Source organism: Rana temporaria, chromosome 3 (assembly GCF_905171775.1).
Source record: "Rana temporaria chromosome 3, aRanTem1.1, whole genome shotgun sequence".
NCBI classification, from domain to species: domain Eukaryota; kingdom Metazoa; phylum Chordata; class Amphibia; order Anura; family Ranidae; genus Rana; species Rana temporaria.
In genome coordinates this window covers 433,003,344-433,147,522 of record NC_053491.1, presented here as the reverse complement: position 1 = coordinate 433,147,522, position 144,179 = coordinate 433,003,344, and the positions used below count along the sequence as shown (strand labels likewise).

The 144,179-nt window shown below is 43.6% G+C and overlaps 1 protein-coding gene and 8 non-coding genes across 11 annotated transcripts; 3 read left to right on the top strand and 6 right to left on the bottom strand.

Moving 5' to 3' along the window:
- Positions 1-1,401: 1,401 nt before the first annotated feature.
- Positions 1,402-1,474, bottom strand: TRNAV-CAC. The gene has a single exon. It is a non-coding gene; the product is annotated as a tRNA-Val (tRNA).
- A 2,485-nt stretch (positions 1,475-3,959) lies between these two features.
- Positions 3,960-4,032, top strand: TRNAM-CAU. Its single transcript has one exon. It is a non-coding gene; the product is annotated as a tRNA-Met (tRNA).
- A 36,918-nt stretch (positions 4,033-40,950) lies between these two features.
- TRNAV-CAC lies at positions 40,951-41,023 on the bottom strand. The gene has a single exon. It is a non-coding gene; the product is annotated as a tRNA-Val (tRNA).
- Positions 41,024-41,393: 370 nt separating this feature from the next.
- Positions 41,394-41,465, bottom strand: TRNAE-CUC. The gene has a single exon. It is a non-coding gene; the product is annotated as a tRNA-Glu (tRNA).
- A 10,686-nt stretch (positions 41,466-52,151) lies between these two features.
- Positions 52,152-52,223, bottom strand: TRNAE-UUC. Its single transcript has one exon. It is a non-coding gene; the product is annotated as a tRNA-Glu (tRNA).
- Positions 52,224-54,523: 2,300 nt separating this feature from the next.
- On the bottom strand, positions 54,524-54,595 carry TRNAE-UUC. The gene has a single exon. It is a non-coding gene; the product is annotated as a tRNA-Glu (tRNA).
- Positions 54,596-59,991: 5,396 nt separating this feature from the next.
- Positions 59,992-141,663, top strand: LOC120933257 (LIM homeobox transcription factor 1-alpha-like). Of its 3 annotated transcripts, XM_040346369.1 has the most exons (10): positions 59,997-60,179; positions 62,782-62,870; positions 75,647-75,827; positions 123,146-123,378; positions 127,187-127,344; positions 131,475-131,552; positions 133,141-133,258; positions 138,309-138,461; positions 139,187-139,291; positions 140,895-141,663. In XM_040346369.1, exons 2-10 carry the CDS (start codon positions 62,813-62,815, stop codon positions 141,044-141,046), a joined length of 1,236 nt encoding a protein of 411 aa, XP_040202303.1. In that variant the 5' UTR covers positions 59,997-60,179; positions 62,782-62,812; the 3' UTR covers positions 141,047-141,663. The 3 variants fall into 3 exon arrangements, with proteins under 3 accessions (XP_040202304.1, XP_040202303.1, XP_040202305.1); XM_040346370.1 differs by lacking the exon at positions 131,475-131,552 and having other exon boundaries at positions 59,992-60,179; XM_040346371.1 differs by lacking the exon at positions 139,187-139,291 and having other exon boundaries at positions 60,003-60,179.
- Positions 98,587-98,659, bottom strand: TRNAV-AAC. The gene has a single exon. It is a non-coding gene; the product is annotated as a tRNA-Val (tRNA).
- Positions 118,158-118,230, top strand: TRNAV-AAC. Its single transcript has one exon. It is a non-coding gene; the product is annotated as a tRNA-Val (tRNA).
- Positions 141,664-144,179: the final 2,516 nt, after the last annotated feature.

The window sequence follows — 144,179 nt, the reverse complement described above, 5'->3', positions numbered from 1 at the left end:
GCATCAGAGGGGTCTCATTATTAAAAGGTATCAGTCAGGAGAATAGTACACAATAATTTCCAAGGCATTAGATATATAATGGAACACAGTGAATACAATCATCATTAAGTGGAGAAAATATGGCACAACAGTGACATTACAAAGTACTGGATGTCACTCCAAAATTGATAAAAATATGAGAAGATTACTGATCAGGAAGGTGCCATTATATTCAGTAATTCCATTGCACATCCATTAATACCATTGGACAAGCAAAGGAAATAGTCTAATAGCATTTTTTCATCCTAGTCACACAGAACAAATGTACAAGAACTTTCACTAGATGATTATTTTAGAGGTCGACCGATATATCGGCCGATATTTTGCCTTTTATTGCCTATTATTGCCTATTATTATGTATAAAAAGCCTGATTGTTAGGATATGAGGCAGGGGCATGCTGGGTGGAAATCTCTCCCCTCCGGCCGCCCAGTGTCTATTCTAAACGGCTGCTATCATGGCCGCTGCCTTGCTGACCATTTTTGTTTTCCCCGTGGAGGAAGTCAGCAGCAGCAGCTGCCAATAGGCTGTTACTGGCCGCGCTGCATTCTGGGGTTTGTAGTCTGGAGGCAAAGGCGGGGCGTGCAGCACGTCAGGAGACAAATGGAGCTGTCTTTGGCCAGGCGAGGAGACGGAACAGAGCCAGGAGTGCTCCTCTGGTGGGCACTAAGGAGGTGGCAGTGAATGACATTATTGAGCTGTACTGGTGGGCACTGATGAGCTGTACTGGTGGGCACTGATGAGCTGTACTGGTGGGCACTGATGAGCTGTACTGGTGGGCACTGATGAGGCGGGACTGATGTGATGTACTGGTGGGCACTGGTGAGATGCACTGGTGGGCACTGATGAGGTGGCACTGGTAGGCACTGATGGTCTCCACTCGTGGGCACTGATGAGGTTGCACTGACAGGCTGCACTGGTGGGCACAAATTGGTTACTGATAGGCTACACTGGTGGGCACTGATGGGCTGCACTGGTGGGTAGTGATGTGGCACTGACAGGCTGCACTGATGGACACTGACAGGCTGAACTGGTGGGCACTAATGAGGTGGCACTGATGGACACTGATAGGCTGCACCCCACCTCTCCACCCTAAACAATAACCTCCTCCACACCTCTCCACCCTAGATTTTCTGAGATGAAGGAAAAAGAAAAAATATCGGCCTAAAATATCTGCTGCAAAAATCGGCAACATATATCAGCCATCGGCCGCCCCGATTTCTAAATATCGGCATCGGCCAGAGAAAAAAACATATCGGTCGGTCTCTAGATTATTTCCAAACTTTAAAATATTATGGCGAAAGGGTAATCCAAAGTGTGATACAGAAAAATTAAAAGAAATGAACCTAAAAAAAAAAAAAACATGTTTCCGCCCGGTCTCGAACCGGGGACCTTTCGCGTGTGAGGCGAACGTGATAACCACTACACTACGGAAACTCACATGGTGGGTTTGTTCATCTTCACTCTCTCACCAAACACTTCGATCAATTCCAAGATTTTCTTATTGGTGCGCCTGAAAATTTAGCTCTACCTTCACCACCTCTTGCCCAGCTGCCATTCCCTTTGAAGGTGTCTTCTCTTCACCTGCCACCACCTTCTTGCTTTTTCCCAGACCCAATGGATTGCCTCGGCTTCATGAACTAATAGCATTTATGTTGAACTACAGCCACAACAATTTTTTTCTGACATACAGTCACATTACACTAGTGTTTGTACATAAGTAAATTATATCTTAGTGCAAGGGTCCTCAAACTTTTTAACAGGGGGCCAGTTCACGATCCCTCAGACTGTTGGGGGGGACGGACTATAGTTTAAAAATTTGAACAAATTCCTATGCACACATCTTATTTGTAGTGAAAAAAAAACAGCAAAAAAATATTTAATATTTAAAATGAAAAACTATTTTAAACAACATAAACTTATTAGTATTTCACAGACTTCATTCATCATAGATCCCCCTCCCCATCACAGAACCCCTAAGCATCACAAAACCCCCTCATCACAGAACCTCTCCATCACAGATTCCCCCATCAAAAAGCCCCCATATCAGGTCATCCATCACAAAGCCCCCATAAAAGATCCCCCATCACAGACCCTCCCATCACAAATCTCCCCATTACAGACATCCCCATCACAGATCCCCCTATAAGATTTCCCCATAACAAATCCCCCCATCACATACTCCCCCCCATCACAGACTCCCTCCATCGATATTACACTGCCACCCCTTCTTCAATATCACAGCATCCCCCTTACCGCTGCTACCATAATCACACAAGACATGAAGCAGGGCAGGTCCAAACTTTGCAAGTGAAAGGCAAGTGATTGATTGCTGGGACCGTCCTGCTGCCTAGTAACCAATCACCCGCTTCTTAACTCAAAAGGTCCCGCCCTTTGTCCGGACCTGTCATGTTTCTCATCTTGTGTGATAAAGGTAGCAGAGGGGAGGGGGATAGCTGCAATGTTAAAGGGGCAGTCCGCGGACTGGGTAAATCACACTGGTGGGCTGAATGCGGCCCGCGGGCCATAGTTTGAGGACCCCAGCCTTAGTGCAATGTAGGCAAACATGTATGTTGTCACATTCAAGTGGTTCAACTAGGATGTTGCCTGAAGCTACAGCCATCATTTGTCTTCCTGGGCTCTCCCATCCCACATGGGGGACCTAATATTGCAGCCTGCTCCCTCGCGCCCCCTTCTCTCCCCCTCACTCCCCGCTTTCTCTCTCAACCCCCCTCTCCCTCATGCCCCTCTCTCTCTCCCTCAACCCCCTGCTCTCTCTCCCTCAACCTCCCTCTCCCTCCTGCTCTCCCTCTCCCTCAACCCCCCTCTCTCCCTCAGGCCCCTCTCTCCCTCAGGCCCCAATTTTGTTAAATTTATTCATAAATGATATTGGGGTTGGGATAAATAGCTCAATCTCAGTGTTTGCTGATGATACAAAACTAAGAAGGACAAGGACAGCAGGATGTGGAAACCTTACAGGAAGACCTCAATAAAATAATGGAGTGGGCAACTACATGACATGAGGTTTAATGTTGAAAAATGCAAAGTAATGCATTTGGGGGCTAAAAATATTGATGCCAGTTACATACTAGGTAGAGAACCACTGGGGGGAAAACCAGGATGGAAAACGATCTAGGGGACCTAGTAGATGACAGGCAAAGCAATGACATATAATGCCAAGCTTCTGCAAGCAATGCAAGCTGAATATTAGCATGCATAAAACAAATTTACTCAAGAGATAACACTATAATTCTACAATTTTACAAGACATCTTGAGTATGCAGTCCAATTTTGGTCACCAATCCTCAGGAAGGATGTGCTGGAACTGGAGAGAGTCCAGAGAAGGGCAACGTAGATAATAAGGTGACTGGATGACCTCAGCTACAAAGAATGACTACAAGCATTAAAATGTATTCTCCCTGGAGAAGAGATATGATAGTGATATTCAAATACCTCAATGGTGACTCTGGCATAGGGGGAAAAAAAAATTTAATTGCAGGGAATTTAAAAAGACATGTGGCCACTCATTGAAACTGGAGGAGAAGCGGTTTACCTTAAACTGGGTAAAGGGTTGTTTACTGTCAGAGCGGTAAGAACTTCCTTCCATAAGCAGTGGTGTCAGCAGAGGGTGTTGATAGTTAAAAAAAAAACTAATAGATGGGCATCATAATGAGCACAATATACAGGGATATTGGAATTATTATTGACATAAACTCATGTACACCCCCACACAGGTTGAACTGGATGCATTGGTCAACCTTGCCAACTATGTATCTATGCAAAAAGGGGGCTGATTAGGGGCGTGAGTGGGGGTCCTGCATATTAACATGTAACTAAAGGTGAACTAATCCTTTAACACCCTATCACAGGGTATACGCAGAGACTACACTGATCTTCACAGGCATGGTCCTACTCAACAGCTGCCTCGTTAGCGCAGTAGGTAGCGCGTCAGTCTCATAATCTGAAGGTCGTGAGTTCGATCCTCACACGGGGCACAGATTTTATGTCATGGCTCGATAATTTGACAACTTGTATCTGTCAAAAGAGAAAATGGAAAATTCCCTATTAGATATTTACCATAATATTGCTTTCCTCATAGACTCCATGGCAGCATATGTTTGGGAGGAGAAATATGCCTACCATGGAATGCCTTTGCTGTCCTTAGATTTGCAATCTATTTGTAAACCAATGCCCCAAACCGAAGTGCATGTTCCAGATGAGAGCTTATGTACACTTTGCACAGGGGTACAATTTTATCTTCCCCTCTCTAAAGTCTATATCCCTGTAATTTTAAGAAAGTATCTTGTTCTCTGTAAAAGTTGAAGATTGGCATTACATGCTGCTGAATACTCCAGTGTGCACTTAAAGTGGAGGTTTCGTCAAATTTTTTAAAAAGCCAGCAGCTACAAATACAGCAGCTGCTGACTTTTAAAAAATGGTCACTTTCCTGTCCAGCACGCCCGGTATGTCGTCAGCCGAGGAGGAGCAATTGCATCTGCCGCCATCCTCGGTTAGGGAATCGGGAAGTGAAGCGTTGCGACTTCACTGCCCAGTTCCCAACTGCGCATGCACGAGTAGCGTGTCGCAGTACCGTATTCCCGGAAGTGGGTGCAAATATCTGTCTTAGACAGGTATCTTCACCCCCCTGAAAGGTGCCAAATGTGACACCGGAGGGGGGAGGGTTCCGAAAATCGGAAGCTCCATTTTTGGGTGGAGCTCCGCTTTAACTAACATATAGCTGACTGCTCCTTTGTACTGTATGTAACATACTACTGACCACTCCACTGTACATTACAAACTTATACCCAATTAAACTCTGTATGTTGTACTATATGCTACATACTGCTGACCACTCCGGTGAACTATACTTTATGCTACTGACAAACGTCAACACATATTATTATATCTTCCCTTGTGGTCTAGTGGTTAGGATTCAGCGCTCTCACAAATTTACCCAAATCAAATTCATTAACTGTATACCCTGCCCCCTATCTGTCCTTTCTATCCCCTAGACCAGGGATATGCAATTAGCGGACCTCCAGCTGTTGCAGAACTACAAGTCCCATGAGGCATAGCAAGACTGACAGCCACAAGCATGACACCCAGACGCAGAGGCATGATGGAACTTGTAGTTTTGCAACAGCTGGAGGTCCGCTAATTGCATATCCCTGCCCTAGACACTTGAAGATTGCCAATTTAAAACTCCTAAAGCATGCTTGAAGTGATAGTAAAGCTTCACTTCCATGCTTAACTGATTTGTGCATTGGTTTTGCACACAGCAGCCCCGATCCTCCTCTTTCGGGAATCTCCGCCCCCACACTCCTGGCTCCTCTAATGTGCGTGCTTTCAAAAAAAGATGCTTTCTATGGGGACACTCATGCAGACTCACTCCTGAGCAGCCCTGTCTGTGTCTATTGACACGGACAGAGAGGCTTGGCCACACCCTAATCCCTCATCACATGATTTGATTGACAGCAGCAGGTGCCAATCAAATCAGTCTGCCCTGTGAGGAGGGAGAGCGGAAAGAGCTGCTGCTCTCATGCACAGGCACATAATGCATAGAATGCATTAAGGTAAAACCTTTAGGCTTTAGAACCACTTTAATTCAGCACTAAAGGGCAATATTTTTTTTTATCTGCCAAAGGATTTGTGATTTTGCCCATCCATTGTTGTTATACCGAGTCATAGGTGTGCGCAGCCTATTGCATTAGGGTGTGCACCCCAAAGCTCAAACATACATGCATGTGTATATATATATATATATATATATATATATATATATATATATATATATATATATATATATATATATATATATATACACATATATACACACACACACACACACACTGTATACACAGAAAATCATTTATATTGCTGCCCGACCCAACTGTCTTCTCTGACATTCTTCATAATAACAAAAATCCATCCTTGCAATAGGGGCCCCATATTGCATGGGTTTAATCAGGGCCGGATTCCAGACAAGGCCACCGAGGGACAAGCCTCGGGGCGGCAGTGAGTGCAGGGGCGGCGCCGCCCCCCACCACTTGTCATCCCACGGCAGGAGAGAAAACAACATATATGACACTTTTTTTTCATCAGCACAAGGTTTCCGCCCACCTCCCCCTCCACCAATTGCAGAAGAAGTGCATCCGATGCAACCCAATTCCCGCGCCTGCCATCAGTAGATAATTGTCACACACAGTAATGCCTGTGCGCTCTGCCTCCGAGCCGAGCTCAGCTATGAGCAGCAGGTGTACCTAGTCAGCCTGTGATTGGCTGAATAGGTCACGTGTGGGCGGCAGACACGTGATACGAGGGTCTGTGATTGGACTGTGGGTGATCGCGGCCGCCCGTAGACCCGCCTCCTTGCCTGGCGTGTGCTCTGCTATGTCTCATCATCACTGAGGTATCTTTCTCATCTGCCCTCCACTGTCAGCTACTCCCCCTCTGTTAGCCATAGCCCGTCAGCTACCCCCTCTCAGTCAGCTACCCCCCCTCCTGTCAGCTACCCCCCCTCCTGTCAGCTACCCCCCCTCCTGTCAGCTACCCCCCCTCCTGTCAGCTACCCCCCCTCCTGTCAGCTACCCCCCCTCCTGTCAGCTACCTCCCCTCTCAGTCAGCTACTCCCCTCTCAGTCAGCTACTCCCCTCTGTCAGCTACTCCCCTCTCAGTCAGCTACCCCTCTCAGTCAGCTACTCCCCTCTCAGTCAGCTACTCCCCCTCCTGTCAGCTACTCCCCTCTCAGTCAGCTACTCCCCTCTCAGTCAGCTACTCCACCCCTCCTCTTAGCTACCCTCCTCCTGTCAGCTACCCCTCTCAGTCAGCTACTCCCCCACCCTCAGTCAGCTACTCCCCCACCCTCAGTCAGCTACTCCTCCCCCTCAGTCAGCTACTCCTCCCCCTCAGTCAGCTACTCCTCCCCCTCAGTCAGCTACTCCTCCCCCCATGTGTCAGCTACCCCCCCTCCACTGTCAACTACCCCCCCTCCACTGTCAACTACCCCCCCTCCACTGTCAGCTACCCCCCCTCCACTGTCAGCTACCCCCCCTCCACTGTCAGCTACCCCCCCTCCACTGTCAGCCACCCTTCCTCTCTGTAAGTCACCCCCTCTCTGTCAGACACTCCCCCCTTCAGCTACCAATTGCAGAAGAAGTGCATCTGATGCAACCCAATTCCCGCACCTGCCATCAGTAGATAATTGTCACACACAGTAATGCCTGTGCGATCTGCCTCCGAGCCGAGCTCAGCGATGAGCAGCAGGTGTACCTATTCAGCCTGTGATTGGCTGAATAGGTCACATGTGGGCGGCAGACACGTGATACAAGGGTCTGTGATTGGACTGTGGGTGATCGCGGCCGCCCGTAGTCCCGCCTCCTTGCCTGGCGTGTGCTCTGCTATGTCTCATCATCACTGAGGTATCTTTCTCATCTGCCCTCCACTGTCAGCTACCCCCCCCTCTGTTAGCCATAGCCCGTCAGCTACCCCCCCTCCTGTCAGCTACCCCCCCTCCTGTCAGCTACCACCCCCTACTGTCAGCTACCCCCCCCTACTGTCAGCTACCCCCCCCTACTGTCAGCTACCCCCCCCTACTGTCAGCTACCCCCCCCTACTGTCAGCTACCCCCCCCCTACTGTCAGCTACCCCTCTCAGTCAGCTACTCTCCTCTCAGTCAGCTACCCCCCCATCTGTCAGCTACTCCACCCCTCCTCGTAGCTACCCCCCTCCTGTCAGCTACTCCCCCACCCTCTGTCAGCTACTCCTCCCCCTCAGTCAGCTACTCCTCCCCCTCAGTCAGCTACTCCTCCCCCTCAGTCAGCTACTCCTCCCCCTCAGTCAGCTACTCCTCCCCCTCAGTCAGCTACTCCTCCCCCTCAGTCAGCTACTCCTCCCCCTCAGTCAGCTACTCCTCCCCCTCAGTCAGCTACTCCTCCCCCTCAGTCAGCTACTCCTCCCCTCAGTCAGCTACTCCTCCCCTCAGTCAGCTACTCCTCCCCCTCAGTCAGCTACCCCCCCTCCACTGTCAGCTTACCCCCCCTCCACTGTCAGCTTACCCCCCCTCCACTGTCAGCTTACCCCCCCTCCACTGTCAGCTTACCCCCCCTCCACTGTCAGCTTACCCCCCCTCCACTGTCAGCTTACCCCCCCTCCACTGTCAGCTTACCCCCCTCCACTGTCAGCTACCCCCCCTCCACTGTCAGCTACCCCCCCTCCACTGTCAGCCACCCCCCCTCTGTCAGCTACCCTTCCTCTCTGTAAGTCACCCCCTCTCTGTCAGACACTCCCCCCTTCAGCTACCCCTTCTCTATGTTAGGCCACCCCCTCTCTCTAAGCCCCCTTCTCTCTCCCACCCCCAATCTCCTCCCCCTCTCTCTCACACCCCCACCTCTTTCTCACCCCCCTCTCTCTCCTGCCTCCTCACCCCCTTACCTCCTCCTCTCACCCTTTCTCACCTCGCTCCCCCCACCTCTCCCCCCCCTCAATGACAGGGCTCCTTTCTACCCCTTTCTGCATCGATGTCTTGGCTCCTTCCCCTACAGATGCTGGTGAGTAGTTGTGTCTGTACACACATGTACTACTAAGGACCCTTTCCTACTGGGGCGGTGGGTGCATCGGCGATAAAGCACCGCTATTTTTAGCGGTGCTTTACTGTCAATTTTGCGTCGCTATTTGGCCGCTAGCAGGCGCTTTTAACCCCGCTAGCATCCGAAAAAGGGTTAAAACCACCCGCAAAGTGCCACTTTGCCGGCAGTATAGCTGCGGTGCCCATTCACTTCAATGGGCAGGAGCAGTATACACACTGCTCCAAAGATGCGGCTAGCAGGACTTTTTTTTAGCATCCTGCCGGTGCACCACTCCACTGTCAAAGCCCTCTGGGCTTTCACACTGGAGTTGAGGAGCTGCTCTTTCGGGGTGCTTTGCAGGTGCTGTTTTTAGCGTTCTAGCTCCTGCAAAGCGCCTCAGTGTAAAAGGGGTCTTACTGGAATGTTAATGTTACAGGTAGTGTCTGAATTACTTTGATCTCACAATTTATGTATCTCCCCCCCAGGTAACTTTTCATGTGGGTCTGCTGGGGCGGTGCGGGAGCGGCGAATACAGCGCTCCTAAACCGGCCCTGCCATTGAAAACCATGGGCAGCGCTGTCGAAGCGCCTGCAAAGCTATTCAGCAGAGGCGCTTTTAATCCTTTTTTGGCCGCAAGTGGTGGTTAAAAGCTCCTCGCTAGCGGCTGAAAAGTGCTGCTAAAATGACGGTAAAGCACCGCGGGGGGGGATTGGGCGGCATTGAAGGATCCGGCCTTGGGGCGGCAAAGTGAGTAAATCAGGGCCTGGGTTTAATGCTCATTTAGTCTAAGATATAAAACCCAAACCTTATATCTAAAGAATAGGTTCACCTTTTTTATTAGAAAATAATAAATGTGAAAAATGTGCATTTATTCTTTTTTAAAACAGAAGCCTGCAAAGTCTTGCACTCGAGATCAGCAGATTATGAATGAAGTGTTAAGCCTGGTACACACGATCGGATTTTCTGTGGACAAAGCATAGGACTTGTCTGAAGGGCGTTGGCCAGGAAGTTGTCTTGCATATATAAACGGCACACAATTGTTGGCCAACAAACACAAAACAACATGGTTTTTAAGCTCATTAGCACCACCCTTTGGGCAACTTCTGCTAATGTTGCGTTATGTTTAGCATTGCTTCTGAGCATGCGTGTTTTTACTTTGGAGTTTTGTCCAAAGGACTTCTGTTCACACGATCGGATAATCCGACAACACATACAGTATTTGCTGTCGGAAAATTTTAAAGCATGCTATCCAACATTTGTTGGCGGAAAATCCAACAACAATTGTCCGATGGAGCATACAAATTTTCTGACAACAGCCTGCCATCACACAATTCCTGTCTGAAAATCTGATCGTGTGTACGAGGCTTTAGGGCCCTTTCACACGTACGGACCGTATGTCCGCATTTTCATCCGTCCGTTTGCGGATGAAAACAGGACATACATGGGTCCCTATGAACATCCGCTGACACCTGTAATTTGTCCGCCTCCACAAAGATCCGCATTTGCAGACGGAAGAAATCCTATTTTTCTCCCGTCTGCCGGATCGGATGAACACGGACATACGGTCTGTGTTCGTCTGATCCCCCATCGGGGAGAGCGGAGGAAACACAGGGCGGTCCCTGCACAGCACAGAGAACGCCCTGTCAGCTGCCAGCTCAGCAGGGATTTTACGGAGGATCCCCGCTGAGCTTTGCGGACACACGGAGCGGATCATTACTGATCCGCTCCGTGTGAAAGGGCCCTTAGGGTCCTGAACAGTCATACTTCTTACAGCTCTGTGCCTGTACCTCTGTTGTTGCAGAGCTGTAGGCAGTGTGGATGGACTACAGGTGTGCTGATTAGTGTACTGCAGTTCATTTAGACTACAAATCTGTCTGCTGCAGTGGTGGAGCAGACTTGTCATTTATACATTCACAGACTCCTATGAATTAAGGATGAGGCTGTGTGGGGGAGGGCACATAGGAGGAGATGGGGCAACTAGAACATGATACACTCTGTATACTGGTATAATATGTTCTAAAAGGTGAATACATCCTTTAAGTAGGTACACGTTAGGGTTGCCACCTGTTCGAGATTCATCCCGGACAGTTTGGGTTTGGAATTATACATCCGGGTTTCAGACTGGACTATGGATTGATCAGCAGGGTTGCTGGCTGCAGTTGTCCAAGCTGAAAGTGTCTGTTATACTCTCTTTCACACTGCCCAAAGCCAGCACTAACAATACCCCCCAAACACACACACACAAAGACAAGAAAGGAGAGAGGGCTCGATCTGCACCTCTTCCACCCACCCCTACCCTTCTGTGTCTGCCCACACTCCAATCCCCGGTGCTGTGCCTCAGAAAAGGAAAGTTGGGGCCAGAAATTTGAAGTCAAAGGGTGAGTGAACTCACCATCCATTCCTGTCTGTGACAAAAGTCTCCCCCCTCCCACCTTCTCTCTCCTGCCTCTAAGTGAGCATGCTAAGGTAAATCAGGGTTCTCAGAGTACTCATTACATCAGAGCTCCCGTTTACACCAGAGGCCACAGTGTTCCCCCTTACATCAGAGTCCTCTATATACACCAGAGCATCCCTTATGTTAGAGTCCCCATAGTTCTCCCTTAGTCAAAGTCTGCAGAGCCCCCCTTACAGTGAAAGGGAACTCTGCGAGTAAAGGGGGAACTCTGTGGACTCAGACCTAAAGGGGGAACTCTGTGGACTCAGACCTAAAGGGGGAACTCTGTGGACTCAGACCTAAAGGGGGAACTCTGTGGACTCAGACCTAAAGGGGGAACTCTGTGGACTCAGACCTAAAGGGGGAACTCTGTGGACTCAGACCTAAAGGGGGACTCTTGTGGTTAACTTCATATGATTAGAAATGTTATTTAATAGCAACATCTATGCATAGTTTGTCTATGCATACAATGGAAAAAATTGCTGTGCTGAAGTGTTCCGGTTTGACTTGAAGAAAAGGTGGCAACCCAAGTACACATGCACAGGTGTCTGTTCAGATCACTAGCTGACAGGTTCTTGCACCTACACAAGTGATGTGGATGCAGGAATCCCCCCTGGGACACGGTATTGACAGCAGGGACTCTGCTAGAATACACTGATTAGTGCTGTAGCCGTTTGGCTGCAAGCCACTAATTGAACAAGGTTTCCAGCAGTCCTGTTCAAGGGAAGCTGATCTAATGATTGACTTCTGTCTAACAGGAAGGGCTACACACAAACTGAAATTCAGGCGATCCCTGCGAAATTCAGGCGATCCCTGCTGAACCGGATCAATCTCAATCTGTGTGTACCCAGCTTTACCTTATTCCTTGCTCCAGCAGGCTCCCTCCACTGCTGTGACTTGTCCCCTTCAGAATCTATGTAAGTTAAGCCTAGTACACACACGGGCCAAATTTCAGGTGGCATTGGCCGGTTCAATAGAAACTGGGTCATATCCAGCCCATGTGTAATGGAGTCGGTCCAACAGAAGTAGGGATGAGCTCTGGCGTGTTCGCACAGTCCACGTGCAGAGCCCGCCAGGAAGTCGGCACAGTGCTGCGCTAATCACAGGCAGGGAGACATATTCCCGATGTTCGGCTGCAGAGATCGGCAAATGTCTCCCTGCCTGTGGTTAGCGCAGCGCCATGCAGACTTCCTGGCGGGCTCTGCACGTGGACTGTGCGAACACGCCGGAGCTCATCCCTAAACAGAAGCTGGCCTTTTGGCCGGCTTCTGATGAAGGGGCATGACTGAAAAAGGTCTGCTGATGGCTCCCGATGGCAGAGAGAGCTGGCTTAAGTATTCTGGTGGGAAGGCCGTCCCCCTATCAGAGCACAGTAACTCAGCAGAGGAGATCACTGTACTAATGTCAGATAGTTAGTACATCGGCTCCTCCTGAGTGGTCAGTTTTTTTTGTACAGCCTGCTGGGTTAAACAGAAAACAAAACAAAACTACTGGTGTGTACTTTACTGGCTGTGGTCACAATCCAGCCTCAACATCATACCATACTGGGTTAATGTCCCTGTGTGGTATGGGATTATGTCAGGGCTTTGGGTAAAGGAGGGAAATTAGAATCAGGGGAGAGAGACATCCCCCCTCCCCCACACTGCTCAGGGATGGACTTTTTTGGCTGAGGTTGAAGTTGGGCTTTATCATGGAATACCATTTCTTGCTGGGACTTCTGAGGTGCTACATAGATGTATTCCACTGTTGTGGAAATTTCAAGATGTATTTGTTATGTATTGTCATAATGGCACCCATGGTTGGTTCTCCCATACACACCATATCATTTTAATAAGATATGTGTATGTGGAACACATCTATACAGCACCTCAGAAGTCCCAGTAATTCCTAACCTATTCAAGAATGTTATTTTCTCTTTCAGTAAAGCTTACCTGCAAAGTGCAGGTTTGCAGCACAACATTGTATGGTGTCGATTGTAGAAGGCAGAAAAGGTCTACTCACAGTCAGGTAAAGGCAGCCATATGTCCTCTGAGATGTCACTCTGCCTGAGGAGAGCTGTGCTGTGTGCTGGACAGGAGGAAAGAGATCGAGGATGCACTGTGATCTCTTCCTGCTCCACCCACCTGTACTGGAGCTGTGAAAGCTCTGACTGCCAGACAGGAACCCCAGAAGAGAGACAGTTTTCCCCCCACTGTTACCTCACAGAGGAGCTCTGCAATGAATAAGGGTGCATCCAAAGCTTTTTTTTTTCTGGCAACAGAGGGCATAGGATAGCTGGTAATTAAAGCAGAAATTCGCCTCTTTTTTTTTTTTTAAGTCAGCAGCTACAAATACTGCAGCTGCTGACTTTTAAAATAAGGACACTTACTTGTCCAGGGCTCCCGCGATGTGGCACCCAAAGCCGATCTATCACTCGGCTCTTGGGTGCTGCCGCCACCATCTTCGGCAAGGGAAGATTTCGGTAGTGAAGCCTCGTGGCTTTACTTCCTGGTTCCCTACTGCGCATGCACGACTCACGCTGCACATTCCCACTGGTCCCTGCTGTCTTCTGGGACCTGTGTGTCTCCCACAAGACAGCTGGGGGGTGGAGAAGGTGCCGTAAGTGGCGTAGATATCCACGGGTGGCTCAGGTATCTATGCCCGGAAGTCGGAGCAAAATACCTGTATTAGACAGGTATCTGCTCCCCCCTCCCCCTGAAAGGTGCCGGAAAAGTGGAAGTTCCATTTTTGGGTGGAAATCCACTTTAAGTCAGGAGATTCCCGAAGCTGCCTCTGTAGTTCACGTGGTACAACATCCCTGACAGCATGCGGTGGGATGATATTCAGCTGTCAGGGATGCTATAGCCGGAACTATAGAGTTAGTATCGGACTGCTTGCTTACTCCGCAGATGGTGACTGCAGTTCTTTTAGAAGTTACACAGATCCAAATGATATGTAGCGCTACCCCCTCAGGAGCCGCTGGTTGTTTTTGAGATTGGCGTATTAAGTTACCTCAGTGTTGTCTAGGGGTGTAGTTGAAGAATAGAGTAGTGAGCGAATGTCCAGTCGATGAAGGAAGGTTTTCCAATGCTTTATTTCCGGCCCAACATAGCCAACATCAACATAGAGTAGGAAGGAAAGGTTGATGAAGCGATAGAGAACTCTGCGGTATCAGGCCTGGATATGAGCAAGAGCAATTCTGCTCTCAGTAGCACAGTAGTAATAATCACAGTTCGTCGCCACTCTGGCCAGAGTGGTTAAAGTGCCCCCGGACAGACTTCTGCCACAAGCCTGGCAGCCGAAGTGTCACTAGTGTTGCTGGGAGGAACAGGCCTCTGCCACAGGCCTGGCTCTAGGACCTCTGCCACAGGCCTACTACTTGAATGAGCTAAATGGACGAATTGAGCGAATCCTCACAGTAGATTTAGCATAGGCCACTGGATGACAGTAAAGTGTACCTGTCAGCATTACGGCCACCAGATCCCCGATGGTTCGTTCAAGCCCTGTCGGACAACCTGCCTCCGGGTTCTCCTCAAGCCGACCCCCTATCGAAACGGCACCCAGCCTGGGATCTTCTTAGTAAAGCGGGGGCTCCAGCGAGTCACTGGGGCCCCTCTCAGCAACAGGGAGCTCCGTGCAGAATGCAACCCTGGCCTGGAAGGCCATCGCCGGAGTCCGTTGGATGCGCACACCCTGAAGGTAGGTGCCGCACCTGGAACCTGGAACCCGCGAAGCACACCACAAAATGCACTGCCACAGATATACCCTCCCCCAGCATGCCCCACGAGGGAAAACTCCTCTAATTGGCTGCTGGGGAAAGTAGCTCTGCCAGAACCCCTCCAGCGCCACCTGTCGCCCAGGGCTGAGAACAGCACCCCTGGAGCGCAGACTGACCCACAGGATAGTTCAGGAATGACAGCAGCCTAACTTAGCATATTATGAATGGGAGCAAAATAACTCTCCCATTCCCCACTAACTTTAGCGTAGTGCCCATACAGAAAGTAAGGGGGCGCTACAGATAAATAGTTCCACCTTCAGCTACCAGTAAACTGTCGAAAAAGAGTTCTAACACATTCTGACAGCAAAAAAGTCCTGAGGTGTGTTGAATGTGCCTGGGCATTAAGATGTGCCCAGGCACCCCCGACACACCCTGTATGAACACCTATGATATGAATGAATGAATGAAAAACTTATATAGCGCGGCACATGCGAACTGAATCGCCTCTGGGCGCTTGATGTTTCGTGTCTCATGACATCAAAAGAGCAGAGTTTTAATCTGTCTTCTGAAAGTCAGGTGGTTTTCCTCCAACCGAACGCTGGTTGGTAAAGCGTTCCATAGTCTCGGACCTTGAAAAGCAAACCTTCTTTCTCCTTTGGACTTGTATTTGGTTTTTGGCACCTTGACCAGATTTTGGTCAGTGGATCGCAGAACGCGATTAGAATTGTGAGGTTCTATCTTGTCGCAAAGATATTGCGGCGCCTTCCAATGGATGCACTTATGTGTCAGGCAGAGTGCTTTAAATACAATTCTGTCTTTTACTGGCAACCAGTGAAGGGTTCTCAGCGAAGGTGAGATTGATTCCCATGTTTTTTTCCCAGTCACCAGTCTGGCGGCCGTATTCTGTACGACTTGCAGACGAGCGATTTGGTACTTTGGGAGCCCGAGGTAAAGGGCATTTGCATAGTCCAGTCTGGAATTCACGATTGTTCCCACCACGACTGCTACGTCTTCTTTGGGGATAAATGGAATAAGTCTGCGTAGTAGGCGCAACAAATGGTGCGATCCGCTGACTACTGACCCTATTTGTGCGTCCATTGTCATGAAGGTGTCAAAAATGACTCCTAGACTTTTGACTTTGGAGCTAGGGGTGATGCTTTGGCCCAGAATGGGCAGCGGTGTCCAGGTTGTTGCCAGTTGACTCTTTCGGCTGGTGTGAAACATAAGAGGTTCTGTTTTGGAACTGTTGAGTTTAAGATAACTCTTAGTCATCCAGTTTTCTATCGAAGAGAGACATTTCTCTAAACTGAGATGATGATCCTTTTTGTTGCAGATGCGAAAATACAATTGCGTAACGTCTGTATAAGAGTGATAAAGTAGTTCTTGGCTACTGATAATATCAAAGAGAGGGCGAAGATAGATGTTGAACAGTACCGGTGACAGGGGGGATCCTTGGGGGACTCCACATGGCACTGTGCGTTTTTCCGACGTGAAAGATCCCAGTTTCACTGTTTGTGATCGGTTTTCAAGAAAGGAGGAAAACCATGGTAAATCACCTTCTGCGATTCTGGCTACCTCGGCCAGTCGCATCAGTAACATTTTGTGGTCTACTGTGTCAAAGGCTGCGCTTAGGTCCAGCAGAACCAGGAGACAGGATTCTCCCTCGTCTGCGGCCTCGAGGGCATCGTCCCATATTTTGAGTAAGGCCGTTTCTGTCCCGTGTCCGGGACGGAAACCTGATTGAAATGGATCGAGTAGATTGTGGGTATCCAGATGCTGTTGCAGCTGTTGTACCACTATTTTCTCCATTATCTTGGAGAGAATATTTAGGCCTGTTATGGGGCGGCGGTGAGTTGGGTCCTTGGGATCCAAGTTAGGTTTTTTCAAGATGGGCTGGATTGTGCCCTCTTTCAGCAGGGATGGCACTATGCCTTCCTTAAATGACTGATTTATAAGCTGTGTGATGGGAGATATGAACACACAATCTGTTTCCTCTCCCCTGTTTACACACATGCCCCCGTTCTCACTCTGTCATGAGTGATCGCGGGTGCCCGGTGGATATCACGCCTGCCGGACATGTGCAACGGCTTCGGGAACACGCACCGGCACGTGCGCGCCTGCTATGACGTCTTAAAGGAGCGATGTATAGCTATGGCGATTTTGCGCAGCCATGCTAACCTGCCGTAGTGTAACTGTGGCAGCTGGTCGGCTAGCGGTTAAAAAAAAATGTTTTATTAAATACTAGGGCTGCGGAAATTAACGATTAATTCCTCGATTAATTGTTAATTTTGATCGAGGACGATCCGCGGAGTGAGCTCTGCGGTCTCGCCCATAGGAAAGTCCACGGCTTCGGCCTAGCTCCGGAGCCGCGGCCATCTTGGTCCACCCGGCGGCAGCCGAGTAGCGGCGCACTGACGTCTTTATCACCCGCCCACCTGCTTGTATCATCTACTCTGCGGACATGTCCATCAGCTACTCTGCGGACGGGTCTGCCTGCCTGATGTATAGTCAGGTAAGAGAGGACAACCATCCTGTGTGTGGTTACAGTATGGGGGCAGATGTATATATTCCTGGAGTATGGGGGTAGATGTGTTGCTTCATTTATACTTATGAGCCGGTGTATGTGTATATTCTTGCAGTATGGGGGCAGATGTGTATATTAAAGCATGGGGGCGGATGTGTATATTAAAGCATGGGGGCAGATACTGTAATATACACATCTGCCCCCATGCTTTAATATACACATCTGCCCCCATACTGCAAGAATATACACATCTGCCCCCATGCTGTAATGTACACATCTGCCCCCATGCTTGGGGGGGGAAGATGTGGATATTACGGTATGGGGGGGGGGGAGATGTGGATATTACGGTACGGGGGCAGATGTGGATATTACGGTATGGGGGGAAGATGTGGATATTACGGTTTGGGGGGGAAGATGTGGATATTACGGTATGGGGGAGATGTGGATATTACGGTATGAGGGAGATGTGGATATTACGGTATGGGGGGCAGATGTGGATATTACAGTATGGGGGGAGATGTGGAGATTACAGTGGGGACTATATATGGTGGTGATCTGAAAAATGATCCGATCCGTGACTGATCCGAGGAACGATCCAAACCGTGAGTTTTTTGATCCGTTTCACCCCTAATGTCCGTGACGTCACCGGACAGCCTGGACAATGTATATTTTGTACTATTGGCTGATAAGCTGTGTATTTCTCCGGCGTGGTGTCTGCTGTTGCTTAATTTTACTTATGAGCCAGTGTACCTTGCTGAGTAATAAGGAGACGTGAAGGAAGTCTTTGGTCTGTGCTAACCGACTGTTTTTCTGCTTGCATGACCTCCTGTTTGCTCAGGGGTCCATGCTGGGAGGTGAGAGTATTTAGTTAAACCAGAGGTGGAGGGATTGTCACCGATTGTGGACTTTGTGCACTGGTGGAATTCTATGTGGAACTTGAAGTTCATCGTTTCTCTGGACATTCTATTTATCACCACTCTCTGATTATTTATTTATTTATATGTGGGACTGATTAAATTTGCGCTGCACTTACTCTCTGTTTACTATTTGCCATTTGAATTTTTCTTGTGAAAATTGAAATTCCTTAGGCCTCGTACAGACGACCGAACATGTCTGCTGAAACTGGTCCGCTGACCAGTTTCAGCAGACATGTTCGGTCATGTGTACGGCCGACCGGACAGGTTTCCAGCGGACATTTGTCCACCCGACCGTTTTCGAGCAGACAAATGTTTCTTAGCATGCTAAGAAACATGTCCGCTGAAATCCTGTCTGTCGGACATGTTCGGTCGTCTGTACAGACTCACCGTACATGTCCGAGCGGCCGCCATCCCTCGCATGCCTCGAATCACTTCGACGCATGCGTGGAAGCATTGAACTTCCAGGGCCGCGCACGTCGCCGCGTCATCGGCGCGGCGACGGCGCGGCCTCGTCACCGCGTATCGTGTACGCGCGGATTTCTGTATGATGATGTGTACAACCATCATACAGAAATCTCCGGCCAGATATGTCCGCTGAAAACGGTCCTGCGGACCGTTTTCAGCGGACTGTCCGGTCGTCTGTATGAGGCCTAGGCCTTGTACTCACGACCGGATCTGTGCGCTGAAAACTGTCTGCCGGACAGTTTCCGGCGTACAAGGCTGATTTTTGTTTTGTTCCGCTGGCTTGTACACACCAGCGGACCAAATTACCGTCGTACCGGAACGCGTGCACGTAAACTACGTACGACGTCACTATAAAGGGGAAGACCAAACTTAATGGCGCCGCCCTCTGTTCCTCTTTTGCTAGTTACGGGTTTGCTCGTGTTAGTGAAGGTTTGGTTAGAGCTGATTCGCGCTTCTCGGTCTCCAGGCTTTGACAGCGTGTATTCACGGGTTCAGTGCGTGTGCTTGCGGTAACGTAGTTGTCATTCGGCTATAGGCTAGCAGGTTGTTTCTGCTTTTGCAGTTGCATCCTGTGCGCTCGTATCTGTTTGTCACGCGTTCGTCGCAGGTAGTGCTGGATTTGTGAGTGCTTTCTGTTTGAGTGTGTTCTTGACTGACCAGCCGGCCGGTTTGAAGCCATGATGGAGCAGCAGCGTCAATTTTCGCGAGTTGGTGCTGTTTATGGGATGGCTGCTGGATATGTTCATTATTCCAGTACCTTGGCCAGAAACAGGGGGCGGAGGCGTTTCTGGACCAAGAATTGGTTGCGCCAGCGTGACCAGTTCTCACATATGCCTCTGCTTAGGGAAATCCAGGAGAATAATCCTAATGACTTTAGGAATTTTCTACGCATGACGGACCCCGTATTCAACAGTCTGCTGGATCTTCTGTCCCCCTATATCACGAGGCAGGACACTGTGATGCGCCAAGCCATCACGGCCGAGCAGAGGCTTATTGCCACGTTGCGGTACCTGGCGACTGGGAGGAGCCTGCAGGACCTCAAGTTCTCGACAGGCATCTCTCCACAGGCGCTTGGGGTCATCATACCGGACACGTGTGCTGCCATCATCAAAGTTCTGCATGAGGAGTATATTAAGGTAAGTTTCCTGGCTGTAATAATGTGGCCAACTAACTTTATTTTTAAATTCCCAGATATGCTGTGTGTTTAACTAACGTTCCCCTTTCTCCCTATGCATGTTGATATAAGCTTTACATGTTTTATTCTTGACCTACCTGCATATTTGTCTCTTACCCAATATTAACCTGTCCAGCATGCTATCCTAGGGACAAACCCACCTTGCCATTTTTTAAAACACGACTTTTTGGTTTTTGTGTCCCCCCCCCCCCCTTCAAATTTTTTAAGTCCCCATCAGAGGGCTGTGGAGTCTCTTAATTAAGTGGCCCTATATATATTTCATTTCCCAAATTCTCCATGCACATTTTTCAAATGCAATTTTAATACTGTGAAGTTTCACAAGGATGCTTGTAGGATGTTTTTGTGCCAAAGTACTAAATCTCTTTTTTTGTTTGTCCCCACAGCTACCCTCCACACCACAGGAATGGCAGTCTGTGGCTTCCCAATTTGCCCAGCGGTGGGATTTTCCAAACTGCGGTGGAGCAATAGATGGGAAACACGTCCGCATTGTGCCCCCACCCCACTCGGGGTCCTACTATTATAATTACAAGGGTTATCATAGTATTGTGTTGATGGCGGTGGTGTCGGCACAGTATGAGTTTCTATATGTGGACGTGGGGAAGAATGGCCGGATGTCTGATGGGGGAGTGTTCGCACGGACTGATTTCTATGATCGTCTCCAAGCTGGTGGTCTGGCATTGCCACCAGATGAAGAGAATGTGGAAGGACTTCCGTTTGTGTTCCTAGCGGACGAGGCTTTCGGGCTTGGTCCTCACCTCATGCGGCCTTTTCCCCAGAGGACCCTCACCTCAGAGAGGAGTGTGTTTAATTTTCGGTTGGCCAGGGCTCGGAGGGTAGTCGAGAATGCCTTTTGGATACTCACCAACCGGTTCCGCCTGTTCAGGACATCGATACATCTGGCGGAATATAAATTGGACACCGTTGTATTTGCCTGCTGCATTTTGCACAACTTTTTACGCAGGCACTCCCAGACGTACCTACCCGACATCGGTTCTGAGGCAAGACTACCCTCAGATCCCCTTCCCGGGCTGGACACTGGTCGCGCTGGCTTGGCCCCCCAATCAGCTCGTGAGGTACGCGACAAATATGTTGAGTACTTCATGGGTCGGGGGGCCATTGCTATGCCAGATCATATTTCTTTCTAATTCGGCCCCCAAAGAAAGGAATATTCTCACAAATAATAAATAATTAGACCATTGGACTTTATACAGTTGTTTGTCATTAATGCTTTTTCTCTTTTTATCTGTCTTCCTGGTTCTCTAACTAACTTCTGCAATTTTAGTGCATAATTGATTTCTCCACTTTTAGTAAATAACCACATTTTGCACAGTATTCACTCATCTACAAACAGGGTATTGAGTCTAGAAATAAGAAGCAACTCCATTTGAAAATTTTGAGGTCAAGTGTTTTAATTTTTGCTTGTTCATGACCACAAAAATTATTTTATATTTTTTTCATTACTCCCTGCTTTTGTACTTAGGAGTCTACAATATTTTTTGGACTTTGTGTATTTTTTTTTCAGGTAATTAAACAAAAAATATTATCAAGAATATATCACAGTTTTGTTTATCAAATATAGTTCGATTTATTGTTTACATATATATATATATATATATATATATATATATATATATATATAGAATATTTTTGGTGGGGTGTTTACCGCCTTTGTATTTTTTCTTCTCGGCATATTTTTTAGGCCCAAAAACCTATATTTTTATTTAAATTTTTTATTTTTTTTTTGTGTGTTTTTAACTACGAATATTTGTTGGGGTGATTTAGGAGTCAAATCTCGACTTCACTAAATTCAGTGATTAGAGAGATTTATAATTCTATATATATATATATTTCATTTTTTTGGGTGTTTATTCTTTATGGTCTAAACTTTTTATTATCCAAAAATGTACAACATGGACAAAAAAAAGAACTTAAAACTTATAAAAATGTAAAAATTCACAACAGCAGTCAGTCATGGTGTGCTTTCACACTGGAACACGCCAAAATTTGAAGATACACACATTCAGTGCAAACTCGCCAAATGTCATTGGTTCAACAGACAAATGGCCACATGTGCTATCTGACATCATGGGTGATCAATGTCTGTGTTTTGTGGGAGCAAACCCTTCCTCTCAACTACTTGAGGATGGAGGAGGGGGTTGGACCCACAAAGCACAAACACTAGATATTCTGTGATGGCAGATAGCACATGTTGGCACACTGTGTGTGTATCTTCAAATTTTGGCGTATTCATTATTAAAACAGTAAAAATGTTTGTGGGGGTGGGGGATGGGCGGGGGGTGTTTCAGTCTTTGACACGGCCCATCATGTCAATAATATTTTTAAAATTAGATTCGATGACCATCATTCTTTGCCGCATATTGTCCATTTCCGTGCTGCATTCCAAAAGGACATTTGTTACATTCTGTTCCATGACAACCATCCTTTCACGCATATTGTGCATTTCAGTGCTGCACTCCATTACCTGTTAAATAATTATAGCAGCACTTGCACGTGAAAATATTGACACACCATCCTCCTCCCCTAAAAAAGAAAAAAATGGGCATTCAAAAATGTTATATTTGATGAGGCCTATCTACATATGTTTTTTTAAATCAAGCTAGGGTGACACTGACCTGATGGGCTTCTCCTTTCCACCTCTTCGACATCTTCTATCACTCCTCCTTCTTCCACCACCTCCCCATCATCTTCTATCACTCCTCCTTCTTCCACCACTTCCCCATCATCTTCGACTCCTCCTTCATCCATCAATCCACCTTCTTTCAATTCGCCAAATTGTTCTTCCGCCACTTGCCCTTCATCTGCTATAAATTCTAAGTCCAAAATTACTTCTTCCTCCTCTCTTCCTTCCTCCTTTCTTCCTTCCTCCTCTCCTTCCACATCCTCTTCTCCTTCCACATCCTCTTCTCCTTCCACATCCTCTTCTCCTTCCACATCCTCTTCTCCTTCCACATCCTCCTCCTCCTCCACATGTCGAGATGGAAGATTTTGGCCTTGTCTGGCCCTCTCTGCCTCCTCCAAATGCTGGCGACTTCTTTCCCCTTAAATAACAACCAAAAAAATGTATACTCATCAGCACACAGATATTGGAGAGCATAAATCGCACACATTGCTTAGAAGAGGCTTTCATTTATTTACTTTTATCTTTCACCAAACCTACATTTTTGAATTACTTCTATGGCAAGCTCTGATCCTGCCCCTTTTTAGCAAAGTGACACACATGGATGTCCCCCCTAAACTGTATTTCTGGGAGACCCTACCAAACCCCATTTTTGATTTGGGGAGACACAGGTGCTCTGCATTGCAGATGTGAAAACATCTGCTTTAGTACCACTGTTTTTAGAATGTATCCTGTTTGCCTTTCCCATTCTCCTCATTCTATTTTTTCTAACTAGCTTTACAAACAAAGTTTTTGGCCAGTGAGCCATGTCCAGGTGTGTTGTTCCTGGAATAACCGAGCCTTTCTGAGAAACTATGTGATGTTATGTGGTTTACTAAGAACACTATTTGTAAATATGTAGTTATTTATGTCATAAAAAATAAATGACAACATGTCTTTAAAATTACAAGCAGGCCAAGGAGGCAGATGGTGAAATATACATGGCAACACATTATTGCAGACTATCAACCCCCCCCCCAACCCCAAAATATATTTACTTACTTTTAAGTATCTTCTTCATCTGATGTGGGTCCCTCAATTTTAAGTCTGACCAGCGTTTCCTCAGCTGTTCCTTGGACCTGGTGATCCCAAACATCCTCTGCATTCTCCTCGCCACCTTGTCCATAATATGTGCCTTTCGGCGGTTAGGGGTCTTGTATGGCCCTAATTCACCATCATAGTCCTTCCTCCGCATGATGGAAACTAACTCCACCATTTCCTGGAACCGCATATTAGTGGCTTTGTATCTTCTTTGCCTTGATCGGGACGTCCCTGCCTCTGTCCCTTCACTTGTGGCATGAGAGCATCGTGCCCGCTCGTGTGACATCGCCATCTTTCCTTTACCACAGAGATTATGGGCGGGGAAAAGATGAATTGTTACGCCATGGGCGGAGAAGAGGGCGGCGTTTAATACATACGCGGAGTGTAGAGAATGCAAACAACGTGTTTACGTAGGTTACGCGGAGATTCTTCGAGCGCATCCAGAACATACACAGTTAACACCATATTTCCTAAACACATTGATTAGGGGCCTAGCAAAGGTGACGAGGGCGGGGTTTAATAAATACGCGGAGTGTTTAAAAGGTGCACGCCGTGATTACGCATCTTACGCGGTAATTAGGCGAGCGTGAGAAACGAGGAGCGAGAGACAGGAAGGTAAGGAAATTAAAAATGGGATCAGCAGAGGCCTAGAAAATGTAGACACATGGGATGGGGGTTTGGGCTGTTGGTTGCACCCTTTTTAAGCTATTCTGTCTATGGGGTACCACAATGTTATTTTGGTGTCCAAATGCTTTTGGACACCTCACAAAATAGAGATGTGAACAATGCTGTACCTCATTGACAAGTTTTTGAATGGTGTATTCAGATCAGGCAAAGTATTGTTCAAGTGTTGGTTGTACAGAGGTCATTAGGAAGTGTCTTTTATGTCATCCATTGTCAGGGGCATGAGATCTACACATGAAAGAGTGCCTAGATGAATACTGTCATTTGTAATCATTGTTTATTTTTCTATATTAAAAATAGTTACTGCAATGTTAAGAATGGCTCTGCATCTAGCAAATCAATGTTTGGTACAACCAATGCGGCCGAGCTGCCAATCATTGTTTAAACAAGAGAGACTGTGTTTGTAATTAGATATAGGTAATAAATTTGAAGACACATATTATATCAAGGTCAACGCTGATCCTTTTGAATATCTATTTTTCTTTGGTTTATGTTTTGCGAATCTAGACTCAAAAAGAAATATCATATTTCACAACGGGAAATGGACCAACTACAAACAAAGGAAGCTATAGAGGCCTTACTACAAAAATATCAGGACACGCCCATCCTGTGGAATTCCAAACACTCTTTATATTGTAATAAAGATGTACGAGCGGCAGCACTAGAGGAGCTAGCAAACTATATGCAAACATGGGTGCCAGGATGCACTGCCAACATGGTGAAGGATAAACTTGCCAACCTGAGAAGCACATACAGAAGAGCATACAAAGCTAATAAAAGCAAAAAATCGGGAGCAGCAGCAACACAAGCAAAGGAACCCAAACTGTGGTATTACAAACAGATGGCTTTTTTGCGGGACGAAATGGAAGGCAGGAAAACGATGTCTAGTCTTGCTTCCAACCTTTCCTCCATGCTACCTTCCAGCGGACATTCCCCAGATGACCACAGCCCTGCAGAGTCGGAGGAAGAGGGCCTGGCTGACAGAGATGCAGATCTGCCACCCTTCGATGAGGAGGTATAGTAGTTTCCTCTATATTTCTGACCTAAATAATTATTGGTGGATTAATGATTTGATATTGTAAAAGAAAAGCCAAGCTGGGAAAAAGCACAAAAAAAGGTGTACAGACAAATAGGTGTCAGGGATGACAACTGCAGGGGTCAGAAGTAGAGTCTATTCAAGTAATAATGAACAGAAAATACTAAACGAAAAACATGAAAATGAGTGTGGTTTTATTTAGCGAAATTGTAAAAAATGTCCTTTTTTTTGCACACAGGAAGAAGAGATCAGCCAGGAGGTGGCAGATCCTCACGTGTCTGTCAGCCAGGAGGAGGCCGGGGTCAGTGGCAGCCAGGAGGAGGCCGGGGTCAGTGGCAGCCAGGAGGAGGCTGGGCCCAGTGGCCTGCAGCAGGTCCCCCCGGCCAGGAGAAGCACCACCAGCCAGTCTTCTCCCCCCCAGGTGAGGCCATCAGGCCGAAGGAGGCAGTTGAGGCCTGTGGAGGAGGCAAGCCTCCGCATGATACAGGAGGCAAGCGCCATCATGAGGGCCCCCCTCAACCCCACAGAGGCCTTCAGTGCCTCCTTGGCACACGATTTGAATGAAGGGGAGGAGGACCAGAGAAGACTGGCAAAGGCCCTGATGAACCAGGTCCTTTGGTGGATGCAGAAGGGCCTGCTGACCCCAGACACTGGGCTATGTGACCCGGCCCGGCTTGCGGAACACCATCCTCCTGCTGCCACATCGACCCCACCTGCAAGAGCCCGTGTAAGATCCGCTGGAAGGCTGCCTGGAGGGAAGGCTGGAAAGAGGAGGAAACGTTGATTCTCTGCCTTCCATTTCCTTCCACATAAAGGACATATTGTTTGGACTACCACAGTTTGGGTTCCTTTGTTTCTGTGCTGCTGCTTCATATTTTTGTGTTTGGCTCCTGAGGCTTGGAAGTTTATCCTTCACCATGTTGGAAATGCAAGTTTGCATATAGTTTGCTATCTGTTCTAGTGCTGCCGTTCTTTTTTTGTTTGGATGCCATTTGCATAAATAAATGTATTTTTGCTATCATTTGAAAACATGTCTATTGTTTGGTATACTGTGGGGATTATTAGGCAGCAAACCTTGAATAAATATACAATGGGTCATTTACAAAGGACACACTCCTTGGGGGGGGGGGGGACATTTGGTGTGCCAACATGGTTCAATATTCTCAAATGAAACACAAAAAAAAAATTAAATAAAAAAAAAATAAACATGTAAAAAAAAATTAAAGAAAATGGTGACATAACTAGAAACAACAAAAAAAAATTAAAAAGATGCACATTCCTTTACAAAAATGACTAAAATATATTATGGAGGACCACCAACCAAAACACACGTCTGGCATAGAAAACCTTATTAAAGGATTACATCACAAGCAAGAAATGTGACATTTCAGTATGGGACAACTCTATTGAAATTGCATCAGCAAGAGAACGGGGTTATTCTAGCAAGAGAAGAATTAATAAAACGAGGCAAGAAACTGTGGTTTAGTGCGCCTTTTTAAGACATTGTTCTCTTGCTAGAATAAAAGGTTTCTAATGACGAATGTGCCATATCCCAAACAAACGCGAGTTTTACCTGAACGAGCGCTCCCGTCTCCTCATTTGGACTGAGCATGCGCGGGGTTTTTGTACGCTGCTTTTGTGTACAGACGACCGAACATGTCTGACGGACACGATTCCAGCAGACTGTTTTAAAGCAAGACCAGGAAACAGTTGTTCGTTGGAAAACGGTCTGGCCGACGAATGTTTGCTGGAATCCTGTCCGTTACTGCCTACACACGATCGAACATGTCCGCTGAAACTGGTCCGCGGACCAGTTTCAGCAGACATGTTTGGTCGTGAGTACGGGGCCTAAGTGTTCAACTTGCATAGGGGTTTTTTTTTATTAATTTTTGCACTGATTGCATCTTTCTTTCTGCTTTTATAGCCTGGACAGTGAGACTTACCCTGCTAGATGTGAGCAAACTGCACCCACCGGATTGAGGTACCTTTGCATCTGTGCAGCAGGAGGGTACATCAGGCTCCATCAGGGAAAGAGGGCAAAAAGGAAAACTTCAAAACCTCCACTGTTAACAGTGTGACAGAAAGAGATCCTTGGGGATATAAAATGTAGACTTTGACAGTAAACAACACTGACGAGCAATGAAAGCAACGTTGTAGTTAAACATGTAAGCGGAAAGTTGAGCAAGCATTTCATTTTTAAGCTAACTGCTGATGGCAAAGTAGAGGATGGCAACAAAGTTTACTGCATTCACTGCAATAAACAATTGGCTTTCCGTGGTTCAAATACATCGCTGACATACCACCTACAGCACAAACATCCACTCAAGTATCAACACGTTGTCAACAGTGACCGGCAGAAGAGTTCTCCAGTACAACCAATATCTAATTTTATGTCTCAGTCAAAATAGCCTGTAAGTGACAAAGTTTCTGCGGACTTGAAAATTGCTATTGCTCAGTGGATTGCCAGTTCAGGACGTCCGACTGCAATTGTGGAAGATGATGGACTACAAACAGTACTACGTATAGCTCTTTAAAACCAGACTTATAATTTACCCAGTCGCCATACAATCGACGCTGTGATTGGTCAGATGTACAACGAGAAGCTAACGCAGCATAAGAAAGCTATAGAAAGCATTCACAGTATTGCTCTCACTACTGACTTTTGGACCTCAAACAACAATGAATCATACTGTGGTATAACGGGACACAGGATTGATTCCGACTGGAAACTGACATCAGTAGCTTTAGGTTGCTTACTTGTTGATGAAAGACACACTGCTGAAAACGTTGCCGGTTTCTATAAAGAGTTTGCTGCAACATGGAACATCAGCGATAAAATATGCTGTATCATAACGGACAATGCACGAAACATGGTTGCTGCTATTGGACAAACCGATTACAGTCACATACCATGTATCGCACATTGTCTTCAACTTAGCATATTAGCAGGTTTGAAGGCAGCTGACTCTTCACCTCTTGTGGCAAAATGTCGACACTTAGTTGTACATTTCAAGCACAGCTCGGCCAACACATCTGAACTGAAGGGCAGCCATTCCAGTGTCTCTTCGCCGAAAGATGTTATGTTCCACAAATTGCAGCAGGATGTGGCAACTCGGTGGAACAGTACCTACATGATGTTAGCCAGATTGTTGGAAGTCAAAGATGCCATAATGCAGTATCACATCGATCATCCAAAAAACTACAGTGGACCTAAACTGACAGAGTCAGATTGGGACAAAATGGCCAAATATACATTTTAGTCTTAGGTTCACTTGCAGATGCTACAGAATATGTTGGGGGTGAACAATATGGAACATGTTCTGCCGTTCTTCCATCACTGGCCTTTTTGCATAGACTGTTAAACGTTAATGATGATGATCCAGGTTATATTGGACGATTCAAAACTGCAACATTGAACGACTTTGCAAACAGAATTGAAGGCATTGATGCTTTGACAATGTTGTAAATGGCTGTGGCCTTAGATCCACGTTACAAGAAACTGACCTGTCAAAGAAGAGAGAAACGCAAAGCAGTGTGGACAACATTGTCGAATGCATTCAGGGCCTTCCACGATAGAAGACAGCCAGCAGGATGTCCAACCGACTTAGAAGAAAGCAATGATGGGACAAAAGTAAAAGTAGTAGTACCTGTGCCGAAGAAACAAAAACGCACTCTGTTGCTGAGCGACTCTGAATTGCAGTCCTCAGCTGACGAATCAGATGCAGTACACAGTGCACAGGCCGAGCTGATGCGGTACCAAGTAGAAGATCCCATTCCAGAAACAGAGGATCCTCTCATGTGGTGGAAACTTAATAACCATCGTTTTCCTGTTCTTAGCAGTTTTATGCAGACAATACTTTGCGTACCAGCAACATCTGTTCCGTGCGAAAGACTGTTTAGTTCTTCAGGGTATATTGTGAATAAAATGCGATCGTATCTGCTTCCAGAAAATTTTAAAACTTTGGTATGTCTGCGTGACTGGCTAAAGTGATGCCTACTATAAAGTGACAGTCAATATATCAGATAAGTTTTATAATTAAAGTTAAACTTACTTTCTACGTTTTTCTTAAAGTTTAATAAAAAAAATTACTTACGTCAGTGCTACAGTTTGAATTTATTTGTGTGAACAGTTAAAGCGGAGTTCGACCCTATTTTACAACTTCTTTGCATTCGTTTTTACACTGCCCCCTTAAATACATTTGGGATGTTTTGTTTTTGTCTTTTAAAAACTCACGTTTTTATCTGTGAGTGTCTTATTCCCCCGCCGCGGCAGAATGGCCCCCCCCCCCCGCCGCATCCAGCGCTGCTATGCCTCCTGGGATATGTGTGTTATCATCCCCAGGCTGGGCTGAACATCGCAGCCGTGGATGAACATCTCGGGGGGCGGGAGGGAGGGAGGGCAGTGCCGCCCATATAGGTGGTGTCCTTCCTCTTCTCCCTCTCCAACTCCTCCCCCGTCCTAGCTCCTCCACCCGTCCTAGCACCGCCCCCGTCCTAGCACCGCCCCCGTCCTAGCTCCTCCACCCGTCCGTCACCGCCGCCCCCGTCCTCCTCCCTCCACCACCCGCCCATCTGCAGTCTGTCTCCGATGCACGGAGATACAGATCATCAGGCAGACAGAGCGAATCTCTGTCTGATAGATCTGTATGTGAGAGCACCGAGCATAGTACAGCCCCGCCTCCCTGTACAGCCCCGCCTCCCTGTACATAGAAACAGAGCTCTGCACTGTGTGTTACAATTCTAGTGCAGGGAGGCGGGGCTGTACTATGATCACTGTACTCACATACAGACCAATCAGAGATCCGCTCTGTATGCCTGATCATCTGTACCTCCCCCCACTCTGCACTGGGCACTAATGTTGTCACCGCACCAATGTCACGCACTGACGTCACCGCACTAACGTCACCGCACTAACGTCACCGCACTAACGTCACCGCACTAACATCACCGCACTAACGTCACCGCACTAACATCACCGCACTAACATCACCGCACTAACATCACCGCACTAACATCGCAGCACTAACATCACAGCACTAACGTCACCGCACTAACGTCACCGCACTAACGTCACCGCACTAACGTCACAGCACTAACGTCACAGCACTAACGTCACCGCACTAACATCACCGCACTAACATCACCGCACTAACATCACCGCACTAACATTACAGCACTAACATCACCGCACTAACATCACCGCACTAACATCACCGCACTAACATCGCAGCACTAACATCACCGCACTAACATCACCGCACTAACGTCACCGCACTAATGTCACCGCACTAACGTCACCGCACTAACATCACCGCACTAACATCACCGCACTAACATCACCGCACTAACAAAATGAATTTATTGACAGTGCACATGTCTGGTATATGTATACACACCACATATATAACAAGAGATATATATAATCTTGTTATGTAGATATATCTGCACAGGAACAAATTATTTATTATATTTACTGGTTCCTGGAAGGAGGGGGGGGAGGAGGGGAGGAGAGGTTTGCTTTGCATAGATAAGGGGCGGTAACTTTCTCTGACACTCCCGTTGCTATTGAAACCTGATCTGAAACCATTACACTGCTTGTACAGCACTGAGCATGTGCGAGGCTGAAATCCAGGAAGTCATACAGTCTGGCTTCATGATGCCCACACTTAAGATGGCCCCAGTCAATTTCTGTTTTATAAAGTGTCTAAATGCTGTAACAACCTAACAAAACGGACCTTAGTTTACAGACTAACTGTAGTAGAATACATTCAGCTTGTGTATTACAGGGGTATTTATATTTAAAAAGTTATTTTTTTTCAATTTGTGGCCGGAACTCCGCTTTAAGTCATGGATTGTGGAAACCAACTACATAGTTGCCAACATTTGAAAAAAATTTCCAGGGACACTTTGCAGCACAGCTATTAATTAATTACCACACTCACTTCCCCGAAGCTCCACCCACTCTGCATAATCTTCGCCTACTTATCATTCTATTATCAGACACGATACATTGGACTAGAACCCCTACACACCACCTTGTTTACTAACACAATAATAAATCACAGAGGCTCACACATAATGCTGTGTAAAGTGCAGCACTCACCAAGTCTCCTAAGGCTCTGCTGTTGGCTTAGCCCCTCCTCTCTGTGGTGGAGTCTTCTCACCACCCACTGACACAATGGACAGTAAGCACTCACTATGGAGAGAAGGAGTCCAAGATGTTGTGGAGCTCACACACTACTGTACCAGCCACTCTCCTACACACCGCCATATATATATATAAGGATATCCCCAAACAGCAGGCTGCCCCGCACACTATAATCCCCGGCGGCAGGGACAGAGCCTTCCCCCCCTCCCCAGGAAACCGCACTGACTCCTTCTCAAAGAACACATGCTCTGTGTTCTCTCACCGCTCTGGGAAGTGTTCTCCTCCTCCCCCGACTCTCTGATTGGCTGCTCCTCCCCTTGCCACTGAACACAAGGGGAATAATCCTTGTGTCTGCAGTGGTGGCCATCTTTTTGTAGCCCGCCTGCCGTTTTCCAAAACACAGATTTTCCTGGCGGAACAAAAGCAAAATCCCGGGAAAATGAGCGGACAAAATCAATCCGGGACGAGGGTCCCAAATCCGGGACTGTCCCGGCAAAAACGGTACTGTTGGCAACTATGCAACTAGTGTCGAGTGATTGTATATCCACTTAAGGACCGGACCAATATGCAGCTAAATGACCCAAGGGGTTTTTACAATTCGGCACTGCGTCGCTTTAACAGACAATTGCGCGGTCGTGCGACGTGGCTCCCAAACAAAATTGGCGTCCTTTTTTCTACTACTACTAATGGAGGCGATCAGCGATTTTTTTCGTGACTGCGACATTATGGCAGACACTTCGGACAATTTTGACACATTTTTGGGACCACTGTCATTTTCACAGCAAAAAATGCATTTAAATTGCATTGTTTATTGTGAAAATGACAGTTGCAGTTTGGGAGTTAACCACAGGGGGCGCTGTAGGAGTTAGTGTTCACTTTGTGTGTGTTTACAACTGTAGGGGGTGTGGCTGTAGGACTGACGTCATCGATCGAGTCTCCCTTATATAAGGGATCACTCGATCGATACGCCGACAAGGTGAAGCACGGGGAAGCCGTTCTTCAGCTCCGGGGAGCGATCGCGACGAAGCGGCTATAAACGAATAGCCGCGCCGTCGTCCCGGATCGCTCCCCGAGGGGATCCGACCACCGCATGTAGCGGGGGGGGTCCCGATCGGACCCCCGACCCACGTCTAGGCAGGCACGTACAGGTACGTTGATGTGCCTGTCCGTGCCATTCTGCCGACGTATATCTATATGAGGCGGTCGGGAAGTGGATATAGTGTATACCACATTTACCAATGACTAATGCAGAGTTGCAATGCAAGGAGATCAGCTAAAAGTAGTTGTATCTATGTGCATTATAATTAATCGAAATGAGTCGATTAATCGATAAAAAAAAAAAAACGATTAATCGAACACAAAAATTGTAATCAGTAACAGCCCTATTAAATACTGGTGTGCACTTTACTGGCTGTGGTCACAATCCAGCCTGAACATCATACCATACTGAGTTAATGTCCCTGTAAGGTATGTGATTATGGCAAGGCTTTGGATGAAGGAAGAGAGATTAGAATCAGGTGAGAGAGACTACCCTCTCCCTCACACTGCTCAGGGATGGACTTTTTTTAATTTCCTGAAGTTGGGCTTTATTATGGAATACCATTTCTCATTGTTTATGATAAGATTTTTTTTGATAGGTTAGGAATTACTGGGACTTCTGATGTGCTACAATAATCATTTAATTCGATATACTGTGTATGTGGAAAACATCTATGTAGCACCTCAGAAGTCCCAGTAATTCCTAACCTATTCAAGAAAATGTGCTCATGTCTAGACTGGATAAATACAAAAAACAAACCTAAATTCTCCAGCATATAAAACATTAAAAGGGGTTATAAAGGTACATGTTTTTTTCACCTTAATGCATTCTACACATTAAGGTGAAAAAACATCAGAGGATTAGCGGCCCTGCTTTGTTCTATTTATAGAATAGAATAGATAAAAACTAAATAGATTAAAACAGATTAAAATCAAATAGAATATACAAAAATAGAATATAATAGAATAGAATAGAAAATATTAAAATAGAATACAAAAAATATAGAATATAAAGCAATAGAATAGAAAAAATAGATGTAGCAAACCCCCAGAGGGAGCTGCTTTGTTTGTTCAGCCCGTTACTCTGCCTTTCAACCCCAATGAACTGTCCCAGCCCCTCTGGTTTTTATTTTTTGCGCTATAAACAAAAATAGAGCGACCATAATGAAAAAATTCAATATTTTTTACTTTTTGCTATAATAAATATCCCCAAAAAGATATAAAAATAAAAATTTTCCTCAGTTTAGGCCGATACGTATTCTTCTACCTATTTTTGGTAAAAAAAATCGCAATAAGCGTTTATCGATTGCTTTGCGCAAAATTTATAGCGTTTACAAAATAGGAGATAGTTTTATTGCATTTTTATTAATTTTTATTTTTTTACTTCTAATGGCGGTGATCAGCGATTTTTTTCGTGACTGCGACATTATGGCGGACACATCGGACAATTTTGACACATTTTTGGGACCATTGTCATTTTCACAGCAAAAAATGCTATAAAAATGCATTGTTTACTGTGAAAATGTCAATTGAAGTTTGGGAGTTAACCACTAGGGGGCGCTGTAGGGGTTATGTGTGACCTCATATGTTTTTCTAACTGTAGGGGAGCGGGGCTGGACGTGTGACATCATTGATTGTGTTTCCCTATATTAGGGAACACACGATCAATGAAGCTGTCACTGTGAAGAACGGGGAAGCTGTGTTTACACGCAGCTCTCCCCGTTCTTCAGCTCCGGGGACCGATCACGGGCCCCTGGCAGCGATCGGGTCCGCGGGTTCCGCGGCCGAGGTCACGGAGCTTCGGCCCGGGGCGCGCGCCCGCGACCCACGGCTGGGCACTTAAAGAGGACGCACAGGTACGTGCTTGTGCCCAGCCGTGCCATTCTGCCGACGTATATCTGCAGGAGGCGGTCCTTAAGTGGTTAAAGGCATCTTCAAATTGGGCAGTCCACTGTTCCTGAATGGACTCCCTGGGTTTTCTGGGCCCTCCTGCTGGTCTGACAGGCTTTTTTAGGTCATCATCTTCCTCCTCAATTTTCAGTAGCTCATTGAGTGGGCGGCTATCTTAGCAAATCCCTCAACGAATCTTCTGTAATAGGAGCAGAATCCCAGAAATGACCTGAGTTCAGGCACATTAGTGGGCTTTGGCCAGGAAATGGCGGCTTCTAGCTTCTGGGGGTCTGTGGCCACTCGGCAGACACGATGTGACCAAGGTAGTTGACCGAGGGTTGATAAAACTGGCACTTCTCCAGAGACAGCTTCAGCCCCTCATCATAGAGTTTTCAAGACCTTCTCCAGACGCTATTCATGCTCCTCCAGGGTTTTCCCAAAGATGATGATGTCATCCAAGTATACCCGCTCTTCAGGTCCAGTACGCTGAACCACTTGGCCCCTGACAGGCTCTGCAAAGTGTCTTCTATCCGTGGTGTGGTGTACTGGTCGGGAATGGTTCTTCTGTTCAACGTTCTGTAGTCGATACAAAGCCTCAGTGATCCATTCTTCTTCCATACCACCACTATCGGAGTAGCTTTTGGGCTCTGGGACTCTCGGACAGGGGAGGGCTGGCAGCCTTAGGCCCAGGGGGCAAGTCCAGTCAAGTGGCCCATAGAGTGTGGAAAAGTGATGCCGCACAGTGGCCTCCCTTACATCGGAGTCCGCGAAGTGGCCCCCCTTACATCAGAGTCCACACAGTGGCCCCCCTTACATCAGAGTCCGCACAGAGGCCCCCCCCTTACATCAGAGTCCGCACAGTGGCCTCCCTTACATCGGAGTCCGCAAAGTGGCCCCCCTTACATCAGAGTCCACACAGTGGCCCCCTTACATCAGAGCCCGCACAGAGACCCCCCTTATATCAGAGTCCGCACAGTGGCCCCCCTTACATCAGAGTCCACACAGTGGCCCCCCTTACATCACAGTCCACACAGTGGCCCCCCTTACATCAGAGTCCGCACAGAGGCCCCCCTTACATCAGAGTCTGCACAGGGGCCCCCCTTACATCAGAGTCCGCACAGAGGCCCCCCATACATCAAAGTCCACCAGTGGGAGGTGAGCAGCGGCCGTGAGCTGTTAACAGAGCTCCAGCAGGCATATTCCTGCTCTGCAAAAACCGCATTTGGTAGTGGCGGCCGGTGGCTGTGCATAGTGTCACCAGCCCGGGGGGAGATTTCCACCCTGCCCCCCCTGCCAGCCCTCCCCTGCTCTCGGATGATACCTGCTTTCTTCAATTCTGCCAATTGTTCACACAGGTCTTCCAAGTCCCCTAAAGGAATCCGTTGGACTCTCTCTCTGAACGGCTTATCTTCTTGCAGACGGATCATGTGCTGAGCACTCATTGCACACCCCACATCAAATTTACTCTTTGAGAATGCGGCCTGCCATCTCGAGAGCTGAATTTTGTCTCTTTCTTTCCATTCCGGAGAGAGGGGAGCGTTCTTCAAATAGAACTCCTCTACAGGTACCTCATCCTTTTCTTTGCAAATCAGATGGTGAGACTGGGGTGGCCGGGTTCACTTGGCCCATCAACATCAGAGCCAGCATCTTCACAGGTGTGGTTGTTATGTTGCAAACACTAACTGAGATCTTCCTGTGACTTCTCTGCAACGCCTTAATTGGAACCACTTCAGGAATTATCTCCACCCCTATGTCTTCTTTTTGCCAGTCAGATTCCAGAATGATGAAAGGGCCTGGTTGCTTCCAGATCTTTCCCACTCCTTCAGCTGGGGCCTTCTGTTCTTGCACCAGGCACTGATAGGCTTGTCTCAACATGGGGTGCACACCTGTAGTTGTAGTGTCCTGCTCTTGGGCAAGAGGTGTTAACAGTCTCCTGACAAGGTCAGTATTAGTTCCGATGATGAGGGAACTTTTACTAGCCCCTGGTGGGTGGGGACAGACCACTGCCAAAGTGTCAAAGGTCTCACCCTTCCCAGCTACAGAAGGGTCGAAGGTCAGTTTGACTGGTATATAGCCATCGTAGGGGAAGTTCTGAGTCCCAATGTCCCATATCTCTAGCTCTTCTAACTTCTGTAGTGGCAGGTGTTTGAGGTCCCTGTCATAGAAGTCTCTGTAGAGGAGAATCACTTGAGCTCCAGTATCCAGGAGGGCCTTGGTATAGATTTCTTCTTCTTGGATGGGAACAACCGGAGAGGGCCCCACTAGCTTGGCTGGGAATTTGTGGAAAGTGGCAGGCTTGGCCTGTTCCATAGCTTGTATCTGCACTGCTTTCTTGCGGGAGCTCTGATCTGGCTTGAATCTCGGTTTGGTCTGGTGTGCATTGACTTTCCGATGACAAGTAGCATGGGTCAAAGGAAGAGGGACATGGGATCACTCAGAGGCAACAACAGGAACCCTCTGCAGAGGTTTGGATTCCTTCTGTGGTCTTCCAGTTTCGTTGTGTGTTTTGGAGCTAGCTAATGTAGATGGGCACCCGGTTGACTCCTTCACCGGAGCCCTCTAGAGTTTCCTGCCAGGTTTTTGATATTGTGTTTCAGTCTTCCCTGGGCTTGGGCATACTTGTCGATAATGTCTGACTCCTCTGCAGTTGAAACAAATCCTTTGGTTTGCTGGCTTCTGCACCTGAGTAACCGTAGAGCTTAAAAACTTCTTGGGCCCCTCTGATACTTCATCGCTGGGTAGAACGGGTAGGCGGTCAACAGGGCCATCATTTCTATCAGTTTGACACTTGAGTCTTAAGAAGCTTGACCAGAGGGTTGCCATCAGCTGCCACCATCTTGCCGGGTTCTCAACAGGGGGTGATGGGGTCCAAGGGCTGGGCACCCCTCAAGACTTGCTGTGCTTGGATTTCATCCACCTTCTATGGGTCTAGACTCTTCTTCAGCAAGATTTGGTGTATAATTTTATCCAAATGTCTCATGTACGCTGACAGCTTCTGTCCCTCATTTTGGTAAGTGTGCTCCAACTGGTAAATAAGATCAGAAGCATTCTCTGTGTGCCCAAACACATCTTGCAGAATGTTCAGATAATTCTGAGCAACACAATCTCGCTTGCTGAGCTTCAAATTGCGGATGGCTTCTGAGGTGGGCCCTTTGACGCTCTCTGTGATTCTCTGTTTCTTGTGGGTCTCAGGAATGTCCCATTAATCCAAGGCTTATGTGGCCTGGTCCAGAAACACTTTAAAGCTATCCTCCCCTGTGGGCACTGGTTGTCCTCCAGAGAAAACCCTAAGCCTCCAATACCCAGTTGCCGAGTATGTTGGAGGGTCTCTCTGACATTTTGAAACAAAGTCTCCCAGGGCACCAAAGAGTTCTGGTCCAATCGGCCAGAGGTGACAGGGAGAAAACTTCTTCTTTATTTCTATACTTGACTGGAGGAGGTAGGGCCATCCTCTGGAACCTTCAGATGGATTACATAAAGCTCTGTCTTGTTAGTCAATTGCACACTGGCACCTTTAAATTTTTCAGGGATCCCTTGTTTCCACTCTAGTATTGCATAGGTGCGAGAGGTCCCATGGTCTGTTTTGATAGCAATCACCCACGCCTTCCTGTCTGGAGATAGTGTCTTCACAGCTTGGCTGCTTTTGTTTGTTCAGTCCGTTACTCTGCCTTTCAACCCCAATGTACTGTCCCAGCCCCTCTGGCACACCTAGCAATGTGATTAATGGAATAACTCAGCAGGAATACACAACACAGTTCTTGTAGTTTACTTGAAGAAAAGTAAAATTCAGTTTAACATTAGTCAGCCAGGACTTGTGTAAGTACCAAGGACTTGGTTGAAACAGTTTAAAGAAAACAGTCAGGAACACTATGCAAACAACAAAAGCAATAGGTAACAATATGTACAGATTAAATAGACTCCCCAATAACTTTTGGTGTGTGGAATGCTGTGGCTAAAGAGGGACCCCAGGCTGGCCTACGATACCTCTAGTACACACCCAGTGAATTAATCTCAATGCCCATGGTGTGTCCCCTTTAAGAGCAACCACAGTAATGTCCTGGAGAAAAGCTTTTATTATCTTTACTGGCAATGTAGGAGCTTTGTGGACAATATTTAGATGTGGTTTTCTATGAAAGGCAATAAAGGTTCCTGGACAAAGCCCCCTCACCAAATCCTGTACACAGTCAGCGGTCCTCCCCTGAGCAAATGATCGATCTAAGATGCAGGTGTGTCACAGTGGAATTTTTGTCCTTGAGCTGTTGAAGGATGTCCTTCTTTAGCATAGGAAGTCTGTTTCTCTGGGCTGGAGCTGCATGAACGATCTGTTCCTCTCGGCTGGAGTGGCATTAACAATCTGTTCCTCTGGGCTGGAGTTGCAGGCTGTGTGCCCCTTGGTAGGCCGTAATTCCACACACACATAGTGTGATGCTCTCCTGATGGGGTATAGGCACAAAGAGGCTCCATCCTAGTTTCTCTGTCTTTTTATCTCCTCCCCCACAGTCCTTTGCTGCTGCCTGATGATTGGCTCAGGCTCTCCCAATAGGGAGTTTACAGACAACTTCCAATAGGGAGTTTACAAACAAGCAGTTCTGAGTGTCTGTGTGAAGAGAGAAAGGGGAGTGAAAAATCCCAAACTGCTGCAGCTGACAGCTCTCCTATCACAGATTAGATCAGTCTGGAGAAGTACCTGCTACATAGATTAGATCAGAAAATAATAGAATATAAGGAAATGGAAGAGCAAAAAATGAATATATTAGACTAGAACAAATATAGCCGTCTTTTGAAATTTGAATGTCGGAGGATGGCTATATTCATTCTATTTTATTTTATTCTATTATATTCAAATCTTTTGTATTTTCTCTATTCTGTTCTACGCTATTATTTTCTATTCTACTCTATTCTATTCATTTATATTATATTGCTTTATTTTCTATTCTATTCTGTTTTATTCTATTCCATTCCCTTATTTTCTATTCTGTTTCTCTATTTTCTATTCTATTTTATATACTATTCTGTAATATTTTAATATTTTTTTCTATTCTATTTTATTCTATTCTGTTCAGAAGCCTAAGTAAAAATCATCCTTTTCCAGATTCACAGCTGTCATTCCCTGATTACTGTAGCCAGGGTAGCAGCTGAGAACAACAATCTGTGCTTGATTAGCTGCAGGGAAGGGCAAGGAAGACAAAACCTCTGATGTCTTCATAAAGAGTATCTGTGACCAGTCCATGCTATCACGTGGGGGTCTGTTAGTGCCATTGAGATTGCAATAAAGTTAAATGAAATAAATAAAAAAGTGTTAAAATGTATTTGTTATGAAATTAATACAAATATAAAAAAAATGTAAAGCCCACTGTCACCCTGCACATATATGCAAAAGCAAATGTGCACATGGGGCGCACACGTGTACAGTATGTAAACAGCAATTGTATCACACATGTGAGGTATTGTATTTGCAAATGTTAGAGTGAGAGCAAATATTCTAGCAATTTTAGAGCTTGATATATTTGGTATCTATTTACTAAACACAACCCCTTTCGTTTACTTTTAGGTAGATTCAAGTAGAGTTAGGCCGACTTATCAGTAGATAAGCCGGCCTAACTCAGAATCTACGCCGACCTATGTTTAAGCGTATGTTTAAACAGGGATACGCTTAAACATATCTAAGATAGGACGGCTTGCCCCGTCCTATCTTAGATTGCAATTTTTCGGATGGCCGCTAGGTGGCGCTTCCATTGCGGTCGGCGTAGATTATGTAAATGAGTTGTTACGCCGATTCCCGAACGTACGCCCGGCCGCCGCAGTCGATTTACGCCATTTCCATAAGGCCTTAGGAGGCCTAAAGTTATTCCACCTATTAGGTGGAATAACAATGTTAAAGTATGGCCGCCGTTCCAGCCGTGAGGTTCGAATTTTTAACGTCGTGTGCGTATGTCGTCCGCGAATCGGGATTTACGTTGTTTACGTCCACGTCTAAATCAATAGGCCCGTGCGGCGTACGTAACCGCAATGCACACTGGAAAATGTAGTCGCCCGGCGCATGCGCAGTGTTTAAAAAACGTCAAAAACTTGAGGTCAAGCCTCATTACCATACAACACACCCCCTCCAAGAAATTTGAATCCGCCGCCCTTATGCTTTTGTGTTTGGTGGTTTTTATGCATTTCCTCCTAAAAATCTGCGTTTGCGCAAATATCAAGCAACATAAAACATTTCATCTGCAACCATTTTTTCCTGCTTTCAGAAAAAATATAATTGTTTGATTGAAATGTAGATTTTAATAAAAAAAGTGGTTAATCATAATTGATTTTTTCAATTCACACAGAACGAATGTACATGCACTTTCACTGGTCACATTGTTATGCATTTTTTTTTATAATTATCTTACATAGTAATAATTTTCACCAATCTGATCTTTTTCATAAGTCTATGTGAAAAAACTTATCATGTAATTCTTTTTTTAAAGTTCTTCCCTCTGTACTGTAATATGTTAATCCTATGTCTAAAATAAACAAGCAATAATAAAAGGGTAATTTGAAATAAACAAGGAATAATAAAAGGGTGTTGCTACAGAAAAATAATGTACAAGGATAAGAAAAAAAAACTGTTTCCGCCCGGTTTCGAACCGGGGACCTTTCGCGTGTGAGGCGAACGTGATAACCACTACACTACGGAAACTCACATAGGAAGTGCTCAGAGGACAGTCAGGAACTCTTTATACTAAACTGTGTCTACAGCATTAATATGTTCCGTGGGTACTTATCCTTTTCTCTTCTCAATCAATTATTAACCTATAAGTAGCTAAATGTTCTATTATTTGTTTACTGTTGCAATTTAGATTGATTGTAAAACAAATAGTTTTCAGGAAATAAATAAATCTGTTAAGATTATTTCATACGCTAGCAGGTTTTTCTCTTGATTGCAATTTCTTGCCTGAACAGTAAAAACTATCAAAGAAAATGTTAGTCTCTTTCTAAAATAGCGGGACATGAAACTCCAATAGACGTAGGAAGGTGCAGCTCACATAGGCAACATAATAAAAGAGACTTTCCCTGACCGGGAATCGAACCCGGGCCGCGGCGGTGAGAGCGCCGAATCCTAACCACTAGACCACCAGGGAAGTTGTCAAAATTCTCAAGAAATAATCTAAATAATCTCAACACAATTAAATATACAAAATGTATACGGCATTGCTCCTGGATTTTAACATTGACATCTAAGGGAACTCTTGGTCATCTTGCCAGGGCACTGCCACCGAACCATAAGTGACAGGGACACCTAGTCCCAAACTCCTAACCCTACCCCTAATTCCACTCCTATTAGTCCCAAACTCCTAACCCTAATCCCACTCCTCCTAATCCCAAACCCCTAACCCTAATCCCACTCCTAGTCCCAAACTCCTAACCATACCTCAAATTCCACTCCTCCTAGTGCCAAACTCCTAACCCTAACCCTAATCCCACTCCTCCTAATTCCAAACTCTTAACCCTACCCCTTATTCCACTCCTATTATTCCCAAACCTTCAACCCTACCCATAATCCCACTCCTCCTAGTCCCAAACTCCTAACCCTAACCCCACTGATTTAACATAAAAATGTATCATTACTTCGAACATCTATTTAAAATACCCTAATCCCACTCCTCCTAGTCCCAAGATCCTAACCCTACCCCTAATTCCACTCCTATTAGTCCCAAACTCCTAACCCTAATCCCACTCCTATTAGTCCCAAATCCATTACCCTACCCCTAATCCCACTCCTCCTAGTCCCAAACTCCTAACCCTAGCCCCACTGATTTAACATAAAAATGTATCATTACTTCGAACATCTATTTAAAATATCCTAATCCCACACCTCCTAGTCCCAAGCTCCTAACCCTACCCCTAATCCCACTCCTATTAGTCCTAAACTCCTAACCCTAATCCCACTCCTAGTCCCAAACTCCTAACCCTAATCCCACTCCTCCCAGTCCCAAACTCCTAACCCTACCCATAATCCCACTCCTATTCATCCCAAACCCACAACCCTAATCCCACTCCTAGTCCCAAACTCCCAACCCTAACCCTAATCCCACTCCTCGTCCCAAACCCCCAACCCTACCCCTAATCCGACTCCTCCTACTCCCAAACTCCTTACCCTACCCCTAATCCCACTCCAATAAGTCCCAAACTCCTAACCCTAACCCTAATCCCACTCCTCCAAGTCCCAAACTCCCAGCCCTACCCCTAATCCCACTCCCATTAATCCCAAACCCCCAACCCTACCCCTAATCTCACTCTTCCTAGTCCCAAACTCCTAACCCTAATCCCACTCCTCGTCCCAAACCCCTAACCCTAATCCCACTTCTCCCAGTCCCAAACCACCAACCCTACCCCTAATCCCACTCCTCCTAGTGCCAAACTCCTAACCCTAACCCTAATCCCACCCCTCTTAGTACCAAACCCCTAACTCTAATCCCACTTCTCCTGGTCCCAAACTCCTAACCCTAATCCCACTTCTCCTAGTCCCAAACCCCCATCCCTAACCTTAATCCCACTCCTATTTGTCCCAAACCCCCAACCCTACCCCTAATCCCACTCCTCCTAGTTCCAAACTCCTAACCCTAACCCTAATCCTAATCTTAAATCCTAAATCTTAAAAACCTGCTTAAGGCCTCTTGCAGTTTTTTATTAATTTGAAAATAAATGCCTTATTGTCTATGGCATACAGCTGATTTAACATAAAAATATATCATTACTTTGAACATCTATTTAAAATATTAATAAACAATATATTATTTAAAAAAAAATGAAATATGAACACACTATAACATGAATTGAAAATATATTATATCGGAAATATATTTGAACTATGGATAAAAACTTTATCAATGTAAACTTGGCACTTAAATAATCAACATTTACAAAAACAATAAACACACTGGAACGGTTATTAAAACTTAAATCAATTAACTTTTTTTTAAAAGGTTTTTTCCAATTATATGTCCTGGTAAAAAGGTGGGAGAAGGTGTGATTCCTCTCGAGGGCTAGAAGAAGAAGGAGGAGGAGGTTGAGTGGGAGGATAATTGGAGGGCATGTCGGATTGACCGGCCTGTGATATGTAATTAAATTGGGGGTTCATCGGCATCATATTTGGTCGAAATGCAGGCTGATATGACATTAGACGACTATATGACATTTCAGGGATTGGATTACCATATCCTCCATGGTATTGCTGGTTATTTTCAAATGGCTGGGAGCGTACACCTGAGGACATGTTGGTGTTTTTTTGCTGATATGTTTGTATCAGTCTTATCATGTCCACAAGAAGATCGCATTGCAAGGCCAGATCCACCATATCAACTTTTGGAATCAAACTTTTGAAGAAAGTTAACATTTCACTGTGTTCATTTTTTTGGGCGCTAATTCAATTTTAAACAACGTCGATGAATTCTAGACTTTGTTGTTTGTTTTGATTTTGGCTCCATAGTTTCCCCTTTTTCTTGGTGGCTCTGGTATATTGTGGGTAGCATCTTCTCCATCTTCATTTTCAAATTCTCATGTCTCGTTACTTTCACTTTGTTGTTATTGTTGTTGGTGGTTCTGCTCCTCTTCCTCACTACAAGGAGTTGGATTAGGAGTTTAACACTAGGAGGAGTGGGATTAGGGGTAGGGTTAGGAGTTTGGGACTAGGAGGGGTGGGATTAGGGGTAGGGTTGGGGGTTTGAGACTAATAGGAGTAGGGTTAGGAGTTTGGGACAAGGAGGTGTGGGATTAGGGGTACAGTTAGGAGTTTGGGACTAGGAGGAGTGGGATTAGGGGAAGGGTTGGGGGTTTCAGACTAGTAGGAGTGGGATTAGGGGTAGGGTTAGGAGTTTCGGACTAGGAGTGGGATTAGAGTTAGGGTTAGGAGTTTGGGGGAGTGGGATTAGGGGTAGGTTTGGGGGTTTGCGACTAATAGGAGTGGGATTAGGGGTAGGGTTAGCAGGTTTGGGACTAGGAGGGGTAGGGTTAGGAATTTTGACCTAGGAGTGGGATTAGGGTAAGAGTTAGGAGTTTGGGACTAGAAGGAGTGGGATTAGGGGTAGGGTTTGGGACTAGGAAGAGTGGGATTAGGGGTAGGGTTTGGCATTTTGGACTAAAAGGAGTGGGATTAGTGGTAGGGTTAGGAGTTTGGGACTAGGAGGGGTGGGATTAGGGTAAGGGTTGGGGGTTTGGGACTAGGAGAAGTGGGATTAGGGGTACGGTTAGGAGTTTGGGACTAGGAGGAGTGGGATTAGGGGAAGGGTTGGGGGTTTCGGACTAGTAGGTGTGGGATTAGGGGTAGGGTTAGGAGTTTTGAACTAGGAGTGGGAATAGAGTTAGGGCTAGGAGTTTGGGGGAGTGGGATTAGGGTTAGGTTTAGGAGTTTTGGAATAGGAGTGGGATTAGGGTTAGGGTTGGGGGATTTGGGTCTAGGAGTTTGAGACTAATAGGAGTGGGATTAGGGGTAGGGTTAGGAGTTTGGGACTAGGAGAAGTGGGATTAGGGTTAGGGTTAGGAATTTGGGATGAATAGGAATGGGATTAGGGGTAGGGTTAGGAGTTTGGGACTAGGAGTGGGATTAGGGGTAGGGTTAGGAGTTTAAGACTAGGAGGAGTGGGATTAGTGTTAGGGTTAGGAGGAATGGGATTAGGGGTAAGGTTGGGGGTTTGGGACTAGGAGGAGTGGGATTAGGGTTGGGGTTAGGAGTTTGGGACTAGGAAGAGTGGGATTATGGTTAGGAGTTTTTGGACTAGGAGGAGTGGGACTAGGGGTAGGGTTAGGAGTTTGGGACTAGGAGGAGTGGGATTAGGGTTACGGTTGGGGTTTGGGACTAGGAGGAGTGGGATTAGGGTTAGGGTTGGGGACTTGGGACTAGGAGTGGGAATAGGGGTAGGGTTATGAGTTTTGGACTAGAAGGAGTGGGATTAGGGTTAGGGTTAGGAGTTTGGGACTAGGAGGAGTGGGATACTTTCCAAATCAGATAATGTGATTGTCTGGATTTGTTTCCACATTTTGTCTCTCATAGTTGATGTATACCTATGATGACAATTACAGGCCTCTCTCATCTTTTTAAGTGAGTGAACTTGTACAATTGGCTGACTAAATACTTTTTTGCCCCACTGTATGCCCAGGATCATGCAAAAAAAGCACACCAGGCACAACATTTAAAATTGCATTGTACCAAACCACATGGTGCTGTAATATCATGCAATTTGGTGTGCACAACATGCACTAGTTTTCTAGATGCATTTGGGGTGCCATTAACAATTAATAACACCGTGTGCATCCAACCAGGGCAGTGCATTTCCATGAAGTGAATAACACTCAGACACGCACATTTCAGCGCCACAATTGGTGTGAATGGCCATCAAATCACATGCTCGGTTTCCCTTGCATATATTTTCACTTGTCATAGTAGACAATGTGAGGAAAAGAAACCATTAAAGTGTATAGGTTGAACGGCTAGCTATTTAGCTGGAGTGAATTCCACAATCGAAAAATCCTGAATATGTTCAGGGAGGACATTTTTACAATTAATGCTGGGAGCGGTTCTTGGTAGTGATAAATAATGCCGTGTGCAGTATCATTACTATATTATAACATGACATCTGTAAACATGGACCTCATATGTCCTATGTTATAGGGAACATTGGGAAACATTGTAAGCAGTACCTAAAAAATCTGTTTTTTATTTTGAAATCCTCTGGAAAACTAATTGTAGCGCTACCCGCTGGTATTTTGCCCAGGTTTTCCCCACTTTTGCTCTGCAGCCTGGCACAGGGTAGAGTCACATAGCCAGATGCACACATACCTGCTTGTTGTCTACAATAACCAGTCTAGGGCTTTTGTTTTGTTGTTTTATTGGAGAACTCGGATAATGAAGGGATATAGTAGGATACTCCAAATAGAACTAGTCACACAGAGGACTCTAACTTCCTTACCTAGTGAAATTGTCTGAAATCCTTGCAGAAAGCAGATACAGACGTCTTCACAGCAGCAGAAAACTGATTGCAGAACTAAGCGATGTCCCTTAGTAAAGTAGTGGACAGTTCTGGATAAAGTTCTAAGAACACTAACCAGTGTTCCCTTTGTGTTAACCCTCAGCTGACTTAGAGAACAAGAGGGGGATTAGTTGTCTAAGGCTCCTTAGGGTCTCTGTAATCACAAGGCTCCTGAAGCACCACCGGCAGCCTTTTCTCTCCATAATACCAGACCAGGAGCACTGTAGACTCTCCCTCTGTCAGCTATGGTAGGACCAGGGTCAGTCACATAGATTTCAGGCCCCCAGGTCTCCCACCTGAGACACATGTCAACAGTTCAGGCCCTCAGGTTGCCCACCTGAGGCCACATGACAGCAAGCACTGGGGGGAGGTAATGCCTCTCCCCCAGCCTGGTGCAATCCTCTACTAGAAATGACCAAGGCATCCCCCCTTCAAATTGGCATGGGCTGCATAGATAGGCACAGATAGGAGGCAATAATGGACACTGATAGGAGGCACTAATGGGCACTGATATGAGGCACTGATGGGCACTGATAGGCTGCACTGATGGACACTGTTGGGCTGCCCCGGTGAGCACTGATAGGCTGCATTGATGAGAACTGATAGGCTGCACTGATAGGAGACACTAATGTGCACTAATAGGCTGCACTTATGAGCACTGATAGGTGGCATTGATGAGCACCGATAGGTGGCATTGATGTGTATTGATGAGCTCTGATAGGCAGAACTCATAAGCTGCACCAATGGCACTGATGAACACTAATAGTCAGAACTCATAGGCAGCATTGTAAGCACTGATAGCCAGTATTGATGAGCACTGATAGCCAGCATTGATGAGCACTGATAGGCAGCACAGATGAGCATGGCACTGATAGATACTGATGAGCGTGGCACTGATATTACCGATGAGCGTGGCACTGATAGATACTGATACACTCTAAAAAATAATGTCTTGGCTCAACAAAAAAAAATAACGCAACAGTTTGCATCAAGCTTTTTAAGTTATGACAATGTCAGGTAAAATTAAGTGGAAGCAACAACCTACATTGTGTTGAGGTAATTAGCTTTTCTGCTAGATATAAATGCATTTTTATTTACCATCCACTTAATTACTGGCATTATAAACACATGTTTTTAAGTTGAGTAGTCAACAATATTAAGTTGCTCCAATTAGTTTTTCCAGTTTCTACAATCATTTTTTTAAGTCACATGTACTTAATTTCTACAATTATGAGCACACTTTCTTTAGGTTAATAAACCGCTAAACTCAAGTTGGTCCAAATTTATTTTCTCTATTAGTGTTTAGCTTTGTTTTTATACTAGCTTTCACAAATGAATTCATTCAACAACACAATTGTTAAACAATTAGACCCCTTTCACACTGGAGTGGTTTGAAGGCGCTATTGCGCTTAAAATAGCGCCTGCAAACCGACCCTAAACTGTGTCTCCAGTGACCCTAAAGCTTTGTCTCCAGTGTGAAAGGCCAAGGGCTTTTACATTGGAGCGGCACTTTACCGCGGACGCACTTACCGCCCCAGTGTGAAAGGGGCCTTAAGTTTATTACACAAAACAGTTGAGTTTTTTAACATAAATAGTAAAGTTAACAAAAATAGAAAATAAGTTTCAAACATAAAGATTTGTACCATGTATAATATATCCTAATATATCTAAAACCACAGTGCCAAATATAAACTTAGGACCGTCTCACACCGGAAATTGCACAGGAATGCACTGTATGTTCACATGCGATTCACATGCAGTTCTGTGTAGTGCGATTTCAGCTCATTCATTTTGGATGGGCTGAATTTGCACTGCACTAAAAGTAGTGAGCCAGATTCACGTAGAACTGCGGCGGCGTAACGTATCGTAGATACGTTACACCGCCGCAAGTTTTCATCGCAAGTGCCTGATTCACAAAGCACTTGCAATGAAAACCTACGCCGGCGGCCTCCGGCGTAAGCCCGCGTAATTCAAAGGGGCGTGTGCCATTTAAATTAGGCGCGCTCCCGCGCCAGACCTACTGCGCATGCTCCCTTTTAAATTTCCCGCCGTGCTTTGCGTGAAGTGACGGAATTTTTTTGATCGGCGACGTGCGTAGCGTACTTCCGTATTCCCGGACGTCTTATGCAAACGACGTGAATTTTTTCATTTCGACGCGGGAACGACGGCCATACTTTATACAGCAGTGCCTTAACTTTACTGCTGTGTAAAGTTAAGGCACCAAAAACGACGACTAACTTTATGACAGGAAACTAGACTAGCGGCGACGTAGCGAACGCGAAAAACCGTTCTGGATCGGCGTAACTCCTAATTTGCATACACGACGCTGGTTTACGACGCAAACTCCCCCCAGCGGCGGCCGCGGTATTGCATCCTAAGATCCGACAGTGTAAAACAATTACACCTGTCGGATCTTAGGGATATCTATACGTAACTGATTCTATGAATCAGTCGCATAGATACTCTGAGAGATACGGCGGAGTATCTGAGATACTCCGTCGTATCTCCGCTGTAAATCTGGGCCAGTGTATCTACAATTGGAAACTCATTGCAACCGGATCACATGGTACTTCTGTACCACGTGATCCAGTGCGAGCAAACACACTGCGTTTGTGATCTGCATTTGGGGTGTCATTAGCTTAAAATTGACACTCACTGCAGAACACAGCTGCAGTGCATTTTAAACATGGTGTGGGAAATTCTCATGGATACACCGCTCCTACAGCACCCCTGCCCATTGAAATTATTGGGCAGCACCACCGGCAGCGGCACTTTGCCGGCGGTTTTAACCCTTTTTTGCCCGCTAGTGGTTGTTAAAAACACCCCGCTAGCGGCCGAATAGCACCGCTAAAAATAGCGGCGCTTTACTACTGACGGCGCCTCAGTGTGAAAGCGGCCTTAGGGCAAGTAGGAAGAGGGAAGAGGGAGCTGATAAGGGGGAAAGAGCATCCAAAAAAAAGAAAAAAAAGAAGAAAAACAGACAAATAGGAATACCACAATAGTGGCCATAGGTTGGAGGGGAGAGAGGAAAACAGTCCCTCCGTCTCCAAGGAAAGAAGACAATAAACAATCAGACTATTGGGGTTTATTTACTAAAGGCAAATCTGAAAGATCTGAAATGAGGGGAAGCTCTGCTGATTTTATCATCCAATCATGTGCAAGCGAAAATGCTGTTTTTATTTTCCTTGCATGTCCCCCTCAGATCTACAGTGACTGCACTTCCAAGTGCACCTTCAGTGTAAAGTGGATTTGCCTTTAGTAAATATTTTAAACAAACCATGAAGTCTTGAATATAGTTTGCCATAGAAGCTAAAATCTATAATACACTGACTCCCCTGGCACAAAAAAAAAAAAAACTTTTTCAAGCTTAGCAGATTTTACAAATGGCGCACTATCAATGCTACCCACTGACATGAGGCAATGATGTTCACAAGGCTAAAAACAACCAGCACTATATTAGGACAAAGTTTGTTAGTTGGTGTTGCCTTTTAACACCTAGTTCTCGAGCTATAGGCTATAAGGGATTACAAACAGTAATAGTTCCAAATTTCTTTGTAAAGCAAATTATTTTCACCTTTAAAAATGTCTTTCATATTTCTGTGCAGCAGCAGGTCTTCCTTCCAACATGTCTCAGCTTTTTCTGCGTTATGTTGGTGGGGGAGGAGACTTGCAATAACTCAAGATATAACAAAATTGAGTTACCAAGTCCATTTTATTAAGTTACCACAACTTAAATTTCCTTTTACATCAATGAATGCAGAAATGGGACTGTACACAACACACAAAATTAGGTTGCTGTAATTTCCAACATTATAATATCAACACAACTTATTAAAATAGGTTTTCAACGTAAAAAGTTTATTTAAAACAATAAATTTGAATTTTTACCTTGGAAATATGCATTTAATTAAGTGGTGGTAACAGGTCTCTCGAATTACTTTTTAGAGTGTAGGTGGCATTGATGAGCACTGATAGGTGGCACTGATGGACGCTGATAGGCAGCATTAATGAGCACTGATAGATGCTGATAAGCAGCATTGATGAGCAATGATATACAGTATGGCACTGATGGGCAGCATTGATGAGCACTAATTGATGAGCACTGATAGGTAACACTTGTAGGTGGAATTGTTGGGCACTGATAGGAAGCACTGATAGGTGGCATTGATGAGCACTGATAGGCAGCATTGATGGGCACTAATAGGTGGCATTGATGAGCACTAATAGGTGGCACAGATGATTGGGGCACAACTTTATCCTCGATCCCTGTGTGTTACTTGACCTTCATAATGCTGTTTGTTCACTAAGGTTCTCTAACACGGACGGAAGCCTCGCCTTGGTGCAAAATACATTAAAAAGCCCACATGGAGTTAGCAAAAAAAGCACCTGAAGGACTCTCAAACTGTAAGGAACAAGATTCTCTTGAAAAAAGTAGAAATCTCGTGCCAACTAAATGTATAAACTAAATTAGCCGTGTAAGGCAACCAAGTAAATGAATACAATGGTGAATAATGTTAAATAAATAACTATGTATTAAGCTGCTCCCCAAAAATCAGTGAACTGAAATTAGTAAATGGTAAGTGGAGGGGGCGCTCAAATTAACTAGTGATAATGATAAATCGTAATAAATAAACAATTAGTTGAATAACTATATAAGTGAATAAATAACAAAACCAACAGTAAATGTATACATTCTCCAGAAGTACCACCCAATCAGGTGGATTTATACAGAGTGAAAATGCAAAAAGTCCGTAAATAGATGGTGGATGACTAAATGAATAAATAAATAAAGTGCTTGTGCTCCAAAAAGTCTTCAAACTTCACTGTAAAAGAAAGAAAATTTATGTACAGCGTTTCATGACCGCGTAATTGTCAGTTAAAGTAACGCAGTGTCGTATCGCAAAAAGTGGCCTGGTCATAAAAGGGGTAAATCTTCCGGAGGTCAATATGTCTGTATCGAAGTAAAAAGCATGTGACATCAAGTTGATGCTGCTGATAACCTATGATAAAATTATATTAGAAGTTTTAAATTTAAAGTCAGTGGGCCGGATTCAGATAGATTTGTGTATCTATCTGCTGGCGTAACGTATCTGCGATACGTTACGCCGCCGTAAATTAGGGTGCAAGTTCCGTATTCAGAAAGGACTTGCACCCTATGTTACGGCGGCATAACGTATGTCGTCCGGTGTAAGCCCGCCTAATTCAAATGTGTTTGATGTGGGCGTGTTTTATTCAAATTCACTTTGACCCCACGTATTTGACGTATTTTACGAACGGCGCATTGGTTTCGACGTGAACGTAACTTACGCAAAGCCCTATTCACGACTTACGCAAACGACGTAAAATTTTCAAAACTTGGCGCGGGAACGACGTCCATACTTAACATTAGCTACGCCTTATATAGCAGGGGAACTTTACACCGAAAAAGCCTAACGTAAACGACGTAAAAAAATGCGCCGGCCGGACGTACATTTCTGAATCAGCCTAAATACCTAATTAGCATATTCATTGCATAACTATACGGAAGCGCCACCTAGCGGCCAGCGTAAATATGCAGCCTAAGATACGACGGTGTAAGACACTTACGCCGGTCGGATCTTAGGGAAATCTATGCGTAACTGATTCTCTGAATCAGGTGCATAGGTACGACGGCCCGCACTCAAAGATACAACGGCGTATCTGGAGATATGCCGTCGTATCTCGTATCTGAATCCGGGCCAGTATTTTTAGATGATATCTCTATGCTTATCCATGATAATACATTAATATTTTAAATTAAAAAAATAATCAAAAGATGGTCATTTCCCATACCGGGAGTCGAACCCGGGCCGCCTGGGTGAAAACCAGGAATCCTAACCGCTAGACCATATGGGAAAGCTTAAAGCACAGTTTCACTTTTGTTGAGCAAAAAAACATTTCCCCCTGGGTGATCTATGTATATCACAAAGATTTTAGCAAACTTTGTTGCAGATTCCTACCTTTTATTATTCTGAAGAAATCCCTGTGTGTACCTCTGTGCTCATGTGGGAAAGTGAGTCTAATGGGAGTGGTTTTATAATTATCAATCAGCTGCAGCACCTGCAGAGCATTAATGAAGAAAACTGCAGGGCCTGCATCCCTTTAAACATGATTTCCTATTGGGAGTATCTCACCAAAAAATTACATTTTTGTTGCAGGGGGTGCCTTAAATCTGACTTGTATCTTAGCATAGACTTCTGGGAAAATTGATGAGCCAATCACACAAGCAGGAAATTATGTTTCTGGGGGGTGGTCAGTACACATTCTCTGTACAGAACACCTCCAAGTAGCCATATTGCATTGTATTTTCAGAAAATTACAGCGGCCACAGATTGAAAAGGAATATCCCCCCTCCATCCACACAATGATGAATTTTTTTTCTAAACAGAAAAGTTTTATTAATGAACAGAGAGCGCCCCCCCCTCCTGAACTGTACCAGGCCACATGCCCTCAACATGGGGAGGATGTCCCCATGTTGATGGGGACAAGGGCCTCATGTCCACAACCCTGGCTGGTGGTTGTGGGGGTCTGCGGGCGGGGGGCTTATCAGAATCTGGAGGACCCCTTTAACAAAGGGGACCCCCAGATCCTGGCCCCTCCCTATGTGAATTGGTAATGGGGTACATGGTACCCCTACATTTCACGAAGGAAGTGTAAATAGTAAAAAAACACACACACACACCGTGGAAAAAATTCGTCTTTTTTTAAAAAGAAAAAAAAATCCAGCGGTGGTAATCCACTCTCGATCCCAGGGGCTCCAACGTTGTCTGTATCCAGCGATGGATGATCTCCATTTTTTTTTTATTTGGGGTGGAGTTCCCCTTAAAATCCACACCAGACCTGAAGGCTCTGGAATGGATATTTGGGGGGAACCCCACGTAATTTTTTTTTAAATTGACGGCAGGGTTCCCCTTAATATCCATACCAGACCTGAAGGGCCTGGTATTTGAGTTTGGGGGAACCCCACAGTTTTTTTTTTAATGAATAAATTCTCTCTGAATTGCCAGGAGCCGACAATTCATTATAGCCGCAAGTCAGTTTTAAATGACTTTTTTTCCTTCAGAAATGACACTTTGTGCAGAGACAGTTCTAAGTACGGGAAACATGCGCTATTTCACATGCTTACTTTACACCCCCCCTAGGTACGAAATTTTAAGGAATATTTCACTTTTATTGTTTCATTTTAAGCATTATTAAATTCACTGCTCCCGAAAAAAACGGCCGTTTAAAAAAAAAAAATTTGCATTGATACATGTCCCCTGGCCCATGACCCAGGTCCCCAAACACTTTTTAGGACAATAACTTACATATTAACCTTTAAAATTAGCACTTTAGATTTCAACTTTAACAGGGTTCTAAAGGTCACATGAACATTTGGTGTGTTCGCAGGTTCTGGTGCGAACCGAACAGGGGGGTGTTCAGCTCATCCCTACCAAGGGGCAGACTGACCATTGTGGCACTTGGGCATTTTTTTTTTACATTTGTCCCTGATATGTCTGAAAATGACATGCTTTTGATGTGAAATTCCTCAGAATTTAGCTGTCCCGCCTCTGCACTGCCTCCTGACGTGGTGGCCATCTGTAAGCCGGGGGGCCCCATAATCTTCTATTGCCCAGGGGCCCCATGAGTTGTCAGTCTGCCCCTGTCCCTACCACAGACCCCGACAACCACAGGCGGTGTTTAAAAAAATTCTATTGCCGGGCAATTGCCGGCATTCTTTTCTTTACATTCATTTGTCAGGGGGGAAGCCCGCTGACAGATGATGACTCATGGTTGTCAAGGACGCGGGTGGCTGTTTTTTAACCGATCTGAATTCTAATTGTTCTGAGAAGTTGGTATTCATTAAAAAAATGAATAAAATGAATTTTAATGGATTTGAACAAAATTCGTTACTATTTCATTCGGAGATTCGGGTACATCCAAATCTCAGAATAACCAAAAATTCATCCGAATCTGTAGTATTCGGACCGAAACAAATTGCACGACTAATAATTGCTGATGTTTTCTTATAGTCTCTCAAGTTAAAATATAGAAGTAAACACGGATGTGAATTCAAGGTGATGCTTCTGGCAATCCGTGGTAAAATGATATTAGTCAATCTTTAGCTGAAATTGTTCCGCTTATACATGATCATTTTTCCTAATCAAAACATATACTTCCCATACCGGGAGTCGAACCCGGGCCGCCTGGGTGAAAACCAGGAATCCTAACCGCTAGACCATATGGGAGTTACAGTATAATTATTTTTAACATGTAATCTGCTTGGACAAAGACAATTTGATGGTTATGCAATGGTTATTCAAGGTATAGACTATCTATCTGTCAAAATCTGTAAGTGATCATTTTATCTGATAACTTTCATAGACATCAGATACATGGGCTACTTTCCACAGCACATAAGGATTTAAATGAATGAAGATTGCCGATAACTACGGCAATGCAGGAATAAAATCTGTCTTGGACAATGGAGCACTGACAAAATGGAACATTAGAGAGGATATTTTATGACGAGGAGGGCAAAAGAGGCTCAATTATGGAATAAGTTCTGTTTATGCTATATATTTGACAGTAAAATGAAACTATAAGGCTTCATGCACACAGGATGCTTTTACAGCTGCTCCTAGGAGCATCAGGCGTTTTGTTTTTTTACAGCTTAAAAACGTCTCTCCATGTTATTCTATGTGTCCATGCACATAGGTTTTTAGGAGCTTTAACTGGCATAAGCGTTTTGAAGCAACAAAAGAACAGGTTCAGTGCATTCTGGAGCAGCAGCATTACAGCTGTAAAAACGCTTGACGCTGCTAAACACGGCTAAATGCATGTTAACGCTGTATACAAATGTAGCACCCTCGTCCTAAAATAGGGTAAATTTAATTGTGCTGGGTGGTAGCCATCCTGGCTAATTTGTGGTGTTTAGTGGTCAAATGGCTTTCTTCCTAATCCAGTTTAGCTGTGGCTTCTCTATTTTGTCAGTAGGTGGTGCTGTTGCCTTTAACATTAGAGTGATGAGCTACAGTGAATTCAGGTTATGAATAGACACGCCTTTCTCAGCCAATCAGATTTGCTGCTATGAATGCTGGGAGAAGCTATTTATTTGGAAGAAGTCATGCGACCTAGGGCATCCTCGCCCAGGCTGCTCCTGCTGGATAGGCCTGAAGCCTGGGGCCTAGATATGTGCTCAAGGTTCTAGAAGGAAGAGCCTGCTCACTACCTGGAAGCATGAAGGAAAGGATGAAGACCTGAAATGAAGTATCAGAGGTGACACTTGCATGGACCGGGGACCCATGGAGAGCCTGGGAAAGAATTAAGATGGAATCAACAATAGAATTCCTGCACCCTTTGTGAATTAAGTTCAGTTACCATATGAGACAGCCTACAAAGTATAAAAACAAAAGTGATCTTGCGCTAAAAGAGTGATATCACTACAACTAACACCCTATTGAAAAAGTGTAATATCAAACGTGCAATAAAAATGAAATGTGTGAATATAAGTAACTGGATAATGTAGAAAATAGGAAAAGAACAATCAATACATAATGTCCCTCAGCAGCAAAGATAATCAAAGAGTCTCTGCAATAGCTATCGCAGCTTTAATATATGGACAAATAGTTCACATAAGTAAACTCGATGAATAAAAGCCTTCCTGTGAAATAAATGACAGTCTGTGGGGAATAAACTAGTCCCTTTAGGAATATCCACAGTAGAGAAATACAGGATGTGTGTTATCCGCAGACTGGTCTCCCAGAACTCTCACCTCAATATAAGTAGCAATTCACTTTGATAGAATATGCATGTGATCCAGCCTCGAACTATGTTTTCTCCAAACCCTCGCTTCAATTCTCTCCAACTCCGTGATGGTTCAGGCTATCGGTTACCAGTGTTCCTGCAGGTGGGCAATTCCTTCCACTAACCTATCACAGTACACTCCAAAATATGGGGCATTAGAATGGGGGAGGAAGAGAAGAAGAGGCCCCCAATGGTGTAGCATGTTAAAAGTACGTAAACAGCTATATTACACACTGTACGGGTGGTCTCTTACATGGAGAAACATAAAAAGCGAGTAAACAGTACAATCGTGGCATTTCCAGCGCCTTCTTACGTGACTTCCGGTCTGCGTCAGCCTCTCACACTCCCTACGGTGTTACGTCACACCATGTGACTTCTTCAGAGGACAAGTCCCTCACCAATTAATGTTTCAATATTACAGTGCTTACAGTACTAATACTGTCCTTGATGACGCCCTGTGGGAGGGGCGAAACACGTTAAAGTACTTTCTATTTTTCTAAACTAGCAACATCACTTCCGGAGTCCGTGGAACGCACGCCACATGGCGAACCCGGAACAGCCCTATACTACCATTGTAACTCCTGTTTGTTTTTGGCATTTTGTAAGTGAATTTTAGCTACATGTCAACCGCCCGCTATCATTTTTACGACGTTTAACGTCAGTACTTTGATGGAGAATACCGGGGTTATGGCAGCAGATAGATGCCATAACCCTGTATATTCTTAAATGGCGGACGGTCCTCTTTCTGATAAAAGTCGTCTCTCCGGCAAATTCACCGTGAGGTAACTCGCTGTCAGTAGCGGCGGAGCCGATCGGGTCCTCTCTCTTCTGAGACATGGAGCCAAGTGAGGGAATGATGGCCCCTGCTCGGCTCCATAATACACGATGACGGAAGCAACGTCAGACGTCCCTTCCGCCCAATGGTCTTAAAGGGGATTTTTTTATATACTGTACACCGCTCCTAAAGTGCCCTAAAGATGCTGCTTGCAGGACATTTTTTAATGTGTTGCAAGCGCACCGCTCCAGTGTGAAAGCACTCTGGCTTTCACACTAGAGTGACAGGAGAGGCGCTTTGCAGGCTCTATTTTTAGTGCTAAAACACCTGTAACGCGCCTCACTGTGAAAGTAGCCTAAAAGTGGTTCTTAGGCTGCATTCAAACCTGAGCGTTTTCAGCTCATAAAATGCTCATTAAACACCAGAAAAAATGCCTCAACAAGCAAAATCACATTAATTTCATTGGCACCTGTTCACATTTGAGTGTTTTGTCACCTGAAGAAAAACACCTGAAAAACGCCTTAGGCCCCTTTCACATGTGCGGACCATATGTCTGCTTTTTTCATCCATCCGTTTGCGGAGGAAAAAGGGACATACATTGGTCCCAATGAGATTGCGGGTGTCAGCAGATGAACATCCGCTGACACCCGATCTCGTCCGCCTCCGCAAAGATCCGATTTTGCAGACGGAAGAAAACCCTATTTTTCCTTCCGTCTGCGGATCGGATCGGATGAACACGGACATACGGTCCATGTTCATCCGATCCCCCCATAGGGGAGAGCGGAGAAAAGACAGGGTGGTCCCTGCACAGTGTGCGGGGACCGCCCTGTCATCTGTCGGCTCAGCGGGGATTAACAGAGCGATCCCCGCTGAGCAAGAGGAGCATACGGAGGCGGACCCGCCCCGTGTGAAAGGGGCCTTAAGCTCAAAAAAGAACATGAGCATCTTTGGGGCAGATTAGAAGCATTTTTATGCATTTTACATTGGTGACCTGTACAAAATCGCAGGAAAAAGGGCAGCAAAAATCGCTGTAAAAACACACAAAATTGAAACGCTCAGGTGTGAATGCAGCCTAAATGCAGAAGGTTTTCTAACCCTCATGCATTCTACCTTCAGTTTGCAGCTCCCCCCCTCAGCCCCCGCCTAATACTTACCTAAGCCCAATCTTGATCCAGCGATGTGCACGAGACCCAAGGCTCTCCCGGGTACCTCCTGATTGGCTGAGATGCCATTGGCTCCCCCTGCTGTCAATCACAGCCAATGAGGTGGGGTGGGGGGGTTGGGTTGAGCAGTGTTCTCTGTGTCTTATGGACACAGAGTCAGCTTGGAAGCAAGCATGCATGAGTGCCCCCCAGTAAACGGCTTGCTATGGGTTTACTCGGCAAGGGAGAGACCCAGAGTGCCAATAGGGGACCCAAGAAGAGGAGGATTGGGGCTGCTCTATGCAAAACTGCACAGAGCAGGTAAGTAGGACATGTTTGTTATTTTTTTATATAAAACTATTTCCTTTACAATGACTTTAAAGTGGTTGTAACCCTAAAAAAAAGATCCTGTTCCTTTAAAGCAGGATATACATTATAGTGCTTGTGCAGTGTCATTTGTCCCCCTCTATGCTGTAAAATACCTGGTTGATCCTGCCTGTTCCTGTGTCCCCCTTAGTTTGCTTACCATGGTAATCATGGCAGGGGATCCATGATACCGTGGTCAGTTAACGTGCCTCCGCTCCGTCAGCCCACAGTCTGTCCCTCTCCCGCTTTCCCCCTCACTCCCTGCCTGTCAGCTCAGGAGTCTTTAAGTGAGCCATCTCCTTCCAATTCCTTCGCAAATATGAAATACGTGTGTTTAGGCAGGCAAAGATCTTGGGTGCTAATTCATTTAATTGGCCAGAATAATAATTCATTCTGTCCACAGAAATGAATTAATGCTCAAAGGCTAAACGTGTCTAACGTTAATGCGCATTTAGATGCGTTCACATGCGTTTAGATGCCCAGATGTTTTTTGGTCCAAAACACAGCTGCTCCTGAATGCACTGGCAGTGGGTATATAGGCTAACATGCAGAGGCGTTTAGAGGCAGAGAAAAAAAACACCAGATGCCCCTAGGAGCAGCATCAAAAAAGTCCAGTGTGCATGAGGCCTTACACTTTACAGTTCAGTGCTGATTTTTTTTGTTTGTTTCTATGAGAAAATAACTATTGCTAAACATTATGGGGCAGATCCACAAAGAGAGTACGCCGGCGTATCTAGTGATACGCCGGCGTACTTTCAGATTTCCCGCGTCGTATCTTTGTTTTGAATCCTCAAAACAAGATACGACGGCATCTGGGTTAGATCCGACAGGCGTACGTCTTCGTACGCCTTCGGATCTTAGATGCAATTCTTCGGCGTCCGCTGGGTGGTGTTCCCGTCGTATTCCGTGTCGAGTATGCAAATTAGCTATTTCCGACGATCCACGAACGTACGAGCGGCCGTCGCATTCTTTTACGTAGTTTCCGTTCGGCTTTTTTCGGCGTATAGTTAAAGCTGCTATTTGGTGGCGTACGCAATGTTAAGTATGGCCGTCGTTCCCGCGTCAAATTGAATGGGGCTGGACGTAATTTACGTCCACGTCAAAACAATGACGTCCTTGCAACGTCATTTAGCGCAATGCACGGTGGGAAATTTAGGAACGCCGCATGCGCAGTTTGTTTGGCACGGGGACGCGCTTCATTTAAATGAAACACGCCCCCTACTCACTGATTTGAATTACGCGCCGTTACGCTGCGAGAGATACACTACGCCGCCGTAACTTACGGCGCAAATTCTTTCTGGATTCAAAGATTAAAAAAGTAAGTTACAGCGGCGTAGCGTATCTCACATACGCTGCGCCCATGCAATTGTACGAGGATCTGCCCCTATATTTATTAGTAGTAAAAATGTACAAAAATACAACTTTGTTCCCATTTAATTCCCAAGTAATAGGTTAAAAAATGATTAACCTATTGTCAATAAGCAATAACAGATCTTTTTGATTAACTACCTATATTCCCCAAGACACAGAATATTTGACCAACCCTCCTTTATCTTCCACCCCTCCCTCTCCTTTTCTCTTCTCTTTTCAGAACCCTCAGATGATGGATGCTGCAAGTTGTCATGATGAACTGGGAAAGAATCTTCCTGCTTTTGAGAAGAAATTAAACATCTTGCATAGAGATAAAAACAGAAATAGTGGAATACAATAGAGTGTCTGGAGGAGCAGAAAAATACAGATCAGGTAAGAAAAAGGTTATCAGTTCTAAATAATTTGACGTGTTTTTGACTTGTGCTGGATTATATATTGGACTTTAGCTTATTACATTCTTAAAATAATTTGAGCCCTACCACATAATTTTTTTTTAATTGTATCTGGCAAAAAGATACACATATTTACCATTCATCATTTCATTAACTATAATGAGCTGCTAAGATTGTCAGTTGATAGCTTCCTTCATAAATCGTAACTATTTAAATTACCCATGTACCCGAACAACAGAGCCATTCACTTACTTTTCATATAAAGCTTGAGATCTTTGTTTTCCCTATGGACCAATATGTCTTAATTGGTAGAGACAATATAATGTATATCATGTATTGAACAGGATGCTTTTAATATATGATTTATAAAAGCATATGACAGAATAAATAGAGACAGAGTTTTAGAAATCAGAATTCTTTGTATATTTGATGTGCTTTGAGCATTATTCAAAAAAACTGAACAATAAAGTATAATTAATATTATTATTATTAGTAGTAGTATTAGTACTGGTAGTTGTAGTAGTATTAATATTATTGTTTAACCAATGTGTTCTCTTTGTATTTTTTTCATTATTGAGGTAGATTTTTAATAATTTAATATACACATAGGGACATTTGTTTTATTTACAGTCTGTGTTTTACAATATATGTATATTACAGTATTTGTTATATTTAATGTAGAATACTATAGAAATACTAGAACATATAAGATACATACTTTTAAATGGATAAAAGAAATATAAATCTTTTGTCACTTTCGCTCCTAGATCTAATAACAATAATAATAATAATATTAACATAAAAATATTCAGGACTTCTATATGATAGAAAAAAAAGAAAAACATTACTTCTGCATATTTTAGATTTGATAATGTGAATCCATTTGTCATTGTTCTAATAACTGTAAAAGTATTGATATTATTATCATATGCTATCTTTGTGTTTGCCTACAGTATGTTTTTTCTTAAAACTGAAATGTATGTGCTACATTGTACCAAGTATATAATGTATTATATAAAATGATATACATTGTTTTAAACATACATAAATGGATAATATTGTATTTTGTTAATAATTTAAATTGATATCGCTAACATTTTAAGATTTATGAAAATAATATATTATACAATGCAAAATATATGTAATAAAGGTCATATTGCATTAGTTATTTAAATGTACATTTAAGAAAACAATTATAGAAATATATCTTGTTCATTTAGTTACATATTAAATGAAACATTGTGGGTAATATATAATGCTTGTTTCTTACCAGTTACTTAACTAACAAAGTTTGTTTTTCATGCACTTAAATTTACTGTTTAATTACAATCTTGCTGGAGCTAAATAACTTATCACAATAAATAAAACAGGTCTATTCATAAATGTTTTTCCTCGAGATTCACACAACTTTCCCCTAGGATTTACACATTTAGAAAATGTGTGAATCTTGTGTGAAAACAATAAGTAGATAGATTCAATATTTAACCTCAAGATGAAATTGTAATAGTATTATTAAAAATAATAATAATAATAATTAATAACAACAACAACCAATAGTAATAATAATGTATTTTATTATTCTGTATGAGTATGTATTGCAATTTGTGGTCTGCCTTACCATTAAATACAAATGTCACCTCTATTTACTAATATTTATTAATATTGTTAGCAATTCTTTTAACTAATATTAATAACAGAAAAAAACACGAATAATAATACTAATAATGTAGTGGAGCATTATATATGAGTATTTATTACCTATCGTGTTCTGCGTTTCCTGTAGATACAAATGTCACCGCTGTTTGTAATTCATTAAAAAGATACAAGTTTAATTAAAAATCATTATTATTTTTTTCCATCAAATTATATGGTATCTAGCAATTGACATTTGCAGTATTTCTACAGCTTTGCACTTCTTTATTTTTATTTTACTTTGACTTCTCCTTATACCCCGACATTTTATAAAAATATATTTCTAGTTGTACATGTCTTTGTCACTTTAATTGTGTGTCTACCTTTAGTCAGTATAGTGGGCTATTCCTACCTGTTAAATGCAAGCTAGCAGCTTAAATAATATTTTATAAAAAACAAATTGAACCATTAATCTTACTTCTTAATTGCATATTCTTCAAGACTACCCATATACATAACACGATTGGAACAGGAAATGGTCATGTGTTCATGGTCACACTGTGACCTCTGCAGACACCCCTTGTTTGACCAATTTCAGGGGAGAGACCATTTGACAAATATGTTTTTTCCTGGGGAATCGTTGTTGTTTATCTAGATAAGGCTGGCCCTGGTGCTGTCTCCTTAGTGAATAAGCATTTATTTTTTGCTGAAAATAATATGCATATAAATTGTTAATATTGTTTGTAAATCAAATCTAAACCTATCTTCTATTAGCCTAAGGGCTAATCCACACAGGAAGGTTTATTCTCGTGCTACTGAGCATTTTAACTGCTTTTTTTCATTTATCACATTTGTAAAATGTTGACATCAATGTTAAAAATGCCAACATACAATTAAATGTAATTAATGAATTTAAAGAAATTTAGTCCACAATTTCCTCTGCTTTTCAGGTATTAAATTTAAATAATAAAAACACTTAGAATGAAGACAGAAAACACTCCATCCTCATGCCGAGAACATACATCATTCCTTGGAATTGGTAAGTGGCCGAGATCGGGGGTTCTGATTTGTTGCATACTTATTTAGGCCAGGGACTTAAAGAGCATGATAAACATAGAATCAACCTAACAGCCAGGTAGCTAGCTTTTTCATATGGAAGTCAGGAACTTTATCCCACTATATCAAAATGTATTTAAATGAGACCTAACGCTCTAATTTGTTGGATTTGTAATAGAAGCAATAGCATTTGCATGAATGCATTTCTTTTAAGAAATCCTGAAAATGAGAAAATACAGAAAAGAAAGAAAGAAAAGAAGAAGTATGAGGATGAGGAGTTATAACTTTTCTGATTTGCATGCTTGTTCCAGGTTAGTGTCTCAGGAAGTATTTAACCCAAAGATAACTAGGAAACTAGTATTTTCAGATAAAGGTCAGCAATAGCACCCTCTGTATTATACAGGCAATTCTGAACTTGACATAAACTACTAATTATATCTGAATTTTTAATGTAGCTAATTTATTGCTAACCATTGGAAACTAAAGGGAGTTTTTAATATTTACAATACAAAAAGTTATTTACCCTCATAATAGCAATTCCACATCCAAGCCATTCCTACCCAACCCAAGACTTAAAAAAAGATTTGGCTTTACATATGCTTAAAGGGGTTGTAAAGGTTCGTTTTTTATTTTCTAAATAGGTTACTTTAAGCTAGTGCTTTGTTGGTTCACTAAACTTTTCCTTCAATTTCCCTTCTAAATGTTTTTTTCTTTGTTTTCTTTGTCTGAATTTCTCACTTCCTGTTCCTTCTCAGTAAGGTGTTCAATATGCTGTTCTAAATGACTTTCCACCTCTCGGATGATGGTGGAAAGCTTACTGAGGAGAAACAGAAAGTGAGAAATTCAAACAAAGAAAAAAAACATGTAGAAGGGAAATCATTGGAAAAGGTAAGGGAACCAACAATGCACTAGCTTAAGGGAACCAATTTAGAAAATAAAAGACGAACCTTTACAACCCCTTTAAATATTGACTTGGAGAGAAGGCTCTATATATGATTTGCTCCTATTATCCATGGGTATTAAACTCACATGCAGCTAATCAATTAACATTTTTAGTTTATCAATGAGAGTCTACCTAGTTTTTTTTTAGCATTTTCCTTTAAATAAACTCATAAAGCTAAAAATGGGATGGGACACCACCAATGGATAGCTTTTATCAGTATATGATGGAAAATACATTACAGTTCATCACCATTTCCAGGAACAATACATTCCAATTAACATGAACATTTAAAAAGAAACACAAAAACTGTAGCTTGGAAGAGGTTCAGATGGTGCTAAAGTTAGCTTTATTTCCAAACACCAAATATGGAGCCTGCACCACTAGCTTCAAACCTGAAGCCAGGGGTTCAACCTTTTTCTGTACAAGATGAAGATTGACCTTTAGAACATTGTTTCAGGCACAGCTCTGTTTTGAATAAGTTAAAAATCAATATATGCCTTTGAGTTAATGCTGGCCACACACAGGGAGTTTCGTTAGATTGACATCTAACAATTGTTATTTGTGAGGGTCTGCCTGATTGGGTATGATTTAATTCCCAACTTCAGCCCAAAAGTTTACTTGTTTGTCTTTTATTATTATCTACTGTATGTTCTATTTTGTAGAATTTGCTTCACTCTCTTTCCTGTAGAATCTCTCCAAAGTGATGGAAATGCCCTTTTAGACAGTGGTCACCAGAACAAGTGTTTTTTTTTGGAAAATGTCCCTTCAATTTTGTACACCCCGTGACACAGAGCATCTTCAAACTCATAACAACAGAGTTATGCTGGCACCTTCGGGTGATTGGACACTGGCAAAAAAGAAAAGTCCCCTTGCAGACATAACTCTTCCTCATTAGGTCAGGCTCCATTTCATTTGCTAGTGTCTAATGTGTTACCTGAACTCCACTGCTGCTATTTGGTAGTCAGGTTCCCTCTTTGTGTATTCTGAGGGATCAATGAAGGGTCACAATCCATTCTACTAGGAGTGTTGGGACTTCCTTGGCTATTCATCTTTGGGCTTCAGTAGCTCAGGTTTGCAAAGCTGCCACATGGGCTTTGGTTCATCACTTTACTAGGTTTTATCAAGTGGATGTTCCTGCTGCTGTGGATGCTTCTTACAGTTGGCACATCTTGCTGGTGGCTGTGTGAGGTTGTTACCTTTTTGTGGTTGGTAGTTGATTTCTGTGTGCCCTCCCCTCATTTCATTTCTTTGAAATGCCCCTATTGTTATGAATTTGAGGATACTCAGTGTCATAAAAAGAAAAAAAGGGCTTACAGGTAATCAAAAATCTGTCTTTTTCCTCTCTTTCAGTTCTGGTGGTCACAGGACACACAGACAATAAATGTCCCAAACAGGTATACAGACAGCAATAGAATCTTGCTGGAGTTATAATCCTTCAGTATGCTATCCATAACTAAAAACAAAAGAAGTGACTTTAGATACACTTTAAGTGCCTTTCCAGGCAAACAGTATCAAATTAACATAATGGTTTTCTTAGCTTAAAGTAGTTCTAAAGTCCAAAAGTTAATACCCTTTCTCTAGCAGCTCCCCCAGCAACTCCCCCCCCATCCCCACAAACTTACCTGAGTCCTGTGCCGATCCAGGGATGTGCCCATCTGCTTCAGTTCTATTCACTGCAGGCTCTGAGAGCAATGGGAGCCATTGACTCTTGCTGCTGTCAGTCTAAACCAATGAGGAGATAAGGGGGGGCAAGCCACAGTGTTTGTGTCTATGGACACACACAGCCTGGTTAAGGAGCATGTGCACGAGCTTGAGTGCCCCCTCAGTACATGGCTTGCTAATGGGGCACTCAAAGAAGAGGAGGAGAGGATAGCGCTGGCAGGGGACCTCAGAAGATAAGGTAAGGGACCACTCTTTGCACAGAGCAGGTAAGTATAACATTTTTATTTTATTTTATGAAGAAGAGAACCTTTACAATCACTTTAAGGGATTGCATAACAGTTACCTAGTTATCCTGACATTTACCTTCCAATAGTGTTCTTTCTGGTCCGGGCCGACAATTCTATTCAGTTGCTATTTAAATGGCTGATCTTCTCAGTGTTATTAGCACCTGGAAATTGTGACACTTCATTAACTTCATTAATAAACTCTGGGCCCATCCAGTTGCTTATTGCTATGCTCCAACAATGCTCAGAAATGAGAGGAACATACAGTAAATCTTGTGTGCATGCACCAGTATTCACGCTAACATCCCTGAGTGCATAGTCATTTGCCTCTGATATGAACTTTGAAGACACATTTCGTCATAGTGCTTATAGCAGGCATGTCCAAAGTCCGGCCTGTGTTCTGGTTTCGGACAGCACGCCTTGTAATTTTGGCATGCATATGTTTTGTGGCCCCCAAAAAATCCCAGAGCATCGGGGGCCACAAAAGATTAATATGCTGGCTGCCTTGGAGGGGACTGGGAGGTTGATGGACAAGGAGAGGAGTATTTCCTGTTTACACAGCGTCCTGTGTAAAAGGTCCCATCTCCTGCGCTGCCATTGGACAACTTTTCTGTCCATCATAGGAGGCGGGACTTCTATTAAAGAGGCCGCTGAGAAAATAGGAGTTTCTCCTGTATGTCTGTCTCCTCCGAGGCTGCAGATGGGCATGAATCAGGCTGCACTGATGGCAATGGTGAGTCTGCATTCATGTCAATGTGGGTGCTGCATTAATGGCAATGGGGTGCTACATTCATGGCAATGAAGTGCTGCATTCATGACAATGGGGTGCTGCATTATTGGCAATGGAGTGCTGCATTAATGGCAATGGGGTGCTGCATTAATGGCAATGGAGTGCTGCATTCATGGCAATGGGGTTTGCTGCATTCACGACAACAGTGGGTGCTGCATTCATGGCAATGGTGGGTGCTGCATTCATGGCAACGGTGGGTGCTGCATTCATCTCACTTGTGAGGCTGCAGATGGGCACTCATTAGGCTGCATTGAGGGGCACTGACCCTTATTTTTCATCACAGTTCTTTATTTAAAATGTAAGATTTTTTCCTGAAACTTCCTTTTTAAAGTTAAGGTGCGTGTTATAAGCCGATAAATACGGTATATCCAAATAACACTCCCGAGCTCATCTCTTCACCACACACAGCCACAAAGACAATATAATTCTTGTTAGGTAGTGTATTAGTGCTCGAACAAACACACTTAGACCGAATTTTAATGGTTTAAAGAAAGTCAGGCAAAATGGTCGGCCCTCACGCATATTCACTTCATCAAATCTGGCCCTCTTTGAAAAAAGTCTGGACACCCCTGGCTTATAACTACAGAGAGAGGAGGCCAAGACCAAGTTGCGCAGATATGCCGAAGGGCTCTGCCCAGCCTTCAAGTTCTGGCCGAGCCCTCTGGCACATCAGTGTGCATGCAGTTGATTTCCCATTCATTGTGCAAGGGTGGTAAAGGTTTGGGACATACATATTACCCTGTGTTTGCACATGCACAGATATTTGTGGAAACCCACATTTCCACAGATGTTCCACAGGGTTCATTTAGGACCTGGAACCCTGCAAGACATCCGTGCATGCACAAAGGTGAGAAATTCAGGAGTGCTGCTTTGTGACAAAAATAACTGTCCAAAAAAATAATATATATTTATATTTAAATAAGGGAGGGAACATGGAGGAGGCAGGGCAACATGACATTTACACTATGGCAAAGGTCATCTTTAAATGCTACCATTCAGATTAAAGAGTCATCCAAACAAAAACTTATATTTCACTCATTTGTGGTTGCTGGGGAGTTAACCAACCTAACAATGTCTCACAGACTCTATTGATTGAATTGTTATGCTTGGCCTTAAAGTGACACTAAACTCTGGTTCAAAAAAATAAATCTATTTTATTATGAGTTAAGTATTTTTAACAAAGAACCCTAAAAAACCCTTCTATTGCTCTCAGACCCTTGCAAATCCCCAAATTCATCTTCTTGTCTGCTGCTGTAATCTGAATTGCTGATAGAGGGTGACTATGTTCATTCTCCATGGTCTCAGACCCGGTTCACACTGGGGCGACTCGTCAGGCGACACAGCCGCCTGACAAGTCGCGTCCCACAGTAGTCTATGGAACCGTTCTAATAGGAGCGACGCAAGTCGCTCCGACTTAGAAAAAGGTTCCTGTACGACTTTGGGGGCGATTCGGGGCGACTTGCATTGACTTCAATACTGAAGTCATTTTGCAAGTTGCCTCTCAAGACGCCTTGAGATCGCCTTGCCGAGTCGCCCCCAAAGTCGGGTCGCCTGTGTGTGAACCGGCTCTTACTGTAAGTAGGAATATAACAACTCCAGAGATGGAAGAGCTGCCACTCTTCCAGTTCAGTCTTTCTATCTTTCTTATGCAGGCCATATATGAGTCGAATTATAAAAAAATTTATTTTGAAAATCTGAAATTTGTGAATTTTGTAATCCGGTGCCACCATTGATTTTGAAATTCTACCAACCAAGCCTTTAATTTCACCTTATGTTGCTACAGAAAACAAATTTCATGGCTGGGAATCTTCATATCTTTCCGGGTCTCAGCTCATGTGAATTACTTTTTCAATTAAATTTCTTGCACGATTTTACCACCATTGATTAGAAATGCGTTAATTTTTTCAAAACTTTCCAACGTGTCCAATCACTCAAATTCAATGGCTACATAAAAAATTGCCCATTGCTGCGGCCCACTAAAGGTGGGAAATTCAAACTAAAATTCTGAGTTACGATTTTCGAAAGAAATTCATTCAGAATTTAACCCATGTATGACCAGCTTTAGTAGAAACTGGAACACAGAAGAGTGAGCAGGAACACCAAACATCCTAAGGTGCACATGCAGGGGCGGACTGACCATTGAGTCACTCGGGCACTGCCCGAGGGCCCCATGCCACTAGGGGGCCCCATCCGGGTTGCCAGGCTCAGTAAAACCAGGGACAGTATGTAAAAATCTGTGTTTTTTTTAGATCTGTCCCTGATATGTCCGAAAATGACATGCTTTTAATGTGAATATCCCAAGATTTTAGCTGCCCGCCTCTGCACTGCCTCCTGGCGTGGTGGCCATCTGTAAGCCAGAGGGGCCCCATACTCTTCTATTGCCCGGGGGCCCCATGAGTTGTCAGTCCGCCCCTGTGCACATGGGAATTGTGACAGGAAGATCTCACTCTTGTTGTCAGCCCCAATATCGGCGCTAAGAACTAATAGCATTGGGCTACTCTTGGCAAAAAACAGTGTGCTGTTATGTCACTTTAGTATTAAAAGCATTGTTTTGGTTGTCATTGAGAATAGTCATAAAAAAAAAATGCACGTATTTTTGTTTTACATGTACAAGAGTCACCTCAAGGAGTTAACACTGCCAAAGATACAAAGCTGAAACTCCTTGCAGTTGTGTTTGTACAAAAGATTGACTTTATGAAGGTCAAGTTTAACCATGTGTACATAGGATGGATAGTCTCTCTGCCTCCACATTTCAAATGCTTCATCACTGACTTTGAAGGTATGCCAGAGATGAGCTACTAGATAAAATCTACAAACTCTGATTTCCTGTGGTAAACAGATGTGTTTGAATTTTACACTTAAAAACAGAGAATCGGGTGGTGGCATTGAAGGTCACTAGAACTATAAAAACTGCAAGTATACATTTTCTATATAGTGCTACCCCTGAAGGAGCCCCTTGATAATTTGGGTTCTCTGTTCTGCGCCTCGACTTCAAAAACAACCTCAGCCCCTCTGGCACACCTGGTTAAGTGAAAGTTACTGCATGCACTTATAGGAACATGGATACTTTTAACTTGATTGTGAACTAGCACCTGGCAATAGACACAAGACCGTTTAGTGGGAAATTAACTCAATGTATTGATATGAGTTAGAGTAAAAGGTGGTTTGAGCATAAATGTACACACAGAAGGTAGGCTCAGACACAGTCTGCTAGATAGAATAATTACTATGCCAAAGTAACTTACAATATTCTGTACCACTAGAAAGGGATTAACTTCTTGGAGCCTGGGCCATTGTAAAATGACGGCCACAAGGTGGATCTTCAAGTCCGGGAGGCTGTCTATCGACGTCCACGGCCGCCTCCGGCCACTGGGGGGCACACGAGCAACGGCGGCGGCGCGCACCCGCCACGTCACTGAGATACCGATGCACGTACCTGGCGGCAGCAATGTCCACCATGTACCCGCGATCGGCCGTTACACAGCCAAGGACATGGATCTGTGTGTGTAAACACACAGATCCACGTCCTGTCAGGGAGAGGAGACCGATGGTGTGTCCCTTGTATATAGGGACACAGATCGGTCACCTCCCCCAGTCAGTCCCCTCCCCTCACAGTAAGAATCACTCCTAGGGAACACATTTAACCCCTTCCTCGCCCCCTAGTGTTAACCCCTTCCCTGCCAGTCACATTTATACAGTAAGCAGTGCATATTTATAGCACTGTTCACTGTATAAATGTGAATGGTCCCAAAAATGTGTCAAAAGTGTCCAATGTGTCCACCATAATATCGCAGTCCTGACAAAAATCTCAGATAACCGCCATTACTAGTAAAAAAAAAAAATGTCATAATTCTATCCCCTATTTTGTAGGCGCTATAACTTTTGCGCAAACCAATCACTATACGATTATTGCGATTTTTTTTACCAAAAATATGTAGAAGAATACATATCGGCCTAAACTGAGAATTTTTTATTTTTTTAAATTGGGATATTTATTATAGCAAAAAGTAAAAAATATTGTGTTTTTTTTCAAAATGTACTCTCTTTTTTTGTTTATAGCGCAAAAAATAAAAACCGCAGAGGTGATCAAATTCCATCAAAAGAAAGCTCTGTTTGTGGGGGAAAAAATATGTAAATTTTGTTTGGGAGCAACGTTGCACGACCGCGCAATTTTCTTCCAAAGCGTGACAGTGCCGAAAGCTGAAATTTCGTCTGGGCAGGAAGTGGGTATATGTGCTCAGTAAGCAAGTGGTTAACTCATGAATTAGCAAAGTCAGCAATAAATAGTGCATATACCTGTAAGCTTTAACTGCAATATGAATAATAATACTATAACTAGTCTAGAATGCACTCTAGGAGGATGGCTAGGATACAGGACAAAGTCCTCTACGAAGTACCTCTTAGCATACCCAATAAGCAAGGTCTCTGTGAAGGGGCAGTCTTTAGTCCTAACTCTTTACCCGGCTAGGGTTTGGGGTCCAATTGTACCATTTATGCACGTGAGAATAGTCCCAGGAAAGCCTGCAGGTAGCATTAGGGCTACTAGATGGCAGTATGGTCAGTTCCTTAAGGGCTCAGTCTCTATATAAGCAGATAGTAAATCTCCACAGCAGCAGCTCACCAATCCCAATGATATTGCAGCTCAACATCCAGTCACACAGTGACTAGTCCACTCTCTGCTCTGCACCCACTTGACTCTGGTTGGACTTAGCACTCTGGATCCTGCCCAGGCTGCTGACATGCAGCAGTCATAATTCCCCACTGGACAGCGATGTGCACTCTTCGGTCTCCCTCATGGCAAAATGGAAGCTGTGTCCTGTACAGCTTGAATTTTTTTTGCACTTTTCCATACTCCTGGCAATCTCCCTCTAGGAAAAGTAGTTCAAAAGCTCATTATTACAATAGACTCTTCCTCTTCTGGACTATAGTACCCACAGTGCAGTGCTTTGTGACTTAATCTATTGAATGCTTCCTGCTCAGCAGCTCTCTCCAATCTCTGATATAGCTGTTAACCACTTCAGCACTGCAGGACAGGAGCTGCAAAGAGCAGCTGCAGCCAGTGTTTTACTCACTCTCTATTCTTAGCCAAACACCTGACTGCATTTAAATGTGGCTGAAAGTCCATTTAACACATAACAAAGTTCATGTGCACAGTGACTACCCCATAGAGAGTATACAGTTAGTGTTATGGGGTTTAGCAGGCCAAGTGAGGAAGTATTGCCTGGCTGCATATTGATTTATCCGGACAGCATTTGGTAAAGTAGCTGGTAGCAGATACTCACATTCAACTTGACTTGTCATGTAATGTTGAAGATGTTTTACTTTTTGTGCATCAACTTCTTCAGTTCTATTTAGGCACTCAGGGCATTTATAGCCACAAGGGTATCTTAGTCACCTTAATCCAATCACCTTGAAATGAACCAAGGCAGATGCTGATTGTCCTGAACATGATGTAAGGTATAAAAGTTTGCGAAGCCATCCTCTTTTACTTAGATAATGCAATCTCATGATGCCAAGAAGTCTGAAACAGATGTTCATCATTCCAGTTACATGGCTGAAGGTGTGAAAGGTCAAATCACTTGGTTGGAGATCTCCCTTGACACGTTCTATGGTGATTGGATTACGGTAACTGAGTTAGCTGTGTGGTATGTTCCTGACTTTCTTTAACCACTTCCATACAGGGCACTTATACGCCTTCCCGCCCAGACCAATTTTTAGCTTTCAGTGCTGTTGCACTTTGAATGACAATTGCGCGGTCGTGCTACACTGTTCCCAAACGAAATTTTTAGCATTTTGTACCCAAAAATAGAGCTTTCTTTTGGTGGTATTTGATCACCTCTGGGATTTTTATTTTCTGCAAAAAAAATAAAAAAATGATCGAAATTTTTTGTTTCTGTTATAAAAAATTGTAAATAAGTAAGTTTTCTCCTTCACTGATGGGCACTGCTGGTACTGCACTGACGGGCACTGAAAAGGCGGCACTGATGGGCACCGATGAGGTGGCACTGATGTGGTGGCATTGATGGGCACTTATGATGGGCACTAATATGCGGCACTGATAGGTGGCACAGATGGGCATTGATAGGCGGCATGGATGGGCACGGATAGGCGGCATGGATGGGCACAGATAGGCAGCACGGATGGGCACGGATAGGCGGCACGGATGGGCACGGATAGGCAGCACGGATGGACACGGATAGGCTGCATAGATGGGCACGGATGGGCGCCTTGGATGGGCACTGATAGGTGGCATGGATGGGCACTGATAGGTGGCACGGATGGGCATAGATGGGCACTGATAGGTGGCACTAACGTATGTGTTGTACTAATGGATGCCAATCAGTGCCAAACAATTCCTGCCAATCAGTGATGCCCATTGTGGGCACTGATTGGCATCCATTGCGGGCACTGATTGGCATCCATTATTTCTGTCATTGTCATCCCAGGTGGTCTAGGGTGGCATACCTGTGTTTTGCATCCCTGGTGGTATAGTGGCATCCCTGGTGGTCCAGTGTGGGCATCCTCGGGGGGGCTGTGCTGATAATCGATCAGCACAAACCCCCCCTGTCAGAGGAGCAGCCGATCGGCTCTCCTATACTCGCGTCTGACAGACGCGAGTGAGGAAAAGCCGATTACTGGATTACTTTCGTGATCAGCCGTGATTGGACAAGGCTGATCACGTGGTAAAGAGTCTCCGTCAGAGACTCTTTACCTAGATTGGTGTTGCGGGGTGTCAGACTGACACCCTGCAACAACGATCGCCACGATGCGCGCCCCCAGGGGCATGCAGTGGCTCAATATCCTGAGGACGTCATATGACGTCCACTCAGGATATTGAAACCACTTTGCCGACGTCTTTTTGCATAAGGCGGGCGGCAAGTGGTTAAAATCTAACATGAACTTTTCACCACACATAGTAGACAATCTAGAGGAACACTGCTCCTAAGCGCACTCGCCAAGCTGAAACGCAGCTCTGGGTGCCTGTCTGCCCACGAGTACGTTTTTGCTCCTTCCACAAGACTAATCCAAAGAATGATAGGCTGCACTCCAGAATGGTAACTGTATTCAAATCTTTATTGCAAACAAATTGCTGTCACATCATTCTCTATGGAAGCTGCTTCACTATAACGCATTTCACCTAAAAAGTGCTTAATCCTAGATTAATCATGATATCCACTGAGATTCTTGTGTATAGAGCACATTGTGGCTAGAAAATGTGAATAGCCCAATTGAAAACTGCAGCATAATCTGTCCTGGTGTGCAGAGATGTTAAAGAATCTCTAAAGTAATTTTTTTATTATTTTATTTTTTTAATAGAGAAGGAAATGGCTATAAAGTTGTTTTTCGCAACGTGTATGCTATTTGAGAGATTTTAATTTTTGCTGCAGTATGTTCTATGCATGCTACAGATGCGCCACTTTGCAGGCAGACTAAAGGGGGCCCCCGTGATGTACACCACTGTCATTAAGTTAAAGCAGGTGTACATTGTATACCACCTGTCTAAACTGGTGACCACTGTTTGCTTTTGTTTTTCCAAAAATTTGCAAAAAAAGTATCAAAAATCATCTTTTTTGGGAAGGGGGGCGTCCCTGAATGTCAGTTTGGAAATGTGGTTACCCTACAGGTGATCACTCTCTAAAACCAAAGCAACAGGTAATGGCTTATATATTTAGTAATAGTAGTAGAAGTATACATGATTTACAGTATATAGCACCTACAGTTTGCACAGCGATTTCTTAAATAAAGGGAGACAGAACAATTACAAAACAATTTAATATCTGAGGGTCCTGTTTGTGAGAGCTTGCAATCTAAAATAATGTCATTTATTTGACAAAACGAATCTGCTTTTTAAATTAAAGAGCAGTAGCAGTTATAAAGTTATACATGGGTCCCTCTTGCTTGGTCGAAGTACGGCGTGAAATTAGTCTCCCATATTGTTTCGCAGAACGCGCTGAAGCCTTTCACCGTGCTTTCGTCCAAGTTTAATTTACCCGCCCACTATCTTTTCAGATATCTTTAATTATCACATGCCTTTTCAGCTCAGTTTCCTCTGTCCTCCTGCATCGTGGCCCAGTCGGAGTTGGAGAGGACACTTAGATTCGACTGTGATGTGAAACCCACCTCTCACTTGTATTCCTATCTACTCTTTGTGTCCCTCCCTCCCCTTGACGGACTGCGATCTAGGTGGCAAAACGACATCCCTGCATTGGACACGGATGACTGGGATGAGGTATGGGACCTTCCCTTCACTACTTTGGTGTCAGTTTGAGATAGGCTGGTGCAATACAAAATCATACATAGGGCATACTTCACCCCATACAGGCTACACAAAATGAACCCAACGCATTCACAGGGGTGTTGGAGGTGCGGTGCATCCCCGGGTGACTTCGCCCACATTTTCTGGAAGTGCCCAGAGGTGGTGCATTACTGGGAGGCGGTGCTGGAATTGACCAACAAAATTGCTGTGACACAATTGCCTCTAAATATGGAGATATGTCTTCTGGCCATAATAGAGAACATTGTCCAAACCTCTGCTAAACGCACTTTAGTCAGCCTGCTGCTCTTCTACGCTCGCAAAAATATCGCCATGCATTGGAAAAAACCTTCGCCCCCATCTCTGGTGCAGTGGCAGCGACTGGTAAACACCAGCCTTCCTCTGTACAGAGACACATATGCCAACCGCGGATGCCTACAGAAATACGATAAGGTCTGGCGGGCCTGGTTGGAGGAATCCGAGACTGCTGGTTAAAACCATGGTTGTTAGGATGACACCCACCACCTCCCCCCTCATTCCCCCCTTCTATGTATGCCGGTCATTGTGTATATTAACCTGCTAACATGTTTACACTGCAGATGTTGATATTAATTTGTTGTATCAGCCATCTCCCCTCGAGTGCTGTACGGAGTTGAGCTATCTATGTCTTGTCTTGTCTATTGTTTTTTTTTTTTGTGTCTAAAATTCTTCAATAAAAACAATTTTCAAAAAAAAAAAAAGTTATACATGGGTCCCTCCATCTCCTGGACCCAGTAGCATTTGCACCCTCTGCAACGCTTTAAAAATACATTTCTATAATTTTCAGATCAAAAAGTGAATGAGATGTGTGCCGGCTGCAGCAACCCCATTTCCGACCGCTTCCTTCTGAGAGTAAATGACAGATTATGGCACGAATGCTGTGTAAAGTGTGCAGCGTGTTTACAGATCCTTTCTGGAACCTGCTACTTCCGCAACCGGCAACTTTACTGCAAGGAAGACTATGAAAAGTAAGTGCAGCATTTATATTCTCATTAAGAGGTCAATGATGACATATTTTAACCACTTACCCCCCGGACCATATTGCTGCCCAAAGACCAGAGTACTTTTTGCGATTCGGGACTGCGTCGCTTTAACAGACAATTGCGCGGTCGTGCGACGTGGCTCCCAAACAAAATTGGCGTCCTTTTTTTCCCACAAATAGAGCTTTCTTTTGGTGGTATTTGATCACCTCTGCGTTTTTTATTTTTTGCGCTATAAACAAAAATAGAACGACAATTTTGAAAAAAATGAATATTTTTTACTTTTTGCTGTAATAAATATCCCCCAAAAATATATAAAAAAACATTTTTTTTCCTCAGTTTAGGCCGATACGTATTCTTCTACATATTTTTCGTAAAAAAAAAATCGCAATAAGCGTTTATTGATTGGTTTGCGCAAAAGTTATAGCGTTTACAAAATAGGGGGTATTTTTATGGCATTTTTATTAATATTTTTTTTACTAGTAATGGCGGCGATCAGCGATTTTTTTTTCGGTATTGCGACATTATGGCGGACACTTCGGACATTTTTGACACATTTTTGGGACCATTGGCATTTTTATAGCGATCAGTGCTATAAAAATGCATTAGATTACTATAAAAATGCCACTGGCAGTGAAGGGGTTAACACTAGGGGGCGAGGAAGGGGTTAAGTATGCCTGGGTGTGTTCTTACTGTGGGGGGGGGGTGGCCTCACTAGGGGAAACACTGATCCTCGGTTCATACATTGTATGAACCGAAGAAAAGCATTTCCCCTGCTGACAGGAACGAGAGCTGTGTGTTTACACACACAGCTCCCGTTCCCCGCTCTGTACCGAGCGATCGCGTGTGCCCGGCGGCGATCGCGCCCGCCGGGCACACGCACGGGAGTCGGGGGCGAGCGGGGGGCGCGCGCGCGCGCCTCCGGCGGCGCGCGTGCGCCCCCTAGTGGCGGCTAAAAGGTAGGACGTCATAATACGTGATCTCGCCTAGGAGAGCCACCTTGTGGACGTATTATGACGGTGCGGCGACGGCAAGTAGTTAAAGCGTATTTACTGCTTTTTAGGGGTTTGTTAATTTGAGTAGCCACAGCCTGGCCACCGTTCTACTTTAAATGGCTTCTTCCTCTTCTTCTTCTTCTTCTTCTTCTTTCCTTCTTCTTCTTCCTCTTGTCTCATCATATGTTCAGAGGATTTCAGCCATGATTGGACATATCATAGAATCTTGGATAAAATAAACACAAAAATACATTTTTGGTGAAAGTAGATTTGTTGTATGACTGGAGATCCGATTTAACCACTTGCCCACTGGGCACTTAAACCCTCTTCCTAACCAGACCAATTTTCAGCTTTCAGTGCTCTCACATTTTGAATGACAACTACTCAGTCATGCAACACTGTACCGATATGAAATTGTTTTGCTTTTTTTCACACATATCGAGATTTCTTTTGGTGGTATTTAATCACCATTGGGTTTTTTTATTTTTTTAGCTAAAAATGAAAAATGTTGTTAAAAAAATTGTTTTTCTTTGTTTCTGTTATAAGATTTAGCATATGAGTAATTTTTCTTCATAGATTTTGGAGATTTCTACTGCTACATATTTTTGGTAAAAAATAACTCAAATAATTGCATATTATTTGGTCTTTGTGAACATTATAGAGTCTACAAGCTGTGGTGCCAATCATTGAAAATTAATCACACCTGATGTACTGAGGCCTCGTACACACGACCATTTTCCTCATCAAAATCCATCAAGAAAATTGGTGGCAGAGCTATTTTGCCGAGGAAAATGGTCGTGTGTATGTTTTTCGTCGAGAAAACTGTTGTGGATCTCAACGGGAGTCTCAATTTCCTCGTCGTGTTTCTCGCCGGGCTTTTGTGTGTATGCTTAGAAACCCATGCATGCTCAGAATAAAGTATGAGACGGGAGCGCACCTTCGGTAAAAGTAGCAATCGTAATGGAGCGAATCGTCTCTCACCAAACTTTTACTTAAAGCGGGAGTTCACCCGAAATTTTTTTTTAACATTAGATTGATGCTCATTTTGTCAATGGGAATCGGGTAGTTTTTTTTAAATCGAAGCAGTACTTACCGTTTTAGAGAGCGATCTTCTCCGCCGCTTCCGGGTATGGTCTTCGGGACTGGGTGTCCCTATTTGATTGACAGGCTTCCGTCAGGCTTCCGACGGTCGCATACATCGCGTCACGAGTAACCAAAAAAAGCCGAACGTCGGTGCGGCTCTATACGGCGCCTGCGCAGCGACGTTTGGCTACTTTCGGAAAATCGTGACGCGATGTATGCGACCGTCGGAAGCCTGTCGGAAGCCTGTCAATCAAATAGGAACGCCCAGTCCCGCAGCCCATACCCAGAAGCGGCGGAAAAGATCGCTCTCTAAAATGGTAAGTACTGCTTCGATTTTAAAAAAACTACCCGATTCCCCTTGAGGGAGTAAATTGATACCTAACATGTCAAAATTTAAATTGCATAGAACGGTCAATAAACTACAATACTTAAAAATCTCCATAGGCTATGCTTTAAAGGCCTTTACAGGTTAACAGTTTAGAGTTACACATGAGGTCTGGCACAAGGATTATTGTTCTCGCTCTGACAATTGTAATACCTCACATGTTTGGTGAAATTGCCATTTACATATGCATGCAGAACCTACTTGCACGTTCGCCTTTGCTCATGAGCAAAGGGGGAATGGATGCACGTTTCTTTTCAAATTTTTAATTACATTTATTTTTATTTGCATTGTGCCTTTCCGGCTTTGTATGGGACTCTGGCCAGCCAGGGGACATGCCGGCTGGTGGCTTGGGTATCACCAGAAAGCCAACCATTTTCTCTAAAAAACAGTATCTGGTTGATGCCTGTAAGAGCATGACTTACCGGTACATGATTTTGCGGGAAGTGGTTAAATGTATGTTTTAAATGGAAACCGTGTAAATACCTGAACCAGCTTCTTGCAGTCCCAGTAAAGCCGAGCTCAGAGAAGGAAAGAAGCAGCACAAAGGGTATGATTTGGTATGATAAAAGTACAAGGTGCATGCTGATAAGATGGAAGTAAAAGCAAAGTAACAAAGAAATGGCTCCCACTGCTGTGCCTAAACCATTGAGGAAGTAGAGAACAGAGAGAGCCTCTGCTCTTGTGCACATCTCTGGATCGAGATCAGGTTCGGGTAGGTATTTAGGGGGGGCTGGGGGGGAACTGCATGCAGAAGGTGTTTTACCTTAAAAAGGTTGTAAACCCCATTCATGAAATTTGACCTAATCAAATATATCTGTAGTGTTTACTTATCTCTCTCCAAAGCCATTTCTCTCCGGTGCTCCGTTCCTCTGTTATCAGCATGAGTCACTTCTGACAAGTTCTCAGACACATGAGATAACAGTAGCTTAAAATTTGTGTTGGGAGGGTCCTTAGGGGGATATTAGCAGAAAGCTTGTCTATTCCTCTGCCTATGTGGAATGAGGGTGTGTCCCTTTCCTCCAATGAGCTCTAAGGCCCCGTACACACGTCCGAGGAACTCGACGGGCAAAACTCATCGTTTTGCTCGTCGAGTTCTGTGTGAAGCCGCCGAGGATCTCGGCGAGCCAACTTTCCTCATTGAACAACGAGGAAATAGAGAACATGTTCTCTATTTGGCTCAACGAGGAACTCGTCGGCTTCCTCGGCCGAAAGTGTACACACGCCGGGTTTCTCGGCAGAATTCAGCTCCGACCGAGTTTCTGGCTGAATTCTGCCGAGAAACTCGGTCGTGTGTACGGGGCCTCACACAGTGTAAGCCCAGACTCCACATCCACTGCGGAATGAGGAAGAAATATTTCTAACATGATCAGTACTTTCCAAAGAGTGTAGAAAGAGAAGAAAGCAGATATACAAATAAAACTTATATAGAAGGGTTTGTTTCATCTCTGTGTATTATATAAGGCTGTTCACTTCATTGGGTATATGTGAGGGTTTACAACCACTTTAATGCATAAAATGCATTAAGGTAAAAAAAAACTTCTGCCTTTATAACCACTCTTGCACATTGCCTAGCTGAGCCTGCATACAGTGTACAGCCCAACATTTACAGGAATGGCCATGTACTGCTGTACCCATGTATACGGAGGTGCTATCATAAGCACGAGTACAGCGGCACACATCCATTCATATCAATGATGAGCTCCACGCTGCACCTGGGCTGCCTGGGTACAGAAAATACGCCGGAAATTACACTGAACAAATATGATTCAAGGTTTTAATCAAATTAATTCTGAATGAATTTACATTATTTATGATACAAAACCAAAATGTCACCAAGATTTTATTATTGATGCCTTTAAAAAAAACATTTGAACATACATTTGGCAATATTTGAACACACGCTTTGTATTGGTATTCATGAGCAACAAGAAATAGTTTCCTACTTTTTAGCCCGCAGCAAAACAGTAGCATTTTTGACAGGGCAACCCACTCAGGCCGCGTACACACGGTCGGACAAAACCGATGAGAATGGACCGAGGTTCAGTTTCATCGGTCCAAACCGACCCTGTGTATAGCCCATCGGTCTGTTGTCCTTCGGTCCAAAATTTTAAAACATGCTTTAAAATCGAACCGATGGCCCGCTGCCCGATCGGTCCAAACCGATGGTTAGTACAGAAAGCATTGGTTCAAAACCCGCACATGCTCAGAATCAAGTCGACGCATGCTTGGAAGCATTGAACTTCGTTTTATTTAGCACGTCGTGTGTTTGACGTCACCGCGTTCTGACTCGATCGGTTTTTGGAATGATGGTGTGTACGCTCATCAGACCATCAGGCCACTTCAGAGTTGAACCAATGGAAATGGCCCGTCGGACCACTCTCATTGGTTTGGAACGACCGTGTGTACGCGACCTAAGAGTAAAGGCAGTATAGCTACCAGTCTTTTATTTTATTTTTATATTTTATTATTTAGATATAATATTTATATTATTAAATTTTTATAAAAAAAACTAATTATTTGTCATGCATGCATGCTAAGTAACGTGTTAGCGTTACACGTCCATGTATATATTACCTCTCAGCGATATTACAGTACCCCCACCCTGCAATGCTTTCTTCTGCTTTTGTCTTCTGAAAAACCGAGCAACTTTTGTTCAGGCATCATTCTGGGTCAGCACTACTTGGACAGTGGCGTCTCCAGCTTTCATATTTAGGGGGGGCACATGGGGGAACAGGGACAAAAGTAGGGGGCCAACTATAAAATGCAATTATATATATATATATATATATATATATATCCTGGGGCCCTTTACTACGATCCCACAACGAGCCCTTTCACATATTCTGCAGTGAGCTCCCTTCCTACTATACTGGGGCACCCCAGGGTGGCAGAAAACAAGAGATATATGTCACCAGCACACCAAGAAAATATAAGGGTCCAAAGCAGTGGGAGAACTTTCAGGGTTGCAAAGGTTGTCTTGCCACCGGGGCCTGGTGTTCTGTCACTGTGGGGTTCCCCAGCTGTCCTGTCCCTGCTATTGACAGCACTGGTCTGGCATCTGTCTCCTTGGCAGTGGCGACAGTCTATTAGGACCTAGTGCTGGTGACATTATGGATGCATGCAGGGGAAGGCTGGCACTATTGGTTATAGAGAGCCGGCCCCCCAGCTGGTCACCTAGGAGCAGTAGTGCTGTATAACTTTCTCTGATCAGGTGATGCTCACAGTCAGATCTAATAAACACAGTATTTATTAGCATCACGAGTACAACCACATGTATATAATCAACCGTATGTTCAGCAGCCATGCGGGCTCTATGCCTGTAACGTGTGGGCTTTGATCAATAAAATCACTGATATTTAACACTAGGATTTGACTAGGAGCATCACTTGAATTGCATCACGATCAGCATGTGAGAGAAGGCTCCACTGATAAGCAACCTGCAGGGAGCTCAACTGTCTACAACCAATGGAGATGGGCTCGGGTGTGTTTGAAATCCCACATGCCCGATCCCGCCAGGAAGCCGACACTCCACAGTGCTAATCACAGCCAGTGAGACATTTCCTGATCTGTGAAGCTGCGGACCGGGAAATGTCTCACTGCCTGTGATTAGCGCTGTGCAGTGTGGGCTTCCTGGCAGGCTCTGGCATGTGGAATTTTGAACATGCCCAGCCCATCTCTAACAACAAGTTATGCTGGCCCTCCTGTACATCAGCCCCATAAAATAACCAGCAATGGGTTCCAATGTGCTGCCACCGCTGCCATGGAGACAGAGACCAGCTCTGTGAATAGCCGGGACAGGGCAGCAACTCTGGTTGTTCCAGCACTGGTCCACACTGGGAGGATTCCCCCATCCACCTATAATGTGTAGATGGGGGAATTGGATGATTTCTTTTTTTTTTTTCATTCAACCTAATTGTTGAATGAAAAAAAGTGATCAATGTATAGGCTGCCTAAAAGCAAAGACCAGCCATAGACAATTTAAATCTTAGCTGGTTCAGCAGGAACTGGCTGAGATTTCAACCATTAATGAGCAGATTCTCTTATGATTATCACTAGTGGTTGCTATAGCCACTAGTGATAATCACTGTGTCAAGTCTCTGATGTGAGGCTGAGTGGCAGAGAGGGCGCCCCTTGCGGCTGAGTGAAGCGCTCCCCTGGGAGTGATACAGGGGATATGGTGCCCAAAGGTGCATGGCTTGCCAGTAGTGCTGCAACAGGCTGGTAAGCAGAATATGGCTGGGGTGCACTGGGTAGTGATTTCAGTAGCTGTGCAAGAAGAAGTCCTGAGTAGGCATTTGCAGGATAAACCAGGAGCAGGGTGCGCAGCCAGGCAAGAGGTCATATACCAGGAGACAGTCCAAGAGCAAACAGGAGCAAGCCGGGTCATAAACAGTGGACAGTGGATCGAAGAATAGTCAGCCAAGCCAAGGTCAGAGCGAGGAGATAATCGGGATCTTAGGTCAAGCCAAAAGCAGAGATCAAGCCAGGAGTTACAAGGTAAACAGACACAGGAATACAGAAAGCTGACGACAATCCAGCAATTTGGGTCAGACAGTGGCAGCCTTTTATAGGCAAGCAGGGGGATCCACCTGTCACATGATGTGCCTCTGGCGGCCATTTCTTCTACTGGAAAGATTGCCAGTACTTCCTCAGCCATTTCCCTGACACAGCCTTCAATACGCCAGCAGGGGGATCCACCTGTCACATGATGTGCCTCTGGCGACCATTTCTTCTACTAGCAAGATTGCCAGTACTTCCACGCCCATTTCCCTGACACACTGTTTGTCGGGAGAATACAATTGCTGGGCAGGAGGGATATTCCCCTGTCACCACTGTCTGTGTTGATGGGGGAATCATGCAAGTTTCTTTTCTGCAATCTGTGGATGCAGGAAAGAAATTTGCACCGTATATTACCTGCCTAACTGAAAGTGAAAGTAAATTGTGAATGTCTTGAAAGAACAGGAGAGGGAGAAGGAGACAGATGGGGGAGAGAAGGGATGGAGATAATGCAGTTCAGTGATTACAGTATACTGCAGTCTGCAGTGCACACACTTACCCACTGTCCAGGCTAGAATCTCAGGCATCATTCACACACAGCCAGGAATGCTGTTGATCTTCATATTTTTCACCCACACATCCCCTCTCTTCAGATACAGCATGCTGGGATAGTGTGGGCGGGACGGGAAGGAGGAGCTGTATTCCTCCCTGCTCGTATGTGAGGAGAGTGAGGGGGGTGGCTGGAATCGCTGGGCTGTGAAAGAGTGTCATAGACTGACATGCGGCTCAGCTTGCAGTCACCACTCTCGGAATTTACAGGCTGGTTCTCCTGTCCTAAGGATGGGAGAAATCAGTCTGTTTTTTCAGTAACTGAGATAAAGGCTTGGGCCCCCCTACCCCCTCCCCCTCCCGCAGTGCTCGTGGAGTCCTTCCTGCAACTTGCTCTTCTCCGTGCCAATGAGGATGCAGGGAAAGGAGCATATCAGGCGGCTGTGGTTGTGTGAGCGCTCGCATTCTGCAGTGTCAGTGAGCAGAGGGCTTACTGGGGATGCTCTCCCTCTCAGGAGAGACTGTGTTACTCCAGTGGTGGCCCGAACAAAATACTAAAAAAATTTAAAACATTTTTTTTGGGGGAGGGGTACATGGTGGGGCACAGCATAATGCTGGGGGGGGCCCTCTGGCCCCCCCTAGGGATGCCATTGTACTTGGACTGAGATGCAGGATCACAGATGACACAGTCAAAGCTTAAGTGTTACTTAACCCACAACAGTAAAATCGTGTGTATATGCATGCTTGTTATACTCTCTGTGAACCTAAGGGATTAATCTGCATTGTGTAAAAAGGCTGTTTGATCCTGTCTTCTCTGATCCTCCCCTTCTTCCACAGTCCCCAATTGATCTCCTGACAGGACAGAGGCTAGGGGACAAGCTGCACATGCTCAGCTGGTGTGTATTGCTAGAGAGTTTTGTTATTCTTGTGAGAGTGCATGTGATCAGCACAGAATCAACCAGCACTGTCCAGACAGAGGGTCAGGGGTCCTGCAGCCTGATGGGACAGTCAGAGCACAATGAAAACTCTTCCTACAAGCATTACCAAACACTGATAGAAGTCACAAGACTGTTCTAACTGCTGATGAAAAAGGGTATTTAGCAGATTATATTTACTAAGACTATTGCATTTCCATGTACTGTGGAAGACCAGATATAGTGAATGCAGGGTCCTGGGTTTAGTAACTCTTTAAAGGGTTTGTAAACCCTTGTGTTTTCTCACCTTAATGTATCCTATGCAATTGGCTCCTGCTGCTGTCAATCAAATCCAATGACGCAGGTATGAGTCATTCATTCGGTAGCTATGGGCGCAAATTGGTACCACATTTGCTCTACACCAATCAGTTGGTACCATTCCAGTCAGTATGGTGTCTTTAACCGCTTCAGCCCGGACCATTTTGGTGGTCAAAGACCAGGCCACTTTTTGCGATTCGGTACTGCATCGCTTTAACTGACAATTGTGCGGCCGTGCAATGTGGCTCCCAAACAAAATTTACGTCCTTTTTCCCCAGAAATACAGTTTTCTTTTAGTGGTATTTGATCACCTCTGCAATTTTGTTTTTTTGAGCTATAAACAAAAAAATAGCGGCTATTTTGAAAAAAAATAGGCTCATACGTATTCTTCTACATATTTTTGGTAAAAAAATCGCAATAAGCGTTTATTGATTGGTTTGCGCAAAAGTTATAGCTTCTACAAAATAGGGGACTGTTTTAAGGCATTTTTATTAATAAATTTTTCAGCGTTTTTTATCATGACTGTGACATTATGGCGGACACATCAGACACTTTTGACACCATTTTGGGACCATTGTAATTTTTAAAAATGCACTGATTACTGTAAAAATGACACTGGCAGTGAAGGGGTTAACCACTAGGTGGCGCTGCAAGGATTAAGTGTTCCCTAGGGAGTGATTCTTACTGTTAGGGGGTGTGGCTACACATGACACGTCACTGATGACCGTTCCCGATCACAGTGACAGTGTCACTAGGCAGAATAGGGGAATGCATTGTTTACAAAGGCATTCCCCTGTTCTGCCCTTGCCGACCGCAATCGCGGGCCTCCCGGGAACATCAAGTTCCCGGGACACGCGGGCTGCAGATTTAAAGGGATGTACCTGTACGCCAATCTGCCTGCCCGTGCCATGCAAGTGGTTAAGCATTAGAAATAGTATCTTGGATATTACAGAGCTAAACTCCCTAAGGACTCATAGGTGTAAGCCATCTAGACCTGGTGATTTGTTCACATAATGTTCTCTAGTCTCTTTTGTACCTGCTTTTCATTCAACCACAGAGATACCCTCTTGTCAAACATCATTTGTATATAACTATCAAACCCATTTTTTTCATCTGTAAAAACTGAAGAGAAGAAATAATTTTATAAATCTGCCTTTTTTTGTCATTTATGACCAAGTCCTGTGTTCATCTGTTATACGGCTGTTATGATATATTATCTTTGATAATGTTTCTACTACTGATATCATTTTAACTTTTTTTGGATTTGTCCTACATGCTGTAGCAATGTGTTTCTCATATTCTGTTTCAGTCACTCTGATTGTTCCCTTGCATTTCTTGTATTCCTTGCAAATCTGGAATGCCGAAGGTGTCCCTTCTACTTAGCCTTTTTTTTTCATATATTTGTTTTTTTTTCACCCTAGAATTTAGTCACATATTTTTTTTTATTTTATGTTTGTTACACAATGCAATAAAATGACTAATGTGAGTTATCCCTAACTTGCACCTCTGTAATAAGCCCTGTGTTGTTTTACATAATTAGACCTAGGCATGTGCATTTCGTTTCGTTCCGAATCGAAATTCAGACACATTTTTCATTATTCGGATGCATACGAATTCCCGAATTGTAATATTAATGAATTTACCGAATCCGAACGAACGTTTTCGAATCGAAAACCCGCGGACGAAATTCGATGGAACATCGAAAATAACTTCTATTCAAATCTAATTCGAAAACAAATTCTATTCGAATCTAATTCGAAAACAAATTCTATTCGAATCGAATTCGAAAACAATTCAATTCGAAAACAAATTCGAATGAAAATTGAAAGCAAATTTGAATCAAAATCTAAAAAATATAAATCGATTTCTAAAAAAAGAATACAATAAAATAGAATATAAAATAATAAAACAATAGAATGAAAATCAAAGAATAGTAAAGAACAGAATGGAATTTAATAGAATGTAATCAAATACAATAGAAAATGACCTGGCTTCTTCTATCTATCTTCCATTTTCTGAAATTCGAAATTCATATAGAATGAACTCAAATTCGAATAGAAAAATATTAGAAGAGTAGAATAATATATATATATATATATATATATATATATATATATATATATATATATATATATATATATATATATATATTTTTTTTTTTTTTTTTTTTTTTTTCTGCTCTATTCTAATATTTTTCTATTCGAATTTGAGTTCATTCTATATGAATTTCAAATTTCAGAAGGTGGTTATATATATATATAAATGTAAATATATATATATAATTTAACACATGTAACAAATCTAACTTAACGAAATTAATTAAATAACGAATTAAAACGAAACAAAACTAATTTTTCCCTTTTGCACATGCCTAATTAGACCCCACTTATATATTGCTGGCAGCAAGAATCACAATTGCTAGGCATTGGAAGCAGTCAGTTATTCCCCTCGATTACGTTAAGAATAAACTCAATTGGATCATGGTTATTGATACAAGCTCACTCAAATACTTCATAACAGTTTCAAAAAGTTCGATAAGATATGGGATTGGTGGATTTGTTATATTTGGCTCCCCAATGAGCTCCAGGTTGACCCTCTTCTTCTTTTTCTTCCTCTTTCTTTTGCCCTGTTCTTTGGTATCTACATTTAAAGCACATTTGGTTGTCTTTGGGGCCTTATTATTGTGTGCCCAATGATATTCTCAGGGATTAGTGTCGGGTCTCCCTGCTGCTCCTTACCCATAATTTTCCTCCCACCCATTTCCCCCCCCCCCCATCTATTCCCCCATACCATGCCCTTGTTCCTGCCCTCCATAATACATATCTGTCTTCCTGGTTTCCGATAAAAAATAATTATTCTCTGTCACATTATTGCTCAGGACTACGTTTTTTGTTTGTTTTATTTCTTGATGATGATGGATAGTACATTTAACCTTTGGATGTTAACCTAAGATCATTCTTTGGCCTGTTATATTCCTTTTGCTTCTGATGTTGGATTTTACTTATCCTTACTGTTCATACCTTATTTACCTGTGTCTGGATATGATGGCAACCTGAGAATTGGCTTTTTTTCCAGTGTTATTTCTGTTGTTACCAGATCTTTTCAATAAAAATTTTGAAATATAATCCATCAGAGCATTTTTTTTCATTGAGGCTTCCACCATCAGTTTTTTTAATGAAGCTGTCCTGCAATACGTTTAAGAAATGGCAAGCCTTTGTTAACCACTTCCCACCCGGTTAATAGTAAATTGACGTCCGGGAAGTGGTTGTGTAATCCTGACAGGATGTCTATTGACGTCCAGCAGGATAACATGCCGGCACGCGGCATTCTGACACCCTGAGTCTCCGATCTCGGTAAAGAGCCTCCGGCGGAGGCTCTTTACCATGTGATCAGCCATTTCCAATCACGGCTGATCACGATGTAAACAGGAAGAGCCGTTGATCTGACAGAAGGGAGTAGAGGAGAGCCGATCGGCGGCTCTCCTGACAGGGGGGTTTGTGCTGATTGTTTATGCCCCCCCTTGGATGCCCACACTGGACCACCAGGAAAGCCACCAGGACCACCAGGGAAGGGGGCAACAATAAAAAAAATGAGAACAATAGATGCCAATCAGTGCCCATAAATGGGCACTGACTGGCAACATGGGCACTGACTGGCACAATATGGGATAAACAAGTGATGCCCAGCAATGCCATCAGTGCCACCCCTCAGTGTTCATCAGTGCCACCCCTCAGTGTCCATCCATGCCCAGTGCCCACCTATCAGTGCCCATCTGTGCCACCCATAATTACCCATCAGTGCCGCCTATGAGTGCCCATCAGTGCCGCCTATGAGTGCCCATCAGTGCCGCCTATGAGTGCCCATCAGTGCCGCCCATGAGTGCCCATCAGTGCTGCCTATGATTGCCCATCAGTGCCGCATACCAGCGCCGCCTATCAGTGCCCATCAGTGCCCCCTCATCGGTGCCCATCAATGCCGCCTCATCGGTGCCCATCAGTGCCGCCATATCAGTGTCCGTAATTGAAGAAGAAAACTTACTTATTTACCAAAAAAATTAACAGAAAAAAATAAAAACTTTATTTTTTTCAATATTTTCGGTCTTTTTTTAGTTGTTGCACAAAAAATAAAAATCGCAGAGGTGATCAAATACCACCAAAAGAAAGCTCTATTTGTGAGAACAAAATTATAAAAAAATTGTTTGGATACAGTGTAGCATGACTGCGCAATTGTCATTCAAAGTACGACAGCGCTGAAAGGCAGAAAGGTGCGTAAGTGCCTGGTATGGAAGTGGTTAAAGGGGTTGTAAAGGTAAAAAAAAAATCACATAAATAGCTTCCTTTACCTTAGTGCAGTCCTCCTTCATTTACCTCAACCTTCAAATTTGGTTTTAAATTTCCTTATTTCTTCTGAGAAATCCTCACTTCCTGTTCTTCTGTCTGTAACTCCACACAGTAATGCAAGGTTTTCTCCCTGGTGTGGAGTGTCGTGCTTGCCCCCTCAATTGAGGGGGGAGGGGGCGAGCAGGAGAGTTAGGACACCCACTAACACACAGCTCCTTTCTCTATCTGCAACGTAGAGAGTGTCCTCCCTCTGGCTCGCCCCCTCCCCCCTCAAGGGAGGGGGCGAGCACAACACTCCACACCAGGGAGAAAGTTTTTGCATTACTGTGTGTAGTTACAGACAGAAGAACAGGAAGTGAGGATTTCTCAGAAGAAATAAGGACATTTAAAAGCAAAATCGAAGGATGAGGTAAGTGAAGGAGGACTGCACTAAGGTAAAGGAAGCTATTTAGGGGGGGGGGGGGGAAATTACCTTTACAACCCCTTTAATTGTGCAGCTCCATTTGCCCAATCAATATCGGGATAATTAAAATCACCAACAATAATATCTCCCTGTTTCTCAGCCATTTCAGTCTGTAAAAGGAGCTGAGACTCTTTCTCATCCTTTATATTAGAGGGCTACACACACTCCTACAAGTAATTTACTATGGACTGCACGCTCATGAAGAGCCAGCCATCTTGACTCTAGACCATCACAGCTCTCGTTAGTGATATCATCTTTCAAACTCACTTTCAGATTGCTCTTCATATACATACGTCACATACCCCTCCTCCTCTTCTGCCAATTCTGTCCCTCTGAAATAGACTGCATCACTCGATATTAGAAGCCCAGTCTTGTGAGCTGTCCAACCAGGTTTCCAATACCCCCACAAAGTCAAAGTACTCCTCGAATAACAGAAATTCTAGTTCATTCATTCTGTTTCCCAGGCTTCTTATTGTCTTGAACATACATTTTTATAATGCATGATATTTTTCAGTGGCGGCTGGTGCTCAAAATTTTTGGGGGGCGCAAACGAAAAAAAAAAAAAAATTGCAGCCTCACTGTGCCCATCACATGCAGCCACTGTGCCATCAAACGCAGCCACTGTGCCATGCCACCAAATGCAGCCACTGTGCCATCAATTGTCACCACTGTGCCATGCCATCAAACACAGCAACTGTGCCATCAATTGTCACCACTGTGCCATGCCATCAAACGCAGCCACTGTGCCATCAATTGTCACCACTGTGCCATGCCATCAAACAGCAACTGTGCCATCAATTGTCACCACTGTGCCATGCCATCAAACGCAGCCACTGTGCCATCAATTGTCACCACTGTGCCATGCCATCAAACGCAGCCACTGTGCCATCAATTGTCACCACTGTGCCATGCCATCAAACACAGCAACTGTGCCATCAATTGTCACCACTGTGCCATGCCATCAAACACAGCAACTGTGCCATCAATTGTCACCACTGTGCCATGCCATCAAACAGCAACTGTGCCATCAATTGTCACCACTGTGCCATGCCATCAAACGCAGCCACTGTGCCATCAATTGTCACCACTGTGCCATGCCATCAAACGCAGCCACTGTGCCATCAATTGTCACCACTGTGCCATACCATCAAACGCAGTCACTGTGCCATCAATTGTCACCACTGTGCCATGCCATCAAACGCAGCCACTGTGCCCCTCAACTGTTGCCACTGTGCCAATTGTCACCACTGTGCCCTTTAATTGTCACCACTGTGCCCCATGATGCCACTGTGCCCATTGTCACCACTGTGCCCCATGATGCCACTGTGCCCATTGTCACCACTGTGCCCCATGATGCCACTGTGCCCATTGTCACTCACCACTGTGCCCCATGATGCCACTGTGCCAATTGTCACCTCTGTGCCCTTTGTCACCACTGTGCCCCATGATGCCACTGTGCCAATTGTCACCTCTGTGCCCTTTGTCACCACTGTGCCCCATGATGTCACTGTGCCCCTTTCCCTGTAAAAAGCACTTACCTGAGGATTCCATGTGCTCCCTCGATGTCTTCTGCCGCTGTGGTGAAGCTTCAGCCAATCAGGTTCATGATAACCAGAATCCGGGAACCTGATTGGCTGAAACGGCCGTTTGTCTTATACAATGAGCGCAGATTGCCTGACAGCTGAGAGCCGGAGAAAAGCCTATCAGAGCCGCTGGCTTTGATAGGCAGTTCCCCTCAGCCAACCAGCTGCCGCTATTCGGGTAACCGGTGTCCCGCATCCGGTTATCTGAATAGACCAGGCAGCGCTGGCAACCAACAATAACATACATTTGTGCATTTATGCACGAATGTGTGTTATTTGCGAGAGGGGGTGGCGCTGCAGCGCCCTCTATAGACGGCCTCCAGAACTGCGGCAAAAATGTCAAAATGACATTTTAGCCGAATAAAAGTTCTTAAAGGGCCCGTTTTTTTTTTATTTTTTTTTTGTGACTGTGGAAGGGGGGGCGGCGCCCGTGCGTCCCTATGGACGGGCCGCCACTGATATTTTTACTCATTTGTGAACTATAATTTGATTCTACTTAGGTCCTAGGTGATTCAATGTCTAGGCCGTCAAGTTTAAGGCCCACTTCCCCCACATTCCACCCCCTTCTAAATCATGTTCCCCAAGTGTATTTTTGCACTTATTGGCAGATATAACAAAACACTTTCAATGATAAAACTTAAAGTGGAGGTTCACCCACAATACACACATTAGCTTAACAAGATCTTTGGAGCAGATACTTATACATATGGCTGTTTATTTTTTTTCGTTTGGATGCATTTACCGTGAATCAGACGTTTTAATTGCGACTTCCGGGTATTTCTCCCGCGGGAGTGGGCGTATCTCTCCTATTCCCCGGTGCCCCAGTGTGTGCTGGGAGCTCAGTGTAATGATTGACAGGAGACAATGTGGAACGCCAACCATCGTAATCTCGCGCTATTTCAAGCCGGTCACGTGACGAGGGCGGATCTAATTTCACCATTTAAATAAGGGCATCTGAGCCGTCGCTAATGTTTGCATTGAAGCCACTCACAACAGGGCGTGTACTTCGAATGACGACACCTGTTGTGATGGCAACTTGGAAGTGTTGATGGTGCTGCTTGCCGTCAACACAGCTCACACAGCTCATGCGCGAGATACAGCGCTGAATGCTGGGAGACTAGCATTCACCGCTTCCCGGAAGTCTGTGCTTGTGGGCTTCACAATGCCCACAAGCAAAATGGAAAATACCAGGATCGTTTTTTATAAGTTTATATTTACAACGAAAAAAGACAGGGGATGGTTCTTATCGGCTATCAAGTGAGTACCAAGTTGGTGTCTGTAACCCCATTAAATGCACCTAAAATAAAATAAACGAGGTACCGCGGAACCTCCACTTTAAAGCGGAGCTCCACCCTCAATTTAACTTAATGTTAATATTACTAATGGTACAAATCAATGCTACATCCGATAGTTTTATATAAAAAAAATTACTGTACCATCTGCACTGGTATGTCTTCCGGTCTGCATCCCCTCGGGTTTCCGTCGGGTTTTCTCTGGCTTCCTGTCCCGCGCTGTGTCTTCTGGGAGCTTGTCTCTGAGCTCCCTAATTATCATAGTTGGCCCTGTGAAAGCAAACATCGCGTGACTTTGTTTAGCAGGAAGTGACGCGATGTAAACAAAGCAAGGAGGGCGGGCGTTTTGAACACTCTCCAATCTGCAGATACACCGGAACAAGGAAGTGCCGAGCTGTGGGCTTATGCCCACAGTTAAAATGGAGCAGGAACCGGATGGAGGAATATAAGTTTTTATTTGCCACTGTATAGCAGCGGAGCGGCCGGGGGAGACAGGACACGTGAGTAGCGCTAATTAGGGTCATTTAACTTTTAAAGAGCCATTAAATAAAAAACTTTTTTGGCGTGGGAGATCCGCTTTAACAGACCAAAAGGAAGCAAGAAAGAGAAGTTTATTATTAGGTGTTACATACCCTTTACGTTGTTAAAGGTTCAGCACTGTGTACATAGTATCTGAATATTAATACTATAAATGTTAGTAGTATTTTACAGTAAAATGATATTTCCTATTCAGAAATTATACAGTCACACGTGAAAAGTTTAATGGGCCCATGGCACTCACAGCAGCAGTGTCTTGTTATTCCCAAGCTGTGGTTGAGTGAAGACGTGTAGGAGGAGGACTCAGAAGATAATCTCACAGCTGCAGTAGGGCCATAGGACCTTGCATGTAACACAGGGTGATGAAATCCTTTAATCCCATACTCATACCCCCTTCCTCTCCTCCTCTCTTAGTCCACAGACTTTTCTTGGCACTTGATATAAAGCGTGAGATCCTTGAACGCACGACTGGGCCTTATCTCAAAGGCGGAAGGGATGGCGGACTGTCAGAAAACCCTGGACTGTCCAGCCCTCCTCCACATACAGAAACTTTGAACACTACTTTTTGATCGGATCAAAAAATACCATTTCACACAAAGTAACTATAATCATATTTTTGTTCCGGCGTATCTTTAGAATATATTGTATCCGCTAATGCATATAATTAGATGTGAGAGGTTGGTGATTTATAAATAGACTATGGTAATTCTAATGATAATAAATATTAGAGGCAATCAAACTCCCTGGGGTTTTCCTTTGCCAAACTATTTGCAGTGTTGAGCCAATAAGTCATTTTTCTTTTCTCTTATTTATATATGCCAAGTTATTTCTTATTTACTTACATTTCTGGTTTCAGATGAACCTTTAATAGAGATTCCAAAGGCTAAGAAGTTTCAGAATGGTTTTTTTTCTAAAGTGAAATTGAAGCTTTAAAATAATTGCAAGCAAGTAAGAGCCGGTTCACACCGGGGCGACCTGGGATCCGACTTCAAGTCGCCCCAAGTTGCCCCAAGTCGCGCGGTTGAGAAAATTAATGGATGTGAATGGGAGCCATCTTAATACACACTACTGAATTCGCTCCGACCTCAGAAAAGGTTCCTGTACTACTTCAATCCGACTTCTAGGCAACTTGTAGGCAACTTGTACCCATTGATTTCAATTGAAAGTCGCCTCAGAAGTCGGATCACTTTCTTAAAGTGGGGGTTCACCCGAAATAATTTTTTTTAACATTAGATTGAGGCTAATTGTTGGAAGCACAATCGGGTGGTTTTTTTTTAAATCAATGCAGTACATACCGTTTTAGAGATAGATGTTCTCCGCGGCTTCCGGGTATGGGCTGCGGGACTGGGCGTTCCTATTTGATTGACAGCCTTCCGACCGTCGCATACAGCGCATCACGAGTTGCCGAAAGTAGCCGAAAGTCGGTGCGCAGGCGCCGTATAGAGCCGCATCGACGTTCGGCTTCTTTTGGCAACTCGTGACGCGCTGTATGCGACGGTCGGAAGGCTGTCAATCAAATAGGAACGCCCAGTCCCGCAGACCATACCCGGAAGCCGCGGAGAACATCTATCTCTAAAACGGTATGTACTGCATCGATTTAAAAAAAAAACACCCGATTGTGCCTCCCACAATTAGCCTCAATCTAATGTTAAAAAAAATTTGGGGTGAACCCCCGCTTTAACTGAAGTAACAATACAGGAAAATAACACAAATTTCTCAGGCAAACCCCTCCCCCCCTCCCTCCCACAGAGCTGATTGTTGTTTGATTGGCCACTGGAAAGCCTCCTGTTCTTGAGGCGGCTTGAAGTTGCCTTGTAAGTTGCCTGATGATTCATACTCAAGTCGTGTGCAAGTTGCCTCCCAAAGTCATGCTAGAAGTCGTGTTGCCCCTGTGTGCATGGGCTCTAAGTATTTATTGCAGAATAGACCCTGTGGGGTTTATTTACTAAAGACAAATAGACTTGTTGCACTCTGCAAGAGCAGTTGCTCCAGAGCTTAGTGAATGAGCAGAAGCTCTGCTGGCTTCCATCATCCAATCATGTGCAAGCAAAAATGCATTTTTTTTTTAAAATGTTCTTATTTGTGATTGGGTATTCTTTGTAAAGTGAAACTTTACCTTATTTACTAAGCTCTGAAGCAACTGCGCTTTGCCTTTAACAAATGAACCCCAATTAGTCTCTTCTGCAATAAAAGCACTTTCCCAGCCCGCTAGCATTTTTTTTGCTTGATTTTTGTTTGAAGCAAAACAATGCTGCTGCCTTGGCTCCAAAGAGCCTGTCCAAACACTGGGGGAATTTACAAAAAGTGTCATAGACACACTTTAGAATTCCCGAAAAATCGAAGTTGAAGAAAGAATAGACTTTTAAGGCATAATTAAAGTGTTTTAACATAAATTTGTATGTTGTAAAGACATATATTTTAACATATGACAGATACAGGGCTTTTTTTCTCAGAGAATAGGTGTAGGTGCTCCCCCCTTGTGAGCACCGTGCCTTGGTTCTAGCCCCCTACCAACTTCCCTACCAACTTCCCAGTACCAGCCCTTTTAGAGAGTACAATACCAACTATCATTTTGTGGTGCTAAATACATTTTATGGGATTTGTTAATGATAACAAGAAAAGCAGTAAAATAGATCCCCCGCAGCCAGGAACAATAGACCTCACCCCAGCAACAATAGATCCCCCCAGCAAAATTTGATTCCCCAGCAACATTAGATCCCCCAGCAACAATAGACCCCACCTTAGCAACAATAGATCCCCCCAGCAATAATAGATGTGCCCCAGCAACAATAGACCCCCCAGCAGTAATAGATACCCCCAGCAACACTAGATCCACCCCAGCAACAACAGATCCCCTACACAACCTTATATCCCCCCAGCAACAATCTACCACCCATTACAAAATACCACCCCAGCAACAATAGATCCATCCCTGCAACAGTAGACTCCCAGCACCATCAACAGATTTCCCAGAAGCCAGGAACAATAGACCCCCTCCCTCAATGATTGACCCCCCAGCAACAAAAGACCCTCTCAGCAACAAAAGAGCACCACACAAAAATGGATTCTTGCCAGCATCAATAGACCCTCCAGCATAACCCAGTACCCCTTACCATTACATACATTCAGTCTGAAGGTGCCGGAACTGCGTTCCCCCGCTTTCCCGCTGAAGAAAAGCCCTGGACAGATATAAGAACACATAGGCCCGGATTCAGAAAGAATGGCGTAACTTTCGGCGGGCGTAGCGCATCTCATATACGCTACGCCACCATAACTTAGAGAGGCGAGTACCGTATTCAGAAAGAACTTGCGCCCTAAGTTACGGCGGCGTAGCGTAAATGGTCCGGCGTAAGCCCGCCTAATTCAAATTATCAAGGCAGTGGGTAAATTTTGACGGTCGTTCCGACGTCCAAACCTTAAAATGGCTTTATGAGGGGTAAAGTTACGCCGGTCGTACGCCTTACGTAAACAGCGCATATTAATACGCCTGCGCAAGTACGTTCGTGAATCGGACGGCTGAAGCCATGTTTTTGGACGTATCTCGCTTTGTGAATCGGCGCAAAGATGCAATGGCCCACATTTAAAATTACGGCGGCGTATCTGGAAATACTCCAACCTAAATGCTTTCTGAATCTGGCCCATATACCATAAATTGTTAGCTAAAAAAAATTACACTGGCCACCTAGTGGTCCAGTTAATCCTCAACAGATACATAGTTAAAGCAGACCTTCAGTAATTTTTTCAACTTTCCATCTATTAAATCTTTTGCCCCTGTTGATTTAACTTTGGTTAGTAAAACTTTTTTTTCTGCCAGTAAATACCTTATACAGCCCATTTCCTGTTGTCTGGCAAAAAAAAAACCTAGGCTTATGACATAATGCATAGCTCTCTCTCACCCTCCTGAGAGTTTCCCAGGAAGGGAAGGGGATGAGTCATAAGAGGGCCAATGAGAGCTGCAGAGATGGAGATGTGCCTCTGTGTGTCTGTGTAAATCCAGGAAGTGAACAGGCAGCAGCTTCAGCTTCCCACAGTTAAAATGGTTGCAGCCAGACTCAGTGGAGGGAGATTTCTGCAGGATATTTGGCAAGTACAGAATCACAGTATATATCAAATAATATGCAAAGTGGTTGGCGGAAAGCTTCAGAATGGCAAAGAAGTTTTTATTACAAATTATGTGGGCAGACTTCAGTTCCTCTTTAAGCTAAATAGGATCAAAACATCCCTGAGGCTGGTAACCAAATATGATTATTCAATGACTAACCTGAACAGGTACTATCCTGGGGAGAATTTTAAAGGGGGTCAGTGTAGCCAACTCAATGTATTTTAATATCTGTTCAATATTGGTTCTGTAAACTCGACTAGTTTTGTGCACTCATGCACTTCTTCAGGAGCTAATCATATCTGATGAATAAAAATACAGAAAAAAATAATGATATATGATCATGATAGTATACATCTAAAGGTAGATGCAAAAATATTGTACATCAAAATAAGCAAATGTGTAAGGAGATATTCAATGCATTTACTTACAGAAATTGTAATAGTAACACTTAATGCCAATAAAACAGAGCAACTGGACAGGTGCGGAGAGATCAAAGAGCCGTGCAGGTATTAAAGCGGGGTTTCACCCTAAAAAAAAATTCTAACATTACATTAAAGCGGGAGTTCACCCGAAAAAAATTTAACATTAGATTGGGCCTAATTACGGTTAATTTGGTTAAAATCAATGCAGTACTTACCTTTTTTGAGATAGATGTTCTCCCGCCGCTTCCGGGTATGGTCTTCGGGACTGGGCGTTCCTATTTGATTGACAGCCTTCCGACGGTCGCATACAGCGCGTCACAAGTTGCCAAACATCGGTGCGGCGCTTGCGCACCAACATTCGGCTACTTTCGGAAAATGGTGACGCGCTGTATGCGACGGTCGGAAGGCTGTCAATCAAGTAGGAACGCCCAGTCCCGCAGCCCATACCCGGAAGCGGCAGGAGAACATCTATCTCAAAAAAGGTAAGTACTGCATTGATTTAAACCAAAACACCCGATTCTGCTTCCCGTAATTAGGCCCAATCTAAGGTTAAAAATTGAGTTTTTGGGTGAACCTCCACTTTAAGCTCCATTCCGACATTGACTGTACGCTGATCTTTTTTTTTTTTTTGCCGTACATACCGTTATATCTTTATTTCCCTGAAGCCTAACAAAAATGTAAGGATGTAAAAAATGGGAACACAAAGGGGGTTATTTACGAAAGGCAAATCCACTTTGCACTACAAGTGCAAACTACAAGTACAAATGCACTTGAAATTGCACTGAAAGTGCAATTGGAAGTGCAGTTGCTGTAAATCTGAGGGGGACATGCAAGGAAAATAAAAAACATTTTAGCTTGCACATGATTGGATAATAAAAACAGCAGAGCTTCCCCTCATTTCAGATCTACCCCTCAGATTTACAGCGACTGCACTTCCAAGTGCACTTTCAGTGCAATTTCAAGTGCACTTTGCACTTGTAGTGCAAAGTGGGTTTGCCTTTCGTAAAAAAATCTCCATTGAGTTTTTTTCAAAATTGTTGCTCTTTTTTTGTTTATAGTGCAAAAAATAAAAACGGCAGAGGTAATCAAATACTACCAAAAGAAAGCTCTATTTGTGGGAAAAAAAGGATGTCAATTTTTTTTGGTACAACACTGCACGACCGTGCAATTGTCATTTAAAGCTGTATCACAAAAAATATCCCAGTCATTGAGCAGCCAAATCTTTGGGAGCTGAAGTGGTTAATACTCTCACACCAAAAGGAAAAGTTGTTTCCGCCCGGTCTCGAACCGGGGACCTTTCGCGTGTTAGGCGAACGTGATAACCACTACACTACGGAAACTTCTGGTTAGGGACTGGAGGTAAAATAAAGGAAGTGTAACACTACAATAAACATCAATACTTTAAAGTAACATAAAATAATATCCTTATTCTCAAAAATAATTCATACACATCCACTACTTAATGGCCCTGTAATCTATTTTTTATTTAACCACTTGACCTCTAGAAGATTTACCCCCTTCATGACCAGGCTATTTTTTTTTTTTGCGATATGGCACTGTGTTACTTTCACTGACAATTGTGCGGTTGTGCGACACTTTACCCAAATACAAATTATGTATTTTTTTTCCCACAAAAAAATATTTTTGGAGGAATTTCATCACTTTTTTTTGTGCTATAAACAAAAAAAGTGGACAATTTAAAAAAATATATATGTTTTACTTTCTGTTATAAAACATTTCCAATAAAAAAAAAAAAATGAAAAATTCAAATTTCTTCAAAAATGTATGCCAATATGTATTCGGCTACATATTTTTGATGCAAAAATCACAATAAGTGTATATTGATTGGTTGGCAAACTATAAGATAATTTAATTGATTTATTGATTTACTAGTAATGTTCAGCGACTTATAGTGAGACTGCGATATTGCGGTGGACATTCTGACACTAATTGACACTTTTTGGGGACCAGTGATACGAATACAGTGATCAGTGCTAAAAAATTAGTACGGTCACTTCACTAATCACACAGGATGGAAAGGGGTTAACATCAAGGGCGATTAAAGGGTTAGCTGTGTTCCTAGCCAGTGTTTTTCTAAACAGTGTGTGGTGCTTTTACTAGGGGAAGACATTGATCATTGTCCCTGCTTTGCAGCGATACAGGATCCATGCCTTGACTCCAGTCGGTAATTTGGGGGGGCGGCAAACCAACATCACCTTCTCCCCTCCCCCCCCCCCCTGTCGGCAGGAGATGAGGCCAGAAGACAAGACCGTTTACCCCCGCCCCCGAGAGGGACATGAATGCAGGAAACGGATGGCTTCCTTACCTTAGGAGGCAGATGTCCTGCCCGGGATGACTCTGATCTCCCCTCCTCCTCCCTCCCTGTTTGAGCCGAGAAGTGCTGGATGGCTGAGCCACTGCAGGTGATTCATCATGGCAGCTGGTGGGTCGGTCGGTCTTCCCCTGCATCTCCTCCAGCCATTCATCTCCTCAGGCCGTGCGTCTCCTATCTCCTCCTTCCCTTGGCCAATAAGAATGCTTCTCCTTTGCGGATCATGATTGGCTGGGAGGAGAATCAGTGTTACAATAGTGAATATTTATTCGCTATTGTCACACAACTGGGTTAGCTCGGGGGGAAGAGCACCCGTTTGTGAAGCCTATTAGAGCCTCTGGCTAATAACGTGCTTCAAAGAAAACACCCCCTCCATTGGAATCCATGCATCTGGTGCCCTGTATGAAGAATAGGGGGCTGGACACATGGATAGGGGGGGCGGCATCTGTGCGCCCCTAATGGATGGGCCACCACTGATCTTATAGGAGAACCTCAGAATGCTGCAGGTCTCTCTGCCTGTTTGCCCTCTCATCATTTTAATTTTTAGTAAAAAAAAACGTTGTCTATACAGGTTGGTTTAAAATGATTATTATTATGCCCCCCCACCCGCCCAGCAACACATACTTCTTTTTTTCGATCCCCTGTCACATTGGGTGAAGAAATGACCTGGATCTTCTGGGTATAGGGTAGCTTGGTATAATGGGGACAGGTAAATGTTTAGCTTGAGGAGGGTTCTGGGGGACTTTTAAAGGATAACAGTACACTAAAAGTACATTTATCCTTTGTTTTCATGTGTGCGTTTTTTTCTCCTGTTCTGTTCCCACCTGCTAATTACTTTCATAAATTTGCGGCATTTCCTTTTCTCAGGCTTCATATTTAAATATCGCCTTTCATCTGACTTAATTTTTGTTTGACTTGCGATGTAACCCTTTTTCATAATATTAATCCATAGCCTCAAAATGTAATTAAACTCTCCTCATACATGTTTAATGTCTTCCATTTCCCGCTCACTATATTCCAGCTGTAATAAAAGACAATTTTGAGACTGGCCCCATGGGAATCATTCATTCCTTACGGCAATAGCCCCTGGCATTTCGGTACAATACACCTAGTGCACAGGATATTGGGTTTACTTCTAGTCCTGTAATTTGGAAATGTAGCACGTTAAAATCTTTTGAATGTGGAAAAGAAAAAAATATATATTGTGTTTATTTAAAGCAGGGCTTTTTTTCAGGGGGAACTTGGTGGAACTCAGTTCCACCACCTTTCGCTCAGACCCTTTGGTGCCTGCTCATCACAATCACATGTAAACACAGAAGTCTGGTTTATGTGTTTACAAGTGACAGCTCTGCACTCTGTATGTAACCCCCCTGAACTCTGCACTCTGTATGTAATGCAATCCTGGTATTTAATGCCCCTTTAAGACCCTTCTACTGTTTGTGAAATCTGAACGGGGTCGTGGTTGAGTTCCTGCACCTATTTTCTGAGAAGAAAAGCTCTGATTTAAAGTGTATGCATTTGGGAGCATGTGGTAGTGCTTGAAAGCCAGTCTGTTATACTGATATATACCAAAACTAGTGGTTGAATAGTAGCCATGTGCAAGGCCCATGTATTGGATCTTGACTGTTCAACTTCTGGAAGACCAACAATAGAAAACCTAGGCCCAGATTCACGTAGATGGGCGCAAAATTGTGCGGGCGTAACGTATCTCATTTACGTTACGCTGCCGCAAGTTTTTCAGGCAAGTGCTTTATTCACAAAGCACTTGCCTGTAAAGTTGCGGCGACGTAGCGTAAATCACCCGGCGGAATTCAAATTTGGCGGGTAGGGGGCGTGTATCATTTAAATGATGCGCGTCCCCACGCCAAACGAACTGCGCATGCGCCGTCCGTCAAATCTCCCAGTGTGCATTGCTCTAAATGTAATTACGTCCAGCCCTATTCACGGACGAGTTACGCAAACGACGTAACTTTTTAAAATTTCAACGCGGGAACGACGGCCATACTTAACATTGGCTGCGCCTCATATAGCAGGGGCAACTATACGCCGGGAAAAGCCTAACGTAAATGTCGTAACTTTACTGCGTCGGCCGCGCGTACATTCGGAAATTCGCGTATGTAGCAAATTTGCATACTCGACGCGAAAATCGACGAAAGCGCCACCTAGCAGGCAAAAAAAAAATTGCAGTTAAGATCCGACGACGTAAGAGACTTAAAACTAGTAGTATCAATAAACGTGAACAGGTGTTCAAACTGATAAAAACAGCGCTAATATGTGGATAATCATCCAAATAAATAAATAAAGTGGTGAAAACCTGAAAGATACTGATGGTGTGAAGGGTGATCTATAGCTGGTATAAGTGCACCTGGCACCAGATATTGCACCAATAATGTGGATGAGTCCCAATCAATCAATGGGATGTGTGCTTACCACAAAAAAAGCAAACCTTCAGATCAAACTGGTACTGTAAGGGTTAACACTCGAGCAGGGTCATATGTGGAGACAAAAAAATAGCATAATCATGGTACAATATCGTCTACACAACAGCCCATTTGCCAGGTTTAAATGACAAGTCCCCAGTGTGTGCCCGTACAGTGACTGTGAATGATAAAAGCCAATACAAACGAGTTCACCGCTTCTCACTGGCGTCCTCCCGTCCACAGGGGCCGCGCTGGTGCTGCGGATGCGATGGTAAGCTGTGTCCTGGATACGATTGGATGGCCGTGGAACGCACGTAGACTTCCTGTGTAGCGCTGTGTAGCCACGCTCTGACGCGTTTCGTCACTTCCGACTTCAACTGAGGGCGTGGCTACGTGGCGCCGTCAATATCCCTTTATACCCATGTAGCTGTCGGCTATTGGATGAGTCATCCCTGCCTGTTGGATCTGATTGGTGCTACTTGATCCGGATGTCAGGGAGGACATCAGCCGAGCTACTAATGGGTTCAAAAGAGTATATATCGAGGGAGTCTAAAATTATAAACTTTAATATGATCAATGTAATCAAGTATAACCGTATAGGGTAAAAAAGGATCGATAAACTCAGTATTAAAAAACGTACCATTCACTATTTTGGTTTTAATAAAGCAATATAGAAAAAATAGTACTATGGGTTATTTCTTTTTTTCTAAAAACGAGCAAAATTGAAAACAGTCAGCAAAGAAACTGACACAGAGCGAGTACTGGGTAATAAAAACAAATTGCTAAATGGTTAATCAATCAATTCAATGTAAAACTGGGGTTGTTAATTCCTATATTATGGAACAACGAGGCAAGACACATAGGGTTGGCGATATCCAATCACTGAAAGTGGGCGTGTCTACCAGCCCAAATTTTACATCACGGGAATAGCATTGGTAGATAGCATAGAGCCCACCAGCGATATCTTCACAGGTGGACAGTACCTGCAAATGCTAGCGCAAGCAGGTCATAGGGCAACAAATCAGCGCTTATAGTAACATTTGATGACACACGGGAATGTGCATCAAGGATTGGAAACATACTTAAGTGTACATCTACCATCTTAAATTGCTGTTCCCAGATTAATCATATTTATAAGAACAGCGATTATTTTTTCCTCATATATTCAAGAACATAGATTTTCAGAGAGGATAGCTTCAAATGTATATTCAAGATGATTACATAATGACCCAGTTAGTCTTATCAGGCGTGTATGGGTCATATATTTGTGTATAAGAATAAAGAGACATGTACACATGTATGTCTCTGTAGATGAGAACTTAGAGAGGATGAATATAAATAAATCGATAAATATGTATATAGGTATGGACCTATAGTCCACATAAATATATAAGAAAAATATATGTATATAAAAAAGCATACATATAAAAATCTATAAAAAATATATGTATATATATATATGTATACACGTATAAGAGAAGGGGTGGCGAGGAGATGGTGGAACATAAGTAATATTAGAAATATTAAAAATATTAAAAATATTTAAAATATTAATAAAAAAATAAAAAAATTAAAAAATTACTACAAGGCCACTCAAATAAATAAAATAAAATACATATAAAATATGTATAAAACTTCCTTGCATAAAAAATATATATATGTCTAGATAAAAGGATAAAAAAAATCACTATATATTTTTTATTTTTTATATATAACTCTGCGCAAGGGGGAGTGGATGTGAGAGGGAGGAGGCTTATGTGGTCGTCCATAAACCATGCATCATATAGAAGATAGTGTCAAAGAATAGGGAAAAAAGAGGAGCCAATATCAATGATCACTAATGAAGCAGTTAATGTCCAATTCTATGTTTAACCCATTGGGAGCCAGAGTCCCTGCTGAATAAATCCATTCCGTCTCACGTTTGGATAACTCCCTGACTTGATTACAGCCCCTCCAGGGTGGTTCGAGGTGATCTACACCCCAAAATTTCAAGCCGGTAGGGTTCTGATTGTGGTGTAACTTAAAATGGAGTGAGACATTGTGATCTTTATATAATATTTTGATATTGGCAATATGTTCTGCTAAACAGATTTTTAGCTTTCTTTTTGTCCTTCCAATATACATCAGGTGACAGGGACACTCGAGCATGTAGACGACATAGGTAGTATTACATGTGATAAAAGATTTTATTGGAAACTGGATATTATTAGACGTGGAGGTAAATGTATCAATATGGTTCTTTGGTCTGGCAGCTTCTCTGCATGGGAGGCATTTTTTGCAAGGAAAAAAGCCGTCTTTGTCCCAAAAAGTTGGGGGTTTTTTTGGAGGGTCAAGGATCTTTTTTACTATTTTATCTCCAAAGCTTACAGCTTTCCTGTATATGAAACCAGGTTTGCTTGGTAGTACTGTGTTTAGTGTTTTGTCGAGAAACAGAATGTGCCAGTGATTTTTAAAAATAAGCTCAACTTCTTTATATTGACTATGGAATCCCGAAATAAAACTCCATTCGTGTACATTCTTCTTGTTTTGTGGTTGTCTTATGGTGAGGTAAGAGTCCCGTGGTAAGAGTACTATCCCTTCAATGACTTTGTCCAGGTCTCTGTTCGTGTATCCTTTTTCTAGGAACTTCCCTTTAAGTACGAGGGCCTGTGAATTAAAGTCTATGTCATTGCTACAATTGCGTCTAACTCGCATTAGTTGTCCCTTTGGGATGTGGGACGTAAGAGACTTACTTACACCTGTCGGATCTAATGGATATCTATGCGTGACTGATTCTACGAATCAGTCGCATAGATACGACGGGCCAGATTAGGACTTACGATGGCGTACATGGCGCTGCGCCGTCGTAAGTCCTTTGAGAATCTGGGCCCAAGTGCACACCAAAAAGCAAAGCCTCGCCTGGGAACCCCATCTAGGTGCTGGTTCCTCAAAGTGACATTGGTAGTGTTGGGTGAGAGGAACAAATAGTCATAAAACTCTATTGCTGATTTTCAATTCTTATTAGTAATTCCATAAAAATACATCCAATGCATTTTGGGGGCTTGAGGCAACCTATCTTCAGGGTTCTGGGCATTGATGGATATGGTGAATTATATAATAATTGGAGAAGGAACCAGGGTTGCTTGAGTTTTGCCAAAGATCCAGCACCAGTTAAGCAGCAGAATTTATTTTTCTATCAATCGCCAAATTATAGTGTCCAACCAATTTTTATTATTTTTTGTTGGAAAGAGAAGGAACAGATTACAGACTATACCAGATTTTTACTGCTCTCCAAGGCTTCATGAGCGAGCTTTCATCTCAATTTTTTTCATGGTGACCAGACAGGAAGTGAGATAAGATCTGCAATGAAGTCACAGCCTGCAACAAAAAGCTTATAAGAATTCAACCCTTCTCCTACGCCCTACAAAAAAAAGTATTTCTGTCTACGAAGGACCAAGACCTAAAGCAGAGCCAAGAAGAGGGATTTTAGACTAAGCACCAAGAATAGAGTTGACATCTTCTCCTCAGCTTCTTCAGGCTGCAGGTCTTTGGCTATCTTGATTGGCCAGGGTGGGATGACGTCGGAATGTAAACAGAGCTTCTCATGCTCAGCTCAGTGTACAGTGTAAATGCTGTGTACAGACGATCGGACATTCCGACAACAAAACCGTGGATTTTTTTCCGACGGATGCTGGCTCAAACTTGTCTTGCATACACACGGTTGCACAAATGTTGTCGGAAATTCCAAAAGCCAAGAACGCGGTCACGTACAACACGTACAACGGCACTATTAAAGGGAAGTTTAATACCAGTGGTGTTAGTAGAAGATTCGTGAGAGACGATTCGCTATTTTCAGCCTCATGCTTTTCAGTCCGTTAGAGAATGACGAATGTTCTATCTTCATTACGAACGCTAATTTTACCAGACCGAGTGCTTCCGTCTCGTTTTTGATTCAGAGCATGCGTAGAATTTTGTGTGTTGGAATTGGCTACACACGATCGGAATTTACGATAACAGATTTTGTTGTCGGAATATTTGAGAAGCAGCTCTCAAATTTTTGTTGTCGGAAATAACGACAGAAAATGTCCAATGAAGCCTACACACGGTCGGAATTTTCGACAACAAGCTCCCATCGAACATTTGTTGTTGGAAATTCTGAGCGTGTGTACGCCGCATAAGACTGCAAACAAACACATAAGTTAATTTTATTGCAGAAGGGGCATAAGGGTTGATTGACTAAAACCAGATAGCACAAAATCTGGTGCAGCTCTGCATAGAAACCAATCAGCTTCCAGTTTTTTTTTTTAATCAAAGCTTAATTGAACAAACAAGCTGATTGGAAGCTTATTTGCCACCATGCAGAGCTGCACCATATTTTGCACTCTCCAGTTTTAGTAAATCAACCCCTTTGTGTGTCTCTGCAATAAACAGTCTGCCTGTTCGCAGTTTTTTTTTTTTTTTAATTAAGATTTTCGTTCTACTTTATTTATTTTCTAAATCCATGAATAGGTAAATTTGATCCAGGGAACATCCAATTGCCTCTCAGGGGAACAGGAAGGATTTTTTTTCCTCTGTTGGAGCAAATTGGATCATGCTTTGCTGTTTTTTTTGCCTTCCTCTGAATCAACTGTGGGTATAGGACTGTGTATAGAATTGTATGATTTTTTGTTTTTTTGTTTGTTTAAGGATATATTTTTTTCCTCTTTCATTGGTTGAACTAAACAGACTTGTGTCTTTTTTCAACCAGACTAACTATGTAACTATGAACAAAAATTGAATTTCCTGACTGACTCCATGGCAGCCTACGTGTGGGTTAATCCCGCCTCCTCTCCATTGATAGGACCTCATACCCATAAAGGTTTACTCACCGCCCAGTACTGGTGTTCCTTTTTTGTCCTCCTCCATGGACCAACTTTAGGAAATTCCGATTTGTGCAAAACAAGGACTTACTTGAAATAGGATGGCACACTTTAAGCGGTGCAGCTCGGATCCCAGCCATGGGCGGGTGGAGAGCTTTGCAGCAACTTCCCCTCCGCTGTGCGGTAGTAGCTGCGTGTGCTGAAGATCCGGACTTCCTGGCTGGCAAGGTCTTATATCTATTTCCATGGCAGTCACCTATATGTTGTGTGTTCCCATGTGTGTTTTTTCTGCCTGTATGGCGGCTGGAGCGCTTCTGCGTTCCAGCGCCGTTTGTTCTCTTCCTGGTGTGAGCACCAGAGCCCTTCGCGCATGCGCAGTACCCAATCCCAGAGCGAGGCTTGGTTCACGCATGCGCAGTCGGACGGGACTCGCGGCGGCCGCGCAGGCGCCGTTGAGCCATTCACCACTGCGCAGGCGCGTACGTGAGCAGCGTCTGACGTCATCGGCGGGGGATTCAAAAATCAGCTGCTCGCCTATGTACACTGGGGTTCTTCCTGACAGGCGAGCAGCTGATCCTGTGACACTCTACCAGGTCAGTGAGGGATCTGCCTATGCTATAGGCATAGATCCCCTCTGTTATCCCACTTGCTTACATGCTTACTGGCTTTGCTGGTATTTTAAATGCTGCATAGATTAATTTTTTAAATTGATTTTTAAAATGTATTTATTTTCTTGCATAACATTTTTAAAAAAATTTCTATAAAGGACTTTTCAGCTAAAGTGGCATTCTTGGTCGCTATCACCTCGGCCAAAAGAGTGTCGGAGATTGGGTCTCTTGGTCACAAAGAGCCATTCCTGACCTTCTTCCCGGATCGGGTGGTTTTGATACCCATGCTGGGTTCAAATCCAAAAGTTTCTTCTGTCTTTCATGAGAATCAAGAAGTTGTCCTTTCTACCTTCAGGTCTTCGGATACCAATGAGACTCACCCTCTAGACATGGGCAAGATCCTTTCTGAATACATCCAGATGACGTCCCCCTTTAGACGTTCAGATCATTTGTTTATCCTGCACTCAGGCAGTAACAAGGGGAAAAAGGCTTCTGCCAGAACAATCGCGGCCTGGATCGTTCAGACAATTCAGCAGGCTTACAGGGCGAAGGGCTTGGCTCCTCCGCAAGCGGTGACAGCTCACTCTACCAGAGGGATGGCAGCTTCCTGGGCGGCAGCTCGTCACGTGGCTCCAGATGTCATCTGCAGAGCGGCCTCTTGGTCTTCTATACATACTTTTATGTCTCATTACTGTGTTGAGCCTGCATCTCTTTCCTCTGTGAATTTTGGTTTATCAGTTTTGTCAGTTGACGGGACAAATTAAAATATATTTTTTGTTCAGCATACCCACCCGTGTGGTCTGGCTAGTTATTTCCCACACGTAGGCTGCCATGGAGTCAGTCAGGAAAAAGGAAAATTTATTATCATACTTACCGTAATTTTCCTTTCCTGATGGACTCCATGGCAGACGGAGTTCCCACCCTGAAATTATGGAGTCGGGATAGTTACGGAACACCAGTACTGGGCGGTGAGTAAACCTTTATGGGTATGAGGTCCTATCAATGGAGAGGAGGTGGGATTAACCCACACGTAGGCTGCCATGGAGTCCATCAGGAAAGGAAAATTACGGTAAGTATGATAATAAATTTTCCTTTATATTGCACATCACCAGTCCATGGGTGTAGTGGCTGCATTCATTTTCTGTTTAAGGATTTATTTCTTTATTTCACCTAGTGATATTGCCAGTATTACACCTCCTGTCTTATGCCCCGTACACACGAATCCCAGGGGGAAAACCGATAACCTGCTCGATCACTTTCCCCATGTACTCACCAGAGGTTTTCCCGTCGGGAAAACTGCGGTGAGAGCTTTGGCCGGGAATCCCGGCCATGTGTATGCTCCACTGCAGTGTTTCCCATAGGGAAACTGCCAGGAAGAAGACAGCCGGGAATCATGGCAGGAAAAAAGAGAACATGTTCTCATTTTTCCTGTCGGGAAAACTGACATGGAGCATAGACACGGCCAGTTTTCCCAGCCAAAAGCTGTCATGGCAGTTTTCCCAACGGGAAAACAGGTCGTGTGTACGAGGCATGAAGCCTTGTATACACGACCGAGGAACTCGACGGGCGAAGCACAACGTTTTGCTCGTCGAGTTCCTTGTTAGGCTGTCGAGAAACTCGACAAGCCAATTTTCTCCATTCCCGTCAAGGAAATAGAGAACATGCTCTCTTTTTGGCTCGTCGAGTTTCTCGACAGTTTCCTCGACGAAAATGTACACACGACCGGTTTTCTCGGCAAAAAAATATCTCCCAGCAAGTTTCTTGCTGGTTTTTGCAGAGAAACTCAGTCGCGTGTACGAGGCCATAGACACAGCCAGTTTTCCCAGCCAAAAGCTGTCATGGCAGTTTTCCCGACGGGAAAACTGGTCGTGTGTACGAGGAATGAGAGTTGCTATGCTCACTATATCTATGGAGGAGCAGTGTAGCCACCCTTCAACAGCAGCATTATTAAAGGATAAGTTCACCTTTTATAAAAAATTTAAAAATTCACATTTTTTTGCAGGTAAAAAATGTACATTTACAATTTTTTTTTGTAGGGGCCTGAAAAGCATTGCATCTGTTTTTGTCAAGACTGAGCTTTATTAAAACACTGACAATAAAAAAAAGCTGATATTATGTATCTACCTCCTCTGCAAGACCCGTGAGTGCTTCTGTGTTGGTTTTGGATTTGTATGTACTTCTTTGTGGGTGAGCACCTGGGCATTTATCTTAAACATAGAGTGCTGTGGCTACCTATGGGACTATACAGTATATATATATATATATATATATATATATATATATATATATATATATATATATTTATGTGATTTTTATTTTATTTTTTCCCATAGTTCCACTTTAAAGAAAATCTGTGCTTTACCCTTTCAAGGCATAGCATAGCAAATCACTTTCTGAGTTTATGTCTACTTTAACCCAATCTGCATACTGTACCTTTGTTAATCTGTTTTGGTTTTGATCATAAAAATGCATAGTTTGACAACAAACAGTTTTGATGTTGAAATGTAAATCATAATTAACATTGGTTGTGCTATTTACCACTCACATACAATATATGAATTCTATGAATACAAGCTGTATTTGGTATAATCTATATAATGGAAAATAACAATGGAAAATCTTTGTTGTTGTTATGATAGGCATTACTAGTGTTTTTCATTAGAGTGGGACTCTAAAATCATTGAATCCATGTGGAGGTATAAGCCGAGGGTGGTATGTTTTGGTAGTAGAGCTTTTTCATTTATTGTTTGTCCCAGGGGGGAGAGACTTTTATTAGCATTGAGCAGCAATAAGACAGCCGCCAAGGATTCTGGGAAATTTTAATAAAGGAGACAAGGCTGTGAAATGTAATCAAATGTCTGATCAGATTACCTGATGCCTCAGAGTCACAGATCTCATAAAAATTGCAGGGACGTCACTTACTCAAACACCCAACAAGGAAGTGAGGCCTGGATCTCTGAATAGAATTGCCCACTTCAAAGACAGCGACGTTCCCTTAGGAGAATCTGGGGTCTTCATGGCTTCACTGAAACCTTTCACAGCTCAGAGGAGAGGAGAGAGAAACGAGGAGATGGGAAAAGATGATACCAGAGGATAGGATGGGAGAAGAAAACAGGGTAGGGGAAAGGAAAGAGAGGAAAATTGAAAGTAAAACAGCTGTATTGAATAAATATATGTCATATGCCACTGCTACTTACATTTTTTTTTTTTTTTTTTAATTTTAATACCAAAAAACAATACAGGATTGAGGCATCTCAGTAAGCCACTACAACTTTTTTATTCATTTCCTTTCCTTCATCCTTACTTTATTTTAAATTTCTTCTCATTTTCTCTCCTTTATCCTTTACTTCCCTTCCTTCATTGTTTCCCTTCATCTCATTTCCTTTCTTTTTCTTTCCTTCCTGCATCCTTTATTTCCCTCATCATTTTCCTTTGTCTCATTTCCTCTCTTTATATTTCCTTCCTGTATCCTTCATCCTTTACTCCCTTCATCATCATTTCCCTTCATTTCATTTCCTCTCTTTTTCTTTCCTTCCTGCATCCTTCATCCTTTTCTTCCTTCATCATTTCCCTTCTTCTCATTTCCTCTCTTTTTCTTTCCTTCCTGCATCCTTCATCCTTTTCTTCCTTCATCATTTCCCTTCTTCTCATTTCCTCTCTTTTTATTTCCTTCCTGCATCCTTTATTTCCTTCATCATTTCCCTTTGTCTCATGTCCTCTCTTTTTATTTCCTTCTTCCACTCTCCTCATTTACTCCTTTATCATTTTCTTTTGTCTCATTTCCTCCATATACTGTCCTTACTGCATCCTTCATCCTTTACTTCCTTAATCATTCCCTTCATCTCATTTCCTTGCTGTTTCTTTCCTTACTGCATGCTTTATCCTTTACCTCCTTCATAATTTCCCTTCGTCTCATTTCCTCTCTGTTTCATTCCTTACTGCATCCTTCATCCTTTACTTCATCATTTCCCTTCATCTCATTTCCTCTCTGTTTCTTTCCTTCCTGCATCCTTCATCCTTTTCTTCCTTCATCAGCTCCCTTTGTCTTGTTTCCTCTCTTGTTCTTTCCTTCCTGCATCCTTCTTCTTTTATTTCTTTCATCATCTCCTTTCGTCTCATTCCCCTCTTTTTCTTTTCTTCCTGCATCCTTCATCCTTTACTTCCTTCATTATTTCCCTTTGTCTCATTTGCTTTTTCTTTCCTTCTTCCACTCTCCTCATTTACTGCCTTTATCATTTTATTTTGTCTCATTTCCTCCATATACTATCCCTCCTGCTTCCTTCATCCTTGCCTTTTCTTCCTTAATCAGTTTGGCTCTAGAACAATTTCTTTTTCATCTTTGCACACATGTACAGATCTTAATTTTTGGCAATAAAATTACTTAAACCTTCAGAACAATATATGTTTTCTGAAAGCAGAGACTGTGTAGAATAAAAAGATGATAGTTGCAAATGTTTATGTGACATGATATTTGCACAACTGTTTATTAAAGACAAAAAATATAATACAATTAATTTTAGTGCAAACACACAAAATATAATACCCATGTTTTGGTAAACTGTAAAAGATGAGGTTACATTGAGTAAATACAGTAGATACCTAACATGCCAATTATCTTAAAATTGTGTGATATCGCAAAGAAAAGTTAGGTACCCAAAAATCTCCATAGGTGACACTTTAAAAGCCTTTACAGCTCACCTGGTTAGAGTTACAGCTCATCAGAAGCTCTTGTGCTATAATTATTACTCTTACTATGACATTCCTGTCGATACATCACATGGATGGCGCAACTGCAGTTTACATACGCATGTGCACCTTGGGCATGAGTTTGCATTTGTTTTTCACATGTGTGCATGCCAATGGGCGTTACGACAAGTTAAAATAAAAATTTCTAATACATTATTATAATCTTTTTAAACCTTTTCTCTTTTATTTATTTATTTTTAGTTGATTGCTATCAAAATGGTTCATAAACTGCTATGTGATAACATTGGGCAGGTGACAGGTACTCTTTTTGGAGACTTTAGGGTTTTAATAGACCCCAATGTCTCCCCTGCCCTTTATACCACCTAACCAAGCACAGATATGCACGGTTAGATGTGCCTCTGGCCAGGAAACGTTGATCTGAAACCGGGAAGTGACATAATCATCATTGTTTCCAGTTTCTTTGTTTACATGTCAGATCAAGGCAAGGATATGTCTCGCTGTCACACTGCTCTCCATTCTGAAGCAAGCTCTTGTGGTCCTGGGCTCTATGTAAGAGAGTGACAGCCCAGGAATCACAGGGGGAGGGGCCACCATTGGTGGGGAGGGGGCACCACGCTGCCCGCTCTGTGAAAGTGATTGGTGGCTATACAACTGCAACGTCACTTTCACTTTGAAGCTGGGAGCTTATGTGTTTTCTATCCATCCTCCACCCTTCATCTTTGCCTTTTCTTCTTTCATTGTTTAATCTCTCTCTTTCTTTCTTTCTTTCTTTCTTTCTTTCCTTTCTCCACCCTTCATCCTTTCCTTCCTTTTCCTCATTTCCATTGCTCTTATTATCTAGCTTTTTTCTTTCCTTCCTGCATCCTTTTATCATTCATTCATCATTTCCTTTCCTCTAATTTTCTCTTTTTCTTTTCTTCGTGCATCCTTCATTCAGTTCTTTCATTTCAATTTGTCTAATTTTCTCTCTTTTGTTTCTTTATTTCAATCTTCATCCTTTACCTCCTTCGTCATTTTTTGGCCTCTCATTTCTTACATTTCCTGTCCTTCCCGCATCCTTTATTATTAAATTTCCTCTCATTGCCTCTCTCTTTTTTTCCTTCCTCCCTCCTAATCCTTTCCTTCCTTCGTAATTTCCTTTCTTCTCATTTTCTCTTGTTTTCTCTCCTTCCTGCATTCTTCACGCTTTACTTCCCACATCACTTCCTTTAATCTAATTTTCTCTCTTTTTCTTTCCTCCCTCCTTCCTTCAACCTTTACTTCCTTCATCATTTTCTGTCCCGTAGTTTCTTCCATTTTATATCTCTCTCTTATTTTGTTCCTTCTCATTTTCTCTTTTATTTCCTTACTGCAGCTGTAATCCTTTCCTTCTTTTATCATTTCATTTCTTCTCATTTCCTCTCTTTTTCTTTCATTCTTTCATTTTCCTTTTCGTTCCTTTATTTTCTGTCCTTCCTGCATCCCTTGCTTTTCCTTCCTTCATTAGTTTCTTTTTTCTATTTTTTTTATTTTTTCCTTCCTTCCTGCATACTTAATTTCCTTCATCTTTTCCATTTTTTTATTTCCACTTTTTTTCATACCTTCCTCCATTCTTCCTCAATTATTTGTCCTTCATCCTTCATACCTGGCTTTCCTTCCTTCCTTATTTCCTTTCCTCTCTTTTTTTTTCCTTCCTGCATCCTTCATCCTTTCATTCCTTCATCATTTCCTTTCCTTTAATTTTCTCTATTTTCCTTTCTTGTTCAATAGCATTTATTAAAAGTTTACATCCAGAAACAGTTATACATACAAATTACTGTAACAACACAAGTTATCACAAATACAACATTCTCTAAAGTTAGGGACAGATAACATGCCCCATCAAACTATGAGGCCCCCGTACAGACGAGGGCACATGTCCGTTGAAAACGGTCCGCGGACCGTTTTCATCGGACATGTCCGCTCGGAGATTTCGGTCTGATGGTTGTACACACCATCAAACCGAAATCCCTGCGGATAGACAGCGCGGTGACATGGCGGTGACGTTGACGCCGCCACGTCCGCAAACCAGGAAGTAAAATACTTCCACGCATGCGTCGAATCCATTCGACGCATGCGGGAGATTTCTGTCCGCTGGTTAGGTGTACTAACCAGCGGACATGTCGGACGGACGGGTTTCCAGCCGACAAGTTTTAAAGCATGCTTTAAAACTTTTGTCTGCTGGAAACCTGTCTGCTAGGCTGTACACACGGTCGGATCTGTCCGCTGAAACTGGTCTGCGGACCAGTTTCAGCAGACATGTTGGGTCGTGTGTACAAGGCCTAACACAACAGTTTCATATGAGTTTTCGAGGAAACAAAGATGAATGGAGCTCTAACTTTTAGGTTAAATATTATTATTATAGTCAGCATTATACCAAAAGATTTACATATATATACGGTAATTGTTTATGGTGTGCTATCTTATGCGATAGTTTAAGATGGGAACTACAGTGAGTGTGTAGAAAATTGTTTAGGGAGAGCTCTGGGGAATAAGCGAGTGCACAAAACCACAAAACAAAGCCAGAGCAAAAAAAAACATAGAAAAAGGAAGACAAGGACAGCAGAAAAAATCAGAGAAGGGAAAAAAAATCAGTAAGAAAATAATGAATCTGGGTAAGGGAGCAGGGTAAGGCAATAGAGGGAGGGGAAATTAATTCCAACTCCTATGTGCAGTCCAGGTACTACCCATGGTATGTAGGTTTAGCACCCTATGATCTTGTTCAGAATAGGATATCCATGGGGAACAAGTTTCTAGGAATTTCTCATGGGCATCAGAAGAAAGGGCCAATTTGATTTAATTAATCTTGGTTCCATGCAAATGGAGAATTACTATAGAAAAATGTAATACTGGGGACTTCTAAGACCAGGCTATAGTTTGCTTGGTGGCATCAACGACCACAGCATACAGGGATATACAATATAATACTGACATATACTCTTACACATAGGTTGGACTTGATGGAATTGTGTCTTTTTTCAACCTCACCTACAATATCAAAGATAAAAAATAATTTATTTTACCATTGATCGTGGGACATATTGGGGAGAATTATTCAGTAAAGCTTCTACTGGATCCTTACATAAATTAAATCCATAATCTGTGAGCTTTGGGACACATCCACCATACATGTAACATTTAAAATATTTTAAAATAATGAATTTAAAATAAAGCCTCTTAAATAAAATACATAAACACTGTAGTTGGTAGTAGCATCATCCAGAAATCCCCCCTCCCCTCTTCGTTCCCCTCCTTCCTCCTGTCCCCCCCCCCCTCTCCAATTGCTATCCCTTTCCTTTCCCTCCCTTTTCACTCACTCACTCTCCTACACCATCTTTCCACTACTCTTCACCACATGTGTTTGCACCCCCCAATTAGCCTTGAAGGGGAGTTCCAGGCATTTTTAATGTTTATTAAAAGCCAGCAGCTACAAAAAGTGTAGCTGCTGGCTTTTAATAAACATGCACTCACCTGCTCCACGGTCCAGCAACGTGCCGGCCAGAGCTCCGCTCCTCCCCCCCCCTCTCCGGCCGGCATCCTCATTGTTACTGTGGGCACCCGGCCGTGACAGCTTTCGGCTTCATGGCCGGGCACTCACTGCACATGCGCGAGCGGCGCTGCGCTATCTGATTGCACAGGTGATCTCCTGGGACATGTCACATGTCCCAGGCGATCGCCTACAGGGAGGGGCCGCCAAAAGGCGATATGACGTATCGCCTTAGCGGTCCCTGGGCGGAAGGAGGAAGTGGGACTCCCCCCCCCCAAAAAAATGACATGCTAAATGTGGCATGTAAGGGGGCAAGGAGTGTTTTTTAGCGGAATTTCCACTTTTCGGTGGAACTCCGCTTTAAGGTATGGGTTATAGATATCAATTTTGTTTATCTCATATATTCGGGAAGTAGGTCCATTTACATGCACGTCCCTCCTGGTCACCGTGGGAGACCCTGTTTGGTGACCCTTGTTGCCCTCGACCGACGGGGTCTTTTTGGTAAGCAGCTCGGCCCTTGCTCCCCAATTTACCCAACATTGCTCTTGTTAATTGTATAATTATTGATTGATTGTCTATCCAATTATAGATATTCTCCTGATGAAGTGGCAACTGGCCGCAAAACCAGTTGAGATGATTGTCGTGACCATCAATCCCACTCTGATCTCCCCCCTTTGGGGATCATTATACTGGTGATGCTTTGGCATGTCACTTTGATTTTGAAAATATACAATATTATGTGTTTTATTGATGTTGTATTAATAAAATTTCAATTAAGTGTTCTATACCTGTATCTCTACAATTGATTGGTCTACTTACTGGTACCGTAATAGTCCAATTGTCCCCCCTAACTTTGGCTCTTTGGTTTGGGGTCCAAAGATTTGATTTCTATACATGTAACATTGCCTATTTCTTCCAACATGTACGAAAACATAAGCATAAATATTGGAGCACAATTTGGCAATTCTGGAGGGGGTAAAATAGCAGTTAAAGAGAACATTATATAACTAAAATATTGGATGAGATTTTGGTTGTGGAAGCCCGTATCTCAGTCCAATCCATCAGATTTACCAAAGTCCTTCTCCCAACAGAGCATGCAATGCGTTCTAGGATCGGATTTAGAGGAATGGATGGGGACCTGTATTAAAGACCTGGAGGGAGGGGTCAGACCACCACTTACATTCAAAGGCTGTCGAAACAAGCAGAGTTGTAGTTCAAGGGACGCAATTATATATATATATATATATATATATATATATATATATATATATATATATATATATATATATATATATATATATATATATTAATAAAGCTTACAATTAGGACCTTAATGAAAGTATTTAAAAACTTCCGTACTGTAGGACGTCCTGGACTTCAGTGGGGGATATCTGAATAATGCCTGCAGCTACAGGCATCATTCAGATATTCCTTTTTTCAGGCGGCGATTCTGCGCACCATAAGAATGATCATAGCAGCGGTTCCACCGCTTGATCGTTCTTACAGACATCCCCCTCTCCCGCCGCCACCCGGTGCTTCTCCGGGCTCTCTCGAGTCAATGTAGGCTCGGAGAACAAATCGGCCGCCGCGGAATGAAGAGCATAGAGAGCATACATCTCTATAACCGTCGGAGGCCTGGGCGCGATGTTATGACGTCACGCCCGGGTACCAGGAAGTAAACAAAGCTGCAATCTGAAAGCATGAGATATCATGCTTTCCAGCCGGGAGGAGAGATGCGGGGTCTTATTGACCTTGTATCTCTCCATAAAGAGGACCTGTCACACACTATTTATATTACAAGGGATGTTTACATTCTTTGTAATAGGAATAAAAGTGATCAAAAAAATGTAAAAAAAAGTGCAAAAATAAAAAAAATTAAGTAAAAAAAATCATAATAATTCTAGCACTAGACCTCTTCTGTAACTCTAAACTGGTAACCTGTAAAAAAAATGTAAAGTGTCACCTATGGAGATTTTTAAGTACCGACGTTTGGTGCCGTTCCATGAGTGTGCGCAATTTTAAAGCATGGTAGTTAGGTATCTATTTACTCGGCGTAACATCATCTTTCATATTTTACAAAACAATTAGGCTAACTTTACTGTTTTGTTATTTTTTAATTCATGAAACAATTTTTTTCAAAAAAAAAGGCTTTGAAAAATTATTGCGCAAATACCGCGCAAGATAAAAAGTTGTAATGACCGCCATTTTATTCCCTATGGTGTCTGCTAAAAAAACATGTATATATAACGTTTGGGGGTTCTGAGTAATTTTCTACCAAAAGAATGATGATTTGTACATGTAGGAGAGAAGTGCCAGAATAGGCCCGGTATTGCGGTGGGTATAAAAGCCTGGTATTGAAGTGGTTAAAGTATTGATCTTTATTGTAGTGTTAAAATTCAAATGTTTTACCTCCAGGGCTCCAGCAGAAGTTTCCGTAGTGTAGTGGTTATCACGTTCGCCTAACACGCGAAAGGTCCCCGGTTCGAGACCGGGCGGAAACAACTTTTCCTTTTCATGTGAGAGTATTAGGGTCCAAGGCAATCCACGCATCTTATTGTTTCTGCCTCCAAAAACATTATACAAAAAAATTGGGCTAACTTTACTGTTTTGTTATTTTTTAATTCATGGCGTTTGAAAAATGATTGCATAAATACCGTGTGAGATAAAAAGTTGCAATGACCGCCACTTTATTCCCTAGGGCAGGGGTGTCCAAACTTTTTTCAAAGAGGGCCAGATTTGATGAAGTGAACCTGCACGAGGGCCGACAATTTTGCCTGACATTCTTTGAACTATTAAAATTAAATGCAAATGAATGAACTAATACACTGCTCAACAAGAATTCTCATGCCTTTTTGGCTGTGTGTGGTCAAGAGTCTAGGGATGAGCTTGGGCGTGTTATTTGGATATACTGTATTTATCAGCGTATAACACGCACCTTAATTGCAAGAGGGAAGTTTCAGGAATTTTATTTTATTTTAAATAAAAAATTGTGAAGCAAAATAAGGGTCAGTTCCCATCAATGCAGCCTAAACAGTGCCCATCTGCAGCCTCACCATTGCCATGAATGCAGCCCGCCCATTGCCATGAATGCACTCTCTGAATGCAGCCTCACTATTGCCATAAATGCAGCCACATCATTTACATGAATGCAGCCTCTGAATGCACGATGTTCGGGGATTTGTTGGGGGCTACAAAAGAGATATATATCCAAATTACCAGTGGGGCCGCATTAAACCAGAACGCGGGCCGCAATTGGCCCCCGGGCCGGACTTTGGACATGCCTGCCCTAGGGTGTCTGCTAAAAAAAATATGTATAATGTTTGGGGGTTCTGAGTAATTTTCTAGCAAAAAAATGATGATGTTTACATGAAGGAGAGAAGTGCCAGAATAGGCGCGGTATGGAAGTGGTTAAAGGATTTAACTCCTTCAAAAGTAAGCAGGGAGTGCATATCTTTGAATCCCTATGAAGCCACCAGCAAATTCTAACTGGAGATTCTAATCCTGTGGGCAATAAAGGTTCCTTTGTTTTTTTCCCTTTTATTTTCCCCTTTCCTTTTCTTTTCCTTATCTTTCCTATTCCTGGTTGACATAAAAGGTCTCTTTACATTTTCCTTCCCTCCTTCAATATTTCCTTTCTTTTCCTTTATTATTTCCTTTATTTTAATTTCCTTCTTCCCTCATGCTTTATGCTTCCTTTCGTCTCTCCTTTACTGCCTTTGGCTTTTCCTTTCCCTCTCGTTCTTTCTTTCCTCTTCCTCGTTTTTCTCTATTTTTATGTGGTTTGCGTAGAATCACATATACGGGAAATCCACACATAGTAAATATATTGCTGTCAGATTCCCGTTAGTGTTTAATCCAGCAATAATGTCATTGTGCTCTCCTGTTGATACAGGGTTACACCATAGAGATTTATTATGTGCAGGCTCCGGTAATCCAGACGTTATTACATCGCCTTAACTGGATTCCAGCAATATTAAAAAGAGAGGCTGTTCAGGCGCTTGTGACACCATAGCCAGTACGGAGGCCTTATGGCATAATGTAGGCTGACATGGTGTTTATTAGCTGGGAGCTGCCTGTGTTGTCTAATTATAGCTTGGGAAGGCAGCTATGCATTGCAGACATTTGAGATGAAGCCTTCTCATCTGTTAACCATTCGTCCGCCAGACCAGTTTTTGACAGAGTGACCTTTTCCACCCATAATGCATTTGTAAAATCCAAATACAGTCTTGAGTAATAAAGAAAAACAAATAAGGTTATTCCTACCTAAATCATGCGCAGAACCTAATTTCTTCTACAATTCAGAGACACAAAATCTACTGTTTTCAACTGGTAGACCCTCATTGAGATGAGTGGATCAAAGGAAGCAGATTTAGAAGAATAAGAAAATATGGCTGCCACATATACAGAGGCGGCTCTCTAATTAGGCAAATTTGGCGGTTGCCTAAGGCCTCGCATTCACAGGGGTCTCGCGGCCGCCTAATTTGCCTGTGATCAATACTAATGTCGGCGCCATCAGATCTCTCTATCACCTCCCCCTCTTGCATTGGCTGAATATGTCTGATGGGTGAGGAGGGTGCCCTGGAAGTGGTGCTGATGACCTGTGTGCTAGATCCGTGCATTTTCTGCAGCCATTTTTCTTGCTTGAATTATTTTTCCCATTATGGATGTGAGTGGGGGGGGGGCCTCATGTCTAAGTTTTGCCTAAGGCATCACAAAGCCTAGATCCACCTCTGCACATATATATATATATATATATATATATATATATATATATTTCTATATACTTACTGGCCACTTTATTAGGTACACCTTGCTAGTATCGGGTTGGACCCACTTTTGCCTTTATTCTTCATGGCATAGATTCAACAAGGTGAGATTTTGGTCCGTATTGACATGATAGCGTCACACAGTTGTTGCAGTTTTGTCGGCTGCACATCCATTATGTGAATCTCCAGTTACTCCACATCCCAAAGGTGTTCTATTGGATGAGATCTGGTGAGTGTGGAGGCAATTGGAGTGCAGTGATCTCATTGTCATGTTCAAGAAATCAGTGGTGAGATGATTTAATCTTTGTGACATGGTGCATTATCCTGCTGGAAGGAGCCATCAGAAGATGGGTACACTGCAGTCATAAAGGGATGGACATGGTCAGCAACAATACTCATGTAGGCCGTGGCATTTAAACAATGTTCAATTGGTACTAAGGGGCCCAAAGTGGCCCAAGAAAATATACCCCACACCATTACACCACCAGCCTGAACCATTGATACAAGGCAGGATGGATCCATGCTTTCATGTTGTTTATGCTAAATTCTGACCCCACCATCAGAATGTCACAGCTGAAATCAAGAGTCATCAGACCAGGCAACATTTTTCCGATCTTCTATTCTCCAAATTTAGTGAGCCTGTGCAAATTGTAGCCTCAGTTTCCTGTTCTTAGCTAACAGGAGTGGCACCCGGTGTGGTCTTCTGCTGCTGTAGCCCATCTGCTTCAAAGTTCGATGCATTGTGCTTTCAGAGATGGTATTTTCCATACCTTGGTTATAACAAAACGTTATTTGAGTTTGTTGCCTTTCTATCATCTCTGCCCATTCTCCTCTGACCTTTGAAATCAACAAGGCATTTTCATCCACACAACAAGCTCACTGTATATTTTTTCTTTTTCGGACCATTCTCTGTAAACCCTAGAGATGGTTGTGCATGAAAATCCCAGTACATCAGCAGTTTTTCAAAAACTCAGACCAGTCTGTCTCACACCAACAACCATGCCACGTTCAAAGTCACTTAAATCCCCTTTCTTTCCCATTCTGATGCTCAGTTTGAACTTCAGCAAGTTGTCTTCACCACGTCTAGATGCCTTAATGCATTGAGTTGCTGCTTTGTGATTGGCTGATTAGCAATTTGTTTTATCAAGCAATTGAACAGGTGTGCCTAACAAAGTGTCTGTAAGCATATATATATATATATATATATATATATATATATATATATATATATATATATTAAACAGATACATAGTGCATATATATCTACAACCTCTTCCTGCCCGCCGTATTATATAATGACACCAGGCGAAATCCCCTCTCATTCTGGGAAATCATTATATGGCTTTGCCCCAGTGTCAACATTCTCTCCTGCACCAACAGGGGCGTGTAGCATGACGATGGGCGCATTGTGTTCCTAGGACACGGGGTGCCCCCGATCTCAGTAAAGAACCGATGACGTGGCTCTTTACCCATGTGTTTGGCTGTGCCCTGATTATCAGTACAGCCCCAGCAGTGCCCAGGAGTGATGCCAGTCTGTGCCCATTAGTGACACCAGTGTTCAACAGTGTTGAATATTGGTGCCTCCTCATCAGTGCCACCTAATCAGTGCTGCCTCATCAGTGATGCCTATCAGTGACGCCCAATCAGCGCACATCAGTGAAAGAGAAAAAATATATATTTACAAAATATTCTGACAGAAACTAAGAAAAACATATTTTTTACATTTTTGGTCTTTATTTTTTTTTGCAAAAATGTCTAAATTAATTTGGGTACAGTGAAGCATGACCGCACAATTGTCCCCTCATCTTGCCCTCACTTGTCTCCATGTCACAGAAGGGAATCATCCAATTGCTTCCGCCGCACCCGATGGCTTTGGTAAGCAGTGGAGGGCATCGGAGAGCGACAGGAGGGGGGGCCCTTTCCCGCCACCGATAAAAGTGATCTTGCAGAGAATCCGCTGCAGAGACCACTTTTATCTTGAAGCGGACCACCCGGTCTTGAAGAGGATACCGGGGTTATGGTAGCTAGCTGATACGATACCAACGGTATTCCTCTTCAAAGTAGCAACCCCCAGCGGTTCGCAGATGTCAGTATGAACCAGTGTACGATTCAGGTGCAATGCGGGAACCAGCACTGAATCGCAAGGTTTCCCACATCGCACCAGTGTGAACTGGGACTGATTTCGCACGATTTCAACCCGGAAATGCAGTCCAACTTCGGGGGTGATCTGACAGACATCTGTACAGGTTCCTCAATCAGATGTCTATTAAAATCGCACCCGAAGTCACCAAAAGTAGTGCGCGGCGTGCACCGATTCGGATGGTGCTATTGCCGGCAATAGCCACTGATTTGGCATGCCAAATCGGACCAATGTGAACCTAGGCTAAGATAGCTTTTTGCTTCTTGAAACCTTTCTTCCACCTTATCAGTAAGTCTTTGCAGGGATGATTCATGATTTTGGATGGGAACTCCATCTTGAGTGATTTCTATCCAACCCCTAATACGTAATGCCTTTATTGTCCAGCCTGTCAATGTAAGGGTGCGGTGTAGTCTGCAGGCCATGGTGTTAATGAACAGTTTTTGATTGCGACTTTGTTTTAAAGTATGATTACCAAGTAATTAAAGACTAATAAGCTTCTCTTCTTTTCAGGCTGTTCACCACTAAATGTAACAGCTGCCTGAAAGCAGTAATGCCATCGGAGCTCATTATGCGCGTCCTCGACAATGTCTACCATGTGGCCTGCTTCTACTGCTGTGAATGTGAGAAGAAACTGGAGCGAGGAGATGAGTTTGTCTTAAAAGAAGGACAACTGTTATGTCGCAGCGACTATGAGAGGGAGCGAGAGATGCTCAGTGCATTTAGCTTAACGCCGGCTGGATCAGGTAAAGTCTGCACATACATACATTAAAGATATGACAGAACCAAAGGAGTTATCAACCCAATCAAGCTGCCCTCCAGTAGCCCTCTAAGTGAGCTTTAATTACTGGAGGCACATCCATTAGAGGTGCACGGGCACTGCCCCCATTCGTGCGCCCAGCCCCCTAATCTACAGTACATGCAGGGCACCGGATGCATGTATTCAAATGGGGGGGGGGGTTTGAAGCATGTGATTAGAGCCAGAGGCTGTACTCCAAGCCCACCCAGTTGTGTGACAATAGTAAATTAATATTCACTATTCTCACACTGATCCTCCTCCCGGGCCAGGAAGCAGGTCCAGAGACCCATCACTCGATAAGCTAAAAAGACAGGCGATCAAATTGGATGCCTAATAGGAGGAGGGAGGAGACCCATGGCGGAAGCCGCCATGATGCAGAGGAGGAGGAGATTCCCGTAGGAGCACTGCCCGCCCAGCACCTAGATAGGGTAAGTGCGGGACTGGATGTCCGACCACAAGACGGGTGCGTGTCACCTGACTGAGCAGGGGGGGTGCTTTCTGTATCCTGTGACTGCTGTGATTGGCTCTGATCACTAGCCTGTCCCACTGGCTCTCAATCAGAAGCCTTGACCAAGCAAGTGCTTTTGGTGACAGCTGTGCTGGGAGCGTGCTTTCAGTACAAAGTGCTTTCAGAAAAAAAAAAAAACTGTAACCTGATTGGTTGCTTTGCAGAGCTGCACCAGATTTTGTACTCTCCAGTTTTAGTAAATTGACCTCACAGTTTTATTTTATCTGCGGCACCACCTACTGGTGGACATAGTTATATTTATTTACACCTAAATCCCAAAAATATGCACTCGCTATGCACCCTTAGGCCGTGTACACACGGGCAAACATGTACGATGAAACCGGTCCGTCGGACCGTTTTCACCGTACATGTCTGCCCGGGGATTTCTGTACGATGGCTGTACTAACCATCGTACAGAAATCCGCGCGTAAACAATACGCGGGGCGTGTCCGCGGTGTCGCCGCGACAATGACGCGGCGACGTGGGCGGGCCTGCCAGTTAAATGCTTCCACGCATGCGTCAAAGTCATTCGACGCATGCGAGGAAAGGCGGCGCTCGGTCTGTACAGACGACCGAACATGTCCGAGCGGGCAGGATTCCAGCGGACTGTTTTAAAACAAGTCCAGGAATATTTGTCCGCTGGGAAAAGGCCCGGCGGGCAAATGTTTGCTGGAATCCTGCACGCTCGGGCCTACACACGACCGAACATGTCTGCTGAAACTGGCCCGCAGACCAGTTTCAGCAGACATGTTTGGTCGTCTGTACAGGGGCCTTAGAGGTGTATTTCTAAAAAAATTGCAGATCGAGTCACCTTGTGAAACTTTATTCTGTGCGAATGGGTGCAAAATGTTATTAGGAGCGCCTGGTGCTGCTTTCGGGAATTTACATCTGTATAGCAGGCTGCAGCCATTCAGGTCTATAAGGGGAGCTACTGGGCACCAAAATACACTTCTTTGTTTACACTGTACTACTGGAGAAGACACTCGTTTGCATGAGCCCCTAGGTTATTATCCCTCCAGGTCAAATGTTTTTCATTCCTAATGATTTCAATCATTGGAACTAAGGGCCAGATTCACAGAGCAGATACGACGGCGTATCTCCTGATACGCCGTCGTATCTGTTGTTCTATCTATGCGACTGATTCATAGAATCAGTTACGCATAGATAGCCATAAGATCCGACAGGTGTAATTGTTTTACACTGTCGGATCTTAAGATGCAATACCGCGGCCGCCGCTGGGGGGAGTTTGCGTCGTAAACCAGCGTCGGGTATGCAAATTAGGAGTTACGGCGATCCACGACGGTTTTTCGTGTTCGCTACGTCGCCGCTAGTCTAGTTTACCGTCGCAAATTTAGTAGTCGTTTGGGTGCCCTAACTTTACAAAGCACACGTATGTGCTGTATAAAGTATGGCCGTCGTTCCCGCGTCGAAATTTATAAATTCACGTCGTTTGCGTAAGACGTCCGGGAATCCGAAAATACGCTACGCACCTCGCCGTTCGAAAATATGACGTCACTTCGCGCAAAGCACGGCGGGTAATTCAAAAGGGAGCATGCGCAGTAGGTCCGGCGCGGGAGCGCGCCTAATTTAAATGGCACACGCTCCTTTGAATTACGCGGGCTTACGCCGGAGGCCGCCGGCGTAGCTTTCATCGCAAGTGCTTTGTGAATCAGGCACTTGCGATGAAAACTTGCGGCGGTGTAACGTATCTACGATACGTTACGCCGCCGCACTTCAACCTGAATCTGGCCCTAAGTATTTATTTCCTCTGATAATCAGCTCCATCTAGTGGCCCTAATGAAGTATTTTTTCGATTCACTCAGTCCTACATGAATGAAAAATATTCAAATTGGAAAGAAGAAAGCCTAATAAAATTAGATTTTGGAACCACAAGAAAAAAAAAGAAAGGGCGCACTGATCTAGTGCATTATCCTAAAACCATATTTTTTTTTTTTAAGTGGTAAGTAATATACTCACAAAATCACAATTGAGTTGAAGCTCATCACATGGTACAGCATCAAAGTTCATTGCATGCTACAACATAATTCAGTCTAAAGTGCATCACAATCTAGGGCAGGAGGTGAAGACCCAATAGGCTAATGCGTTTCAAGGTTTAACCTCTTGGCTCATCCTGAGCGGACTTACTTCCGAGTGCAGGAGAATTTGTGTTTGTAACATTAGATTTGCCCCCATTCACACAAAACAAATGTACATGCAGTTTCATAGGATGAATAACTTTTTGAAAAAAAAAACACCCATTATTGTATGCAAACCCTAACAATAAACATTCTCTTATTTGATCTCTTTTGGTCTGTTAAAGATACTATTAAAAATGTTTTTGTTATGTCTGCTATATAAGTGCAAAATGTACCTGTTGATTTCCAGAAAACATGTGAGTTGATCAGTGATGGGGCAAAGTCCTTTAGTACGCAAGGTAAAATGGAAAAAGCGCACCCCCTCTCAAGAGCTGGGAACTAATTCAACGGTATAGCATAGATCCCAACTGTCCCTGATTTGGAACAAAGTCACTCTGCCCCTCGTTCCTCCTCATTTGTCCCTCATTTTGCTCTGATCTATAGAGTTGTATACAAAAGGCCCTTTTTATCTTTCAAAAAGTGTTTGCCAGTGCTAAACCTTTTATCCAATTTCTAAATGTCTGCATTTGCAAATTTCAAAAGTTAGTATAAAGGAATAGTAGTGGTAAAAAAAAGTACTTGTGGGTTTAATTTTTTTTTGTATAATTCTCCTTTAAGGAGGGCGTGGCAGGGGGTGTGTCCTATGCCCACATTCCTTTGCTAATAGGTGTCCCTCATTCCCATCTCAAACATTTAGTAGGTATAGTATAGATTGCAGGCCCTGCCCATTTTGCACTCCTTTCCTGCTGAAAAAACCCAAGGTATGGGCATATTGGGGGCCCTCCCAAAGCCTCAAAATATGGGTGTTCCCATGGGTGGCTGTCCTAGTCTAGCCATTGAGCTGGTAACTTCTGTGTTCTCTGTCTGTGAACAAGAAGGGGTTAAGGAGATAGAAAAGGGCGGAGATGAGGAGGGGTCTGTGTTCTTTGTAATCTATCAGAAAACAAGTAGGCAGGGCTGACACCACGTGCTTAGAAATTTTTAAGCTGTGTTTTCATTTCAAAGATGAAAGTAGGAACACATTATATAGGAGGTTTAAAAAAAACAGGGAAAGAAAGACATGACCAGGTAATAAATGTTCCATTTCGCATGTTTTTTTTTTTTTCTTTTAGTTAAAAGTGAGGATGAAGATGGATGTCACACCCATGGTAAAGGAAGCGATGATGCAAAAGATGTTAAACGCTCAAAAAGACCAAGGACAATACTGACCACACAGCAGAGAAGGGCATTCAAAGCATCATTTGAGGTGTCTTCCAAGCCATGCAGAAAGGTAGATGCAATCTAGCAAATATTTGTTGTAATAGGGTTGTGAAAAAAATACATCTGCATTATCCTAGGTGTTACTTACCTTTGCTGCTGTTTGAAACTAAAGCAGCTCAAAGTGATCCCACTTACGGTTTGCATGAAGAAATTCTCTCTTGGAGGAGAGAATTGGGGAGAACATAGCCTAATGCCGCGTGCATACGGTCCAAATTTCCGACAAGAAAAGTTCGATGTGAGCCTTTGGTCGGAAATTCCGACCGTGTGTAGGCCCCATCGGAATTTCTAACAGCAAAAATTTGACAGTTGGTTCTCAAATTTTCCGACGTATGCAATTCCGACGCGCAAAAAAACACACATGCTTGGAAACATTGAACTTACTTTTTCTGGGCCCGTCGTAGTGTTGTACGTCACCGCATTTTTGAGGGACAGAATTTTGTGTGACCGTGTATGCAACACAAGTTTGAGCCAAAATTCAGTCGAAAAAAAAAATCAATTTGTCGGAATTTCTGATCATGTGTACGCAGCATAATAGCATCATAACATTTGATTTTGCCCCCATTCACAAATGTACATGCTGTTAAAGATATTATTGAAATTGTTTTGTTATATCTGTGAAAAAACACCTGGCTGTCATGGGCCCCCAGCCCCCCATTTTACTTACCTGAGCCCATTCACCTGCTCTGTGCGTTCACGGCGTCCTCTTCTCCACGGAGTCGCTGCATTGATTGGATAGATTGATAGCGCAGCCATTGTCTCCCGCTGCTGTCAATCAAATCCAATGACGCGGCCACTGGGGGTGGGGCCGAGATATAAACTCGGTGGCTATGTACACCAAGTGTATGACACAGGAGCATGCTCGCAAGGTAACCCCCTCGGGAGAGAGCTTCCCAGAGGGGGTTAGCTATTGCGGGGAGAACAGGAGGATCAGGGCCACTTTGTGCAAAAAGAACTGCACAGTGGAGGTTAGTATGACATGTTTGTCATTTAAAAAAAAAATTAACCTTTACAACCACTTTAATGCACAACCGTACTTTTCCATTCGTGGTAAAGTGATAGGCTTAAATAGCTGGCCCTTCCACTCACTCCCCTGTTTCACCTGTACCAGTGGGGAAGCTAGACATTATTTCACCCGGGGCAAAGAATCAGTTCGGTGCCCCCCCCCTTTATGGGACAAAATTAGGCAGAAGTGAGAAACTCCCAGGCCATAGCTGTTGAGTCAGCTGTCTGTCCCCTCCCCCATGCTCCTCTGTCGTCCCCCATGCTCCTCTGGTACTCCCCCTGCCTCTTTGTCCCCCCCCCCCCCCTGGTGAGTGCTGTGGGGAGGGAGAGGAGGTGAGCGATGCGGGAAGGGAGAGACAGAGGAGCAGAGGGGGGCGACGATCCGCTATCACTGAAGCCAGCCCACTGAGCCACCGGCCCACCGGGAAACTCCCTGTAGTCCCAATGGCCAGTCCATCCCTGCCTGCAGGGGCTCCTCCGAAGTCCCTGTGTAATGTATGGTCAACTCTATACCAGAGCTTACACAAGCTTAAAGCAGATCTATTACCAGTAAAAAAAACATGTTCAATCCCTCAGGAGTCCCTATGCACATAGCACTTGTCCACAAGCAATGAGTTTACATTTTTGAGAGGTGTTTTCTGGCAGAAAAAAATGCAAAATGCTCCTAAATGCCTGTACAAAAATGCTTTAGGCCTCATGTACACTGCTGCTGGTAAACGGACGTTTAGGAGCAGTTGGGCATTTTTTTCAACTGCTCCTGAACTCTCCTCTATGTTATCCTATCTGTCCATGTACACAGGGTCGTTTATAGTCATTTCTAGGCAGTTGAGTTTAGAGGCTTTTTTTAGAAAGCAAAAAAATGAGTTCAGACGCTGAGTTTAGAGGCATTTTTAAGCACCAAACGCTTCTAAACACTGCAAAACGTGGCTAAACGCAGTAACTCGCGTAACCAGGCGCCCTATGAGTTAATGCTAGCGCACAAAAAGGGCTCCACAGCTAAATTTTTTAAAATTTGGCATGAATGGATCACACATCCTAGAGTTTCAAATTTTTGGAAAAAAAGAACTATTGAACTTGTTCTCTCTAAGGTACTGTGATTAAGGTAACTTCCAACCATTTTCTTTTTCCTTCTTTCTCTTTCTCATACATTAAGGGGTTGTAAAGGTTTGTTTTTTATTTTCTAAATAGGTTGCTTTAAGCTAGTGCATTGTTGGTTCACTTACACTTTCCTTTGATTTCCCTTCTAAATGTTTTTTTCTTTGTTTTCTTTGTCTAAACCCCTTTAACCACTTGCTTACTGGACACATATACCCCCTTCCTGCCCAGGCAAAATTTCAGCTTTCAGCACTGTGGCGCTTTAAATTAAAATTGTGCGGTCGTGCGACGTGCCTCCCAAACAAAATTGACGTCCTTTTTTTCCCACAAATAGAGTTTTCTTTTGGTGGTATTTGATCACCTTTTATTTTTTGCGCTATAAACAAAAAAAAGAACGACAATTTTGAAAAGAAAACACAATTTCTTTGCCCGAGATGCCGATGTGCGTGCCTGGCGGCCACGATCTCCGCCAGGTACCCACGATTGGCAGTGACAGAGCAGGGACGTGGAGCTCTGTGTGTAAACACAGAGCTCCATGTCCTGTCAGGGAGAGGAGACTGATGCTGTGTCCCTTGTGCATAGGAACACAGCATCGGTCACCTCCCCCAGTCAGTCTCCTCCCCCCACAGTAAGGCCCCATACACACGAGAGGATTTATCCGCAGATACGGTCCAGCGGACCGTTTCCACGGATAAATCCTCTCAAAGAAATCCGCTGATTTCGATGGGATGGAGTGTACACACCATCCCATTGAAATCCGCGCGGAAATCCTCTGCCGATGACGTGTCGCGCCGTCGCCGCGATTATGACGCGGCGACGGGCGCGACGCTGTCATATAAGGAATTCCACGCATGCGTCAAATCATTACGACGCGTGCGGGGAATCCCTTTGGACGGATGGATCCGGTAAGTCTGTACAGACGAGCGGATCCATCCGTTGGAATGGATTCCAGCAGATGGATATGTTGTGCAGCACAACAAATATTCGATCTGCTGGAATCCATCCCAGAGGAGATTTCTCCGCGGAAACAGATCCGCTGGCGTGTACACACCATAGGATCTATCCGCAGAAACCCATTTGCTGGGATTTATCTGCGGATAGATTCTATCGTGTGTACGGGGCCTTAGAATCACTCCCAGGATACACATTTAACCCTTTCCTCACCCCCTAGAGTTAACCCCTTCCCTGCCAGTCACATTTATACAGTAATCAGTGCATTTTTATAGCACTGTTTGCTGTATTAATGTGAATGGTCCCAAAAATGTGTCAAAAGTGTCCGATGTGTCCGCCATAATATCGCAGTCCTGACAAAAATCACAGATCGCTGTATTACTAGTAAAAAAAAAATAATACAAAAAATGTCAGAATTTTGTAGCCACTATAACTTTTGTGCAAACCAATCACTATACGCTTATTGCGTTTTTATTTTTTACCAAAAATATGTAGAATACATATCGGCCTAAAAATTGGATATTTATTATAACAAAAAGTAAAAAAATAGTGTTTTTTTTCAAAATTGTCACTCTTTTTTTTGTTTATAGCGCAAAAAATAAAAACCACAGAGGTGATCAAATACCACCAAAAGAAAGCTCTATTTGTGGGAAAAAAAGACATAAATTTTGTTTTCGGAGGCACGTTGCACGACCGCGCAATTTTAATTTAAAGCGATGCAGTGCTGAAAGCTGAAATTTTGCCTGGGCAGGAAGAGGGTATATGTGCCCAGTAAGCAAGTGGTTAATACTCAGTTGTGATGTGATGTTACTTGTATATCAAGACATCGCTTGTATATCAAGTCACAATGTATTAAAAAATTTAGCTTGTCTTGCAAAACACTCTCAAACCAAGTTACTCTCAAACCAAGGAGTTACTGTATATGTATTTCTGTGATAACACTTTCAATATGTAACTGAATTATTCTTGTTTTACATTTGAATATTCAAAAAAAAATCCTTAAAGGTAAAAGAAATGCTGTGTTTGATATGTATCAATATTCATAAATGTATCTATCATTGATACCAAAATACGTATTTTTGTATTGTGCAGGTGAGGGAGACACTGGCAGCAGAGACAGGGCTGACTGTTCGCGTTGTTCAGGTTTGGTTCCAGAACCAGAGAGCCAAGGTACAATGGACCAAAGTGTAACTCTAAAATTCCACTTTTCCTTCTATATGAGGAAATATATCAAATTAAAATATGTAATCTAGCCTAGATGGAACCAAGTATTCCAGAACTTGCCACTCCGCTTCCCACTCCCACTCAGTTTTAATTCATCCCAAAGGTGTTCTATCGGGTTAAGGTCAGGACTCTCTGCAGGCCAGTCAAGTTCCTCCACCCCAAACTCGCTCATCCATGTCTTTATGGACCTTGCTTTGTGCACTGTTATGCAGTCATGTTGGAACAGGAAGGGGCCATCCCCAAACTGTTCCCATAAAATTGGGAGCATGAAATTGTCCAAAATGTCTTGGTATGCTGACACCTTAAGAGTTCCATTTACTGGAAGCCCAAACCCTGAAAAACAACCCCACACCATAACCCCCCCCCCCCCTCCACCAAATGATTTGGACCAGTGTACAAAGAGTCCTGACCTAAACACGATAGAACACCTTTGGGATGAATTAGAGTGGAGACTGTGAGCCAGGCCTTCTCGTCCACATAAGTGCCTGACCTCACAAATGCACTTCTGGAAGAATGGTCAAACATTCCCATAGACACACTCCTAAACCTTGTGGACAGTCTTCCCAGAAGAGTTGAAGCTGTTATAGCTGCAAAGGGTGGACCAAATTTCGCAAGAAAGGGCAAAACTTACATTAGGAATCCCAGTTCATTAGAATATCAAAACTTGCAGTTTCAGCTTACAATAGACTTAGAGTGTGTCTAAAACCAAACCTTTTCTTTATTTTGGATAAAAAGGTGAGGGGTTAAAACTCCTGTCAAATGTATTGCTGTCCGTGTCACTGCCAGTTTGATCCACATTATCTATTATAATGTCCTTGGCGACAACTGTCTCTATGACTGAAAGTCAGGGCTCAAGTCCTGCGGAAACACGTGGGAACGGAGTTCCTGCACTTTTTTCACAGCAGGAACGCAGTTCCCTTTGCAGGACTAGAGCAGCCGAGCCGCCCGAGACAATCCTTCACTAAGCGGCAATGCCCAGCTCGAGTCACTGTCAGGGGCAGGCGAACCTTAGTAATTCTTTGTTACTGGCCGCTTCCTGTATATGGATTAATCGGGTGGTGTGCGGGTATTCCGTCACTTCCTCGATGAGCGTATCATTTTTTTTTTTTTGGTGGGGGAGGGGATCTTGGGTGGGAGTTGCCACACTTTTTCCCCCAGGACTTGACCCCTGCTGAAAGTGATGAAAAATCCACAATTTTGAGCTAGAACTAGCACAGAAATAGAGAGAAATGTTTATAATGGGGACAACAGACTAAAAAGGTATTTACTTTAGAGAGATTTCCTCTCACTTCCTGTTGTGTCTACAGGACAGGAAGTGAAAGGGAAACAACCACAGTTGGACACGGATGACAAAAACATGGATAGGAATTTTAACTATTCTTTACTCCACTTTTATCCAAAATATATTTAAAAAGTTTTAACTTTAAATACACTTCAATTATACTTGCCTAAATATGCCAAAAATCATTATTTATAGCCCCTTGGATTTAACTGCTCATATCTATACTCTCTCTGTGCAACCACTTCTTTTTAGATGAAGAAGATAGCACGGAGGCAGCAACAACAAGACCACGACCAGCTGGCAACACAACGCCTGGGATCCACCTGCAGGAACCGTAGGAACAGCAGACAAAGCAATGAAGACAGTGAAGGTGAGAAAAGATCATGCACACAGAGATTTAATAGGAATTTATATGTCTAGTGTAAATTTCGCAGGACTTCCCTGCACAACCTGCCATACAAGTCAATGGCTGTATTTATAGGGCACTGTATTGAATTCCTTTGCAAAATACAGGTACACTAGATCCACAGGCCTTCCCCTGTCTAGATGGCAGCTCACTTCATCGTAGAATGTTAACAGATTGGTCTGGCAAGAGCGACCTTTCGTAAACCCATGCGGATAACTACTTATGATATTTTTTTCTTCAGTACATTTTTGGATATAGTCCTTAATTATCCCCACCAATAATTTATCAACGATTGATGTTAGGCTGACTGGCCTGTAGTTTCCAGGGATTTGTCTCTGTCTTTTTTGAATATTGGTACCACATTTTCTTTTCTCCAATCAGCTGATACAAATCCTGTCAATATGCTGTCCGCAAAGATTAGGAATAATGGTCTAGCTATAACCTGACTTAGTTCTCTGAGGACTCTTGGGTGTAAACCATCTGGTCCTGGTGATTTTTTTTTAGTTGTTAATTTATAACAGGGAAGAGGGCCACATGGGCCAACATGGTACAAAGTAAGGCATGAAACAGGATATCATCACATAAACAGAACATGATACAAAATGTCATATCAAACTGAACAGCATTTCTGGCCACAGGGAACATCATGGGGGGAGCACAAGCATTGTAATGTGTCAAACCAGTATCTCTTGCATACCTGGTGTCTGCCCAAGTGCCCACCTGTACTGAGTATTCGGTGAACTTGGTGATTTATTTGTATTAAGTTTATTTAGTCTTTCCTTCACTCCGGCCTCTGTTAGCCACAATGGTACATCCTGGGATGTTTCACTTACAGTACTGACGCGGCCTGTTTACCCCTCCTTTTCCTGCATTAAAAATTAGGAGAAGAAGGCATTTAGTACAGTTGCCTTCTCTGTGTCATTCATAACCATCCTTGTCTTTTATGTGGGCAATGTGCTCTGATCTTGCCTTTTTACTGTTAAAGCGGGGGTTCACCCAAAAATCAACTTTCTGCCATTAGATCCAGCATACTGCTGACATCTGCAGTATGCTGTTTTTTTTTTTTGTACTTATCGTTTTATCAGCCGTTGTTATCCAGCTCCGAGCGGGGATTCCTTCCAGGTATAGGCGTTCCTAAGCCAAGCGGAGTTGATTGACGGGCTGCTAAAGCGCGTCACGCCTTTCCGAAAATACCCGAAGTGACACTCGAGTGTTTACGGCGCCTGCACAGTCAGCTCTACACGGCAGGCGCCGTAAACACCCGAGTGTCACCCGCAGAAATCCCCGCTCTGAGCCGGATAACAACAGCTGATAAAACGATAAGTAAAAAAAAAAAAAAAACAGCATACTGCAGATGTCAGCAGTATGCTGGATCTAATGGCAGAAAGTTGATTTTTGGGTGAACCTCCGCTTTAATGTATGTAAAAAATGTATTTGGATTTTTTTTTACTCTCCTCCGCTATGTGTCTCTCATGATTTTTTTGGCCACCCTGATTGCATTCTTACACTTCCTATTGCATTCCTTGTAGTATTGGAATGCTCGTCTCTATCACCCTTGCATAATTTTTTACATATAGACACACCCCTCCCCCTTTTTTACCTTCCCTGTCTTTTTGATACAAGGAATACCCCTGGATATTTGCCAGCCAATTGTGTGAGCTGTCAAACCAAGTTTCAATTATTCCCACAAAGTTTAAGTCCTCCTCATGTAATAGCAGCTCCAGTTCCTTCGTTTTGTTAGCTAGGCTCCTAGCATTTGTGTAAACCCCTCTTAGCATTTTTATGGGTGCATATTAACTTCCTCTTAGTTTTCCTTGGGCTTTGTTTTTAAATAGTCCTTGCATTCGCCCCAGGATTAGAAGTTATCCCTGTTGACTCCACTATTACCCTGTCCTTTGTTCACTGCCAGCTATTGCTTTCTCTGACCACCAGCCCCCCTATACCTAGTTTAAAAGCCCCTCCAACTTTGTGGCCATCTTTCTTCCCAATAGGGCTGCACCATCCTCATTAAGATGCAGCCTGTCTTTACTAAAGAGCTGGTAATCGACTGAGAATTCAGCCCAGTTCTCCAGGAACCCAAACCCCTCTACACCAATTCCTCAGCCACTTGTTCAGTTCCCTAAGCTCCTGCTTCCTCTCTGGTGTAGCTCAAGGCACAGGTATTATTTCAGATAAAACTACCTTGGAGGTAGTTTTCCTCAATCTATTTCCTAAGTCCTTGAAATCATTTTTTAGGACTCTCCACCTTCCTCTCACTTTTTCATTGGTGCCAAAGTGTACCATGACTACTGGGTCCTCCCCACCCAAAAATCTGTCCACCCTATCAGCGATGTCCCGAACCCGAGCGCCCGGTAAACAACATACCATTCGGCGACCACGCTTTTTCTGACAGATTTCCCTCTCTGTCCACCTAATAATTGAGTCCCCTACTACCAGCACTTGTCTAGCCTTTTCTGTATCTCTACCCTCCTCCTTACTGGAGCTATCACTCCCCTGGCAGCTAAGGGAGGGCACCTGCTCCAGCACTGCCACCCCTGAGCTTATATCCCCAGCATCATACAACGTGGCATATTTGTTGGGGTGTACCAGCTCAGGACTGGCCTCCCTATCACTCTTTCCCCTTCCCCTCCTTCTAGTTGTCTCCTAGCTAACTACCTCTGTCTCCTGTGCCTCCAAATTAATGCGGGACATATAAAATGCATATAAATCTCTGTGTGCGTAAATCCCGCTTCAGGTCCTTTAGAAAGCCTAGAGGAAAATCGTTTTACAGGATTCAAATTTCATGCAAAGATTCTTGCAAACTATCAGTCATGAATCCCATCTTAATGAATGATGCATTTAGCACCTCAAACCTGATGTCCCTGTGTGTTTCTTAAAGCCTTATTCCACATTTCTGACTTCCTTTCACCCCATACCCATATTTAGTGTGCCACATGAAAAACAGTACCAAAACAGTGACGACATAGTCTCCCATCCCCATTCCTGAATCACAGGGTGCTTCTCCTCGCACTCTTTAGTTGTTTTTATATTTCTGTGTAACTGTGCCTGGCTCCATTCAACAACTGTCTCTACATTGTCCATTCTCAGATCCATTTACAGAGATCTATAAATGGAATACTACAAAACTCATCTGCCACCACTGCAGAGGGACTTGTAGTTCTCAAATTTAGCACAACTGTGAATTCTTCACTGCACTTGTAGTTCATTGTTTACTTAGGTTTGAATAGGTATGCTTGTGTGAATGAGGCCCTAAAAATTTATCCCCTTGTGATCTGGTGCTGCTAGCATTCCTCAAAAAGAAGCATTTGAGGAAAGTGCTAGATAGCTCTGGAGAGATATCCTGCTGGTATTGTTATTCTAATCTTAGGGTATTGATGTTGGTGTAAATGATCTGATTCCCGGGCAGGTGGCTTCTACACCCCAGAGGATCTCCACAGTTTCCTGGGCTTGTAGTGTAATGGAAGAAATATTCCTTGTGTTGCTGTTTGCTGCCATGACTATTCTCACTCCACGTCTGGTACCATGTAAATATTTAGCATGAAGTATAAGCAGACAGCATGAGCTTAAAGCACGAACCTGGGGCCAGATTCAGAAACGAGATACAACGGCGTATCTCCTGATATGCCGTCGTATCTCTGAGTGTGGTCAGTCGTATCTATGCGCCTGATTCAGAGAATCAGTTAAGCATAGATATCCCTAAGATCCGACAGGTGTAAGTGTCTTACACCGTCGTATCTTAGGCTGCATAATCACGCTGGCCGCTAGGTGGCACTTCCGTATAGTTACGCGAGGAATATGCAAATGAGCTAGATATGCCGATTCAGAAACGAACTACCCGCCCGCGCATTTTTTTACGTCGTATACGTTCGGCTTTTTCCGGCGTATAGTTACCCCTGCTATATGAGGCGTAGCTAATGTTAAGTATGGCCGTTGTTCCCGCGCCGAGTTTTGAAATTTTAATGTTGTTTGCGTAAGTCGTTCGCGAATACGGCTGTACGTCATTTACGTTCACGTCAAATCCAATACGTCCTTGCAACGTAATTTGGAGCAATGTACACTGGGATATTTTACAGACGGCTCATGCGCCGTTAAAAAAAAACGTAAAAAACGTGGGGTCAAGTAAAATTTAAATAAAACACGCCCCCAACATCCCCATTTGAATTAGGCGGGCTTATGCCGCCGTAACTAAGGGCGCAAGTTCTGTATTCAGAAAGAACTTGCGCCCTTAGTTTCAGACAGATTAGTCTATCTATCTGCCGGCGTAACGTATCTCAGATACGTTACGCCGGCAGATAGATAGACGAATCTATCTGAATCCGGCCCCTGGTCTTTATTCATTAGCATCCATCTTAGAACTAACCACAACTCCCCTCCCCCAGATCACATGACCAAATCTGTTAACTGTTTCCTAACATGCATAAAGAACTAGGCATAACAACTGAACTTGAATTATACATAAAGCATACACATCATCGCAAGCTTAACAGGTAGCTAAACATCCTCGAATAACCTACAGGCACACCTAAGTAGATCTTCTTACCCGATCCTCCGCTCCTTTGTGATGCTAGACCAGTCCCTAAAGCATCTTTCCCCTATGCACTGATGGTCATCAAGACTGAAGTAGGGTCCATAGCTGGATGTGAGGATGCAAAGGGACAGTCCACTGCCTAAGCATTGGGAGTGCTGGGAGAGCATATGATAAGGCAAGTAAAAGTACTTTTACTTTCTTCAGGACTAAACAAGCAGTTAACCCTAACAAACCCCTGCAAATTTCCCAGACTTGATTTTTAAGGAATAGCATTTCTGAGCTCTGCATTTTATCAACCTGACAAAAGGACATTGAGCATGCTATGATGTTCTCGGTGATTAGCGATAACTATTACCATTAATTGCTTTTGTTGTTTAAACCCCCCCAAAAAATGGCATGGCTAATGAGGAACCTCACTTTAGCCTAAAGAGGCAGACTACTTTTCCCTTTCTTTTCCTATCTCCTGTTCTTTGCTTGATTTATTAGATGGTGGCAGTGGTATAGAAGGTGTTATTTTGCCATACTCCAGAATGGTCCAACAGTCTCTTCTTCCATTGGATCAGAGTGTCTTCAATACAGACCTGTACAGACAGGGCCTCACACCTCCACAAATGCCCGGGGACCACCTTCATCCATATGGTGAGTATTTTGAAGTGGCAATTCTTTTATTGGACACTACAGACAATTAATATTCATTCGTAAAGCTCAAGTTGACTTTTCTTTCTGCAACATAATATTCTGAGCATTTTTCCCTTTACAATTTTATTTAAAATGTTATATTTGAACAGAACTAAAGTAAACCTTGTTTGTATCCAAGCTAATCACTTAAAATAAACCCCCTACAATGTAAAAAAAAAAAGCAATCCTGGCATATAAAGGACCTCTTTGGGGTTACTTTTTCTAACAATGCTATTGATGACCAGCTTTAAATAAAGAACAATTAACAATTTAGCATTTATCACTGTATTTTCTATACTTTATGCATCATTCACGAAGATGCTATGGGGGGTGGGGGGGTTCGCAAGTACAGTATAGCTCCTCTTGACATCCAGTGATCCAAAAGCATAACTAAACCCAAATACAAAAATGTTAAATATTGCAGACTACCAGTTCTTAGATGTAGTGGCTGAATTTGTTTTCTTTTAGGTGGGGGGATTTTTTACCTTATTTAGCATGGTATTCTTGTAGAAAACGCACTTTATGTCCCTAGGTTTCTTCGATAACCTCTGCACTGTATCTATGGAGGCAGGAATGGTTGTCACCCAAGCTGAACTTCAAGCATGTCTGTCTTTGATCATCTCATTTACATGTAGATGGGGAGATCAGTAGCATAAAAAAATGATAAGACTGTTTTTTTCTTTCAGTGACAGGGACACATTTCTGGAGACAGGTATTTTCTGTACTTGTTGAAAATGGTCTTAGCCTGAAAAATGAAAACGAATGCAGCCAGCCACCAGATCCAAAGACTAGTAAGCTGCAATAAATTACATTTTTGTTTTTGGGGTTAAGGTATCCATTAACCCCTTCCCATCCAGCCTCAGCGTCGTCGTCCCCCCAATATCCATACCAGACCCCTATCCGAGCAAGCAGCTCGACAAGTCAGGAAAGGGGGGGGTGAACGAGCGCCCTTCCTCCTGGCCCATAGCAAGCCACATGCCCTTAACATGAAGGTAAGGTGCTTTGGGGCAGGGGGGCTCTGCGCCCCCCACCCAAAGTCCCTTGTCCCCATGTTGATGTGACAGCGGACACGTCTGCCGACATCTGTTGCCCTATAGAGAGCAATGGGTGGTCCAATGAAAAACTGACAGGCAGACCCGATCGGCCTGCTGATGTGAAAGGGGCCTAACTGTTTTAAGTAGACACAAATGAACTAGGGGCACCATTGTTTAAGGCAGAGTCCTTTCACACGTCCGCTCCGCTCGTCCGTTTATTACAAGTCCGTTTACAGACTTGTAATACATCCCTATGGGATCGCGTCCGTTAGCGGATGGAGCATCCGCTAACGTCCGCGACCATCCGCGTCCATCAGGATCCGCTTTTGCGGACGGAAGAAAACCCTATTTTTCTTCCGTCCGGCGGAACGGATCGGATGCAGACGGACAGACGGTCCGTCTGCATCCGATTCCCCATAGGGAAGAGCGGAGGAGAGACAGGGCGGTGTGCGGGGACCGCCCTGTCCGCCGACAGCTCAGCGGGGATCCCCGCTGAGCCGACAGACACACACGGAGCGGACACAAAAACGGTCCGCTCCGTGTGAAAGAGGCCTAAATGTGTTTTTAAAGAAAATAACACAGCTTTAAAATATCACAATAAATACAAACATTCAATACACCAAAGAAAACAAAACCCAGTAAACCTAAATAAAGTGTACCTAATCAGTGGAAATGAGAACAACTACCATATTTATCGGCTTTAACACGCACAGGCGTATAACACGCACCCTAACTTTAAGAGGGAATTTCAGGAAAAAAATTTCCACAGCCCCCTGCGTATAACACGCAGGCACAGTTTACCCTCTATTTTCAGGGTAAAAAAGTGAGTGTTATACGCCAATTAATACAGTAACTAACTAAACTAGACTATGTTCGGATGGCAGGTTAAATAGGGCAGTGCAGGATCAGGCTAATGAGCAAGGGATAAGCTAAAATGGGGAGAAGATACACAGGAGCAGGTACAATCAGGTGGCAGCAGGAGCAAGATCAGGAACAGAGGCAGGAACCGAATCACAGGTCAGAGGGAGCAAAGTACATGGGATGAGCAGGTAAAACACTGAGGCATTATGGAATAGTAGAGGAAAGACTTTATATCCTACCATCAGCCAGCATCAGGTGAAGATTATTTGCTCAGATCTGTTGGCTGCTGGGAGACACCTACTGGTGGACAGACACTGGGACTACACCCTTCAGGTCCAGGAACTACAATGCCATAAGCAGGTGATCCAGTTTTTGACACAGGGTTCCTACTATAAATAATGGTAATGTTACCAAAGTTTTTATGATTCGGACCATATTGAACTAGCCTTCTGAATGTACATACAGTCTTCTAACTAAGCGAATTGCTTTATTCCAACAGACACAGATAGTGTTTTCCACGACATGGACAGTGAAGGTTTGAATTATCTTGGAGGATCTTTGCTGACATCTTCAGAAAGCACCAACATACAAGCCCGCATTGGACCCATTGACCGCCTGTACTCCATGCAGAGCTCCTATTTTGCCTCCTGACATGATAAATGACGTGATTTGTGGATGCTTCAGATGGTGTACTGGAAAAATATTTTCACATTTGAAACATGAACTATACTATAAATAGATTTGTCTGTTTTAGGTTTAGTAATAATTTCTATTTAGTCCAAGAACATACTGTACCTATATTGCATGGTGCAAAGATAAATTCACGGCATAGAGCAATGACGTCACCATGTTGCACTTGCACCTGTGATGTAGCCATGGATAAAGAAAATTGGAAGCCTCTATGCATATTCTTGTGGATGCTGAAGCTTCTGTTGATCTCCAAAAGTAGGAATAATGTGTGGAGCCCCCAGAATCCTGAATGCGGGGTAGTGGACAACTTTTCTTGAGCCTTTGCCCAGCCTGCAGGTAGAGAGGCTTTGGTGATGTATTTGAGATTCATTTTCCCTAATCTTACCTTACTATGCATTCACATTGAATTGAACGGAGAAATAATAGAAACATTCACAAACTGATCTCATATTTATCTTGAAGTTGATTTAAACTCTTTTAAAATCTCAGCTGTAGCAATGTTAAAGTAATTTAAAAACGTAAGCTTCAAAATTTTTAAATCTTCATTAAAATGATTTACTTGATGATCCAGTCACAAAGATCCTTGTTCAGGTATTTCCTGTTCTATAATGACAATGCTCTGTCCCTATTTTCAAGTTGTGTTCCAGCCTGGTTACCCAGTCACACAGGCTTCCGATGAAGACTACAAGTGGCTGTTTTAGCCCACATTACACAAGCATGGTCCACTCTTTCCACCATGTGAAAGGCCATGGAGCCATTAATGGATTGTATGTGAACAGAAAGTGGCTGTAGGAGGTGGAGGTGATCAGCAGTACTGAGGTTCAATAAAGGAATGGAAAAAAGGTGAAGACAAAGTATTTTATTTAAAGTGATTGTAAAGGAAAAATAAATAAAAATAATAATAATAATAAAAAACATGTCATATTTACCAGCTCTGTGCAGTGGTTTTGCACAGAACAGTCCCGATCCTCCTCTTCTCGGATCCCCTATTGGTGCTCTAGGACCCTCCCTCTTGCAGAGTGCGATTTGCCATAGGGGTGTATTCTCACTCCAGAGAGTCCATAAGACAGAGAGTGGGGCTCAGCCCTTCCCCTGCTCTTACCTCACTGGCTGTGATTGACAGCAGCAGGAGACAACGACTCCTGCTGCTGCATCTCAGCCAATAAGAAGGGAGAGCCTTGGCTCCCGTGCACATCGAATGATCAGGATCGGGTATAAGTAAGTATTAGGGGGGCTGACACTGAAGGTAGAATGCTTGAAGGTAAAAAAAAAAACATAATGCCGCATACACACGACCGTTTTTAATGTCATTAAAAAAACGTTTTTCTCGACGCGATTCTTGTCAAGCCTGCCTTGCATACACACGATCGTGAAAAAAAATGCTTGAGCAAAGCGCGGTGACGTACAACACATACGACGGCACTATAAAGGGGAAGTTTCATTCGGATGGCGCCACCCTTTGGGCTGCTTTTACTAATTTTGTGTTAGTAAAAGTTTGGTGAGAGACGATTCATGCTTTTCAGTCTTCGTGCTTTTCAGTCTGTTACAGCGTGACGAATGTGCCATCTCCATTACAAACGCTAGTTTTACCAGAACGAGTGCTCCCGTCTCATAACTTGCTTCTGAGCATGCACGTTTTTTCTCGTCTTAAAGCCTACACATGACCGTTTTTCACGACGTGAAAAACGACAACGTGAAAAACGACAACGTGAAAAACGACGAGAAAAATTAGAACATGTTCTAAATTTTTAATGGCCATTTTTCACGACGGGAAAAATGCTCTGGAGCTCGCACACGGACGTTTTTAATAACCAATTTAAAAAATTGCATATTTCTCTTAATGAAACAGTCGTGTGTACGTGGCATAAGCCTTTACAACCACTTTAAGGCAGTTGTTTATACACAGAGTTTTAGCCAACTAAATGTTATTCAAATAATCTTTCTAAAGCCTATGTACACCATGATGCTTGTTATCCTGAAAGAATAAAAAATGTTCCTCCCCTGATTACTTACATACATTTTAAAGATCTGATTAAACATCTGTACCGGTACCCCTATAGGGGCTGCTGAAATGTTGGATTGCCTGTCACCCTGCCTGGCATTCACCTCTCAGATATACAACAGTCCATATGCTTTTTTTTTGTTTTACTGAGGGGATTTAACTTGGATGGGGTAAGGGAAATATGGGATGCCCAGTAGAATTGGCAGAATTTGCTTGGGACAACTACAGTTGTATTCAAAATTATTCAACCCCCACTGAAATTGATTGTTTCGGCCAGTTTGACATGGATTTTGATCATTCAGTCATCCTGCTTACAATTAAATCAAAGAGACACGTGTAGGTCAGACAAATATAACATAACATTTATAATGAAATAACCACAAATGTCTTTTCTGTGCTCACATCATAATCAGTTTTATTCAACCCCCAAGTGACATTCAATCTTAGTACAACATCCTTGTACAGTTATAACAGCTTTTAAACGTGAAGCATAGCTTGACACAAGTGTCTTGCAGCGATCTACGGGTATCTTCGCCCATTCGTCATGGGCAAAAGCCTCCAGTTCAGTCACATTCTTAGGCTTGCGCACTGCAACTGCTTTCTTTAAGTCCCACCAGAGGTTCTCAATCGGATTTAAGTCTGGTGACTGCGATGGCCACTCCAAAATGTTCCAGCCTTTAATCTGCAACCATGCTCTAGTGGACTTGGAGGTATGCTTGGGATCATTGTCCTATTGAAAGGTCCAACGTCTCCCAAGCCTCAGGTTTGTGACTGACTGCATCACATTGTTATCCACCATCTCCTGTTACTGAAGAGAATTCATGGAACCTTGCACACGCTGAAGCTTCCCTGTACCTGCAGAAGCAAAACAGCCCCAAAGCATGATTGAACCCCTGCCATGCTTCACAGTAGGCAAGGTGTTTTTTTCATCATAGGCCTTGTTCTTCCTCCTCCAAACATAGCGTTGATCCATGGGCCCAAACAGTTCTAATTTTGTTTCATCAGTCCACGGAACACAATCCCAAAACTTTTGTGGTTTGTCCACATGACTTTTGCATACTGCAGTCGACTCTTCTTATTCTTTGGAGACAG

Excerpts from the sequence above, each read along its gene's own strand:
- LOC120933257 (XM_040346369.1), top strand. The coding sequence starts at position 62,813 with ATGAAGACAGAAAACACTCCATCCTCATGCCGAGAACATACATCATTC. Across the intron at positions 75,828-123,145 it reads TGCAAGGAAGACTATGAAAA|GCTGTTCACCACTAAATGTA; the intron begins GTAAGTGCAGCA and ends TCTTCTTTTCAG. Across the intron at positions 133,259-138,308 it reads AAGCAATGAAGACAGTGAAG|ATGGTGGCAGTGGTATAGAA; the intron begins GTGAGAAAAGAT and ends TTGATTTATTAG.